General features: G+C 38.0%; 1 protein-coding gene and 2 long non-coding RNA genes across 3 annotated transcripts; 1 reads left to right on the top strand and 2 right to left on the bottom strand.

Annotated features, from left to right (window-relative positions):
* Positions 1 to 58,868: 58,868 nt before the first annotated feature.
* Positions 58,869 to 61,406, bottom strand: LOC148122180 (uncharacterized). The gene is made up of 2 exons (XR_015737816.1): positions 61,213 to 61,406; positions 58,869 to 59,102 (listed from the first exon to the last, which is right to left on the bottom strand). It is a non-coding gene; the product is annotated as an uncharacterized LOC148122180 (long non-coding RNA).
* Positions 61,407 to 65,243: 3,837 nt separating this feature from the next.
* On the top strand, positions 65,244 to 138,307 carry LOC146895019 (uncharacterized). The gene is made up of 4 exons (XM_087906660.1): positions 65,244 to 65,327; positions 76,780 to 76,959; positions 137,979 to 138,140; positions 138,229 to 138,307. The coding sequence occupies exons 1-4, from the start codon at positions 65,244 to 65,246 to the stop codon at positions 138,265 to 138,267; spliced, it is 465 nt and encodes a 154-aa protein (XP_087762786.1). The 3' UTR covers positions 138,268 to 138,307.
* Positions 134,123 to 135,307, bottom strand: LOC148122179 (uncharacterized). Its single transcript, XR_015737815.1, has 2 exons — positions 134,738 to 135,307; positions 134,123 to 134,459 (listed from the first exon to the last, which is right to left on the bottom strand). It is a non-coding gene; the product is annotated as an uncharacterized LOC148122179 (long non-coding RNA).
* Positions 138,308 to 144,179: the final 5,872 nt, after the last annotated feature.

Below are 144,179 nucleotides of genomic sequence, written 5' to 3'. Positions count from 1 at the left end.
AGAGACATTTAGACAAAGCCATAGAAGAAAACTTAATCTGAGGAAAAGGCTTTAAAGATCATTTTAGTTTAGCTCAATGCAATATAGGACTCTTGGGTCACCACCCAGGCCACTTGATAGGAATTTGTGCCCCATCCTAAGGTCAGTTGGACTCTACTACAAACATAAAGAGCTTGAACACATGATTCTCATAACATGTCCGAGGCTTCTGGAGTCAGAGATTGAAAGTTCAGGAACTTCTCTGCCTTTGGAAAGTCCAAGAGAAAAGCAGACAAGCATTACCAGTAAAAAGCACAGAAGACATTTTACTAAAAGAGCAATGATATCCAAAATCAGCTCAAACAATATCGACCAGGGATTGGCATGTTGTTTTGGTTCATCTGTCATTTCTTTTTCTCATCCTTGAAAACTCGAATGGCTATTGTCTACAGAAGTAAATATGAAAAGGAATATTGTGTATGCTGTGAAAAGTGAGAGAGTGTTTAAGTGAATAGATAGTAGACAACTTTACAGAATTTCCAGAAATAGAAAAGCAACATCTTCAAAGGGCTGAAGATGCCAAAAGTACAGTCAGAACAGAAGCATATTTCATTCTTTATGATATTCTAACATGGAAAAAAGCCAGGTTATTCTCACAGTGACATAGAGATCCAGGAGATATACTCACACCACTGATAAAAGAATAGAATAAGTGTTTGATGATACCAATTGAAATAAGTAAACAGGTCCATTTTTAGAAGGGAAACTCTGAGCCCTGCTTGTAGGGCATTCATGTTGTTGCAGAATGTGTGCATAGACATAAAATATTCCAATGCTATTAATATCAGTATGTATACATCCTATCTAACCCTGTGTTCTTCCTCTAGGTGGGCTTTGTCTCTATTAAATATCACCCATAACACAGAGCTGAGTTAATATAATTTTGATTATCCTTGATGCACTACTTTTCCATATGTGCTCTAATGCATTTTATGTAAGTATTATGCATTTGATTCAAACCCAAACCTTAAGTTCCTAACATTATTTTAAACAAAAGTTCTGTCAGCCTTGTAAAAGTCCCCTGTATGACTACTTCACAATTTATGCAAATAATCCCATGGGACTTGATCTTGATATTTATAACAACTTTATTTATCTTTTTGAACAAATCTTTTTCATTCCTCTAATTTTAGCCCTTTGTTTTACTTTCACTATCTCCATGTTAGGCCCCCAGTACTGTAAATTGCTGGCCTGCATTCAACTCACTGTGGAATACTTAGTGTCTGCTAGTTAAGGAATTAACATCTAATGAACAAGAATTACCAAGGCAGACCCAGAGGGCACCATTAAAGGATAGGGCTTAAATAACAACTTTAGTAAGTCTTTTTTACATAAAGATCAACTTGGACTATTGTTCATTAATAAGGAAGGATTAGTACGGGTTTTATCTGTGCTTAAAATGATCACTTATAGGATAAACCTAAGAATTTGGTGACTTTGTATGAACACATAAAAGATACCATACCCATGAGAATAAAATAAGAAATGAACACATTTAACCTAATTAAAAAACCTAATTAAGCTATCAATGTAGCCCATGCCTGTAATCACAGTGTTTGGGAGTCTAAGGCTGGAGGATCATGGTGAGTTCCAAGAAGCCTGGACTGTATACATCAGTCAAATAAATCAAACATCAAATAAATAAACACATGTAAATGAACAAGCCTACATTTACCATTTCTCTATTAAGCTCTGACCATTGGCCTGGAGAATCAAGGAACAATGACCATGACATTCTCCAGTTTAAAGGAACTTCTTGCCAAGTAGGAGAGATAATGAACAAAATACACCACAGAATACGTACATTTAAGACACTGTTCAGCATACTCAGGGAACATTACAGAGATGAATTTAGATTCTATCTTCAGTGATGACCAGAGTATTCTGATTCAGTCACATGTTAATATGGTGCTTCACATACCAGTTAGAGGCCTCTCACCTCTGCTCTGTCCTTTCTAATACAGAAACATAAAGAACAAACGAAGATTGGCAAACAGCTTACGCGTTCTGGCAATCTCCCATTAAGAATATGATGACAGCGGAAAGAGAAAAGGCTCTTGTTAAACAAGAGGAAGTGAAGGAGCATAATCACAAAGCAAAATATGAAATTCTAGAATAGAGAAAAGGAAATAACAGAAAAATTAAAGAAGTAAGTTCGTAGTAATGTATTTGTGCTGGTTTCTTGAATCAATATAATGGTAAAATCAAAGAAATTAGAGATGAGTTAAATGTATGTTAGAACTTTCTGTACTATGAATATGGACTTACTATTAAAATTATAATGAAATAAAGAATATGCATATATATATAAATAACAAATGCAGACAAAATATGATTTTTGCTCAAAACCCATAAGAAACTTCAAAGATTTTTTTCTTCACAGGAAAAGAATGGAGCAAACTGAATAAAACAAGCGTCCTTTGATATGTTAGAGAAATGAGGTCACAGGGCAAAGCACAGTTCCAAGGTTTAAAACATGTGCATTTGAGTACAGAAAATTCTAACATATAAAAGGCAAAACTTATACACAAATAGAATATTCTTGGGGGCCAGTACTAGAGGTGGATAATTTTTAATAATAAGTGATAGATTTCAGGAGACTCTGAGTGAATAAATATGAGCTTTAAAACCTCCTAGCTGAAAATTCTGTTTATCCATGACCTCCCAGAGAAACAGAACAAATGGATATGTGAGGGGAGATTTCTTGAATTATTTGCAGACAAGAATAACTATTTCTCAAGTATCTTTTTTAGCCTCCACTTAATTTTCATTTAACACAAACACAAAGAAAAATAAAAAGATATGCAGACTGAGAAATAATTGATATTTTATTGAAAAATATTTTTTTTATTAAATTATAAAAGTTTCCATTTCAGCCCCTCCTCCCAACACCCTCCCACTCCCCCCACTCCCTCTCCTCCTCCCTCTCCATCCCCTAGAGCAGTCAGGGTTTCCTGCCCTGTGGGAAGTTCAAGTTCCTCCCCCCTCCCTCCAGGTCCAGGGAAGGTGAGAGTCCAAACAGACTGGAGCGCCAAAATCCAGTATATGCAGAGGAAGCAAGTCCCAGTGTCATTGTCAATGGCTTTTCAAAAAGGCTCCAGGCCAGCCACATTCAGAGAATCTGGTTGGATCACGATTTCTCCTCTCCAAACTGCTCTCAGATACTCTCCTCCTCTCCACCCACTCTCTCTATCCCATGGCCTTTCTTTTTGCTTTTTTTTTTTTAAAAAAAAAAACAAACAAAAACAGGAAACCAAAGTAAACAAACGAACCAGAATTAAATAAAAGAAAAAACACAACACACTTTTATGCATACATACACACAAACAGGACCCATAGAAACACAAATTTGGAAACTGTATACAAGCAAAAAACCGTAAAAGAAGACTAATGTAAGAAAAAGAAGTCTAAAAAACTATTGAGCTCACTTTGTCCTGTTCATCTATGGTAAGGCATGGGACCTATCCTTAAATGTGGTTAATATATCCAGTGAGATTGCACTGGCGAAAACTAAATTTTCCTTTACAAATAGGTGTCATTTGCAGAAAGTTTTTTGATTAGAAGTGGGAGTCTGTATTCACTCACCTCTGGAACAACATGCACACCCTGAAAATGCTGACACAGCCTCTGTAAGGTCACATCATCATTAGTCCTGTCGTGTCTGGAGGATACTGTTTTCTTAGAGTCATCCATTTCTCCCCTGTGGCTTAAAAACTAACCTCTGATAGGGGAGTTCAGCCAATCATATTCTGTTTTGGGGACGTGCTGCTCTTAGGCAAAAGCTTGCCTATAAACCTAGCAAGTGCACTCCGCTAGCCCTCTTTCACCTGGCTCTTGAGCCTGGATGGATCGTTTGGATTCTGGTGTAAGCTGTTGTAAGTCTTACTTCTGTTTATTAAAGCTGTATATTTTATATTAAGATAGTCTGGGGATTTTTCATTACCAATCGCCCTGCGGCGTCAAACCTCCATATGTAAGAGAAAATACAGTATTTGTTTTGGGGGTCTGGGTTACTCTATCCAGGATGATTTTTTCCAGCTTCATACATATACATGCAGATTCCATAATTTAGGTTTCTTAACAGCTAAATTATTAATATTCCTTTGTGTAAATGTACCACATTTTTATTTTTTATCCATTCATCAATGAATATCCAGGATGTTTCTAATTTCTGGCTATTATAAATAGAGCACTAATGAACATGGATAAGCAACTGTCTGTGTAGTAGAATGCAGAGTCCTTTGCATATATATCCAAGAACAATAGAGTTGTCTCTTCATATGTAATCCCAGATTCCTAAAAAAACACCACAACGATTTCCACAGTGGCTGTACATATTGGGCTCCCACCAGCAATGGAGGAGAGTTATGGGATAATTTTTTTGTATACTGTAAAGATATGTCTCTGTCTAAGGTACCTTCTGATGGGTTTAATAAAAAGCTAAGTGTCCAATAGTTTGACTGGAGAGGGTAGGTGAGACTTCCAGAGAGAGTGGGGGACTCAGGAAGAATCTGAGATGTGGAGACTTTTACGAGCCAGACACAGAGTGAGTTAGACATGCAGAATGGAGGAGAGGTAAAAAGCTAAATTGGAAGAATAAATTAATAGAAATGGGTTAATTGAAGTTATAAGAGCTAGCTGAGAGCAAGCCTAAGCTTAGGCTAAGGTTTCATAACTGATAATGTCTCCTTGTCATTATTTGGGGGCTCAAAGATAGTCTATGAGAAAGCTTGTTAGATGAGCATTCTCCTTTCCCCACATCCTTGGCACTATGTGCTGTCGCTTGATTTTAGTCATTTATACAGGTTGTAAGGGAGGATGGCAACCTCAGAGTTAGTACAGAACACACACAGACACCAAATTCCCGACAAAAGAAGATGTATTTACCAGATGGGTGAATGGTGGATGGGATAGGGGAGGTTGCAAGGCAGTCGCAGGGATGCAAGAAAGTAAGAGAACCTAGAGAGGGTGAGGGGGGCTTTTAAGGAGAAGAAGGGGGAGTCTCTGCTACGGGAAGTTTGTAAATCTTAGTTGGACATGATAGTCACTTAACACATTTTGATTCTTGGGCCTTAGTGTTTTGTCTCAGGAATGAGTCAGTAACCAAGTTAGGGGAATGACCTTGGGGCTAGCTTGAGGAATGTAACAGTATTTAGCAAAGATGAAGAAAAGGAGACAAAGTCAAAACCTGCCTGACACATTTGCAGTGCATAAGCCTGTTTGTCATCCTTGGGCCTATTATAGCTCCTTCATTCCCACCTTTTTGTTTCATTTTTGGGTTGTTGGGTGTCAGGTAAGTGGATACTGCTATCTCTGGCTATTTATCGCTGTCATTGTGGCATCACTGGGACACAGTTTCAAATGTACATTCAAGATAGATTTTCCCCAAAAAGCTCCTTTAAATTATTTCTGGACCTAATCTATGTGTTCTAACAAATTTCATTGACAGCTACTGCTCCAGTAACTCTTGTGCCAGCCCCAGCTATTTCCTCAGAATCTACATCCTGGTCCTCCCTCACACACTATACTTGTCTAGCCTCATATGGTTCTGCAGAACCTTGACATCGAAGGACACAACCTGCCCTTCTCAACCTTGACCAATATTCCAGTTTGCTTGGGTCCCTAACAATGATGTAAGGGGAAGAAGTCCCACTCTTAGGAATAGGCAATAGAGAGTTTTTGAGAGAAGCCATGAAAATTTAGTTTGGTTATATATGGTTAATTGGGGAAAATCTGCCATCTGAAAGAAAGGTCTGGTGTTCAGGAGAACACAAGTTGAGAGGCTTTTGTTACATCAGAACAGTCTTTTCTGGGGTGTTCAGGTGGGTTCTGAAATTGAGATACTTTAGTGGAATGGATGATTGGGGTAGCTTCTGGTCAATTGTGAGAAGAATTATCTGTAATAGGTGTGGCGAGTCATGTGGAAAGATTGAGAGAACTTTCAGGGTAGCTCAGAGCAGAGACCCGCTGGATAGCCTAAAGGCAAAAGCTGAGAGAAAATGTAGTCTTTAGGCAGGACTGTAGTTTCAAAGCAGGTAAAACTGAGTAAGTGGGTATGGTCTTTGGGTGGAGGTGAGGCTGGTATGGGAGTCAGTGTAACCCAGAGACAGAAGATGGTTGGCAGGAACAGTAGCAGACTGGGTCAGTGGTAGGGGGAGGAGGAGGCAATATTTTGGCTGGTTACAGGAACTCTAACCTTTGGCTGAAAGGAGGTTGGCTTTTAAAGCAGAGACATAGGGGCAAAGACTTCTAGAGACATAAGACTGTAGGAACTTGCCTGTCTGCAATGCTGGCCATACTTGGGCTTGCATTTGCCATGCTTATGCCTGCTAGAATGCTGTCATAAGATGGGATCTCAAAGTAGTTTTGATTTGTATTTCCCTGATGACTAAATATGTCTATCATTTCTTTAGTGTTTCACAATCATTTGAGCTTCCTTTATGAGATTTATCTATTTATTTCTGTATCTTATTTTTAAACTAGGCTAGTACTTCTTTTCCTGATGGCCTTTGTTTGTTAAGTTCTTTATAAATTTTAGGTATCGGTTCTCTACTGGGTATGTGGTTGGTAAAAATTATTTATCCAAGGGGCTGGAGTGATGGGTCAGTGGTTAAGAGCACTAGTTGTCCACTCCAGAAGACCCAGGTTCAAGTCTCTAACTTCAGTTCCAGGGAATCTGGTACCTTCACACGGATACACATGCAGACAAAACACCAATGCACATAAAAATAGTAAAAAATATTAAAAATTATATCTATCCAAATAATGGTATCCTTTTCGATGAAGAAACATTTTCGTTTTATGAGGTCCCATTTATTAATTGTTGACCTTATTGCCTGCGTCATCAGTGTCTTATTCAGAAATTCTTTTTCTGTGCCAATGAATTCAAGAATATTCTCAGTTTTCTCTTCTATCAGATACACTGTATCTGGTATTGTGTCAAGGTCCTTGATCCATCTGGAGTTAAGCTATTTTGCATACTAAGCTATTTTGGTACTAAGAGTGGAATTATATATTAAATGCAGTCATCCAGTTTTACCAGCACAATTTGTTGAAGGTGCTGTCTTTTTTCCACTAGGTGGTTTTTATTTATTTGTCAAAAGTAGGTGTCTACAGACTTATGTGTGGGTCTTCAGTTTGATTTCATTGATCAACATGTCTGCATTTGTGCCAATATCATGCTGTTTTATTACTATAACTCTGTATACAATTTGATATCTGGCATGTGGATACTTGGAAGACATCTTTTTTATTCATGATTGCATTAGGTTTTGTGGGTTTTTTATGTTTCCAGATGAAACTGATTTTTTTCCCAATTTCTATAAAGAATTGTGTCTTGGTTTCCATATAAATAGTCACCATAGGCACTTAAATTTGAATGCTTAGTCACCAGGGAGTAGGGGAGTAGAACTATTTGAAAGGATTTTGAGCGTTAGAAGGCAAGGCCAAGCATTCTCTCTCTCTCTCTCTCTCTCTCTCTCTCTCTCTCTCTCTCTCTCTCTCTCTCTCTCTCCCGTCCCCCCCCCCACTTCTACCTTCTACCTGCAGATCAGGATGTAGCTCTTAACAGCTCCTTCAGTGTTATGAGTACTGCCATGCTCCCCTCCATGAGGATAATAGAATAAGCCTCTGAAATTATAATCAAGCCTCCAACTAATTGCCATTTTTCATAAGAGTTACCCTTGTCATGGTATCTAATCATAACAATAAGACAGTGACCTATAGGAAGAGGCAGTTTGTTTGCTCCTGGACACACAGACCCAAAATAATCATAAAGAAACAATATTAACTAAAACACTGGTTGGCCTATTAGCTTATGTATATTTCTAGCTAGCTCTTCCATCTTGAACCAATCTCTATTAATCTGTGCATCACCATGAGGTCATTGCCTACCAGCAGGTTCCAGTGGGCATATTTCTTTTTTGGATGTTCCATGGCATCTTTCTGACTCCACATACTTTCTTTCAGCCTTCTGTTTAGTTTTACCACCTACTATTCTGCCCTGTCATAGGCCCAGGCAGCTTCATTATTCATTAACCAATAAAAGCAACACATATACAGAAAGACTTGCCACATCATGTCCCTTTTCTGTCTAAATAAAAAAGAAGGTTTTAACTTTAACAAATTAAGATTATACATGCAAAACAGTTATCAAACAAGAATTACAGTTACAATATTCATATTTACTTTATCTTTTATCATAACTAAGGAAAACCATAATTATAGCTATCTATTCTTCAACTCCATCAAATACCCCAGAAGGATATAATATTACCTAAGTTAACAGGAAGTGCATTGTAAGCAACTTACAAAACTCTAGAATTGACAGAGACATCTCACTGCCTGGACAATCACCTGAACTTCTATATTGTTACAGCATCTGTCTTCAGCCTATAGGCCCATAGTGTCTGGCAGACTTTCCTATGAAGTAGGAAATTTGAAGAAAGTGCCTTGTACCAGCAAAGTTTTTCATTTCCTTTCTTCTGTGTCCTAGAAGAAAGCATGTATTCTCAGGAAGCATGAACCCAGAAGAACTGTCTCACCTTCTTTATGCAACTTCAGCAGTCATTTTCTGTGGGTCCCACATGTCCAGTTCATATAGCATACCATGAAGCAGTCTAGCCAAGAGCAGTTTCTTGCCCAAATGGCTAACTAACTGCATAAGGAACCTCATCAATGCCCATCATCTTCTTGAAGTAGATTGGTGTTACCTGAAGCAGATGTGTCTCATTGTCATGAAAAGCCTAAGTTCTTAAAACATTTTAAATGCCACATTCTGAGGGCCTCTGGAAGGTTTGAAGAAAAACTATCTAACTGAAATATATCTCTATATATCTAGAAAACTTAACTAACATGACTACAAGCTTGGCTATTATAGATGATTATCTATTTACCTGTATTTCTTAATCATACATTGCATTTTCAAATGAAATTCACAATCACAATACCTTAATCAAGAGCAGAAATATGATATACCTGCTTCCATCCAGAGGGCCTTCCGAGTGGTGAGTTGATTCGGGCCACGGCAGCGGCCCCGACGAGGGGGAGCTAGGACTTTCCCCGACCCCATAGACTCCCAGGTCAGCCTGCCCTGCTGGCTCCACCCTGCTAGCTTCCCGCCAGCCATCCCAGCTTCCATCCAGAGGGCCTTCCGAGTGGTGAGTTGATTCGGGCCACGGCAGCGGCCCCGGCGAGGGGGAGCTAGGACTTTCCCCGACCCCATAGACTCCCAGGTCAGCCTGCCCTGCTGGCTCCACCCTGCTAGCTTCCCGCCAGCCATTCCTGCTTCCATCCAGAGGGCCTTCCAAGTGGTGAGTTGATTCGGGCCACGGCAGGGGCCCCGGCGAGGGGGAGCTAGGACTTTCCCCGACCCCATAGACTCCCAGGTCAGCCTGCCCTGTTGGCTGCACCCTGCTAGCTTCCCGCCAGCCATTCCTGCTTCCATCCAGAGGGCCTTCCGAGTGGTGAGTTGATTCGGGCCACGGCAGCGGCCCCGGCGAGGGGGAGCTAGGACTTTCCCCGACCCCATAGACTCCCAGGTCAGCCTGCCCTGCTGGCTCCACCCTGCTAGCTTCCCGCCAGCCATTCCTGCTTCCATCCAGAGGGCCTTCCGAGTGGTGAGTTGATTCGGGCCACGGCAGCGGCCCCGGCGAGGGGGAGCTAGGACTTTCCCCGACCCCATAGACTCCCAGGTCAGCCTGCCCTGCTGGCTCCACCCTGCTAGCTTCCCGCCAGCCATCCCAGCTTCCATCCAGAGGGCCTCCAGAGTGGTAAGTTGATTCGGGCCACGGCAGCGGCCCTGGCGAGGGGGAGCTAGGACTTTCCCCGACCCCATAGACTCCCAGGTCAGCCTGCCCTGTTGGCTCCACCCTGCTAGCTTCCCGCCAGCCATTCCTGCTTCCATCCAGAGGGCCTTCCGAGTGGTGAGTTGATTCGGGCCACGGCAGCGGCCCCGGCGAGGGGGAGCTAGGACTTTCCCCGACCCCATAGACTCCCAGGTCAGCCTGCCCTGCTGGCTCCACCCTGCTAGCTTCCCGCCAGCCATTCCTGCTTCCATCCAGAGGGCCTTCCGAGTGGTGAGTTGATTCGGGCCACGGCAGGGGCCCCGGCGAGGAGGAGCTAGGACTTTCCCCGACCCCATAGACTCCCAGGTCAGCCTGCAGTGCTGTGTCCACACTGCTAGGCTCTCCCGCCTGCCATCCCAGCTTCCATCCAGGTACAAATTTCTATATTTCTCCCCTCCCACTGAGGCCATAAAATTTCCCCAGTTCAGCTGCCTTGCACACTGGGCCTGCTCTGTAGGGGCATCCCGGAAAGAGGGAGTGCCTGTGCTTCAATACCCTGCCTGGGGAAAGGTAGGCATTCTATCAGTGAACTCCCTGCCCAACAAGGGAACCTGACCCGATACCAGAAGCTCCAATAGAGAGCATTGGATCGAAGAGATGGGCAGACGCCAAGGCAAGACCTCCTCCAACAATCTGAAAAACAACATGAAAATATCAGATCCCAACGACCCTACAACAGAAGGATTTGAACACTCTAACCCAGATGAAGTGGAAAAAAGTGCCATTATGAAAGCAATAGAGTCCCTTAAACAGGATATGAATAACTCCCTTAAGGAACTGGTCGAGAAGTATAACAAAAAGTTTGAAGAAATGAGTATAGAAATGGATGAGAAATATAACAAAAAGTTTGAAGAAATAAGTAAATCCGTGAGTGTTACCCTGAGAAACCAAGAAAAAACAATCAAACAAGTAAAGGAAACAGTCCAAGAATTGAAAACTGAAATGGAGGCAATGAAGAAAACACAAAACGAGAACCGGCTGGATATGGAAAACCTAGGTAAACGAGCGGAGACTACAGAATCAAGCATAACCAATAGAATACAAGAGATAGAAGAACGAATCTCAGATTCTGAAGATACCATAGAGAAAATAAATGCTCTGGTCAGAGAAAACGGCAAATCCAACAAATTCTCTTCACAAAACATTCAGGAAATCTGGGACACAATAAAAAAACCAAATCTAAGAATAATAGGGATTGAAGAAGGAGAAGAACTGCAGATCAAAGGACCAGAAAATATATTCAACAAAATTATAGAAGAAAACTTTCCCAACCTAAAGAACGATATTCCTATGAAGGTTCAAGAAGCATACAGAACACCGAATAGATTGGATCAGAAAAAAACATCCCCGCGTCATATAATAATCAAAACACAAAACATAAATATTAAAGAAAAAATTTTAAGAGCTGCAAAGGAAAAAGGTCAAGTAACTTATAAAGGTAAACCTATCAGGCTTACACCGGATTTCTCTATGGAAACCATGAAAGCCAGAAGATCCTGGATAGAGGTACTGCAGAAACTAAGAGACCATGGATGCAAACCCAGACTAATATACCCTGCCAAGCTACTGTTCACTATCAACGGAGAAAACAAAATATTCCAGGATAAAAACAAATTTAAGCAATACGTAGCTACTAATCCAGCCTTACAGAGAATATTAGAAGGAAAATCACTACCGAAGGAATCCAACATTCCCAACACGGCCTACAATAACTCGAACATCTAGCGACCATTGACAAGCACAAATTAAAGAAGAAAAACACATATACTCTACTACCTAACAAAAAAAAAAATGACCGGAGTCAACAACCACTGGTCATTAATATCACTTAATATCAATGGACTCAATTCACCTATAAAGAGGCACAGACTTAGAGATTGGATACGAAAACAGGATCCAACATTCTGCTGTTTACAAGAAACACACCTCAACCACAAAGACAGACACCTACTCAGAGTAAAGGGTTGGGAAAAGGTTTTCCAAGCAAATGGGCCTAAGAAACAAGCAGGCGTGGCCATTCTAATATCTAACAAAATCGACTTCAAACTAAAATCAATCAGAAGAAATGGAGATGGACATTTCATACTCATAACTGGAACAATTCATCAGGAGGAAGTCTCAATCCTGAATATCTATGCTCCTAATATAAAGGCACCCACATATGTAAAAGAAACTCTTCTAGAACTCAAGGCGGTCATCAAACCACACACACTAATAGTAGGAGACTTCAACACTCCTCTCTCACCAATGGACAGGTCAATCAGACAGAAACCAAACAGAGAATTGAGAGACCTATTGGAGGTATTGAATCAAATGGACTTAACAGACATCTATAGAACACTCCACCCAAATAGGAAAGAATATACCTTTTTCTCTGCAGCTCATGGAACCTTCTCGAAAATTGACCACATACTTGGTAACAAAGTAAACTTCCACAGATACAAAAAAATATTAGTAACTACCTGTGTCTTGTCAGATCACCATGGACTAAAATTAGAATTCAACAACAATGCTCCCCCCAGGAAGCCAACAAACTCATGGAAACTGAACAGTCAACTACTAAATCACCCCTGGGTCAAGGAAGAAATAAAGAAAGAAATTAAACTCTTCCTTGAATTTAATGAAAACAAAGACACAACATACTCAAACCTATGGGACACTATGAAAGCAGTGCTAAGAGGAAAGTTCATAGCACTAAGTGCCCAATTAAAGAAAGCGGAGAAAGCACACATTGGAGAATTAACAGCACAATTGAAAGATCTAGAAAAAAAAGAAGCTGATTCACCCAGGAGGTCTAGAAGACTGGAAATAATCAAACTGAGGGCTGAAATCAACAAAATAGAAACAGAGAAAACAATCCAAAGAATCAATGAATCAAAAAGCTGGTTCTTGGAGAAAATCAACAAGATTGACAAACCCCTAGCCAAGTTAATCAAACGGCAGAGAGAGAACATGCAAATTAATAAGATCAGAAATGAAAAGGGGGACATAACCACAGACACAGAGGAAATTCAGAGAATCATTAGATCTTACTATGAAAGTTTATATGCCACAAAGTTGGAAAATGTAAAAGAAATGGACATTTTTTTAGATAAGTACCATATACCAAAGTTGAACCAAGAACAGGTGAACAACCTAAATAGACCTGTTAGTCGCGAAGAATTAGAAGCTGTTATCAAAAATCTCCCTACCAAAAAAAGCCCAGGACCAGATGGTTTCAATGCAGAATTCTACCAGAACTTCCAGGAAGAGCTAATACCTATACTCCTTAACGTATTCCACAATATAGAAACAGAAGAGTCATTGCCTAACTCCTTTTATGAAGCTACAGTTACCCTAATACCAAAACCACACAAAGACACAACCAAGAAAGAGAATTACAGGCCAATCTCACTCATGAACATCGACGCGAAAATTCTCAATAAAATACTGGCAAACCGAATCCAAGAGCACATTAGAAAAATTATCCATTATGATCAAGTCGGCTTCATTCCAGAGATGCAGGGCTGGTTCAACATACGCAAATCTATCAATGTAATCCATCATATAAATAAACTGAAAGAAAAAAACCATATGATCATCTCACTAGATGCTGAAAAAGCATTTGACAAAATTCAACACCCATTTATGATAAAGGTGTTGGAGAGACTGGGGATACAAGGATCATACCTAAATATAATAAAAGCAATATACAGCAAGCCGACAGCTAACATCAAACTGAATGGAGAGAAACTCAAAGCCTTTCCACTAAAATCAGGAACGCGACAAGGCTGTCCACTCTCTCCATACCTCTTCAATATAGTGCTTGAAGTTCTAGCAATAGCAATAAGACAACATAAGGAGATCAAGGGTATTCGAATTGGAAAGGATGAAGTTAAACTTTCGTTATTTGCTGACGATATGATAGTTTACATAAGTGACCCCAAAAACTCTACCAAAGAACTCCTACAGCTGATAAACACCTTTAGTAACGTGGCAGGATACAAGATCAACTCCAAAAAATCAGTGGCCCTCCTATACACAAAGGATAAAGAAGCAGAGAGGGAAATCAGAGAAGCATCACCTTTCATGATAGCCACAAATAGCATAAAATATCTTGGGGTTACTCTAACCAAGGAAGTGAAAGACCTATTTGACAAAAACTTTAAGTCTTTGAAGAAAGAAATTGAGGAGGATACCAGAAAATGGAAAGACCTCCCCTGCTCTTGGATTGGGAGAATCAACATAGTAAAAATGGCAATTCTACCAAAAGCAATCTATAGATTCAATGCAATCCCCATCAAAATCCCATCAAACTTCTTCACAGACCTTGAGAGAACAATAATCAAGTTTATATGGCAAAACAAAAAACCCAGGATAGCCAAAACAATCTTATATAATAAAAGAACTTCTGGAGGCATTACCATCCCTGACTTCAAACTCTATTATAGAGCTACAGTATTGAAAACAGCTTGGTATTGGCATAAGAACAGAGAAGTCGACCTATGGAATCGAATAGAAGACCCAGATATTAACCCACAAACTTATGAACACCTAATTTTCGACAAGGGAGCTAAAGGTATACAATGGAAGAAGGACAGCATCTTTAACAAATTTTGCTGGCATAACTGGATGTCAACCTGTAAAAAAATGAAAGTAGATCCATATCTATCACCATGCACAAAAATCAAGTCCAAATGGATTAAAGACATCAACATTAATCCGTCCACTTTGAACCTGATAGAAGAGAAAGTGGGAAGTAGTCTACAAGATTTAGGCACAGGAGGCCTCTTCCTAAGCAGGACCCCAGCAGCACAGACAATAAGAGAAACAATGAATAAATGGGATCTACTGAAACTGGGAAGCTTCTGTAAAGCAAAGGACACTGTCAGTAGGACAAAAAGGCTGCCTTCTGACTGGGAGAAGATCTTCACCAACCCCTCATCAGACAAAGGTCTGATCTCCAAAATATACAAAGAACTCAAGAAACTAGGCACTAAAACTCTAATTAACCCAATTAAAAAATGGGGTACTGAACTTAACAGAGAATTCACAACAGATGAACTTCGAATGGCCAGAAGACACTTAAGGTCATGCTCAACCTCCTTAGCGATCAGGGAAATGCAAATCAAAACCACTTTGAGATACCATCTTACACCTGTCAGAATAGCTAAAGTCAAAAACACCAATGATATCCTATGCTGGAGAGGATGTGGGGTGAGGGGAACACTCATCCATTGTTGGTGGGAATGCAAACTCGTGCAGCCACTGTGGAAATCAGTGTGGCGGTTTCTCAGGAAACTGGGAGTCAACCTCCCTCAGGACCCAGCAATTCCACTCTTGGGAATATACCCTAAAGATTCCCGATCATACTACAAAAGCATTTGTTCTACTATGTTCATAGCAGCACTATTTGTAATAGCCAGAACCTGGAAACAGCCTAGGTGCCCCTCAATAGAAGAATGGTTAAAAAAGGTGTGGAACATATACACATTAGAGTTTTACTCAGCGGTAAAAAACAATGACATCTTGAATTTTGCATGCAAATGGATGGAAATAGAAAACGCTTTACTGAGTGAGGTAAGCCAGACCCAAAAAGAGGAACACGGTATGTATTCACTCATAAGTGGATTCTAACCATAATTAAAGGTCTTTGAGCCTATTATTCGTGATCCTAGAGAAGCTAAATAAGAAGATGAACCTGATGAAGATTATTTAGCTATCCACCAGGAGGTAGGAAATAGACAAGAGTCCCAGGTAACCTCGGGTGCATGGGGGGGAGGGAGGGTCGATGGAAGGGGAGAAGGTTAGAGAGAAGGGAGTAGGGGAAGAAAGGGGAAAGCTTGGTGGCCTGGGATGGGGGGGAAGGGAGGAAGGATGAACAAGGGATCAGGGAAGATTATATTTCAACTAAGGGACCCATTTTAGGGTTTACAGGAGACTTGAGTATATATGGGATCCCAGGTCCAAGGAGAGATCCCCCAGATTGCTCTCTGGACAGAGGAGTGGGTGCCTGAATCGGCCGTGGCCCATGTCCATACTGATGTATATTTTGCTTATCACCATAGATCCTGCATCTGACGAAGGATGGCGATACAGTCGGAAACCCACATTGCAGCACGGGACTGAGCCCCCCGAGGTCCAAATGAGGAGCAGAAGGAGGAAGAACATGAAAAACGAAGTCAGTACTGCGAGGGATGCCATCACCCACTGATACAAGGGAACGGATCTGATGAGAGTTTACCAAGGCCAGTTGGACTGGGACTGAAAGAGGACGTGATCTAACCAGACTCTCCGAATTTGGCCGGATTCTCTGACTGTGGCTGACCCGAAGTCTTTCTGAAAAGCCATTGACTATGACACTGGGACCTGTTTCCTCTACATATAATGGATTTTGGGGATCCAGTCTGTTTGGACACTCACCTTCCTGGACCTGGAGGGAGGGGGAAGGAACTGGAACTTCCCACAGGGCAGGAAACCCTGACTGCCCTGGGGGACGAAGAGGGAGGAGGAGGGGGAGTAGGGGGAGTGGGAGGGTGTTGGGAGGGGGGGTGGAAATGGAAACTTTTATAATTTAATAAAATTTACTAAAAAAAAAAAAAAAAAAAAAAAAAAAAAAAAAAAAAGAGCAGAAATATACTTAAATTTGTATCAATAAACCAAGATCCATACCAATGAATGTATTCATCTCTATAACATACCTCGTTTTAAATGTAAACAAACATTTATAAACAATATTTGGGAATTTGAGCATAGTTCTTTCCAAACTGCTTCCTACTTTTTGCTGGGCAAAGTATTTGGGAGTTCATGTACACCTTTTGAGGGGTCTTGGTTCATCAAGTCACATTAGTCTGGAAAGAATTCACATGTTCTCATCTTCTGTGGAAACAAAAGCAGAACCTCTTTTCCAAAGCAACATATCCTTAGTCAAGATACCTTTAAAGTATATATTTTGCTGTAGCTTAGCTGTCCCCAGAATCAAATATCTCTAGTCAAAAATTTAAAGCTAACACAATAATATACATAATCCAGAAGCTGGCAAAATCAAGACCTGGAAGATTGTGTGGCTGATGTTCTCTTTCTTGTTCGACGGACACTACATTGGCACACTGCATCCTTAGGTGTAGGGAATGGCACATGACCTCACACAGGCCTCTTTCCTACTCCTCACGGTTTCCTCCTGAGCTCCTGAAGATCCCAGTTCTTATGTCTGTCTCATTAAATATTGTACCTTGACTAATTTTGGCTTCACAGAAACACCCAAGGCACATATTTTGCATGTGTAGACATACATATAATTTCTATGAATTGAGGCAGATCTAGTCCTGGTTTTCCAAGAAGCACCATACTGATTTCCATAGTAGTTTTACAAGTTTGCACTTCTACCAGCAATGAATAAGTGTTCCCCCGACTCCATACCCTCACTAGCATAAACTCTCATTTGTTTTATTGATCTTAGCCATTGTAACTAGAATAAGATGAAGTATCAAAGTAGTTTTAATTTTCACTTCCTTGATAAAGAACCATGTTGAACATTAAGTTCTCAGCCATTTCTGTTCTGTATTTTGAGAACGCTGTTTCATAGTCTATTCTCAATTGTATTATTTGCATGCTTGTTGCTTGTTATTTTTAACAACAAAAGGGTTAGATACTGACCCTTTGTCAGATGTAAAGATCTTTTTGCCACTTTGTACGCTCTTGTTGTGTCCTTCGACATACAGAAGCTGTTTAGCTTATTGAACTTAATGCCTGTGCTACCCCTGTCCTGTTCAGAAACCCGTCTGTCAAGGAGTTCAAACCTATTTCCTACTTTCTCTTCTATCAAAATAAGTACTTTAAGTATTCATGAAACTAATAATGAGCCTTGGAGAATGAACCTCAGTTTCTTTATAATAGATTTTTTTTCTTTTTATTGTTGTTTTTGCCATTGTATTTGTTCGTTTAACTTGCGAAATAAAGATCTCAAATTGTCCAGGTGATTTTATTAATAAGAAAATGGGGGGAGTAATGGAGGTTAAAACAAGCACACTACATATGATAGACAACTTTAAATAACTTACATGCATGTGCTGGCAACATAGTTCAAACTCAATTTCTATATTAGTAAGTAAGGAGCTGGAGAGGAAAGACTATTCCATTAAGAACTGCTGCTAAAGCTCAGTTTCCATGGCCCTGTAGATGGAGGGGATGGGGAAGGAAAGAAGAGGCTGTGGAAGCCCTGAAAGGGGCATGGGAAGGATTCCATTTTTTACATTCTGTAAACAGCTCCTTTGCTGAGATTAGGAAGTGCTGTTTTGCCAGAGCTGAGGAGAAGAAAAGATAAGAAAGATTCAGGAACTACAGTTAGAATCACTGCTACCTCTATTAGCAATCACTTTGGGGAGATGAAAGAATTTTCCTGAAAACAAACAATAAAATATACTGTTAGTATAAACGGGGCAGTCTCCACAAGAACTGAGCTGCACACATTCCAGACACAATACTAGATGAACAGCAGTTCCCAACATGATTTTACTACTGCTTTCTTGGAACTGTCACCACTGTCAGCACAAGATATTCCAGGAAGCTACTGCCAATAAAAGTGAGATGAACTGCTAAGCGGAGACCTGTGGGATGCTGAGCAAATCCAACTGACAAGGGGTAATATTGGAAACTGTCAATGTATTGCTCCTCTGAGCCACTGGCAAGAACCTCTATAAAATAAGACAGTATTTGGAAGGCTTCCCCACCACACCATGATGGTTTGACACTAAAGCTACCTGTTTCTCTCTGGCCTCTCCTATTTAATCCTACGTGACTCTGAGTTTCTTGAATAATATTAAAAATTCAAGGTAAACGTTATAAACTGTATATTTCCATACATTCAACCTTATATTCCTCTTCATTCATCAAATATGTGAGGTGCCTTGCACAGTATTAGAAAATTTTCTGGTTGCTATAAACAGACTGAAATGTGATTTGTGTATCTCATTTCATAAAATCAGAAGAAAAATTATACACAAATATAAAGTTGTTTTAAAAATTGACAGTAAACTAACAGTGATAATATACTTTGAGATGTGTAAAATGCTGAGTTGATGCATAGATGCCTATTATTATAAAAACTTAATGGTGACATCTAGGGGATCCAGGAAACTAGAGGATCCAGAAATCTATTACAAAAAAAATTATCCTGAATCAAACCTCCTCTTAATAAAATATTTAATAAAGATAAAGTATTTTCTCTCTTATCCTTGCCTGGTTTATACCCCAATTCATGGAAAGATTGATGAAATGCTATTTTATAATCTTCAAACACTTGGTTTGATGAATGCTTGGTTCTCACATTTAATGATGGAAATGAATGCATTTTCACTAATAGAGAGACATATGTTCAGCCCTTAGGTAGTGTGTAGGAAAAAAATGTGATATTGCAGGGCTTCTTGTCACTTCTCTATAGCTGTCAGCCTGTCAGTTCCACACCCCAGGTGGAACTGTAATTGCTGGAGTTCTCTGCTGAGGGCACACACAGCACCTATACAGCTGACCTTCCATAAAAGTCATAGAATTCTGCTACCATGAAAAGAAAGGAACAACTAAAAGATTCTAAAATAATACATACATCGGTTGCACAGGTAATCTGACCTCATTATTCCCTTAATGTGGAGATGCTATCAATTGTCGGGGTCCAGTGCTAGCCCAGACCATAAATTATTTCTCTTGACCAGACCCCAACATAAACTATCTCTCTATACTGGCATGGAGGGGCGGAAATAAAGACACAACTCACATGACTTTATCGGGAGGGAGATTCTCAGTGGTCCCTCATGAAATCCTGAATTCACATCTTGAAGAATTCCTCCTGCATTATTCTCCAAACAATCTCTATACCAAAACTTAACTGAGGAGAAATACATTTGCATTCTGTCTCCTAGGTAACCAGGTGAATGACTTTTAGTCACATCCACAACTGCCTGTCTGCTCTGTGTGCTAGCTGTCACGTAGGCTTGAATCAGCATCTCTATCAGGAATCCTCCAAATTACAAAAAAAAGGAGCAAAACAATATCCTGACCCTTTGTTAGGGCAGCTACAGCCTGTCTAGAAGGCTACATGAGCACCTCAGGTGGGGTCTATGGCTTTAGAGCCTGGCTGCCACACCACAGAGAAATAGGGGCCTACAATCAATACTGAAAGCCCCACTTCATGACCCAGTTTGTGGACTAAAGAAACTTGGTTTTCATATAGTCAAAATAGATACCATATGAAAGTTTCAATTCCCAAAGCATATTCTTAGTAGAATTACTTGAACTATGTTTTGATTCCTTTTTTGATTGGCAAATATGTGCAATTGATGTAGAATGCGCTGCTTTGATTCACATAAACATTAGGTGATAGTCAATAGCAGAGAATGATGTTGGTGTGGAATTCATTGTTCCTTCATCCTTAAAGCATGGTGTGTAGTCTATGCATTCCTAATTTACCTCTTTATTCCCCTGGTTTGTCACTTCTAAGGACCTCCAATAATCTCCTTCACAGCTTTCTTCTTTCCCAATTCTCACTCAAGGTGATTAAATATATTTCCATGGATATAATGATCTTAACACTTTCTGTTTCCTAGTTTCATGTTTCTTGTCTCTAAGGGTGATGAATTGAATATTTTACAGATATCTTAGACCAAATATGTTGAAAACAAAACCCCTAGGTTTTCCAAAAAATCTGTTTTTCCTGGAGTCTTCTTCCCATATATTCAGAGCATCTTCAGGCTCACAGATACTCAGGCCATGGCCCTTAGAATCTTCTCTGACTCCTTTATTTTTGCAGACCCCACATCTGACCAACCAATCTGAGAGTCCTGATTTCTTTATACATCAGAAGTCTGACTGGTGTGCATAAATGCACACTTAGTTTCATGGAAACTATCTTGGGCTCAATTATTATGATTTTCCACTTTAATACTAGTAAGCTTCCAAAATGAGTTCCCAGTTTCTTCCCCGGCCCATGACTCAACAATTGAAACTGTCTTAATAAATAAGAGTAAAAGTATGTCACTCTTATACTCAAAATACTCTAGTGTTTAGAATGTGGTCCAAGAAAGGAGTCGTGTGAGATTTATGAGTGCCTATGAAAAAACTCCAAGAAACAAAGACAGGAGTCTTGCAACCTCAGTTTCTTCAAGAACGGAAGGTATTTTCATATTCCTCCCAGGTGTTGTGAAATGGAGTAAGTTCACTTCAGATTATTCATTACAACAGGCTACTGTTATTTGTTTATATGCCTCTATAGAAAAACATGATTTTGCCATGTGTGGCTTGCTCAACACACGTGCAGTTTACCCTTGCAATTGTACACTTTGCTCAAATGACTATTAACTGTCCAGAGTATAAATTGCTTGATGTTCTGAATAAATGTGGCTACTGCATGAGACATTAGTCCACATCGTCTATCAGTTCCATTCTCCTAGGTCCCACCACCATGTAGAAAACCAAACACTAATGACAATTAGTTTTCTTTTAATGCTCAAAAGAGGAAGTGGGACATGGATTTTTCCCATGATCTCATTTAATCTCTTAAGAGCCTTCCTCTCACTTCCACCTACATGAAACGTGTTATATGTCCTAATCACATATGTTTTCTGTTCCTGGCTGTCACTCACAGGCTTCATTCTATCACCTTCAGCTGTGACACATACATCTTTCCTAGTTATCCTGCAGAAATTTGTTTGCATCTCAGCATATCATCTCTCCCTAAATTCTTTTTAACCTGTTTACTTTATTTTTGCCTACAGTATTCATCTATAGCTTTAGTCAATTTTTGTCTATTTTATTCACCACTTATTCCCGCAACCTAGAGTCATGTTGTATTGTATTGTACAAATATACAGGAGCACAGATGTCTCTTCCTATTTCTACCTGGTCAAAACTAATGTAACATTTCATTCAGTTCTTTACTGTTCTTTATGAGACAAAACTGGCAAGGAGTAGGAAGATAGTCACACACATACCTGGAGTTTATATATTTATTTTTCTTTTGAGTTTTGATACCACTGACTACAGTATATCTTACTTATCTCTCCAAATAAACATTTGCCTTTTTTCTTTCATCATAATCTTAACCTACCAAAAACAACTCCAAATTTTCCAGATAATGAACTTTACTCTGTCACAACCTTAAAATGATGCACAAAAAAGGAGTGGTCAGAGCACTTCGCACACCTAAATAGGCTAGTTCATAACAAAGTGCTTCAGCCACAGTCTTTGCTACCAGATGGTGTTATAAAATAAAAGCAAGTCTTGCACAACATAATTACACTGCGTATTGATAATATCACCAATATAACACTTTTATGAACAGTAGGCACAGTGCTGAAACCTCTGTGTAGTTCAAAAAAGATATGCCAATCAACACCTTCCATGAAGAATGGCTCAAAAGTGGGTACCTTATGCAAGATAAATTTTAGGTGTGGGATTAGGGTCATCCTAAAAAGAGGATTATGTGACTCTAACAAGTCCTTGACCTTGAGAGCTGAACTACAGAACAGAGGAGAAACTGTTTTCTTTCTTTTGTGTTCTGCTGTCTTTAAAGAGAAAACAGTCTGCTTAGTTCTCAGTGTGAATTATCATGTGTCTTCAAGTATAGACAGACTCCAGAAGTGAATATCTAAGTAGGCACATTGCACTGATAACCTGTTGTCATTACTTTTTTTCTTATATTCATATATCATGCTACTTACTTATGGTATTTCAAATTATCACAAAGGCAATGTAATACGCAGAAGGGGTCTATTCTGTGTTTTAAAAAAGCTGACTAAATGTAACCATATAAATTTATTTCTTTAAATTTGAAATTCCCACAGTTTTAGCCCAAAGGCATCTGGAATTCTACTTGTAGTCACGAAACAAATTTTATGAAGAATGTAGGAGTGAAATAAAATTACATGCATACAAGGACTTTTAGAAGGGAAAAGAACAAGAGAAAATCCCATACAGATCATTAGGATTGCATTTGAGAATATTTGAGAGATAAGAAAAAAAGGTGTTGGGAAATTTGTCCTAAAATCCATGATGACATTGAGGTAAGCAAATTCTGGAATCCAGAACTTTGTTTCTGTTTCCTGCTGTATTTTCCTCCAAAACTCTTTAGGAATGGACATGTTTTTAGGTATGTCACTCACTATCCTCACAATTCCTCTCTGAAAGCCTTTAACATGTGCTTCTTTGCTGGGCAATTAATCAGTGACACTAAAACTAAGACGCAGCTGACATATGACAAACAACAAGCGGTCCCTGGTTGGTGACTGCAACGTGTCATGCTAAGATTTCCTCAGTCAGCCACTCCTCTTTCTAAAATTAAGTGACATACAGGTTGCTGAGAAACACGAGTTGAAAAGTATGAGTTGTGGAAATGGTAATGAAAAGAAGGGACATGGTACAAAACAAGAGGATCCTACTCACTATTGGTGTTCCAGAACCAGACTAGTAGCCCATAAATCTGACTCCACGTGCTGATTACTGAGACCAGGTCCAAAAAATACCTGAAGACTGGATTTGGTCTACAAAAACTCCTTTAATAGACCATCCCCAAGTAGCAAAATTGTAAAAAGTGAATTACAATTATCCACTGTCTAATAACTGTGATCACAAGTATTTGCATCTGTGTCTTAACTCCTAGAAACCCAAGTCCAAACTTCAGGCCCTCTGAAAAGTATTTCAGTGAACTTCCCATGACTCAGTTATACAAACTGATACACTGTGTCAGAGCATGAGGGTGCCCACTTCACTGCATTGCTGTAATATATGTGAGAAGGAACAGCTGGAAAATTCTTGACTTGGTAATATCTATTGAGATTTATCAGGTATGTTCCATTTATAACCTATATCTTTAAGGTATACATTGTCTTCATTATACAAATATGAAATTAAAATATATGATTTGGAGAGTTCAGCACATATAAGGAACTAGGTTTAACCTCAAAACTGAAAGAAAATTGTATTATTTTACTGAATGTTTCATAACTAGTAAAGTGGAGTCAGTGTTAGTTCTGCAGCAGTCTTCCACCTGAAACTTGCATTCTTGGTTTTTGTTTTCTGTTTGTTTATTTCGTTAGTTGGTTAGTTTCCTTTTCCAACTCATGTTTCACCAAGAAGACCAAGCCTGGAACTTGATGTCTAGTCCAGGCCTAAATTCACAATCCTTCTGATCTCAGCTACTCCTGTGTTGTGATTATAGATAGTGCTAGAACTCTTGGTTTGAAATTGGTTCATCATTAATTAGGAATGCTATACAGTTACTTATCAATCAGCCTCTCTTGTATGTCCCCAGCCATTCAGATTTGACTTTCTAATGCATCGCTACAATAAGCAAAAAAATAAATTTTTGTGAGTCACTTTTTTCTCAATTTTCAGCAGCTGAGAAACAAAATATGTCTTAACTCAAACATCATCTCTTTTTATTCTGCATAATTTCCCAACTTAGAAATTAACCAGATAGCAGAAAAATATGTGCATTTATATGTATGCAAGGCATTAAGGCACAACATTTTTATTAGTTATTAGAATTGTAAAGCTTTCTTCTATGTATCAACTATGTATCTTCTATGTCCCTTTGAGTCATTTAGATAAAGAACCAAGAAAACAATTGCATAAAGTCATACCAATAGCACTAACAGGACTCATGACTTGCTGAGTAAATTTGGTAACCCTGAGGACAGACTAGAACAGCAGGATAATGGTCCTCACTAGAGCAAGATTTAAAGAAAGTGTCAACTTCTTCATCACTTCACTTTTGCTGTAGGAAATCTTACAGCCTAGCCTTTAAGTTAACTGCCCATATGGGCATGACCACTTATACTATAAATGCTGATGTAAAGCACTAGCTCTCTCTTACCTGGCTGTGAGATTCAGGCACTGTTTACTGTTCAAGTAAAGGACTCTGATCTGTGAGACTATTCCTAAATAAATAACACTTCATTATACTCAATTCTGAGCTATTGTGTGATTTCTTTTTAGCATTCATCTTCAACTGGAGCCCCATATGGATCCATACTCCATGCCTAGTGGATGGATAGGTTTAAAGGCCAAAATGGTCTACAGCCCAGAAGGTCTTTCACCCTTGCCCACTTGGCTTGCTTTCATCTACTAAGTGTTTTTTTGTAAAACTTCTGCAACAGCAGAGCTAAATGTGCGTGGTGACCTGGAAATTTCCAAGTTCACACACACACACCCTACATCCCTGCTCCTGTTTGGAATCCTTGTCTGTATATGGAATTGATTTAATTGATTTGAATTTGTCAAACAAAGTCTATTTCTCAATATTTTACCAGCACCAAGGTGGAAAAACCAAACAGCACAAGTCTGTTTGTAGCACCACTGGTTGCACTGCTGGTCGCTACTCTAAAATCACAACACCTACTGGACAATAAGGATCATTACACCTAAAACAATTTACCAGATGTGATAACACAGATAAATATATGATTAAATAAATCAATAAACTTGACAGTTATATAAAGATAGACAATATTACCATAGAGAATTTTAGTAACCTTTTTGCTGATACTATGGATTGTATTCTGCAAGGCTTCTATGGTTATTGTGCTACATTCATTTATTGGATATTGGGACTCAGTTTTTTTTATATTATATACTTTAAAAATGGTTTTATAACAGAGCTAAGAATGAGGAACTTTTAGAAATGATACATTCATTGCAGACTAATAATAAACAGCTATCTGACAGGATTAATACCATCAAAAATAAAAAGTTACCTAAAAAATTAACACTATTGAAAAGGATAACATTAATTTTACAGACAAAATTCAATTCATGTCAAAGGATACTGAGAAATTATCTGAAAGATTACATACTGTTGAATTTGACAATCAAAATCTGTTAAAAAGTTATGATGGATTACCAGATAAAGTGTCTCTCCAGAAAGGCAATCTGTACAATGTCCAAATAATGTCTAAGGGTGAGTTGTTATCTTTAAAGGAAAAAAAACTTCAGACGTTGGAGTACATGTGCAGAATGAGAACCAGAGGCTAAGTGCTTCAATGAATTATATAAAGGTCAAAAGAGTCGGGCTTTAAAAAAAGACAGTAGTAAAAAGATTTGAACTGATTGAGGAAATTACGGGAGCTGATGAGCAGGGAAAGAAGGCACAAGGATAGGATTCAACATCACCAATACCTATCAGAGATGACTTACCCAGGGTTTTAGCTTCCTACCCTGTAATCTACTCTGACAGAGCATCAAATTCTAAATGGTCCAAAGGATCCAAAGAAGGTAGATGAATACGTATAGGAATGAATGATCTAAAAGAAATTAAGCAAGCAGTAGTAACTTATGACTTGCCTTCCACATTTATTAGGGAGAAGGTAAAGACATAGGTTTCTAGCATTAAGGCTTTTCCATATGACTGGCTTCAGTTAGTTTCAGCAGTTCTGGATGATGGGCCACAATTGTTGTAGAAATATTATTTCAGAAAAGAGGCTAAAATTTTAGAACATCAGGGAAAAGCAAAAGGACTGGAGACTTCTCAAGATCAAATTCTTGATGAAGGCACTTATGCTGATCCACAGGCTCAAGCTCTTTACCATGAACAAATCTTGTCCCTATGCTGCAAAGCAGACTTAAATGCTTCGGACAGAATTCAAGAACCCAGAAAATTAATTGAATGTTATACCAGAGTTAAACAGTGCCATTGAGAACATTTTACAAAGATTAACTAAGGTTGTAAAAACAGGAGTAACAGACCCAGATGATAGACGAGTACTTATTGAATATCTGGCATTTGAAAATACAAACTTAGAATTCAAAAATATACTTAGGCCTTTAAAGGTTAGATCAGCATCAATAGCTGAATGAATCCTGCATACAATGAACATTGAGACATTTGACTATAATACTGAATCTTGAGCAAGAGAAGCAGTTTCCAAGGGTATGAGGAGATACCAAAATGCCAAATGTTTTTATTGTGGTAGAATAGAACATCAGAGAAGGGATTGCAGACAAGAAATTCCTAGAAATAATGTCTACTCTAGGAATGGAAAAATTATATCTGTATACCTAGAAAGCGTTATTTTGTTATATTGTATACATGCATGCTTCTACCTCTATTAAGACATTTTGTATATTGATACAATTTTAGGATATATTTATCATATTGAATTATATATTACTACCTCTGATCAAGATACTTATACATTGTTTACATTTTGATGTCATTGTCCTCGTCTGTTGCACTATTGTTTAAAGATTGTTTAATATTCTAATATGATGTATTAATCTTTAAGTTATATAGGTATTAAGAATTATAGGTCAATAGTCATCTATGTTTGTCATACTTATAGTTAAACTAATCAGGTTCTTTAGATACATAAAGATTGTATTCTGAATAGACAGGTAATTTTCAACCACTTCAAAGAGCTGTAGAATATGGCATTTAATAACTTAGGGCTCTGTTGACGTGAGACACGATTGTTCCTGGCAGCACCTATCTATTCCTGAGAGAATGTTGAGCACCAAAGATGTTCCACTTGGAGCTTGTTTTCTTCTTGGCAAAACTGGCCTTTGGACAAGGAACTGCTCCTGCATCAACCACTGCATGATGTCCAGACAGGACAATCAGGATATAAGAAAAAGACTGTCAAATCTTGCCAAGACAGGGTAAAACAGTTTTGAAAAATCTCATGCCTCTGAAAATGGTCTGTCAGTTACTCTAGGCCACAGCAAAGTTGGTTAATCCGACATTGCAAATGAGGCTTTGGTTGATTGCACAGGTAGCCCTTTGTCTCTCCAATTTGTTTTACATTTTTGAAGTTGCTTGATTGCACTTTCTGCTTACTCAAGTAATATTATTTCCCATCTCGAGTCTTTGATAAAGTTGAAGACTAGATAACTGTAGTTACTTTCCTCTCCTGATTTGGCCAAGTTATTTATAATACAAGAATTAAACTCCTTAGGATAGGATAATTATTGAAGCATTTATCACATGTTTCTTGCTTGATGTTGTTTATACTGATTGAATTCTATATTTTATACCAATATCTGTTCTTATTGTATATAATTTTATATTAAGCTTAAAACTCTGTTATTTAAACAAAAGGAAGAGGAACTGTAGGAAATCCTACAGCCAGTAGACTTTATGTTACCTGCCCACTTGGGCATGACCTCTTAATATTTTAAATGCTGATGTAGAGTGCATGTTTGCTCTCTTTTCTGGCTGTGGGATTGGCTTGCTGATCCCTGTTCAAGCAGAGGACTGTGATCTGTGAGTTTACCCCTAAATAAATAACCCTTTATTATATTCAAATCTGAGCAAGTGTGGGACTTCTTTTAAACATCCATTTTCAAGCTTTGATTAGGAATTTCTTTCTAGAATAAAGATACTGAAAGATACTATTTTCACTATTTAAGCAAACTAAAGTTATCACCGTCATCTCTATCTTGAAAGGAATATTATACTTGTATAAATTAAAGGAAATGTACATCAGGGCTCAGATCTTTGTAGCAATTTTGTGCCTGGAAATCACAGATTTCATATCTTATTCATTTGCAATCAGAAGGCCTTGTGTTTCATGTTCATTACAAAACTAAAGAAGAATTGACTACTCTAATTTATGATCACATGACTTGCCTTGTTGAGTATCTTGCACTTTCTGCTCTCAGTCATTTTTATTTTCAGAAAATGCTTGGGAATGTAGCTGCTGAGGAAGCTGTGAGGTAAGCTATTTTGAAATGCAGTAAGAATTCCAACCTCTAACCTCAATTTTTTATAGACCAGTCTAGAATTTTCCAGCAAGAAAGATACTAAGGTAAAATGCTAAGATGCTAAGATTTCACATGGTATCAAATTATCTCTCCTATATATGAAACACTTCAGATGTTATATGTCACAGATACTACAGACAACCCAGGAATGCAGTAAAGGAAGGCCACTGCAGACAACCCAGGAATGCAGTACGGGAAGGCTGCTGCAGACAACCCAGGGATGCAGTAAGGGATGTAGTGGGCACATGTTCCATGTCGTTCAAAGAAGGACATTCCTAATCTTTTATCCAGAACAAAGAGAACTAGAGTGTAGCAACAGGGGACACCAGGAGGTTCCCTCATGCATTGCTTTAAATTAAAGGAGCAATGCAGAGTGGAGGAGAGTTGGCCTCACATCTTCAGACTTGACACAGAATTCTTGCCATTGTCCTCATGCCCATGGGCTGATTTTACATAACTCTAGCATACAATTTGTTAATTTGCTGTATAGTAGTAGCATTTATATATCCTTGACTCTTTAACAGGTGTATATATATATATATATATATATATATATATATATATATATTACCATATTTGACATTGAATTCCAAACATTTGACTACTTATTTAAAAAAATAATTATTGTTACTCCATGAAATGGCCTAGATTTAAAATGTTTTACTGATAAAACAATTTTCAGGCTATCAACATTTTCAAAAGTAGTTTTAAGATGTTTAGGGAGCTGCAGAGAATGACTTTTGATGCCTATAAAATTCTTTCTGTAGCTCACAGACTGATTACTGTTCATGTTCTATTCATGATCTTAGAAACAAATTTTCTTCATTTCAACTGGTAGACAGAGTCATGTGGAGCACATAAACTAACATCTACTTCCCAGTGAAATACATTAAAGGTATACCAAATTATAAATATAAAATGTTATACACAATAAAATATTCGTAATTTATACCCAATAACAACTTCCAGTACTCCAACAACAGGCTAGTGATGGTGATGATAATGGTGGTGATGGTGATGATGATGGTGATAATGATGTGAAGGTAGTGATAGAGATGGTTATGGTGATGGGATGATCTTGGGGGAACTATATTGAATTGGAAAAAGCTATAAATAAAATCTTCAGAAACTGAAAGAAGAAGATGCATGTCTATATTTTTTAATCTGACAATTTACTCTGCTGCTCTCTTCTTTTCTACATTTTAATCTAATTCTGATGAATTTTTGTAATATTTTTGGAGATAACTTATGCCTTCTCTTTATTTTTAAAATCTATCACCTTTTAAATATTTCCATTTATGTTTCTTTTTTATTAAACACCTAAAATATGGTGATTTAATTTTCCAAACAGAATACATAATCATGAACAAGTTTTTCTACACTTTATTTGTTCCTTTAAATATTTCTCCATTTTTTCAAAGTTTTTGATACATTGTTAACACTTGACTCAAATTACTTAGCATTCCTCTTTAACCTTGGTCTTTTATAAGGGCAAACAAATAGGTGATTATTCTATTTTTACAAGTATGTTTTACATTGTACAAAATAAAGTGTGATTAGAATGATAAATGCATTAAACTTTCACTTCAGCCTGATCGTCAAAATTCTTCTTGTGACATTTGAATAGATAAAGGTTAAAATACCAGTTTATACCCAGTAATAACCTCCCACACTTCATAGAAAAATGAAGCTTCAAAGTCAAGAACACAGCAATTTCGTCATGGTTGGGGTTTTATATCTGTATAAAACATTTTTATGACATTTCCAATCACGTTGAGTTCTGTTTTCCAATGTATTACATGTATTGTATCCTCTTATAATTTGCAAATGTAATTTATTCAGTACATCCTATAGTTTTGATAAATGCCATATTCATGTATATTCAAATGTTCACTTGAAGCAGGTTTGTTTACCTCTGGATCAAAAAAGTGGGTAGAATTTTAAAGAAGTGAAAACTGGCAAAATTAGAGTTTTCTTGCCTGTTTAATGGCATCTTGAATCAATGTTTAGTGAGATTGGGGATAATAACAGAACATTCATCTTTCTTAGTCTAATTCATCTATTGCCAAAAACAAATCCTTAATGTTGTTAAGGCGTTCCCAAAATTATTCTCTTTACATTGACCCGTATTTATACCAATGTTCTTTAATGTACTTGCATAGTTTCAAAGATCAACTTCTAGTGTGCATTTTCTTGTTGTATTTTTTGCTGTAAGTTAAAAGGTCATTCCTAGTTTCGCATAATCCCAGTGTTTATCTTTAGTTTGGTTGTTGTGTCCATGAAAACATTGAGAGTATCACATTGAAAACTACAGTCAGGACCAACATCATGTAAAATTTCTCTCTTGTTTTTGTTGGAGTCTTACAATGTATCTAGTACATTTTGAGTGTGTTTTTGTGCCTGGTGTAAATGAAGAGGCAAATTTCCTTTTTTATTATGGGCATCCATCTCCAGTCTTCCATTCTCATGTATTGGGAGAGACAGTCTCCTTTCACTGAATTTCCTTGAGATATGGGTGGTACAATGACAATGTATGTGTCTGTGGAACAGAATAAAGGCTTGAAAATACTGTCTTTATTATTTTTCAAGATAGGATATTTCTGTGTAGCTTTGGTGCCTGCCCAGGAATTAGCTGTTGTAGAACAGGCTGGCCTTAAACTCACAAAGATCTGCCTACCTCTGCCTTCTGATTAAAAACATGTGTCACCACTGCCAAGAATATTATATATTTGTAGCATATTTCTAAATAAAGAGATATAATATTGCTAACTTTGTGTTTCTTTCTTGCAATTTTGTTCATGATTATGATCATCAAAGAAAAAAGGGAAATTTATAGAATGAGAAAAAATTTGCAATATATGCACTATTATCAGAGAGTTTAATCTCCAAAATGTGGAACAAATGGTTCAGTAGCAAAAGAAAACCTTAAACATTTTTTAAAATATATTAAATTCATACATTGATATTTTTTCAAAGACAATGCTGAATAGATGCACAGAAAGTGTTTACTATCACTATTCATCATGGAGAAGCACAATGAGTTAACAACTCACAATGTTAGGATGGCTGGCATTTTAAACGACAGAAACAGAGAAGTGGGAGGGAAGCTAGGAAAGGGAAGAGGAAGAAAAAGGAGAGGGAGAGGGGGAGGAAGTCAAGGGGGAACCAAGGATGGGAGGGAGAAAGAGAAACAAATGTTAACAAGGAATTAAAGAATTGGATACTTGGACACTCTTGGTAGAGAACTAACACAATACAACCACTATCAAGAAAAGGATGGAAACTCCCAGCAACGTTGGAACATATTCATGCACAAGAGAACTGGAGAGTCCGAAAGAGATACTCACACACCCACATTAATTGCAGCAATATTTGTGACAACCAAGATAAAGAAACAGTCTCATAGATTGATGTTTATGGATAGATTATGAATAAAAAATGTGAAATATGCATAGAACAGAATATTCAATGGTCCTTAAAAGGAAGTTATGAAAAATTGGAATGAGCTTCATTTTTTTGAGGACATCTTTCTGAGTGAAATAAACTGGTCACAACAGAACAAGTCTTGTATGATTTGAATCGTAGGAAGTAATTATTACACACGAGTTCATATAATCAAAGATAAAACAGTAGTTATCAGTGACTGGAGACACTGAGGAAAGGGGATAGTACTTTTAAGGCATAAAGTTTCAGCTAAGAAAAATAAATGAACTGGGAGGTTGATGGTGGAAAATTTTACTTGTTGTCATCAGTACTTCATACAGCATTTAAACTCCCTCTAGAGAGTAAAATGTTGTGTTGAGTTTTTGGCACAATAAAATCAATTTGAAAAAGAGTCAAAATGCAGTATAGTCTCTTCTTTCTTCAAAAGTAAAACTAATCTACCAGAAAATCAATGACCGTAGCAAAATGCAGAGCTTTTCAAAAATTTCTCTCCAAAATTTCTTCATAATAAATTAAGTATTTATTTACTTGATATCTATTAGCTCACGATGCATAGTCTAACACAAATACTTTCAAGAGATGAATATTTTGTGGAAAATTACTTACCTCAATTGTTTTGTTGAATAAATGGCAAACCTATTTTTAAAAGCAGGCAATCTTTCAATGTCATCTGAGGTTTAGGACTCTTCTGTCTAGATCAGTAGTGCAGTCACAAAGAAATCTACACCAGGTGTTGTTTAATAAAGTTCTTTTATAACATCTGATACCATCAAGTCATCAAGCCATGAACTCATAAAGGGATAAAAATCTTATAACAAGTCAGGTGGGGTTTTTTGTTGTTATTCTTTTTATGAAGGAAGGCAACAGAGTCATGTTTTCAGATGGTAAAAAATAAAGCAAACATGTTTAGTAAATCATCACTTACTTGAAACAAATACACAAAGATACAAATACACCAAAGAATATACAAATTATCACCCTCTTTTCAAATCTCATTTTTGCATTTTACTTCTTATCTTTTAACTACTCCAATTACATAGACCAATACCCTGTGTCAGGCCTCTTTAGCCTTATTCCCCAGGGAAAGGTGAGTGTGCTACCCAGCTGTTCTGCAGCCCCATGGCACAGGACAATCAGATCCACAGCCCCACTATGCAGGTCAATCAGACACAAGAGGGAGTCAAGTCAAAGCAGGAACTCAGTCTATTACTGTAAACATCAGCTTATATAGGTTAAGTGACATCATGTGATGTGGGGGTACCTCTAGTCAATGAGAGACAGCCAAGTCTTCCCTCTGGCTGTAGGGTAATCTACCTAGATTTTGCTGTCTCATCCCCATTTGTAAGTTTTGAGACAATCCTTCAAACTTGAGCCAAGCTTTTCTGTCCTACAGGGTTTGAAATAAAGGCCCTAAGATAATTTTGGAGCAACAACCCTGTGCTTCAAATCACTGTACCTTCACCAGGAGAACCCATGTCTATTTATGCACAATATTTAGACATAGCAAGGTCATCCACACACCCTGGCTCTGTACATCTGTGACTCACTTTATGTCTCCTAGCTCTGTAGGGCAAACCACAGCCTACTGCCTTGCTGTTATCAGATGAAAGGAAGAGTTATGACTTACTAGTGCTATCCTAAAAAGTCTTCTAGACAAAAATACAAACAAACAAACACACATGAAAAACAGAAAAAAAATTAATTTTGAGCCAAATAGAAAAGTTTATGTCAGGATTATACTGCTAAAAATTCAAGCTTTTCTCTAAAATGACTAAGTATTTTATGGAAAAATTTTTCATGTTACTTGAAAGTTAAATGAAATACTTTAAAAATAAAAGATTATAAAAGATTTAAGGGCTCATACCTGGAATACCAGCCTTAGGAGTCAAAGAGAGAAAAATCTCTGTAAGTCTGAGGCAAGTCCCAGGTCAACCAATACTATGCATAAAATGAATAGAGAGATGAATGATGATAGACAATAAACAATAGATGATGATGAAGGTAGACAGACAGACAGATAGATGACTGAATAGATGATAGATAGATAGATAGATAGATAGATAGATAGATAGATAGATAGATAGATAGATAGATGCTAGGTGGTATACAATTAGCCAATAAATTATAAGTAGCTATGTAGACAGGTGATAAATATACGGATAAATGGAGAGAGAAGCAATAAAGATTATGACAGTAATTTTTCTTATTTGTTATTTTGTTGAGTTGATGTTTTATTTTAGACACTTAATGACAACATCTTCCAAATTGATCCTAGCTTCTGAACATGTTTTCTTTCATTGTTGTTAGAATGTATCTGTCCCATTAAACTTCACTTCTATGTTTAACACTTATATAACTTTTAAGTACATAGCTCTCTTATGTCCAGTGAAAATTCATTCTTTCCATATTCTTAAAATGGAGATTAATTTATACAAGATATGTTCTTCTTCATGAAATGGGGTGTCTGGATTAAGCAAATTATTTACTGTGACCTAAATTCTTCACCAGCATCAAAAGTCAGAATAAAATAAATTCTTTTGTTTTTAAATTAATGTTATATCTATTCACCAAATAATGTCTTTGTTCCCCTTAAATTTCTTCCAATTTAAATATTATTGGAGAAAACATTGTTTTCTTAAACATTATTGTTTCAGTTATAACATTGACATTGACCATTATTGGGTGAGATGGTAACTGAAGTCCAATTTTCAAAAAGGTAAAAATTATGCCTAAGTCATTAATATGAAATGATCATGTATAAAAAGATAAAACTTTAGTCATAAATTGATACAAAGCCAGTAGGGTGTAGAACTAGAAATTAGGGTCATTAAGAAAAGTGCCTTCCCGTGATCCAACCAGATTCTCTGAATGTGGCTGGCACGGGGTCTTTCTGAAAAGCCATTGACAATGACACTGGAACATGTTTCCTCTGCATATACTGTATTTTTGGGAGCCAGTCTGTTTGGATGCTCACCTTCCTGGACCTGGAGGGAGGGGGGAGGAACTTGAACTTCCCACAGGGCAGGAAACCCTGACTGCTCTTAGGGATGAGAGGGAGGAGGAGAGGGAGTGGGGTGAGTGGGAGGGTGTTGGGAGGAGGGGCGGAAATGGAAACTTTTATAAATTAATAGACTTTTATATAAAAAAAGAAAAGTGCCTTTCACATTTGGGTCTCTGGTACCTACTAAGAAAAATGTTGGGCATATCTTTGCAATATAGAACTTGGAGGGATGGAGGCAGAACAGAAGAATGCCAAAAGCTTGCTGAAAGCTCAGCAGTGAGAGCTAAATTCCTCAAGAGACACTCTCTAAAAATTCAAGATGAAAAGTCATGGTGGAAGACACCCAAAATGAACTTTTGGACTCCACATATATGTGCATATATAAGAATACATGCCCACATTGGAATACACACACATACACGCACACACACACACACACACACACACACACACACACACTACAAATCTACACCTCCACAAGATGTAATGACTACTCAAAGAATATTGTAGTAGCTAGAGAATTTTAGGATAGCAAAACTATCAAGTTAGATAGAAAACTGAAATATTTTCCATAATTGATGAACTTTGGGGATAAACCCTATCATCAACCTAAACGTATTTGTATTTTTATTTGACAAAATAGTGCAACTATTACTAAATCTGGTGTTTTGAGTCAAGGGTAAGGTCTTTCAACAACCAAGAAAAATCTTTAGCTGCCTTCTCCCTACACATTACATATACATGCTGCCACTTAACATATTTGTATCACATACTGTTTCTATTAGGGATAGTTTTAAAACTATGCCATTTCTCTCAGGTGATTTCTTATCAGCTTTTCCAGTATGCTCAAAATGTGAAACTTTCTTCCTGAAGTCAGTGCTGTGTGCTCCTAGCTCAGTTCCCACTCTTTTCAGCAGTCATCTCAGACACTTTAAAAGAGCATGGGCAAACCTAATAGGCTGCTAGGAATATAATTGGTCAAACCTTGAATCATATGTTCAGAAAGCCACAGCCTCTCTTTATATCATTGAACAACAAACTAAACAAGGAATAGGAGCGGTTGTGCCTGAGTCTGGGGAAGACTTTTCCTGAAGCAGCAGATGGGAAAGCAGTAAACTCCACAGACACACTTCTGGAAGGGCTCAGGCTAGAAGTCACAATACTGATTGTCATTGTATGTGATTATTTGTGTTTTTCTGATAAAAAAATCATTTCAACAAAACAAATTTGTGTAATAAATTATTGTTTGAAATTCAGTGATTTCCTTCTGTCTGCTTCCTTCTGTATCAGTCCCTTTGAAGAAGTACTAGTATTGATATAGTGATTGAAAGTTAAATGCAATTTAACACAGTGGATGCAATTTTCTATTCATTAAAGTACAATCGAACCTAAATGTGTGGGCTGATGTTCTATCTCTAAGCAATGGAATATATTCTTTTTTCTGTTAAGGTTCAGTGTACAAAGTAATTTGACTCTTTAGATACACAGTTTTCAATCAATGTTAGGGATAAAATAAATCAGAAGTATTAGCTAAAATTATTGGAAACTTATTTTTAATTTGCTGCTTATAAAGCACTTGTCTCCCTAATAGACATCTCCATGGTAATAGAGAATACTTCTATCACAAGTTATAAGGTAGAGATTAGATATTGAAACACCGTCTCTGATTAACATATTATATGAACAAATATATGAAAGAAATATATGTCTAGATGCCTTGTCTTGCTTGATTCTAAAATGTTTCCCATAGAACTGTGCCAAGCAATTTATAATTAATGTAGGCCTCTGTGTGTTTCCTTGGGGTTGAACAACTACAGGAACAGGTGGAAGAGAAACTTCTGTCAACAAATGCTGCCAACATGGGCAACTACATCCACATAAGAGATCCACATTGAGAGGGCTTAGAAAGTAATTGTAGACACAAAGGAACAGAGGTGAGCATGGCTTCTTGGTCGCAGCATTATCAGGTGAACTCTGTTTGCTAGAGGAAAGCAGGTCTCCTTTAAGAGAGGCTTTCTGAATCAGTTTTAGCTGCAAATACCTTGTAGCTCTTTTAAAAAGCCCTGCTACCAAGCACTTTAATGGTGTTTACAAATAGCTAACAGCAAGCTCCTTGGTGATGGCAGGGACCTTAACACTCCATAGAGTTATGGCAATAAACATGCCTCCCTCCAGTACCCCAGGAATGAAGCTAACCTTTTCCAAATCTAAGGAATGGGTGGATCCAGTTGGCAAAGTCACGGCTTTAATCCTAGCCATATTGCTTAGCAAATTAAAGACTCATGTGGTCAGACAAAGAGAGATATACAGTAAAGATAGATTCAGTTGAAAAGAAACTTCTAAATGGTTCACAGTGTATTTAAAAATATATGTAGGCTTGGGAGAGAAAAGAAAGAAGATAAAGGCCTTAAAAAATGAAAGAGAATATTGGGTGTGGTAGCACATACCTTTAATCCAAACACTTCTGAGGCAGAAGTAGGTGGATCTCTGTGAGTTCAAGGACAACCTGGTCTACAGAGTGAGTTCCAGGACAGTAGGACAGTCAAAGATACAAAGAGAAACCCTGTCTCAAAAAAAGAAACCTAAAATGAAAAATATCAAACTATAGTTTAAAATAAAGATGGAAAATATGTAGGGAATCTGGATACGGAAGGTTATTGTGCAGTCTTTTAATTGTTTGAATACTGAGGGAGGAGCAATAGTTGATAAAAGACATTTGATTATAAATGATGCTGGGTTACATATTTTGAAAAAAAAATATTTTGATATATATATATATATATATATATATATATATATATATATATAAAGGAAGACATGAGTCTGGCAGGAAATAGATTGAGGTAGTGGTGAGTGGATATGATCAAAAGGCATTGTACTCATGTATGAAAAGAGTAAATAAAACATATTTTTAAAAATAAGAACAAACATACTAAATTGATGGGTCACATTGAATGCTGGTCTAAAAGGCAAGTTCAATACTGCAAAGAGACACACAGAGAGTTCAGGCTATCTCTAGATAGTGCCAAAGGAGACATCTTAGAATGACCTTTGACCTTTAATCTTTGATAACAGTCCAAACCCAAGCTATTTGGACAGTTCTCGCTGACAAACTCAATGCCCCAGGCAGCCCAAATTTCAGAAGTATGGTTTTAAGTTGCTCAGTTTGGGTGTTGTCACTCAAAAGAATAAACTAATAAATACAGCAAAGAATAAGCCTTTATTATGGAAGAATAATAAAAGACCAACAGTTCTTTAAGTCATCCTGTGTTTGAAATTTTGTTAGTTACCAAAACCATGGCAATGAATACATTGAAATAACCTATGGTTCTGTTATCTACCATATTGTAAACTGAGGGAAAAATAGTATATCCCTCAAAAGAGTATTGGAAAATTTGTAGAAGGATAATATTTATCAGAAATCATCCATAAAATAAACAAATGTCATTATCAATCTACAAGGTGACAAAGGTACTAAGTTTGGGGTTTAAAGTATGATGAATGGTATTTGTAGCAACAAATCAAGACCATGATGGGAAACCACTGAAACAGTCTACCTGAGCTAATGGGAACTCACCAGCTACAACTGGACTAAGAAGGAACCAGAATAGGACCAAACTAGTCCCTCTGAATGTGGGTGACAGTTGCATGGCTGGGGCAGACTGAAGGGCCACTGGCAGTGGCACCAGGATTTATTTCTACTGCATGGACTGGCTTTTGGGAATCTATTCTCTTTGGACATATACCTTGCTCAGCCTAGGTATAGTGGGGAGGGCCTTGGATCTTCCACAAGGCAGTGTGTTTTATCCTCTCTGGGGATTGGAGGGGGGTTGGGTGGGTATGTGTAGGGGATGGAGTGGGAACTTGGATTGGTATTTTTTAAAAATGTAATAAATAAAAAAATGAGAGTGAGGATGCCAGATATCTAAAGATACACCACAGTAGAGACAAAACCCTGACCTGAAGAGTAAGAGAGGGAAAACACAGGACATATGTGCTTTGGGCTTAGTCTGGCTTCCTTTCATCCCACATGCTCACCACTTTCAAGTTGTGTGATGTTAAGCAGCAAATTAAACTTCATTCCATTTTTCCCCCTATTTTTAAATAGGAAACATAGCAGGCTTTTTATCTGCTTGCCATAAAGAGCAAATTTCATGCTGCCTATAAAGCAACTGGATTGTTTCCTGAAACACACAGGGTGTAAAATAAAGTACTGCTCTGTCCCCTAAAACTCCAAACTGTGAGACCATTTTCCTTCTGGACCTTTAGTTCCCCAAGGACTATTTATATTCTTTTAAATGATTGCTTCTACTTAGACAAACATTTTTTAATTGATATGAATAAACATCCGTGGTTTGTCTTTGTTTTATAATAAAGAGGCTTGTTATAATGAAAGTTTCTCATTTCCCACAATCTGTATTTTATAACATGAGTACCAGGATGTAAAATGAAGGAGATAGCATAGGTCTGTGTCTTCTATAAGATGCTAAAATAACTACAGCAAAAAAAAGAATGTTTTTTTCTTTCTACAGAATCTATTTTCAGTAAAAATGCAGATTGCAGATTGAACTTTATATCTGCATCCTGTCATTTGCAATCGCTTTTATTTCTTTAACTGCTACCCAAAGTACCCTCCACAGTCCATGTGGTGTCACAGAATTTTCTTGCTGGTCCACACAACAGAACTTTATGAATCACTCATGGAGAAGTTAACTAAATAAAAACCAATGTGTTTGTGACACTTCGAAGTAAATGTTTATTCTGTTCTATGCCAGCTGTCCAAGTAGAGATTTGAATCAAATTGATTTCAAAGACAATGTTAGATTTGGGTTTATGATATTTCCACTGAAATTTACTTATGTATTTCAATATTTGTTAGATTAAAAATAAGTAGAATGAACAAGTTACTTATTTTTCACATAGAAGTCTCTGTCTAAACTCAAAGATTATTTTAAAAAAAGCATTCACTCATTTCTCTAAAAAATAGTCTAATTTAAATTTGTATTGGCATGAAAAGCTTCCAAGCAATTTTCTTGTTAATCCATTAACGAACATACTTCTGACAGATGGAGCTATTTTCTGCTATTAATCTTATTTTTGCCTACAAATAATATCATCTTGTCTGTTCTCAATATGAAATGTTCTCACGGTTGACTCAGTCTGATAACCTCTTGACTTTCTTCAATACCTGATTTCTTCCAAGAATGGTCTGCAATCTATTCCTTGTCAGCAGATCCAGTCATGATTCTAAAACTGTTCTCCTTTCAACTATGATAGCATGCTTGGTCTCCAGTAGAACTTGCAGGATAAAGAAGAAGCTTTCTGTTCTTGTGCCACAAGCCAGGGATATATTTCAACTCCATAAAGGTAAGTGGCTCTCCTTGCTGAACTTAAAAATTTGGGAGTTTTACAGACTACATAAAGGATAAACTTGACATTGAAGAATCTCTGAAGGTTCTCAGGGAAGAAGAGTCAAATAAATTAAAAAACACATATTATCTCATTCTCCTCTTCCTTTGAGTCACAATGAAAATATAGACAAATGAGAACAGCATCCAAGTGCATACAATTGAGCCTGGTTAAATGAACACATTTTTCTTTCCTATTTTTTTATTAAAAATTTCCACCTCCTGCCCTCCTCCCATTTCCCTCCCCCTCCCACTCCCCATCCTCCTCCCTCTCCAGGGCAAAAAGCAGTCAGGGTTCCCTACCCTGTGGAAAGTCCAAGGTCCTCTCCCCTCCATCCAGGTCTATAAAGGTGAGCATCCAAACAGACTAGGCGCTCCCACAAAGCCAGTACATGCCATTGTACATCAAAACCCAGTGCCATTGTTTTTGGCTTTTCAGTCAGCCCTCATTGTCGGCCACATTCAGAGAGTCCGGTTTGATCACATGCTCCATCATTCCCAGTCCATCTGGCTTTGGTGAGTTCCCATTAGATCAGCCCCACCATCTCAGTGGGTGGGCGCACCCCTCGTGGTCCTGACTTCCTTGCTCATGTTCTCCCTCCTTTTGCTCCTCATTTGGACTTTGGGAGCTCAGTCCAGTGCTCCAATGTGGGTCTCTGTCTCTAACTCCATCCATCGCCAGATGAAGGTTCTGTGGTGATATGCAAGATATTCATCAGTGAACACATTTTTTCTTATATTCTCCCATTTTAAAGGAAGAAAAAGTTCAAATGAAGATGAAGTCTCCTATTTGCTTTTACCATATACTTCATCCACTTTTTAAGATAATCTAATTCCTGAATTTTGTATTTTGTAACTTCATGTTTTGCATATGTAAAATAAAAATATGCATCGTTATTTTGAATATTTATAATTCTATGTGAATTATATTATTCTATATGTATCCTTTTGCAACGCAAATTGCTTAGCATTGGGTGTTTTAGATTTACCCACACAGTTCATTGCAAAGGTGCTAATGCTGTGTGGTATGGGAACACAAACGTCAGTATGCCTCGCTCCAGTTGCTGAGGATGTTAGTAACTTTATGTTCCTGTTATTCTCCCATTGTTGTTGTTGTGCACTATTTGTTCAGGTCTCTATGTGCAGTCTGAGAACTCTTACCACACAAACTGTTCCAGTGCATTATGAACAACCACACAGTGAGCTGTCTGTGCATTCCTCTACTGTACAGTCTGAGAACTCTTAAAACACAAACTGCTGCTATTTATTATGAACAACCACAGCCCCCAGAACTAAGAAGCTCCAGTGTGTAATTTTCCCCTTTACCCAGAAGAATGATTTTTACAATTTCTCTTGTCAAATTCCAATTGTCAAATTTCATGGGCTTTCTTTTCCTACGTTAAGCTGATTGGCTGGTAGCTTGAAGCACCTGTAATCATCACCCCTCTGGGTTTAATGGTGCTCAGCATCCTCATGATTAATTGATATGGATTTCTTTTATATCAACATCCTATTCTCCCTCTATTTTTTTTAAGATTTAAAAATGATTTCAGACATATGTGATATGTTCTTCCTACTAATTCTATGCTGAAAATAGGCTCTTTTATTTATACATTTTTCTTTTACCTTAGAGAAAACTGCCACTATCAGGAATGTCAACAAAAATAATACATTTTGCCCTCTTTTCTCTGGTCTCATTCACTGTCGTGCTACTTACATTTTAAAGAGAAGTGGAGGAAAGATTATTCCAATGAGATCCCTGGTCTACGCTTTCTTTCATCATCCCTCTCACTCATGAACATTAGGAGCTCCTCCAACATCCATGCCATAGCCTTTGGCTAAGTGTCATGATTTAAAGTAAACAGCTATACAGAAATGGCATGGTCTCACTTATGTATAGAATATAAGAAGACAAATTTATAAAAAGAGTAGAAGAATGGTTACTGGAGCCTGAGATGAGAGAAGAAGGAGGGGTAGAAAATAAGTAGATGTTGATAAAACATAAAAAACTCCTGTTAAACATGAAGCATGTGCTGTCAAGGTCTATCTCATGATAGTAGATATGTTAATTAGTTTAATAACATTTTTATACTTTATGCATATATCTAAATATCACATTATACTTCATAAATATATAATTATTCTCTATTGACTAAACTAAAAATTAAAACAAACTTATAAAATAAAACACCAGACTAAACAACTAATTAGTTGCCATTTTTTTCAAATGTGTGGGCAGCCATTACTGGATTACATGGCCTAGCTAATATAAGCCAATCTAATAAATGACAATTGTAATATCCAGACTGGCAGTTCTCTTCCTCTAAATAAATAAATAAAACCCTGACTAATACAGATCTCAACACAGAAGTAATATATCTCACATTCAACCTCATGTCATTGTCAAAACATACTGTAAATAGGTTGAGATTATAGATCTTTTTGGAAAACATATTTTCAACTCTGACTCCATAATGAGGATGTGGGATTTGCTTGGATAACTGGCAACTGTACCATAAGCTACTAGGTTAGAAGCAGTTTCTTGGGGGTTTACTTTTTGTCAATTTCTTTCTTGACCTTACTCTTACCTTTGCCATATGCCACATTTTATAGAGTTGTTCCTAACAGAGCAAAATAAATAATCAGGCAAATTATTGACAGATTCAAGAGTATACTTGAAAGTCTGTTAAGTCTCCTAGTGGGTTTAAACACCATAACTGAACTAATGCTGAAAACTGTTTCTCCTCATTGACAAACACATTTAGGAGGAAAATATTAAAGCTATGTTGACAGAATAAGAAGGAGAAAGAGATAAAAAGGAAAATAATAAAAATGTATGAAAGAGGACTCAAATTAAGATCATGAAATAAAGATAAACCACAATTACTGACCTTATAGAAATTTAAAAATAAGATAATTATTATTATGAAAATTATTAGCCAAATATTTAAAAATCTATTTTAAAAAATAACTATCTGAACCTTTGCAAATTTCTGCTGTTCAGATGCAAGCCACCCCAGTCAGAACACAAGAACAGAGACCATCTGCTGCACTAAAGAACACACTAGCCCCCAGAAGGCCAACCCTAAACTAAGACAAAGACTCGCTAGTGGATCAGAGGCCATGCTGACTGCCAGAAATCCAGACCACAAAGACCAGAATACCAAAAAGGAAACAAAATCCAAAGAACAAAACACCCAACCAAGAAAGGTAAACCCAGAAATCAGCACCTAGACCTGTAATCATGCCAAATCCAAATGCCTAAATGCCAAAGTAAGAATGAAATCAACAACAGCTAGGGCAATTGGCACTACTAGAACCCATATAGCATATGAAAACAAGACTTAAATATTCCAACTCAGTTGAAGCACAAGAAAACAACCTTAAAAAGAACTTTATGAAGATGATAGAGGTTCTTAAAGATGAAATAAAAAAAATCCCTTAAGAAATCAAGGAAAAGACAAATAAGAGCTGGAGGAAATCAATAAATCCCTTTAAAATTTCAAGAAAGCCAAGAAAAAACAAACGAGTGAATGAAATGTTTAAGACATGAAAACTGAAATAGAGGCAATAAAGAAAGCACAATTTATGGAATTCTGGAAATGGAAATTCTGGTAGGCTAATAGACCGACCGATGCAAGCATCACCAACAGAATACAAGAGATATAAGAGAAAATCTCACGCATTGAAGATAAAATAGATTAAATAAATTTATCTGTCAAAGAAAATGTTAAATCTAAAAAATAAACAAAAAAAAAACTTCTGACACAAAATATCCAGGAAATCTGGGATGCTATGAAAAGACCAAATCTAAGAATAATAAGAATAGAAGAAGGAGAAGAATTCCAACTCAAAAACCCAGAAAATACCTTTAGCAAAATCAGAGAAGAATATTTTTCTAATCTAAATAAGTGCATGCTTATAGAACACAAGAAACTTATAGGACATAAAAAAAAGAGGTGGAGAAGGGCATTTCATACTCATCAAAGGAAGAATGCACCAAGATGGCATTTAATTCTAAACATCTAGAACATCTATGTCCCAAGTTATAAGATCACCCACATTTGTTAAAGAAACATGGTTAAAGGATAAATGGTACAATGACACTCACACATTAATACCCCGCTCTCTTCAAAGAATTGGTCATCCAGACAAAACTGAATAGAGAAAAAATGAGGCAAACAGACCTTATGAATCAAGTGGACTTAACAGATATCTGCAGAACATTTCAATGAAACACAAAAGAATACTCCTTATTCTCAGCACCTCACAGAACATACTCAAAAATTATCCACATATTCAGTCACAAAGCAAGTTTTAATAGATTCAAGAAATTGAAACAGTGCCTCTGTATTTTATCATTTGGATTAAAGTTGAATTTCCAACAACAGAAACAACAGAAAGCCTACAACCTCATAGAAACTGAACAAATCTCTAGTGAGTGACTACTATGTTGCGAGAAAAAATGAAAAAAAAATAAAGACTTCCTAGAATTCAAAGCAAATGATTGCACAACATACCCAAATTTATGGGACACTATAAAAACTCTGCTAAGCAGAAAGTTAATAGCACTAAACACCTTGATAAAGAATTTAGAGAGATCCTATAACCTCTGTGAAACTCTGAAACACAGCTTGCTCCAATATTGAGGGGACTTAAGAGGTAAATGATTAGCCACATGGCAGGATGTTCCACTCTCAAGAACCTCCTCAGTGGAACAAAACCCTGGGCCCCTCCCCCAACTCCTTTGGCTTTTCTAGCCCGCAAATAGGGAGTTTCCTGCATCCAAACCCAAACCTATCCAGTCACCATCCAACCAATAGCCATACCCTGCCCCCAAACCCACTTATCCTGTTACAACCTCAATGGCACTCTGAAACACTGCTTGTTCCAATACTGAGGGGACTTAAGAGGGGCCAACAGCTTACTACAACACTGAGGGGGCTAAGAGAGAGTGCTAAGACAGCAAACCATGAGAGAAGACCAAGAGAGCAGGCTTATAGAAATCTCAGAGGCTTCCTGAGACAGACATTGACAGTACAGAGCAGACCAAGAAACATTCCCAAACTCTCAGACAGCCAGAGCAAAGATTAGACCAAGATGCAAAGACACTTCAGGACTCATTTGTAAGAAGAGATGGATAGGCACCATTACAAGAATTCCCCCAACAGCATAGAAAGCAACATGGAAACCCAGAACCCAGCAGTCACATAACAGGAAGACTTGATCATCTTAACACAGAAGTAGAAGAAAACTACTTTAAATGTAACTTTATGAAAATGATGGATGGAGAGGAAAACTCCCTTAAAGAAATGGAAGAGAAGACAAATAAAATACTGGAAGAAATTAATAACTCCCTCAAAGAAACACAAGAAAACCAAGAAAAAAAATCAAACAGGTGAAGGAAACAGTTAAAGACTTGAACACTGAAATAGAGGTATTATAGAAAACACAAATGGAGGGAATTCTGGATATAGAAAATCTGGGTAAATGGACAGGAACTGCAGAGACAAGTATAAACAATAGAATACAAGAGATATAAGAGAGAATCTCAGTCGTTGAAGATAATATAGAGAAAATAGAATCATTGGTAAAAAGAAAACATTAAATCCAACAAATTCTTAACACAAATCATCCAGGAAATCTGGGACACCATGAAAATACCAAACCTAAGATAATGGTGGTAGAAGAGAGAGCAGAACTCCAGCTCAAAGGCATAGAAAATATATTCAACAAAACTTTCCCAACCTAATGAAGAATATCCGTATGAAGGTACAAGCAGCTTACAGAACATCAAATAGACTAGATTAAAAAAATCCCCTTACTGTATAATAACCAAAACACAAAATGTACAGAATAAAGAAAGAATAGTAAGAGCTATAAAGGAAAAAGATCAAGTAACATATAAAAGTAAACCTATCAGAATTACACCCAGCTTCTCAATGGAAACCATGAAAGGCAAAAGGTCTTGAATAGATGTTCTGCAGACACTAAGAGACCGTAAATGCAAGCCCAAACTACTATACCCAGCAAAGCTTTCTTTCACCATTGATGGAGAAAACAAAATAATCCATGACAAAAACAGAGTTAAAAAATATGTATCCACAAACCCAGTCTTTTAGAAAGTACTAGAAGGAAAACTTGAACCCAAGGAAGTTAACAACACCCACAATAACACAGATATCTGATAACTTTCAACCAACACAACCCAAAGAAGGAAAACACACAAACAATACCACCAAAAAATAACCAGAGTTAACAACCACTTTTCATTAATATCACTTAATATCAATGGACTCAATTCACCTATAAAAATACATAGATTAAGAGAATGAATATGAAAATAGGATCCAGCATTCTGCTATATACAAGAAATGCACCTCAACCCAAAGAAAGACACTATCTCAGATTAACGGATTTGGGAAAAGGTTTTTCAATGAAATGGACCTAAGAAACAAGTGGTATAACTATCCTAATATCAAACAAAAATGATTTCAAACTAAAATCAATCAGAAGAGATGGAGAAGAACACTTTATACTCGTAACAGGAACAATTCGTCAAAATGCAGTCTTAATCCTGAACGTCTATGCCCCTTATAAAAGAACACCTACATATGTAAAAGAAATATTAATAAAACTTAAATTGCATATTAAACCCCGCACACTAATAGTAGGAGAATTAAACATTCATTCTCACCAATGGACAGGTCAACCAGACAAAAACTTAACAGAGAAATAAAAGAACTAACAGATGTAATGAATCAAATGGATGTAACAGACATCTATAGAATATTCCACTCAAACACAAAAGAATATACCTTCTTCTCAGAACCTCAAGGAACCTTCTCTAAAATTGATCACATTCTTAGTAACAAAGCAAACCTCCACAGAAACAAAAAATATTGGAGAAACCCCTGTTTCTTATCAGATCACCAGGGGTTAAATATATAATTTAACAACAATACTGCTCTCAGAAAGTCTACAAACTCATGGAAATTAAACAGTGAACTACTGAACCACCCCTGGGTCAAGAAAGAAATAAAGAAAGAAATTAAAGACTTCTTTGAATTCAACAGAAATGAAGGCACAAGATATCCAATCTTATGGTACATCGTGAAAGCAGTGCTAAGAGGAAAGTTCATAGCACTAAGTGCCCACATAAAGAAAGAGAAGAAATCTCACATTAGTGGTGGAACACCACACCTGAAAGCCCTAGACTAAAAAGAAACAGATGCACACAAGAGAAAAGGAAGACAGGAAATAATTAAATTGAGGACTGAAGTCAATAAAATAGAAACAAAGAAAACAATCCAAAGAATCAATGAAACAAAAAGCTGGTTTTTGAGAAAAATCAGCAAGATAGACAAACCATTATTCAAAATAATCAAAAGGCAGAGAGAGAACACACAAATTAAAAAGATCAGAAATAAAAAGTGGGGCATAACAACACTGAGGAAATTCAGAGAATCATTAGATCTTACTACAAAAAAAAACTGTAGTCCACAATATTGGAAAATGTAAAAGAAATAGACAATTTTTTAGATAGATACCATATACCAAAAGTGAATCCAGACCATGTGAGCAATTTAAATAGAACTATAACCTGCAAGGAAATAGAAGCGGTCATCAAAAACCTCATAACTAAAAAAGACCGGGCCAAATGGTTTTAGTAGAGAATTCTACAAGAACTTCCAAGAAGAGCTAAGACCTATACTCCTCAAAGTGTTCCACATAATAGAAACAGAAGGGACATGGCCAAATTCTTTTTATGAGGCCACAGTTAACTTGATACCAAAATCACACAAAGACTAAACTAAAAAAAAAAAAAAAAAAAAAAAAAAAAAAAGAATTTTAGATCAGTTTCACTCATGAACATGGATTTTTATACTCAATAAAATACTGGCAAACCAAGTAAAAGAACACATCAGAAAATCATCCACCATGATCAAGTTGGCTTCATACCAGAGATGCAGGGCTGGTTCAATATATGAAAATCTATCAACGTAATCCATCATGTAAATAAACTGAAAGAAAAATAACATAATCAATTCATTAGATGCTGAAAAAGCATTTTACAAATTCCAACATGATACCCCTTCATGATAAAGGTGTTGGAGAAATACAAGGAATATGTCCAAATATAATAAAATCAATATATAGTTAACATCAAATTAAATGAAGAAAAAAAATCAAAACAATTTCTCTAAAAGAAGGAACAAGACAAAGTTTCCCACTCTCTCCATATCTCCTCAACATAGTTCTTGAAGTTCTAGCAATAGCAAAAGACAACAAAAAGAGATCAAAGGGATTCGAATTGCAAAGGAAGAAGGCAAACATTCATTATATGCAGATGTTATGATAGTGTACATAAGTGACCCCAAAAACTCTACCAGAGAACTCCAACAGCTGATAAATACTTTCAGTGATGTGGCAGGATACAAGATCAACTCAAAAAAAAAAAAAAAAAAAGAAATAATAGCCCTCCTATACACAAAAGATTAAGAAGCTGAGAGGGAAATCAGAGAAACATCGCCTTTCACAATAACCACAAATAACATAAAGTATCTTGGGGTAACACTAACCAAAGAAGTGAAAGACCTATTTGTTAACAACTTTAAGTGTTTGAAAAAAGAAATTGAAGAAGATATCAGAAAATGAAAAGATCTCCCATGCTCTTGGATAAGTAGAATCAGCATAGTAAAAATGATAATCCTACCAAAAGCAACCTATAGATTCAATGAAATCCCCATCAAAATCTCAACACAATTTTTCACGGAACTTGAAAGAACAATAATCAACTTCATAAGGAAAAACAAAAACCCAGAATAGCCAAAACACTCCTGTTCAATAAAGGAACTTCCGGAAGCATCATCATTCCTGACATCAACCTCTATTACAGAGCTTCAGTAATGAAAACTGCTTGGTATTAGAATAAAAACAGAGAGGTTGACCAATGGCTGGGGCAGACTGAGGGACCACTGGCAGTGGAAACAGGATCTATCCCTACGGCATGTACTGACTTTTAAGGATCCTATGCTCTTTGGACGTATACCTTGCTCAGCCTGGATATAGTAGGGAGGGCCTTCTTCCTTCCAAAAGGCAATGTACCTTACCCTCTCTGAGGATTAAATGGGGTGGGAGAGTGTGTGGAGAGAATAGGAATAGGGAGGGAGTGAGAACTTGGATTGGTCTAACATCACCACAACATCACCACAAGAGTACACTTAGGTCTTACAGAGCCTCTCTAATTTGACAGTTCCTGTAAGATTACTTGGTATGTTAAGGTTGGTTTTTAAAAACCTTAGGTCATTCCTCTCTAACCCTATAACGTAATACTGAAACTTGTTATCCATTAAATTTGTCTGTCTGGATATGAAAAGTAAAAGAAATTTGAAGAGACTCCATTCTAGCAATTAACAGTACACCAGAAAACTCTACAACAAAAAGAAACAATTGTACTTAAGAAGAATAAACAGTGAGAAATAAACTGAGGGCTGGAATCAAAAATAGAAACAAAGAGAACAATCCAAAGAATCAATTAAAAAAATAAAAGGGTTGGTTCCTTGAGAAAATCAACAAGATAGACAAATGCTTATAGAAACTAACTAAAGGACAAAGAGAGAACATCCAATTTCACAAAATAAGAAATAAAGAGGACACATAATAACAGACCCTGAGAAAATTCCAAGAAATAGACAAATTTATTGATAGATACCATTTACCAAAGTTAAATCAAGATCAGCCAAGTGATTTAAATGAACCTATAACCCTTAAGAAAATAGAAGCAGTCATTAAAGTCTCCCAACCAAAAATAATAATACCTACACAAATAAAGACAGATAATAGTTCAACATATATCTCTAGGAAAAAGAAACAGTTTTTTGCTTATTATAATATGAAGCATGTTACAGGTATACCACACAATCCTACAGGTCAAGCAGTTATAGAAAGATCAAATCGAACAATAAAGGATATGTTGAACAAACAAAAAGGGGTGGGAAATGCCCCCAGAAATGCCCCCACAATGCTTTATTGACCTTGACTTTTAACTAATGCCAATGAGAAAGGAACGACAGCAGCAGAAAGACAGTGGGTAATGGAAAAGTCTGCTGAGTTAAATCAACTGGTTTATTTCAAGGATGTGCTGACCTCACAATGGAAGCCAGGAGGTGTGTTGCCTAGGGGAAGGGGTTTTGCTCTTTTTCCACAGGAGAAAAAAATTATGGATATCATCAAAATTAATAAAGATTCAATTTGGAGAGGAGAAACCTCTTGAAAAGGAGAAATTACAGCTAATCCACAATGATGATAACCATACAGGTGGCAAGAAAGGCACATAGGATGGGGTGTTGTGCCCAGATTATGACCCCCAGAGAGACACCACCAGAGAGGCCCAGACTGTAAAAAGCAAGGTTTAATCAGCATAATACAAACATGATTGGAACTAATCTCCATCCCTGTTACAACGAGGTAGAGAGGAGTTGTATCTCCTCTATGGTGTAAGCTTTTAAAGACATAACTACAAAGAGAATCTTTGAAGATGCTTTGGCATGGGTACAAGGACTTTGCTTTCTCACATTCTGTTAAGTCAGCTATTTTTCTTGTTTTTAGAGCAAGGCCACTGTTCTTGAATTAGCCCATTTTTATCAGCCTGTACCAGGTGGCTGGTTGGGCTGAGCTAAGTGACCTTGTGCTCAGAATATCCTGGGTGGGGAAGGCCACTATCTTCCTGGGAAAACATTTTGCTAGGAAATTTTTTTCTTGCCCCTTTGAGAATAAGGGGTGAGGATCTCACAGGGGCAGGGTTCTGTTCTTGTCTTTGCAGGAAAATACTCATCTTCGAAAAATTCAAGGGACCCTGGATGTTTAAATACTGACAGATGAAAAATTACTTTCTCATAAGGATCATCAATAAAAATCAAAGAAGTTCCATATATATATATATATATATATATATATATATATATATATATATATACAGAGAGAGAGAGAGAGAGAGAGAGCTGGTTTCAGAGTTGGACACTGGCTCTGTCCCCCTCTAATTCCAAGCAAGTTGTTAAAAGAAAAGCCTAGAGTTGCTGTCTCATGTCTGGAGCCATGATATGCGCAGAAAGAATAAAGTGTTTAGAAAAGAAAATTTCTACTTTTCTTTATTTATTTTGTCTTTATCATACCTTTCATTGAATATATATGTCTGTATATGTCTAAATGAATAATGTTTAAGTTTTCCACAATGAACAATAAATTTTCCTTAAGTAATTTTTGAAGTTTTCAGTAAGAATATGGGGCCCCACAAAAGCAACTCCACCTGGTTGATAAGACGTCATGATGCTGATAGCACTACTACAAGACCTGTTTTGGGTACCAGCTACACAAGATGGCTCCAAATTGGTTAGCTGAAATGGTGCACTTTTTTACAACATTCTGGCCAGTCCTCCACAAAATACTCAGAGACTATTTGCAATTGTGCAAGATGTTAATCTTGAACCTTAATCATCATTTTATTTTCACAGGATCCCGTAGAAAGTATGTCACTCCCATGAGAGCTGGAAGTAATTCTAGAAGATGACGTCCCCCTTCCCAGCAAAGTTTACCTTCAGGGTTAGGGGCATCATTTAGGGGTTGATTATAATTGGTATATGATTGAGGGTTGGGGGAGGAATTTTATAAGTTTGGAGATCTTTTTGAAAAAAAAGAATTTAATGGGATAATAGATTGGTATAAGTTTACACTAATAATAATAGTGAGTAATAGAATGAATACATGTGAGTTATTATTTATAGACAATTATATTGGTATAGATTATTGTATATTGATACAAATATAAATTATATTGAATATTGTATGCATGCATGCTTCTACCTCTGTAGAGGTATATAAAAACATCTTTTATATATTGATATATAGTTATCGTATTGCAGTGTATATTTCTACCACTGATCAAGATACTTACACATTGTTTACATTTGAGGTCATTATCCTCATTTATTGCACAGTTGTTTATTGTCTTAGTCTTTAAATTATATACGTATTAAGAATTATAGATCAATAGTCATCTATATTTGTCATACTTGTAGTTGGACTAATCAGGTTCTTTAGATACATAGAGATTATTTTCTGCGTAGATAGATAATCTTCAACCACTTCAAAGAGCTATAGAAAATGGCATTTTAATAACTTAGAGTTCTGTTGAAGTGAGACACAATTGCTCCTGGCAACACTGATCTATTCCAGAGAGAATGTTGAGAATTGAACACTTGGAGCTTGTTTTCTTCTTGGCAAAAACTGGCTTTTGGGGAAAGAAATGCCCATGCCTCAACCACTGACAAGATATATAGTATCTAGAAATGGATAAACAGGACTGTCAAATCTTAGCTAGACAGGGTAAGATGGTTTTAAAAAATTTCTTGCCTTTGAAAAATGGTCTGTCAGTTATTCTAGGCCTTAGCCAAAGTTGGTTGCTTCAACGTTGCAAATGAGACTTTGGGTGATTGTCCATGTAGCCAGTTGTCTCTTTAACTTGTTGCATGTTTAGGAAGTTTCTTTATTGTATTTCCTATTTACTCAAGTAATATTATTTCTGTTATTCTTTTGGCCATTTAAGTTGGCCACTCCTGGCGACCTCTCTCCACCATCTTGGATCGCACACTCTTACTGTCCTCCTCTTGGGGTGGCTCGCATCTCTCTGTTTCCTTCTATCTCTCTCTTTTCTCTGTCTCTCTCTCTCTCACTCTCTTCCCCTTCATAACCCACTGAATAAATATTTCAATCTCACTCTACATGTCCATGTCTCTGTCTCCTGCCTGCCTGCCATGTGTTTGGCTGCCGCCACACTGGCTGCTCCCAGAGCCTGCCGCCTGCCACAGGCTGCTCAGGAACCACCGGGGGATCTTGGGCAGGCTGCTCAGGAACCGCCCAGGGATTTTAAAGTGTCTGCCTGCCCACAGCCAGCCATTCTCCCTGGACGTGCTCCTGCCTGCGCTGTGAGCTTGCCGCCTGCTCACATGGCCCCTGGGGATCTTGCACGGACCCACAGCCATCTCTGCCAGGCTAGCTGCTGCTCTATTAACCTGCTGGGGCCACACTAGCATTTTTTTAAAGTATAAAATTGGTGCCAGACTCGAGAAATTTGACAGCCTCAGACCTCCACCCGTGGGGCTGGGCTCCGGGTATGGCTCAGGGGCCAGGACTCACAGCTCTGACTTCTGGGGACAGAATTGTAACCGAGGATCTCCTCAACAATGACTCACATGTTCCATCTGCCTAAACGCAGTCCCTCTAAACAACACCGGCTTCTAATCATGAGTGTTCCCATTTCAGTCAGCTTAACTGTCCCTTTTAACCTGGGAATTGACCGTTGAGCTCCAGGAATCCTCCAATGTTTCAAGGGTCAGGGGTACTACCCCCAACCGCGGGTCTTCAAGGCCGTGGTTCTTCCCTTCGCTGGCATTCAATTCCAGTTTGTATCCTCTGTTAAGCCTGTGCCTGGGATGGCTCAGCCTTGGCCAGCCTCCCAGCTACCTGCATTTGAAGGCCCAGGGTCTTCAGTTCTTCCTCTTTTTTATTTCTGTCCTTTATTCTTTTCGTCGTGACGACCGCTACAGTGCAGCCCAGCCTCTGGTTTCTGAGTAACCTGCCCAGATCCCACAAGGCCCATAGCACCCCACATGTGGATCGGGGATGCCCGCCCACGTGTCCTGGGTGTTCGCACCATCTGCAACTTGCTTAAACAGGGAGCCGGTCTTGTTGCAGGCTTGAGGTGCCACAGTTTTTCTGATATTTTTCACGGCCTTGACCATAGGGAACAGGCCGTCCTTCCTCACAAATCTTCCACACTTATCTGTCTTTCTTCAAAAAAAAAACAAAAAAAAAAAACCACGGCCTCAATCTAACATAGGGGAAAGTTGTCTGTTTTTGTGGGTTTTCATGATTTTGGTTCTGGATAGAAACCAGCTCCCCGGCTTTTAAAATTCCTGCCAGCTTTTCAATTCCAGTCGTGACATGGTGCAGCTTTTTTTTGTTCCAGCCTTTTGCTCCCCTCTGTGGCTTGTGGGACGGCATGGCAGCTCAGCAACAGGGCAGATCACACCTTTAGGTACCTCCCATTAAGCTTAAAATCCTTACAGTTCAAAAATTGTAACTTTTTCCCCACAACACGTAGTCAGTGCCATGTTAACTGGGGTCAGGTGACTTTTTCGCCATCTTGACTGAGAACCAGGTCACATGACCAAGCTCTGCCAGTTTTACTAATGTATACCCTGCCTTTTCCCCTGGTTTTCACCAAAATCCTCTCGTTAGCTCTGTTACAGGTGTTTTGCACATTGATGTGCTTTTGATAGGGCCCATCAAGAGCATGCATGTTGCCCAATTCCTGTTAACTCTTTCTATATATAATAATTGTTCATTACATCTCAGTTCAGACTACAAAATTAAAGTCTCATATTTTAAACTGGTATATACTTTTATGAATATAGGTCTTACCTGTTGAGAGCCAGTACAGTAAAGCTCAGATCCAACCTTCCAGACAGATTCTATACTGTATACCTAATATAAACAGCCTTCAACTGCTCAGAGATCTGGGGAATGTGATATTTAAATATTTAATTACTAAAAAACTTTTCATAATAAAAAGAGACAGGTTGGCTCCTAGCAGCAGCTCCCTGTTTTCTCCAAGAAGACAGAAGACAAATGGGCTCAGAACAACGTCCATCTGCAGTTGCAGAACAGCATCCATCTACAGTTCGCTTTGACTGCCGAGCGCTGACCATTAGACAAAACTGACTTTCGTCTAAACTGAAGACCTCCAGACATAGACAGAATCACTGGAATCAATAGCTTAGCTGCTCAGATGAAGGTAGGCCTGTCTTCCTACAGATTTCTTAGCCCACAGGGTCTTCTGGAGCCTGGCAGGCCCTGCGCTAAACAGCAAAGGTCAAGTGCAAACTTCAGCGACCATGGAAGACCCAAAAGAGTAGCTCTGGGTGTCAACCAAGTAAGTTCTCTGTCATTTTTTAATCAGTAACTCAAGTAAAATCCTATCCTTCTCAAAGATCTCTGGCAGTTTGATAGCTGAGAGGTTTTGCCAGGTTACCTCACCAAATAAAAAATACTTTTCATTATACAAAAGTATGCCACAGTCATTATACAATATATATGTCTAAAACTTCTGTTTTTACAAACCCAAGGAGTTCTTGTGAGTTCTGGGAGCCAAATTAAAGAACCCACCATAAACAGGTCAGATATATTCCCCTCAATTCCCTGGTCCTAAATTTTTTTTTTCTTAATTTAACTTTGTCCTCTGTTCTGCCAATGTCTTAACCAGGTACAAGGGGCACCAGACATTTCCATGCCACAGACACCTGTTGGGAGCAAAGAGACCAGCTATGCCAGAAGGTTCCCAGTATATAACCTTCACTGGTTCCCCTCACCAAAGACGACACCCACAAATCAGCCAGAAGCAGACTTGAGAATTCGCCACCCCAATTCTGTCAAACTGTGATGCCTAATCTCCTGCTTTTTATTATAAAAAGGAGCCGGGAATGTTATTCTTTTGGCCCTTTAAGGGGCAAGCCACGCCCACTCCCAGTGACCACCTGACCTCTCCCCTCCATAGTGGATCACACTCTCTTACTGTCCTCTCTCTTGGCGTGTACACACGTGTCTCTCTGTCTCTGTCTTTCTCCTTTCCCTTCTCCCTCTCTCTCTCTCTCTCTTCCCCTTCATAACCCCCTGAATAAATATTTTAATCTCACTCTATATGTGGTGTCTATCCAGTCTCTGTCTCCTGCCCACCTGCCATGTGTCTGCCTGCCCACAGCCAGCCACTCTCCTGGGACGCACTTGCAAGCCACTCTCCTGGCACATGCTCCTGCTTCTCTGTGAGCTCGCCACCTGCTCATATGACTCCCGTGGATCTTGCAGGGACCCAGAGCTGTCTCTGCTGGACTATCGCCTACTCTGTGAGCTCGCTACCTGCTCACATGGCCCCCACAGTCATCTCTGCCATGGGACTAGAGTTCGCTGCCTGCCTACAGGCTGCTGCCTGGGGTCGCCTGGGTCACCCTAGCATTTTTTTAAATTATAAAAATTTCCCTTCTTGATCTTCGATGGGGTTGAAGACTAGATAATTGTAGTTACTTTCCTCTCATGACTTGGCCAAGTTATTTATTGTTCAAAACTTAAGTTAATTAGGATAGGATAATTACTGAATATATTTGTTTTATTGTATATAATTTTGTATTAGGCTTAGAACTCTCTTATTTAAAGAAAAAGGGGAAGCTGAGTATGCCTGTGCCCCTTCTCTCTAGTCCCCCTTGCTCCATTCCCGGCCGACTGTTCCTTTAGATCATGTGATTTAACTGGTCAAGTGAAGAATTCTGGTTTGTGAGTTTACCTCTTAATAAATGACTATTTATCTATTCTGAGCTAATGTGGGATTTTTTTTAAGTGTCCGACCACCAGAATAAGTAACAACAATAATAATGATACCCATGGCCAGATGGTTTTAGCACAGAATTCTATGAGACGTTCAAAGAAGAGCAAATATCAATACTCCTCTATTTATTCCACAAAATAGAAACAGGAAAAACATTGCCAAATTTATTTCATTAGATCACAGCTACCCTGAGACGAAAACTATGAAAGATTCAACAAAGAAAGAGAGAAATGCAGACCAATTTGCCTCATGAACATTTATGTAAAAACTATTTAATAAAATATTTTCAAACCAAATCAAAGAATACATTTAAGAGATCATCCACCATGATCAACTAGACTTCATCCCATAAATGCAGGGGTCGTTCAATAAACAAAAATCTGTCAATGTATTCTATCATATAAGCAACCTGGTTAAAAAATGAAAAAAGAAAGAAAAGCTACATGATCACCTTATGAGATGCCAAAAACTCCTTTTACAAAACCCAACACCCCTTCATGATAAAAGTCTTGAAGACCAGATACAAAGAACATACTTAAACATAATGAAGGCAATATGCAGCCATCCTACAGCCAACATCCAATTAAATATAGAGAAACTCAAAGCAATTCCACTAAAATCAGGAACAAGACAAGGCTCTCTACTCTTTCATACCTACAGGGATGTGTTTTTCTGCTTCAGTTACTGCTGTTTAAGTTTGTACTGGGAGTCCTACCTAAGGTAATAAAGCAAGACGAGGAAATGACAGATATCAAATCTGGAAAGGAAGAAGGAAAACTATCTTGGTTGTAGGTATGAACACCCTAAAGCATCCACAGAAATAACAGACAACAAATGAGGTTACTATGGATGGGTTGTAGTTGTCTAACTATGAATTTGACAATCTTGAGTCACCTGAGGAGAACATCTCAGGCAAGGGTTGCCTAAATAAGACTGGTTTATGAGTGTGTCTGTGGGAGATTATCTTGACTATGTTAATTGAAGTAGAAAGATGTGACCATTGTGGGTGATACCATTCCCTGAACAAAAAATTTGATATTAAGAGTAGCAAATATGAGATGGTAGATATGAGCATTTTGCTTCAGTTTCCTATTGCCGTTATTTTCCCACAGTGATGAACTATAACCTGGAATTGCAAGGCAAAGAAAGCCGCTTATGTTATCAGATACTTATCTCAGCCACAGGTAATGATGTGAGAACAGAGCCTAGGAGCCACACAAGAATCAATTACATATTTATATATTATTAATAAACAGTCTGAAACGTAAATTAAGAAAATTCACCAGTGATTTCTTAATGAAACACTGTGATTATCTGCTGGAAAGTGGCTATACAACTGTTTTAATTCTGTAAGTAGGGCAGATGAGAAACACTACGAAGTTTGTCCTAGAAAAGGTTTCTTTGCCATGAATGGGCAGGAACCAATTGATAAGTAACTGAATTTCAGTGTCTCTTATGTTGACTGACTGGGAGATATATTTATACTGTTTCCAAAGTCATTTGGGAAATTAATTCTTCTTTCCTATACTTACAGACTGAAGAACACTTTTCACCCCTCACCCTTTCCCAGAATCCTTCATTCCCATTTTTCATTCAAATAAATGTGTCACACACATCAACCTTTCTCTCAGGGTCTGCATCTGAGGAAATGCAGCGTAAATTCCCCTAGTGTCACATACATTCCTCTCCCCACTTTGGACATTTCACTTCTTTGTTCCAATCATATCTCAGTCGTTCAGAGAGAGAGAATTGTGTTGAGAATTAGAACTGAGTTTGGAGCTTTCAGCTCAAGTCTTTTACCTAATCTGAATTTGTACATGTCACTATCAAAGCAGGTCTGAAATTAGGTAAGAAGAAATGTGTTTCTGGAGTGTGATAGCACGGGAGAAGGAACTATTACAAGATGAAAAGGGAGAGAATCCCAGTGGGGTGAATGATGCAATCATGACATCTGCAGGTTATCTCCTAAATTAGAAGGAAAAAAATTCTTTTTTATTGTTATTCAAATAAAACAGCATTTACTTTCTCCTTTCCCTCCACCCAATCTCTTTCATATACAAATCCCCTGGCCCAAATTCATGGTCTCTTCTTTCTCAATCATTCTTCTTAAATGTAAATACAAATAAATCGACATGAAAACACAGCCTGCTGAGTCCATTCAGTGCCACCTGCATGCTTGCAACTGTATCTCTGGAACTTCTTTTCTATGAAAGAATAAGTAAAGCTGAATAGGATGATCCTGGGAAAGTGGAATGAGTTGGGTTGAAAATTGGAATGAACTAACTTTGAACTCTGATCATCCTTGGAGGATACAGTTTCACTCTATGACAAGATATGAGGGTAAGGCATCAATAAACATCTATTAGGAAATACAATGCCCAAATTCAGCACTTTTCTCGTGGCTATAAGAAAATATCACGGAAGAATCACCTTGAGGAAAGGGCTGCTTTGTATTGCTCTTTGAAGTTGCACTCCCGCACCACTGGGAAGGGGAGCAGGGAGTGACTGTCTGCAGAGCTGTCAGAAGAAGGCTGTGCATATTGCCCCCACCTGGGAAGCAGAGAGAAGAATGTGCTGCTCCCTTTTTATTTGATACAGGACCGAGTCCCTGAGTTGTTCTCACTTCTGTACCCTCAGGATATGTCTTATCTCTGTTAAACAGTTCTGAAAATTCCCCACCTATGTGCCCAGAGTTTTGCCACTTTTTCTTACCAGACATTTTGGAGGAGTTTTGCAATAGTTACCATAAATAACCAGGAAATTGAAGTCTCCTCCTTGGGTTCTCAGTCTTGATAATATAAGAATTTAAGACTGACTTAAGAAAGCTGGAGGACAAGTCTTAAGAAAAAAAGAAAGGAAGGAAGAAAGAAAGGAAGGAAGGAAGGAAGGAAGGAAGGAAGGAAGGAAGAAAGGAGGGACGGAGAGAGGGAGGAAGGGAGAGAGGAAGGGAGGGAGGGAGGGAGGGAGGGAGGGAGGGAGGGAGGGAGGGAGGGAGGGAGGGAGGAAGAGAGGAAAAAGCGGTCCAGTGGCTTGCTATGAAATTGACAACTTTCTGGAAGAGAAGTGTGAAAGAAATTGAAAAGAAGTCTTAGGCTGGCCTGGAAGTCAGCCACATAATGCAGAGGGGAGATGTAGAAACAGAGTAGGACCAAAGGGTTTTAGAAACCCTGGCTAGACCAGAGATAAAGAGAGAAAGTAAAGGTAAGGCATTTCAGGAAAGATGGAGCTGTACAGAGGCAGGTCTTTAAGAAATTGTGCTGGGGTGAGAATTCTGGGAAGAAAAGTATATGATTTCTTGAGTGGGATAATTTATTCTGCCCAACTCTTTATATGTCATTCTAGGGTGTAACCTGGTGATGAGCAGCCCAACCAGAAAGTTGCACCCACCTAGACCATGTTCCATTCTCTTGATCTGAAGAAAACTGTTTTCTCTTGATGGGTTTCCCTTTACTGTTACTAACTATAATAGTAGATGACTCCAAGGCTTGTTAAACTGACAGTCAAATTAACTGTCACATGACTCAATCAACCAACTTTCTAATGTCTATTGTATTCTTTCAGAGGGCCATGCAAATTTTATGGCAGGTCCATAATAACTCAGTTAAGAACTAGACTTCCATTCCTGCAAGCACTAGACCTGGGCCAAATCCGTCTTCCCCATCGATGATAACCAAATAAGGAAAAAGTCTGGGACTTGTCCAGATTTGCCCAAGAATGGAATAACCATAGCCTTAGCCTAGGCTCTGCTAGCCCTAACCAATTAGAAATGTACTAATATGAATGCCACTTTTACAGCCAATCTTAAGTGCAATGCTCACATTGCTTTTAAAATTCCTGTTACTGTGCTTACAAGTCCCTCTTGGGGTTGTCACCATTTTGTGCAGGTGTGTGTATCCCCAAATGCACGAGGTATAAAAAAATGCTCTTACTGATTACATCGTGACTGGTGGTCTTTTGGAGACTTCTCAGAGACCCTAAAATCCTAAAAGTTCATTCAGAGGACAATTTGCCAGGTAAGCACTTCTATATTGGTCAATTTTTTGGTTGTTGGAGGAGAAAGAGACTTTCTCCATTGTTGAAGTGGGCTGTGACACACTGGTGTAGCCTTAGATCGTTAGGTGCATTGTTAGAAGTCAGGTGTGTGCAGAGCCGATGCCTAGTGGCGTCTCCCCGAGTTGCTAGACCTTTCCTTACACCTACAAACTACCAATTGTTTTAGATTTTGTTTTCTCTCATAATCATTTCTTTAAAATTCCAAAATCCCATTTGAACTGTTACTGCCCCAGGGTCAAAAACAGGAAAACACACACTCACGTGGCCCTGATGTTCTGTCCCCACAATCATGGGGAAGGCTCTGAAACTTCTTTGAAAACTTAGTTTGAGGCAAACAGATAACAACTTTTGTTAATGAGGTCCTTTCTCCGTCCTTTCCCTGAGACCACCTTCATCAGAGCACTCGACCCATATGCATTCAACAACTGCATATCTGGAAGCAGAGTCCATAAAGCGGTGGGTCAATGGGTGACTCAAAATGGACTGGCCAATCAAACAGCAGCTGCAGGGAGGGACCACTCAATACCCAGAAAATAAAAAAAAAGTGCGTGTGTGCAAGTTTATTGAAATAATGCTTTTTCTTTACTATTTACTGCTGCTAGCCAGGTGTCTCCCACTCTCCCTCACCACCTTTGGGGAGATTTGCATTTAAATGACACTTTTTGTTATTTTGTTGGAGTTCATCAGCCCCTTGTTGTTTCTCCCCCACCTGAAGTCTAATCCCTGCTTTGCCACAGCACAGTCGGTTGCTGTGGAAATGATTATGTTGTCACAAACAGAGGATTAGAACTTCAGATGGAGAATAAGCAGCAGGAACAGATGAACTCTTAATAAAAAAAAGAGTCTGGTAGCATACAAATGCACCTAAGTAATACAAAGTGCGTGGCCACCAGAGGGAAAGGACAACAATGCAAACGTGATTGCTAAATCTTGCCAAAATGGAAAAGACATTGATTTTCAAAGGGAATGTCATTCTGCTGTAGAAATCACAACTAGGCTAAAATATAAACACTGTATTCATGATGGGAAGAGAACTGAGCAGTTTAGTGTTCAAGGGTTCTAAGTCCAAGTGGAAGAGGATATGGAAAAAAAATAAGAGAAATAGAGACGCTTAGAAGTTACAGAAATTTTAGTAATTCTGGTCTCCCTGTCATTTGAAGAGAAAAAAACAAAACCAAAAGTAGTCTGTTACCATTCACATCAGCATACCAGTAGTCACTGTCATTGAGCCATGTGTCTGGAAAGGCTATTGGCAAGGTCACGTAATAGCTCATTATACAGTAAGTGCAGGGCAAGGATGAAAGAGCTGAACATTGCTAGAGGAAAATAGAAAACCAGTTTCACTTTTCACACCACATCAGAGCATGTAAGAGAGAAGCATGAGAGAAGAGCCTAGGGGAGTGACTGAACTGCAAGGGGCATGAGGTCAACAAACATGTTGGCTCATGTGGATCTGGAGAAGACTCCCGTGTCTACTGCAGATCACAGGTGACCCCAAGGGAAGCGATTACTGTGGTACTGGCTTAAAGGAGACAGAGAGAAGGAGGGAGATAGAGAGGGAGGGAAAAGAGAGGGAGAGATGGAAAGAGGAGAAAGAAAGAGAGAGGGAAAGAAGGAGGCAGAAAAAGTCGCTTCTGACCTTGTTTATTCACAGAAACAAGGAATGTTTGACACCCACATGGGTGGATCACAAATGCCTTTGGGAGCTGCCTTGTCTGGCAGCAATTGAAGCTTGGATGTGTGGTCTTTTAACAAGAAACAATCATCAGATGTTGCTTTACCTACTCCACTATTACTCTTTAAACAGTGATGTCTTCTCCATCACTTTCCATGATGAGTGCAGGAGGATAAGCTTCAGCTTTGTGTACTTGTATTTTGTATAATTGTACATAAGTGTATGGAAAAGGTACAAAAGTGTATGGAAAAGTGTATGATACCTTTATGCAAGACTCCTGCAAAGAGAATGTCACAGTTTGTACTTTATCTCTCAGTGGCTGCAACCATCTCTCCTGCGCATCTTTCATCACAACTGCTTGTCTGAATTACTCATCTCTGTCTATAAAGCGAGTTTAAAATGACTCTTGTTTTCTCCCACTTGAATAATACTATTACACTGCTATCCATTCAGAGGTAAATTGTCAGTGCTTACCAGAAGGTTGAAAGCCCTCTGTGAAGCTGCATCCAAAGCTGTAAAATGACATTTGAAGTTAGCAGGAGATATTGGCAATCAGAGAATCAAGGAATAGAAAATTACTGTAATTTCTGGTCCTAGTGCTTGAAAGCACTATTCTATTTTTGTCTAAAATTGAACCATTTATTTGCATGCAGAATTTGTAGAATGTATCAAATAAAGGGACACTGTTAATAATCAAATAATATTGTCTACATGTCTTTTTTTCTTTTCATTTAAATGCGAAAAGGGGGCAGAAAAGGGAGATTGAGAAAATAATTCTTTGGTGCTTACAAATGTCCTAATGCACATTGTGTCTCTCAAGTGTACATCTTATCAACACTGTGACATATACTGATGAAAAAAGTCATGAGTTTGATCTTTGATTCTGGGCACGAGATGCTAATGCCTGCAGGGCTGGATATCTGGCATGTGTACAGGTCAGGTCTTAGCCTCAAAGATAAGAAGCTGTCAGTCATGGTATTTCAGGATACACAGTAAGAAGGACGGAGCACTAAGGGCAATACCAACATAGACTGTACAAATGACACCCACTCCAGAAGATGCCCAGCCTTCTCAGAAAGTCCTCTAGGACACGCCACTGCCCTCCACAGCTAGAGAGTCTTTCTAAGACCTTTGAGAAAAGTCACAGTTTAGACAACAAAGCAATGCAGGACTTCCAATTTCTCAAGGAAATTAAAGCCACATGGAGAGTGACAAGCACCAAAGGGAAAGAGGAAGAGGAGCTGACTTGGCATTCATCAGCCTCAAGGTCTCTCTTGAGGTTGTTTGAAATCAAGAGGGAAATGACATGTACAGAGCTTGAGGAACTGCTCAGGGCAGCCCAGTGACAGAAAACTGACGATTCTTATCCATGTGAAAAAGCAAGTTAAACTCATTTACAAGGGTCAGTCCACTCCCTCCAAACCAATGTAGGCACCACATCAAGGGCTGCAGCTTCTCAGCTGACTTATTAGCATTTCAGCAGACAATGTCAGTCAAAAGCCAAGTAGGATCCTTTGTCTTCACACTTCCCTTATCCTTTATGCTGAAAATGAGCTTGAAGCCTTGAAACCAAGGCCCATTTCAATAATAATATTAAAAAAAAAAACACAAAAGAGTCCATTTAAAGTACAGTCATTTTTCAGTGTTAGAATACAAAGGGAAGGAAGTTAAGCAGACAACAATAGGTACCCACGACCTTCATTCATTCATTCAACAAATATCCAGGAAGCAGAGAATCTGTGAGGGAACAGAAAACTTGCCTTTGTGATTCGTTACTTGAGGTCAGGATGCTGACAGTAGTAAGCAGACACACATGGTAAGTAAATAGACATTTACTTGAGGGGTATTAAAACCTACACTCTAATTGGGGTCCTGTCATTTGTGCCATTCTGTGTCCCAGAGATTCTTCAAGATTACAGCAAGCCCAACCGGAATACAGATCTGAAAATAGAGCCTGCTGTTCTGATTCGGTGTCCTCATCAGCCACAAACTAAACAGCATAGTTATCAGTCTGTGCTCAGAATTAAATTCAAAGTTCAGTTTGGCTTCTGTGGAGAATAGCTATATGCTGTTGAGGAAAGATGAACATATGAGACATGGGAAAGAAAGGGAGCCCTTCTTCTTGGATGTCTGTTTGCAGGAGGCAATAGTTCTGCAGTTAGTAACTGCTTAGGCTCTTCTCCATCCAGGTCATAAATCTTCAACTTTCTACGAATCTCACCAGAAACTTTATTTATAGGGAAAATCAATGCCCTAAATCCCTCGTGCCACAGCCATTCTTGGTTTTCTTTACCAGATAGCAATTCTACCCAATGATTTGTCAAGAGAGCCCATAACCTGACTTCTCAAAGGAGAGAGAAAAGGAAAAGCATCTTATCTGCTTTTGATATAAATAAGTCATGTGGGTTACCAAAGTGGGTGCACTGCTGATAAAGTGGTGTGTACAGCTAATAAAGTGGTATGTACAGCTAATGAAGTGGTGTGTACAGCTAAAGGAATAGTGTGCACAGGTGATGAAGTACTGTGCACAGGTGATAAAGTGCTGTGCACAGCTGATGAAGTGGTGTCCACAGCTGATGAAGTGGTGTGCACAGTTAATGAATAGTGTGTACAGCTGATGGTGTATACAGCTGATGAAGTGGAGTACAAAACTGATGAAGTGGTGTGCACAGCTGATGAAGTGGTGTGCACAGCTGATGAAGTGATATGTACAGCTGATGCTAAGACTATTCCTTGAGTCTCCTGTTTGAGAAACCCGTATTCAGACTTATGAATGTCTTTCTGAAGCTGAACACAGATATGTCCTCTAATATGTCTTCTTCAGTATGTCTTTCTGAGCAGAATTGTTTTTCTAATCCTTATGCCTAAAGTTTATGTGAACATTTAGTAAAATATCAACTATGCTTCATATTAGGCAGTTATTTTCTACATCAAAGCCATGAAACCTAGTTCAGCCTGAGTCAAAGGCCCTAAAAGACTAAAGGACCTTCTCAGCCAGCTTAGAGTAACAATGTGGAAGTCAATCTTGTCCCCCTTAATGTTCCCAGTGTAGGACAAGATATGTAGACTCTCCAGGCATTGGCTTCCTCATTTGTGAAACGCATAAAATAATCCCATTTGTCTCCCATGCAGGGTTTAAGGAGCTGCCATATTATAAAGTTGTCTAGCACATGATAAGTCCTACATGTGTTACTTGATGTTAGCATAGATTACAAAGCCTCAAGTTTGGGTATTCTGCTTCTTTTCAAGTATTCACACCACACATTGATATTCCAAATGACTAAAGCTACATTCTTCTCCATTGGAACTTCCTCTTCTAACTGTCTGTTAAATGTACAAATCCAGCAGTGAACTAAGGGCATGACAAAGGCCTGGAGCCCTCGGTTTCGCCTTGCATCTGACTTCTTGATCTTAAAACTTAGGATAAAATCCCTGCTTACTGCTGCAGGACAATGGTCTGTATTCAACAACCTTCCTCAAGACCCAGTAATACCACTTTTGGGAATATGTCCAAAGGATGCTCAATCGTGCCACAGAACATTTGTTCAAGTCTGTTCATAGCAGTTTTGTTTGTCATATCCAGAACCTAGAAACAACCGAGATGCTCCTTGACCAAGGAATGGATAAGGAAAAATGTGGTATATTTACACCATGGAGTACTACACAGCAGAAAAAAATAACGGCATGTTGATTTCTGCAAGAAAATGGATGGAGCTAGAAAACAGAGTGAGTGTAACCCAGACACAGAAAGACAATTATCACAGGTACTCACTCATAGATGTTTTTTAAACATAAAGCAAAGAAAGGCAGCCTACAAACCAAAATCACAGAGAACCTAGACAACCATGAGGACACTAAGAGAGACTTACATAGATCTAATCTACATGAGAAGTATAAAGTAAAAAAGATAAAATCTCCTGAGTAAATTTGGAGCATGTGGACCTTGGGGATGGTAGAAAAAGAGAGGGAAGAGACAGGGAGGAGAGCAGAGAAAAATGTAGAGCTCAATAAAAAAAAATTAATAAAAAATTTAAAAAAATATATGTAGGCTTGAAAAAAAAACATAAAATACTTAAAATAAAAAAGAAAGAAAGAGAATATTTGGGTGTGGTGGCAGACACTTTTAATCCCCAGACTTTGGAGACAGAGGCAGACAGACCCCTGTGAGTTCAAGGTATTGTGGTGCACACATTTAATCCCAACATTTGGGAGGCAGAGGAAGACAGATCTCTGTGAGTTCAAGGTGTGGTAGCACACAACTTTAACTCCAGCACTTGGGAGGAAGAGGCAGGCAGATCTCTGTGAGTTCAAAGACAGCCTGGTTAACAGAATGAATTCCAGAATAGCCAATCATACACAGAGAAACCCTGTCTCAAAAAACAAAAATTAAAAATAAAAAAATAAGGTTAAAATAAAGCCATGTAAAGATGACAAATACACAGAAAATCTGGATATTGTATATCATACTCTTTTTGAATTGCTTGAATGCTGAGGAAGAAGCAACAACTGCTAAAAGGTATTTGTTTATAAATGTTGCTGATTTAATACAAGATAGGTATTTTGAAAATACCTTGACTTCAAAATTGAAGCCAAAGGTATGTTACTTTGGAGAAGAGAATTTCTTTTGGTTTCCACAGTAAGTGAGAGGCTGTGGATTCTTTCAGCATTAAGAAAAATAAGATTTGATCAAGGAAGACCACCTGAGAAATCTCCTGTAGGAACAGATGGCTCAGATATCTGAGTTCTACATCCAGAAAAAATTCAAGACTGCTGCCTGAGATGATCAAGTCTCACAGTATACTCCAGTCATGACTTGATATTAATTCTAAATTTTCTTTAGGTCCCCACAAGATTATCAGTGCTCCCCACCATCAGGAAGTAACCTGGAAAACTACACCCACATTCCCAAATGAACTATGGATATTTTCCTTTGTTTAGAATGTTGGTTATAAGTTGTTATAGCTAATGATGAGGAGAAAAGCTAAACAAAAGATATTTGATTCAGAGTTCTTGTTTTGTAAATAAAAAGGGAAAGTATTGTAGGAAAATGGTCTGTATTCTGTCAATTATATTTTAAATAAATGCTGATTGGCCAGTGGTTAGGTAGGAAGTATAGGTGGGACAACCAGACAGGATATAGTGGCAGGTCAATGAGAACAAGATAATTCTGGGAAGAAGAAAGTTCCTTCTGCAGTCCTGAACCAGATACAGAAAAAGCAAGATGTGACTGACCTGCTGAATAAGGTACTGAGCCACACGGCTAGCATAGATAATAATGGGCTAATATAAGTTATAAGAGTTAATGAGAAGCCAGAACTAATGGGCCAATCAGTTTATAACTAATGTTGACCTCTGTGTGATTTCTCTGGGGCTTAACAATTGTGGAAACCAGACAGGACAGAAAACTCAGTCAACAGCTTACTCTGTAGGGAAATGTGTTAATTCATCAAGTAGTGTAAACACCACAGATACCTGAAGTGCCTTTCAAGGCTGAAGTCTCAAAACTATGTCATTTGAGATGTCTTAATGACAGCTTTCATAATGTCCTATTCCTGACCTCTAAGAATGGTCCAGAATCCCTCTGTCATTTTGTCAACCATCTTGATTGCAAGATAACCAAGAGATCACTATAAGATGAGATCACCCATGCTAGAGAGAAGTCATTTCATCTGCCCCTATCAAACATAGAGATAATAATTAGCCAGGAGACTGACCAATACTCCTTAATTATGCATACATTTCACCCCATCCCATTTTTAAATATTTAAACTAAAGTTCTTAATAGTATTCCAAATATGGAGTGAGAGGCTTGATCTGTTCATCTTCCCAATGCAGTTTGCCTTTTAACTATTGCTTTGTTCTCTTCAGGGTCAGTCTTGATATGCTGGGATCCGCAGAGTTGGATCTCTGACCTAGGACTCCAGTAAGACTCTCACATCTCTTTCCAATGTATACCTCTGTAATCAGCAAGAAGCTTGCTAGTTTTTCCTGGGAGCTCCACAGGACTCACGTGTTAAGATGTTCACCATCTCCTACACCTATCACACTCCAGAGAAGACTCTCCTTAATGTCAGCTGAACAGTGAGCTCTACATTGTGCTCTCTGAGAAACAAACAAGAAAAGCATGCCTTTGAACATTGTTTTTAAAAATCTTTTCTAAATACATAAAGTTATTTTCTATTCCATTTATATGTTTCAATGGTTTTCCTTGTGACAATTTTTTTCTACAAGACAATGTCAAAGTGTGTGTGTGTGATACTTGTGGAACTTTTACCTTGTAATTATTTTAGAAAAAGATAAAAAACAAAACCAAGAAAACTCTGGATGGGGGAATTTTTTTGAGAGAAAAATAATTAAGATAAACATCATTTTCTATTTCTATTCTGTGTTTCTTCAGAATAGAAGGAATTAAAATTGAAACCGGATTTTTTTTGTTTTCCTCAGTCAGATCTCTTCTTGTCTGCATGTGCTAACAATCGCTTATTTGTTGCCTTGCATTCCTCATTATAATTTATGTGATTCTTTTTTCATATTTCTTATTTATTATTTTTAAAACAAACTTGTCTTATTTTGAATACTAATTCCATCTGCCTCCCTTTCTTCTTCCCCTTTTCTTTTATCTACCCATCCCCCATCCACTCCTCAGAGAGGATGAGGTGTCCAATGGGAAGTCAATTCTGGCACATCATTTTGAGGCAAGACCAAGGACCTCCCCGCTGTATCTCAGCTGATCAAGGTATGCCTCCAGAGAGAATGGGTTTCAAAAAGTCAGTTCAAGCACTTGGGATAAATTATGATTCCACTGCCAGAGGCCTAACAGACTGTCCCAGGAAAGAATTTGTTTGATTCTTTATTTTTGCATTGTATAAATCAGTAGTTCATGACCCATTTGGTGATCAAGGGCACCTTTCATAGTTATCACCTAAGACCATCTGAAAACACAGATATTGAAATCATTATTTATAAGTATCAAAAGAACAGTTATGAAGTAACAATGAATATAATTTTATGGTTGGGTGGTGTGGGAGGTCCTTCTGTCTATGTGTTGCTTTCACTAGTTAATAAAGGAAATGCTTTTGGCCTATATCAGAGCTGTAGGGGAACAGAACTAGGCAGGGAAAACTAAATGGAATAGTGGGAGAAAGAAGGTGGTTTTGGGGAGATGCCATGGAGCTGCTGCCAGAATCAGACAAACTTTGCCAGTAAGCCACTGCCATGTGGCAATACAAAGATTAATGGAGATGGGTTAAATTATAATGGAGATGGGTTAATTAGTATGTAAGAGTTAGCCAATAAGAAGCTAGAGTTAATGGGACAAGCAGTGATCTAAATAATATGGTTTCTGTGTGATTATTTTGGGGCTGAGGAGTCAGAAACTATCAGCTTCCTCCAACAGTTGGGGTCACCACAACATGAGGAACTGTATTAAAAGGTCAGAGCATTAGGAAGTTTGAGAATTACAGCCATAACTCTTCTTTTAGAAGTTTGATGTATAGCTCAGTAGTTCTAAGGAATGCAGCAAACTTCTGGGAGAAAACCATAGCTAAGTGACAAGACTCAGACCCAATTATTCTTGAACTCTGCTGACAGGATCCAGTCCAGCTCTGATGTTTGACATAGGCAAAGAAAGGAATGATATGATGATCAGGAAAATCTTACAACCTGACTGACTAGCAGTCAAAGTGTTGCTTTATTTAAACACAATTTAGTAAGCAAATATATATTCATATTGTTCTAAAACATAGATATTACCATTTTGTGTTTTTGCATATGTGTTTAACTTTCTCATGCTCATGTTTTAGTTATTATTAATAAACTATGACAGAACAGTTTTCATTTTAAATCATTTTCCCTCAAGTTTTGACATCATTAATAAACAGAGTTATCATTTTTACTCAAAACAGCAATAGTATAATTTTTAAGAATCTAGAGGCATATGACAGCCTGTTATTTATTTTGCCCAGCAGCCTTTTATATCTCTATTCCTTCTGTGGAGACCCACTGACCAGAAAGAACACAAACATCTTTGTTGATACAGACCACAAAGAAGTTTTGCTGTCAGTCAGAGGGAGTGAGGGCAGCTGGATCACAACAGGTTTCTCTGTGCAACAGCCCTGTTTTGGAACTAGTTCTTGTGGATAAGGCTGGAATTGAACTCACAGACATTTGCCTACCTCTGACACCCAAGTTCTGGGATTAAAGACATGTACCACTACTGTCCGACTTTGAGGGTTATTATTAACTCATTCTTACATCTTAAATTGAACCATAATTTTTCTCTATGCTTAGCCACCTGTCTTGGTACCTTTTATTAGTGAGGTATTCTCATCTTGCTTTCTCTGCATTTGGCTGGTAACTGATTCGTTGCCTTTCATCTTCCCAGAATTCTCCTTGCCTGGTCTCCTAGCTTTCCCACTGCCTAGCTACTGACCAATCAGTGTTTTATTAAACTTTATTAAAGTTTAATTATTAAACTTAATAAAAGTTTATTTAAAAAGTTTATTATTAAAAAAGTTTATTAATAAAAAGTTTATTATTAAAGTTAATAAAGTTTTATTAAAATTTATTAAATTTTATTTAATAAATAAAATTTATTTATTTATTAAATAAATATATAATATATATATTTATATATATTATAAATATATGATTGATAAATCTTTACAGTGTACAAAAGCATTATCCCACAGCATTTCTCTCTTTTTTTCAAAACAAACCCTGAATCTTTTCTTCTTCGTTTAGCTTTTCTCCTGACTATTATCTATAACAACTTGTAAACAACACACTAAACAAAGACATACATCCATAGTCAATTCATTGGAAATGTGGGCATAGTTTTCTAGGCTGCTTCCTACTAATTGGGGGCACTGATAAACTAATGGAGACACAAAGAAAATTTAGTATTATGGTCAAGTCCTGACTGAAGTATTTTGTGAGCCTGAATTATCTCAGCCAGCAGTCTGAAGGCTGTTTTGGATGGAAAACTCAGAAAGAAGTACAACAGAGGTGCTCTGAAACAGTGAATCATCTGGGCTGTCTGTTCCCATTGGAGATTTTTCATGGGGTCTTCCTCAATAAAACCTTATTTTTCAAAACCCAGAATGACACCACAGCCTCTCATTTCTTGTGGAAACAAATGTTAGCCCTCTTTCCCAAAGGAACACATCTTTTGATTTAAATTGTAAAATCAAGGCATTTTCAATATGTATAGGTTACATTAATCCAGCAGCATTTATAACCACATCTCTTTTAGCAGCTGTTGCTACTCCCTCAGTAGTCAAACAATTAAAAGACAACTCAATAACCTTTAGTATCTGAGTTCTTTGTGTGTTTCCCATCTTTATTTGACTTTTTTTTTTAAAAAAAACTTCTATTTTTTTTTTATAAATTACGAAACCCTCTATTTCTTTTCTTTTCTTTTTGACAGTGTTTCTTTTTTTACATGTACCTGAAACTCACTATGTAAACCAACCTGGCCTCAAACTCACAGAGATCCATCTGCCTCTGCCTCCTAAGTGTGGGGATTAAAGGCATGTGCCACCACACCTGACCTCTCTATTTCTCTTTCTTTTTAAGGACTTTCTTTATCCTTTTTTTCCTCTCCTAAGCCTACATATATTTTTAAATATGTTGTAAATCTTTTAGTGGGTTCTTTTTTGTCTGAATCTGTCTGTGCTGTGTATTTCTGTCTTTTCTGACCCCATGAGTCTTTAATCTGCTAAGCGATATGGATAGGATTAACTCCACCCCATTATTTAGCTTTCTAAAAGTCTAACTTCATAGTGGAGGTACTGGTGGGAGACAGATTTATTGTCACAACTCTGCAGAGTTTCTAGGTCTATGCTACCACAAAGAAGCCTGATGCTGGCTGCTCACCACTGTTTGTTTGTTTGTTGGCAGGGCCTCCTAAGAGATCTACGAAGTTTTTGCTGCTAACACTGAGCCAGTAAGCCTCTCTTAAAGGAGCCATGTCTCTATTTGCTGCCAGCAAACAAAACCTATCAGAGAAAAGACAGTTACCAAGAAGTTGTGCGTGACTCTGTTCTTGTCCATCCTAGAATCCTTTATTTTTTTAAGAAGCTTTCTAGGCTTTATGTGAAAATACTTTCCAAATATTTGGGAATCGTTTATAGACAGAAGTTTTCTGTAGAGGTAAGAACCAGTGGCTGGAGGTGAAAAAGACCAGATCTCCTGAGTAAATTGGAAGTGTGGGTGTGAAGGGGGAGGGTATAAGGAAAGAGGGGAGAAAGAGAGAGGAATGGATTGGACAAAAATGTATATATCAATAAAAAAAAAAAGGACAAGTGGATGGCTGTTTTGATTTTCTGACCTTCTGGTTGAACCCCAATATCTGTCTCTGGGTTTTTATTTATCATGCCACAGATTCTTTTTGTTGTTTTTATTTTTATTTTGCTTTGACACACTGATAGCTAAGTTGCTGAAGTTAATATCAAAAATTACAATATATTTTACAACCTACCTCTTAAATATATATTCTTTTTTCTGACATTTACTTTCCTTTCTTCTTTTATTGAAAATAGATTCATTTCTCATATAATATACCCTGATTATAGTTTTCCCCTTTTCCCACTTCTTCCCCATCTTCCCTGCCCTTTTGATCTACTCTTGTTCTGTCCTCTCATTAGAAAAAAAATCAGTCTTCTAAGAGATAACAACCAAACAAAATATAATAGTGCAAGAGGAAGCCAAAACTATAACATGAACCTGGAAAAGCATCAAAAGCAGCCAGACTCAGAGACAGACCCACTGATTCTCACAGCCAGATGTACCATAAAAATAATAAGCTAATAGCAATAACACATGCATAGAGGATCTGGTTCAGATCTATGTAGAATGTATGTATGCTTGCTGCTTTAATCTCTGTGAGGTCATATGCACATTGTTTAGTTGATTCCAAAGGTCATTTTCCTGGTATCCTCCACCATCTTTGGCTTTTAGTCTTTCCACTTCCTCTTCCAGACAATTCCCTGAGCTCTGAGTGGATAGATTTGGTGGAGAACTCCAATTTAGACTCTCCATGTAATATCCAGCTGTGGGTCTTTGCATTGATTCTCATCCTACAGCAGCTTTCTAGTATTGATGGTTTTCTTTGTTGCCTAAGCTTGATTGTCCTGGAGCTTACCCTATAAAACAGGCTGGCCTCAGACTCAGAGATCTGACTGTTCCTGCCCCTAGAGTGCTAAGATTAATGATATATACTACCACACTTATCCCTAAAGTTTCCTTTAATTTCTTTTCACTTTTCTTTAATTGCTTTTCACAAATTGGGATTTTAGCTGTGTGTGGTCTTTACTTTATCCACAAAATATACACAGAAGGAAAATTGCCCAATTTATTTTTATGAGATAATGGTCATCCTGATCCTCAAACCACACAAATACTCAAAAAAAAAAAATTACAGACCAATTTCCCTCATGAACATTGATGCAAAAATGCTCAATAAAATACTGACAAATTGAATCCAATAGTACAACAAAAAGATCATTCACCATGATCAAGTAGGATTCATTCCTTGAATGCAGAAATTATTCCACATATGAAAACTGTCAATGTATTCCACCATATAAACAAACTGAAAAAAAAACCACATGATCATCTCCTTAGATCCTGAAAGTAATTTTGAAAATAATTCCAGTTAGCATGAGACTTTTCCTTAGTGTGTTTATACTTTCTGGTGCTGCCTTTCTCCACAATCCATACCTTTTATTTTCCCTTGCTCAGTTTGCTCCTTTCATTATATATCTACATAGGACTGGCCACTAGCAACCACAGGAAACAGTCAACACTAGAATGCTTTGAAATCTCTTCTGCCAAAGCTGTTAATCAATAACTCTTCAATATAGCCTCAGGCAGATTTTTTTTAGAGAAAGGCAGAAAACAGACACATTCTTTGACAATATATTACAAGAATGTGTGTGTTATACTACACATTCGTGTAATACATTGAACTAAAGTTCTTCTCTGACATTTCTTATGCCAGGCTCCCACAGCAAAAATCACCCTCAGTACCACTGTGTTCCATGTTTCTACTAGTATGACCCATTAAGCCCCATAAAATGTTCATCTCGTTTTCTAATCCAATGTTTCAAAGTCTGCATTCTTCCAAGCAAAAGCATGGCCAGGCCTATCACAGCAATATCCCAGACACATCAGTCTTAGTTAGGGTTTCTATTGCTGTGAACAGAAATTCTTACATAGTAGAACAATTCATTGGGATGGGATTCAGTTCAGAGGTTTAGTCCATTATCATCATGGAGGGAGCATGGCAGTATGAGGCAGACATGGTGTTTGAGAGGTAACTGCAAGTTCTACATTTGGATTGCCAGACAGTAGGAAGGGAGAGTAATACTAGACCTGTCTTGAGAATCTGAAGTCTCAAAACCCAAACACAGTGACACACCTTCTCTAACAAAGCTATACCTACTCCAACAAGGCCACACCTCCTAATGAGTCTATGGGGACCATTTTCTTTCAAACCACCACATATATGAGTGTAAATTTATGTCTGGATCTCAAATTTTATTTCTTTGATCAATGTGTCAGTTTTTATGCCAATACAATGTGGTTTTTATTACTGTAGCTCTGCAGTACAGCTTAAAATTGTGAATGGTGGGATATCAAACAACTGTTTTATTATTCAGAATTGCTAGCTCTTCAGGTTATTTTGGTTTTCCATATAAACTTCAGAATTATCCTTTTATGTTCTATAAAGAATTATTTTGATAGGGATGGCATTCAATTTGTAGAGTGCTTTTAGTTAGATGACCATTTTTACTATGCTAATCCTACCAATCCATGAGCATGGGTGATATTTCCATTCTGAAATTCTTTTTTTAAGGACTTGAAGTTCTTGAAATGCAGGTATTTCACTTCCACTTGTTTGGTTTGAGTAACAACAATATATTTTATATAACTTATGGCTATTGTAAAGTATGGGGTTTTTACATGACTTCTTTCTCAGCCTGTTTATAATTTGTATAGCAGGGCTACTGATTTTTTTTTAAAGTTAACCTTATGCTTAGCCACTTCATTGAAGGAGTTTATCAGTTGGTAAAAATTTTTGGTATCACTTATATATATTACCATATCATCTGTTAATAATGTTACTTTGAAATTTTTCTTGTCAAATGATATCCCCTTGATCTCTTTTAATTGTCTTATTGCTCTAGCTAGAATGTCAAGTAATTTACTGAATGGATATGGTGAGAGTGTACAGCCTTGTCTTATCCCTGATTTTAGTAGAATTATTTTAAGTTTTTCTACATTTAATTTTACGCAGATTATAGGCTTGCTGTAAATTACCTTTATTATGCTTCAGTGTGTCTCTTGTATCCCTGGCCTCTCTAATATTTTTTATTATGAAGGGGTGTTCATTTTTGTCAAAGGCACATTCAGTATCTAATAAATTGATCATGTGCTTTTTCTTTCAGTTTTTTTATATGGTAGATTCCATTGGCAGATTTTCATATCTTGAACCATCTCTCCCTGCATCTCTGGAATGAAACCTACTTGATCATGTTTGTTCTTGGATTCAGTTTGCCAGTAATTTGTTGAGTATTTTTGCATAAATGTTCATGAGAGAAATTAGTCTGAAATTCTCTTTCATGTTGAGTCTTTATATGGTTTGGGTATCAGGGTGATCATGACCTTATAAAATGAATTGGACAATGTTCTTTTTATTTTTTCTTTTTGCAGAATAATTAAAGATAAAAAGCATTAACTCTTATTTTAATGTATTGAAGAATAGTGTACTAAAACAGCCTGGCCCTGGGCTTTTTCGGTTGGGAGACCATTAATGACTGATTATCTTTCAGTAAGGGTTATAGGTCTACTTTAATTATTTGTTTGATCTAAATTTTACTTTGGTAAATAGTACATATTGAGAAAATTATCCATTTCTTTTAGATTTTCCAAGCCAATGGAGCAAGGTTTTTAAAGATACTTATTATGATTCTCTGGATTTTCTTGCTCTCTGTTGTTATTCTCTGTTGTGATCCTGCTGCCCTCACTCCCCATGACTGACAGCAAAACTTCCTTGTAGTCTGTAATTGACAAGGATGTTTATGTTCTTTCTGGTCGGAGGGTCTCCACAGAAGGAGTAGAGGTATAAAAGGTTGCTGGGCAAAATAAAGGTTGCTCTTCTTCCACCTGAAAAGAAGCCTCTGTGTCTCAATCCTGGCACCCCTCCCCCATCAGTCTTGGCTATCCAGGCTGCGCTGCCTGCAGCAAGTGGAGGTTCCACCAAGATCTGGAAAGTGGGGATACGTGACCGTCTCCAGTCACTGGCTAAATTGAGGAGCGTATTGGGGAAGGTAAAGTGTTTTTATTTTTCATCCCCAGAGAAGCTCTGAGGGGTGTGCTCTGGCTGACTGACCAGTAGGTAAGAAATAAAGAGGAGGCAGGAGGGTGAATTGAGGGCCTCAAAAGATAGAATGTGTAGAGATATATGTTATTGTGTTGATTGTCCTTTGTGTTCTGGACTGGAGAAAGACATTTGATTCTGGGAACTGCTAAGAAAGGTATTTTGACTTTAAAATATGGTCCTAAAGATTTGATGCTTTGCAAAAGAGATTCTGTTTTTGTCTCCACAGAGGATGAGAACCTGTGGATTCATTGCAAATTTATATGGTTTGAATCACCAAGACCCCATGAAATGTTGATGTAAAATACTCCCAAGAATGCAGCACCCCCGCTCAGCAGGAAGTAGCCAGACAGGTTGACTATGCCCAGACTCCCTAAAAGGTTCTTAAAGTGGGGCCCTTTCAATGGTTCCAGAAAAGGAGCAGTGAACCTGCTTCCCTGAGTTCTGTTCCACTCCATGCAGCAGTTTGGATTCAGAGTGAGTGTGGTTGAGGCCAGAAGGCAGCTGGAGCAGAGCTTTGCCACCACAGCTACTGCTGCCAGACTTGCTCTCTCACAGACTGTGCAGACAATTGAGACTGTCAACCAGCTTGCTTGAAAGAGTCAGCAACTCTTTGGACACACTCAATTGGGCATATTGAACTTAAACCAACAAGTGGTTCTGGTCTAGGAGCAAGTGGGCTACAATTAATCATGTTATGTGTGTTACTCATGGCACTGTATTGCATGCTTCTGATACTGTTATGGAACTCAACTGTCATATGAGAGGGGTTTGGAATACTGCTTTTGTTAATTTTACCACACAGTTAGTGCATGCTAGATGGTTGCAGCACTGGTCTGGCTCCTTGGCACTGTCAGTCCTGGGGGTACTTGGTTTAGGGCTATATATCTGGGTAGCTATGGATGGGCAATACTTTGAGGGCAGGATGCTACCTAAGACAGGGAATATTAGAGGGCTATTCCCCACAACAGGCAAGGTATTATAAAATAAAACGGGGAAGATTTGTTGTGATCCTGCTGCCCTCACTCCCCCTGCTGACAGCAAAGCTTCCTTGTGGTCTGTAATTGACAAGAATGTTTGTGTTCTTTCTGGCCAGTGGATTTTCACAGAAGGAGTAGAGGTATAAAAGGTTGCTGGGCAAAATAAAGTTTGATGTTCTTCCACCTGAAAAGAAGCCTCCATGTCTCAATCCCGGCACCCCCCGCCATTCTTGGCTATCCAGGTTGCGCTGGGTGCAGCAATGCTCCCTTTAATTTTTGATTTTGTTAATTTGTATATTATCTCTCTTTCTTTTAATTAATTTGTAAAATGGTTTGTCTGTCTTGTTGATTTTCTCAAAGAACCAAGTCTTTCTTTCATTGATTCTTTGTATTGTTCCTTTTATTTCTATTTTATTGAATTCAGCCCTCAGTTTATTTTTTACTGTCTAGTCTACTTAGGTGTGGTTCTTTCTTTTTGTTCCAGAGCTTTCAAGTGTGCTGTTAAGTTGCAACTATGAGATACTTTTTTTTGTGAGTCATTGAATGCTATGCTATGATCTTTTCTCTTAGCAGTGCTTTCATTTTGTCTCATTAGTTTGGATATGGTGTGTATTTATTTCCACTTAATTCTAGAAAGTCTTTAATTTCTTTTATTCTATCTTGATCCATTTTTCATTCAATAAAGTTTGTCAGCTTTATGCTATTTTTGCTGCTGTTAATATCCAGGTTTAGTCTGTGGTGATCTGATAGAATGCAGGGAGTTATTCAAATTTTATTGTATCTGTGGAGACTTGTTTTGTGGTTAATTTTGAAGACTGATCTCTGAGGTTCTGAGAAGGTCTGTTAGGTCATTTTGGTTTATAGCATCAGTTATTTTTTGTCTAGATATTCTGTCAATTGATGAGAGTAGGGTATTGAAGTCCCCCACCCTCATTGTGTGGGGGTCAATATGTGATTTATGCTGGAAAAGTGTTTCTTTTACAAACTTGGGTGCCCTTGTGTTGGGGGCATAGATGTTAAGGTTTGAAATGTCATCTTTGTGGGTTTTTCTTTTGATGATTATATAATGGCCTTCCTCATCCCTTTTAATTAGTTTTGGTTTGAAGTCTATTTTGTTAGATATTAAAATGGCTATACAAGCTTGCTTCTTAATACACTTTCATGGAATATCTTTTTCCATCCCTTCACCCTGAGGTAGTATATATCCTTGATGCTGAGGTGTGCTCCTTTAGTGCAGCAGAAAGATGGATACTGTTATCATACCAATTCTAATTGTCTATATAATTTACTTGGGGAATTGAGGACAATGATGTTGAGAGAGTTTAATGACCAATAATTGATGATTTTATGTGTGTGTGTGTGTGTGTGTGTGTGTGTGCTTCCCTTCTTTGTATGTTGCTGGTGTGAGATCATTTATTCCCTGTGCCTTTCTGTGTATAGTTAAGCTCTTTTAGTTGGATTTTTTTTTCTATCCCCTTCTGAATGTTTGAATTTATAGATAAGCATTATTAAATTTGGCCTTATTATGGAATATTTGTTTTCTCAATCTGTGGTGACTGAAAGTTTCCCTGGGTAAAATAGTCTTGGATTTGCATCTGTGATCTTTTAGTGTCTGCAGGACATCCATCCAGGCCCTTCTAGTTTTAGAGTATCCATTGAGAAACAGGGTATAAATATGCTTTTATATGTAATTTGGCCTTTTTCTCTTACAGTTATTAATAGGCTTTCCTTTCATGTATGCTTAGTGTTTTATTATTATGTGGAAAGTGTACTTTTTTCTGGTCCAATCTATTTGGTGTTTCTTATACTTTATAGGCATCTCCTTCTCTACAATTTTCTTCTATGATTTTTTTTGAGAATATTTTCTGGGCCTGTCAATTGGGTTTCTTCTTCTTCCTCTTTATATATATATCATTCTTATGTTTGTTTTCTTCATAGGGTCCCAGATTTCTTGAATGTTTTGTCTCAACAGTATTTTAAATTTAATATTTATTTTCATTGACATATTTTTTTCTTTTATAATATCTTCAATCCCTGAGATTCTTTCTCCCATCACTTGTATTCTGTTGTGAAGCTTTCCTCTGTAGTTCATGTTCTAAATCCTAAAATTTTATTTCTAGAATATCCACAGTTTGTTTACTTTATTTTTTTATACCCAATCTTTGGTCTTAACCTTCTATTCGTTTTCTTCAAAGGATTGGATGTGTGAGCGTGTGTGTGTGTGTGTGTGTGTGTGTGTGTGTGTACTTTTTTGGATTTCTTTGAGGGATTATTCATGTCTCCCAGTTATGTGGTTGTATTTACCTGGATTTCCTTAAGGAATTCACTCATTTCCTCTTAAAGAGACTCTATTATCTTCTTATGATTGGTTTCAAGGTCTTTTTCTTGAGCTTCAGCTATGTTAGAATATTCAGGTTCTACTGTGGTGGGACAGCTGGACTCTGGTTGAGAAATATTGCACTGACAATTGTTGATTGTGCCTTTATGCTGGTATCTTGGCATCTGTGTTTGGGATGATTATTGTTTTTGTTAGCTGTTTTGCTCCTTGGTTTTTACTTTCTCTCTGGATTTTTGGACATTGTGAAAGCTGTATCTAATCTGTTTTGATTTTCTGCTCAGCTACTGTCTTAGCAGGGAATTCCAGTGGGTGTTGGAGGCTAGGAAACTGGGAAGGAAGGTTGGAGAAGATCATTTTTATCTGTGGGGGGTGGGGTCAGAGAAGAAAGGGAGACCAAAACAGGTTTTCAGTTACAGAGCTGGGGATGCAATTTCAGCATTGCATCTCAGGAGCAGTAGGAAAGGCATGCACCTTCCTTCAGCCTACTTGTTGCCCTGGGAGGACCTGCCCTTGGGCTATCAGGGAGTGCCTGCTAGGGTTTGGATCTGGTAAAACCTAACAACTTGGGGAAATGAGGCTAGGAGGAAATGGTCTATGGGATTCACAGATGTGAGGAAGGGTAAGAAAAGGCTGCAGCTAGTGTTTTGATGTAGGACTAGGGGTGAAACTGGGGGATTGAGTCTGGGGGAAAAGAGAGAGAGGGGAGAAGATCTGTGGGTTTTCTGTAAGAAGTGCCCTATCATTTAGCCAGCCATATCTTTTATTTTTTGAGATTACAATAGAATTGCATCATTTCTTCCTTCCTTTCCTCTCCTGAAATTGTTCCATAATAACTCTGCTTGCTCCTTTTCAAATTTATGGCCTCTTTTCTGATCAATTGTTGTTCTTCAATAAATATATAGATATGTGTATGAACAGCACACACTTTATCCAAAGAACTGCAAGCAAATAGGAAATACTGAGAGTGGGCAAAGTTGTCTTCCTCAGGGAAAAACACACCAATTCGCTAATCCAATATGAATCATCAACCCTGAAAACATAAACACAAGTAACATAAGGAAACATTATACAGGTGGAACAGGTCATGTTTATGATTTATCCATATATGTATGTGGAGGTACATAAATGATATATTATCTATGATATATATTTATAATACATATAACCACAATTAATGAAAGAGAGCAAGTATATGGGAAGGTATGGAGGGAGGAGAGGAAAGAGTTATTGAAATTGTATTTAATCACAAATAAATAATCATATTTATTGTGTGTATTCATAGGATTCAGTCAGTGACTCCATAGTTCTACCAGTTTTAGTACATGGCTGGAGTTTCAAAATTCTGAGAACAGTGTTTATTTCATTCTTCATCTGCAAGTTCTAGAATTGTTACACAAACAGAAAATGACTCTTCATCTTCATCTTCCCAGAGTTGTAAACAAGGCTTGGATTTCTTATTGCTTCTTTTATTACTCTTTTGACAAATGTTAACTGTTTTGAGTGGAGTAGTCAGTATTTTGGGGCCTGAGGCCTAGGCTGAGAAAAGGATGGTTGAAATGCTGTGCACTTGAAAATGGGCACTGTAGGCCTCACTGCTACTGCCATGGTGGGGTCTTCCCTTTGACAGAAAGGGCACTTTCTGTCCTCAAAGCACAGGCTTGACTGGCATTGCTTACTCCTCACAAAGCTGAAGTATCCTCCTTTGCTGGTGCACTGTGACTCTGGCAGCATGAATAAAGATCATAATGCTTTTAAAACAAGAAGATTAGATATTCGATGTGTTTGTTGATAAAGTTACTTTCCTTTGTTTTACATCTCAATTTGATATAAGCCAAGACTTATATCAAATCTGCCAAAGTTTATGATTATGTTTAATGCAGATACAAAATGGAAAAATCAGAACTCACTGGAAGAAAAAAGCTAAAAAATCCTGGCATTTTGGTAGAAAATGAGTAAAATTAATTAAACCATTGACATTTTGGACCCAAAATAAGCAACTTACTTTAATCACAAAGTCTCTATTTAGCAAATATTAATGGAATGCATGGTAGAATAAGGGATGCAAAGAATTATAACTATGAATTGTTAATTTTATAAGAAGTATAGAGAAGCAGGCAAATAAGGGTGTTTAGAAAATGGAATACATAAGTTTGGTAATAAGACAACTTAATTGGGAATAAATTAAATCTCAAAGTAATAACCATATACTTGCATATTTTAAAAAGATTGATCATCTTGTGTACTGTTAGCCTGCCTTTTATATATCCATAAGCACAGGAATTCTAATCCTTTACTCAGATCTACATATGCAGGCAGCTCACACCCTGCAATTGGTCTTTCCGGAATATGTGTGTAAATGCTGGAATGAACAAACATTCTGAAAGGGATGCTCTGTGGGAGAAAGGAAACCGCAAGAGTTCTTTTAAAAAGGACAGCATTGTGTAATATATTGTGATATGTTCCTTTATGAGACCATCAAGTACCTCAATGAATTCTGTTTTATATCTTACTCCTTTCTTGTGTTCTGCATCTCTGTCCTTTCTCTGTCTTTGATTGGATTCTTTTCCATATTCTGAAGCCATTGAGTTGAAACTTTTGTCTACTTTAGGAAGTTTCTCATTTCCTTCTTGTAGAAGAAAAGGTTAAAGATGGATGCAGTCCAGTTAAGGTATATATAACCAAATCCTAAAGGACACGTGTAAATTATGGTCATAGTGACGTGATCTCAGAACCACCTATAGGAAAATCACTCAGATCGAGTCAAAGTAACTGTGTAGATGAGAGAAAAAATTGTTCCCTGTGGGAACCTGTCCTCCATGATCCTTGAGGCCAAAATACTGGATGCAAATAATGTTTACGCTAACCAGCTAAGCTTCCTGCTAGTTCCGTCCTTGGTTCTGCTACAGCCTGGTACATTAGCCTGAGGGATCTATTTTACTTTAAAATGGTAATTTCTCAACCTGCCTCAAAGAAGCTCAGGCGCCAAGGCCCATCTAACCTGTCTGACATTGCCTTAAACCCTCGACCACCTGCCTGGGGAAAAACTCCCACAGAGGCCAGTTTCCCCAGCCCCCTCTGGGTGGGAGGAGTTTTCCTTTACTGGGGCCAAAGGTATTTTAACCCTGGATTTAGTTGAATAAAGGGGCATTCTCTTCTTGAGGATGACTGGAACTCTGTATCTGTGTGTGTGCGTCTTATGTTTTAACCCCTAGGACAATATGGAACTCGTGGGATGTGGGTGGCGTGGAAGGACGACCCCTACAGTTCCCTAAGCAAACATTGTCTTTACTCTAGCACTTGAAGCTATTGTAGAATCAGTTTAGAGAGAAACAAGTTACTCATCATTTCTGAGCAGTGTTATTTGTCATTGTTGTTTTGTAGCTAGATAAGACACTGCAAAAAAAACCACATTAGAAAAACAAAAAATCCAAAATAGCCAAAACACTCCTGTACAATAAAAGAACTTCCAGAGGCATCACCATTTGTGACATTAAGATCTATTACAGAGCAAAGTAATGAAAACAGCTTGGTGTTTGTGTAAAAACAGAGGTTGACCAATAGAATCAAATTGATGACCTGGATATTGATTTACACACCAATGAACACTGATATTTGACAAAGAAGCTAAAATTATACAATGGAAAAAAGAAAGTCTCTTCAGCAAATGTTGCTGGCATAACTGGATGTCAACATGTAGAAGAATGAATATAGATCCATATCAATTCCATGTACAAAACTGAAGTCCAAATGGATTAAAGACCTCAATAAATATCTGGTCACACTAAACCTGATAGGAAAGAAAGTGAGAAGTAGTCTTCAAAGCATGAGCACAGAAGAAACTTAAGGAATTGTCCAACATCCTTAGCTGTCAGGGAAATGAAAATCAAAACAACTCTGAGAAGCCATCTTAACACCTGTCAGAAAGGCTAAGATCAAAAACACTAATGACAGCTTATTTTGGAGAGGATGTGGAATAAGAACACTCTATGATATATATTTATGATACTTTCTCTTTAATAACCATTAATTTTTTTCTCAGTTTCAACTGCTAATTCCCTATGATTATTTAAGTCTTTATCATCATCTAAGGTTTTATTTATATGGTCAGGTGTTATCCCGACAGCTGGTCATAGACTGCAAATGTCACCTAACAATCTTTGAAAGTCATTAGGAGTCCACAATTAATCACTCCAAATTTATACCTTTTTTGTTCTAATTTTTGTTAAACTATTTTATAATCTAAGTAATTGAGTGAATCTCCTCTCTGCATTTTTTCAGAAGCAATTTGTAATCCCCATTTAGGCAAACTTTATTTACTTTTTCAAACATTCTTTCAAAGTATCTGCATTTGAATCAGATAACAAAATACCATGGATGTAATGTTAAATTATAGACTTAGGAAATTGCTTATGTATTTTTTCCAATGGTTGATTTATAAAGTATTGGCACAGGGTCAGACTATTGAACATTCCCTGTGGGAAGACAGTCCACTGGTATCTCCTAGTAGGCTGAGATTTATTATAAGTAGGCACTGTGAAAGCAAAATTTTCTCTGTCCTTTTCTTGTAAAGATATATTGAAACGGCAATCTTTTAAATCAATAACTATGAGGGGTCATCCTTTTGGTAATAGAGAAGGCAGAGGAATTCCAGACTGTAAAGGGCCCATAGGTTAAATAACCTTGTTGACAACTCTTAGATCTGTCACCATTCTCCATTTCCAGATTTCTTTTTAACAACAAATACAGGAGAATTTCAAGGGCTGATTGATTCTTCAATATGATGAGCATCTAGTTGCTCCTGTACCAACTGTTCTAAAGCCTGCAATTTCTTTTCTGTTAAAGTCCATTGCTTAACCCATATTGATTTCTCAGTTAACTATTGTAAGGGTAGGGCCATCAGTATCTCTGAAGGTTTGCTAGTTGCTTTTTGTTCTTCCATAGGCTGAATGACTGGTGACTTTTGTTTATAATACCTTATAATATCCTTTCCAAAATCATGAGTTTTGGGGACTGCACAGGAATGTAAATCTGGGTATTCTATTGCTGCAACAGGTCATGACCCAATAAATTCACTGTAATACTAGCTACATATGGCTTTAGCCCACATTGTGCTTTGTTTCACTTGAGACAGGGTTTCAATTTCTAGGAATTGAACATCTGTGTCTTGAAAATGCCAATTCAGATGCCAAGATTCTGGAGTAATGATACTTTCATTGAGGCCTGTGTCTTGTAATCCCTCAATTACAATGTTTTATATATGTATTCTTCAATGTGGTGTTTGATTAACATGGCTGAGAAGCTCCCACTGGTTTCTCTGGGATCCTTTGCTCTAGTTCTGTGTGCCATCTCTTACTAAGATACTGATAAGTATGGTTTTTTTTTTTAACATATTAGGAACAGTAATTAAGGACAGTTAAAGAAATTCCCAGAGCTAGTGATCTGAGTACAAAGGAAGCCCAACACTTTCTGTGAGTTGCCACACCTACAGATGGCGCCCATGTGGATAACTGCATTCATAGAAAGCCTGAGAAAGCTTGGGAAAGAATAGAGAAAAGCATGCTTTCTTGGTGGCAGCAATTTCTCAGGTCTGCGCTGCTTGCTAGAGGCAAGCAAGCACTCTCTTCTAAGAAAGGCTTCCTGACTCAGTTTTAGCTGCAAAACCTTGCAGCTCTTTTAAGAGGTCCTGCCATGAAACAGTTAAATGGTGTTGATGAAAAGCTGAACGCATGCTTTTCGGTTTTCAGCCATAACAGGAAAAAAGCTGCACTGTTTTAAAATGCCAGCTTTCTGGGCCATCCTGCCAGGGCAAACTCTGACTCTTTCAGGCAGGCAGTCCAACTTAGTGTGGTCTCTGAGCAGAATGCTGCAGCTTACTTGCTGGCAAGGGCCTTGAAACACCATAGAGTTGTGGCAATAAACATGGCTATAGCTGTACATCCACCAGGAGGCTGGAAAGCTAAGAAATGGGCTGGATCTAGCCATCAAAACCACAGCTTTACCCCTCTCCTTAAAGACTCATGTAGTCAGAAAAAGAGAGATATACAATAAAGAAAGAGTCAAAGAAAAAAAACTTTAAATGTTTTACAATGTGTTAAAAATATATGCAGGCTAAAGGTTAAAGTCATTAAAAATAAAAAAAGAAAGAAAGAGAGTAGTTGAGTGTGGTGGTACACACCTTTAATCCCAATGCCTGGAAGGCAGAGGTAGATTGACCTCTGTGACTTCAAGAGGCAGAGGTAGACTGACCTCTGTGACTTCAAGGTGTGGTAGTACACACCTTTAATCCCAGCACTGGGGAGGTAGAGACAGACAGATCTTTGTGAGTTCAAAGACAGCCTGGTCTACAGAGTTATTCCAGGACAAAGATATACAGAGAACCTGTCTCAAAAGGTAAAAGTAAAAATACATAAATAGAGGTTAAAATAAAGCCACATAAAGATGGAAAATAGACAGAGAATCTTGATACTGTATGCTATTATGCTCTCTTTGAATTGTTTGAATGCTGAGGAAGGAGAAACAGCTGCTAAAATATAGTTGTTTATAAATGCTGCTGAATTAATCCAAGATAGGTATTCTGAAAATACCTTGACTTCAAATTTGAAGTCAAAGGATATGTTACTTTGGAGAAGAGATTTTGATTTGTTTCCACAGTAAGTGAGAGGCTGTGGATTCATTCTGAGCTAAGAAAAATCAGATTTGATCAAGGAAGACCACCCGAGAAATCCCTGGTAGGAACAGATGGCTCAGATGTCTGAGTTCTACATCCAGAACAGATTCAAGACTGCTGCCTGAGATGATCGAGACTCACAGGATACTCCAGTCAGGACTTGATTATAACTCTAAATTTTCTTTAAGTCCCCATAGGATTATCAGCGCCCCCAATCAGCAGGAAGTAGCCTGGAAAACTACGCCCACATTCCCCCAAAAATGGATTATGAATATTTACCTTTGTTACAAAACAAAAGAGGGAATAATGGTGCAGGAGAATTGTCTGTAATCTGTCAATTATATTTTAAATAAATGCTGATTGGCCAGACAAGAAGTATAGGTGGTAAAGTCAGACAGGAAGTAAAGGTGATGCAATGAGAACAAGAGAATTCTGGGAAGCAGAAAGCTCCCTCTGCCATTCCTGCCCAGACCACCAAAGAAGCAACATGTGAGCTGACAGATGAAAAAGGTACCAAGCCATATGGCTAAAATACATCAGAATAATGGGTTAACATAAGATATAAGAGCTAATAAGTAGCCTGACCTAACGGACCAATCTGTTTATAATCTAATGTAGACTCTGTGTGATTTCATTTGGGGCTTGCCGGTTGTGAGGTACCTGGGTGGGACAGAAACCCCAACAAGCAAATCCCCTCACGTTACAGATGGACTGGTGGAAAATGCCCCACAGGGATTACCAGCTGGAGAAGAAGCAGTATTTAGGTCATGCATCAGAATCATATTATCCCACACTATCTCTGAATAGAGTATGTTAAAGTTTTTCTTTATTAAAAGAAAAATTCCACTGAACAGGAAAGGGGTCCAACATCCAGGTATGGATCATGGGAGATGAGGGGTGAGTGGATGGGACCACAACTCTTGGTACCTGAAAGCCACACATCAACCTTGTCCTGTCTCTAAAAGGCCATTGGCTGAAGGAAGCTTCCCATCATCTGACTCTTAGACTATTTGCACTATGGCATCTATAATGTTCTCAGGTTCTTGGAGGTCAGAAGATATTTGTATAGTCCACTATTGAGTGAGCATTGGGCCAGCATGCTACAGAAATAGTTATCTATTCTTAGCAGTTTGATTGATAAAGAATCTCCAACAGAGACCATTAGTTCATCATCATAAGAATTAATTCTGACAGCAGCAGAAGTCTATGTGCATTAACAGAAATCTTTAGAAGGCAATTTGCCAGGCATACCACATCTGTTTGACTAATAAATAATAGCAGTGCTATCCCCACAATACTAACCCAGATATGGGGTCTTATCCTGGTTTATAGTACAAAACATAGCTTCCCCTGAAATGCATGTTAGATCCAGTCAGAAAGCAGTAGGTTGCACCCATCATAATGGTACCCCTATTGCACCAGCGGGCACATCCTGCCTGTCATGTTGCTGATACAGTATGTATTGTCCATAATAAATCACTATTGGTGACAGTTTCCAAAAAACTACCTTCTGACAACACATAAACAAAGTAAAATGGCCAGTAGAAGATGATAGTATCAGCTTGATTTCTTCATATCCTACAACCAAAAGTATGCAATAACTTAAGCTATAAAGATTCTCCATCCAATTCTGACATGGGACCAAAAGCAGTGACAAATAATCTTGTCATGACAAATGCTTGTGCATGGCACAAGCAACCTTCCTAGTCTACAGCTCACAGGGATTAAGCCCATAACCAGCACTGAGAGTTTTTTCCTAAGTACTTGAAAACTTACAGAGACTCTTAGGGTGCTTTCTTTCAACCAAATAAGAAGACTTCATTTGAGATTCCGACTGCTGTTTTACTGGTTTTCCAGATGCTTTTTCAAGTCTGTAAGATATGTTTCAGTGAACTAATTTCTGCTGTTGGTCCCAGCTCAATGACAAGAAGAAGCAGGAAAACAGTCACACTATTTATCTGCCACTTAAGGCAGATCCTCAGTTCGTACAGACTCTGAACCAGCACTGTTGAGATTGCTTCTCTGTCAGCCACAACTGGTTACTAAAAGCGCCATAAACTGCATGTACAATCTCAATCTCAGTGTATTCTCTTGCAGGAAGAATTGCAGGGAGAACCAACATACTTTATGGAGATAATTGCCTAACACCAGAACAAACTCCATCTTTTCTACCTGAGTAACTGGGTGATCCAAACCTGTTTGGTGAGCTCTTGACATTTTAAACCTTTCAGAGTTTCTGAATATTTTATTTGACTTGCTATTAATGGTTTCCTTAGAAAGTCTAATTTCACACAAATCTTGATACACTTACATTCAAACGAATGAATCTGGCACCACTGTCTACTTTTTTATTGCTCATTCCTTCTTAAATACTTTAGTACCTTACAAATCAAATTTACCATCTGACCCAATTCCTTCAGACATGCCACAGCTGATTCTACACCATAATCATGTCATCCTATCCATGGGCTCAATCAAACTACTACCATCCCATGTAGTCCTCAGGTCCCACTGAACTGACTTCTTTCTTTACTCTGTTGTTGTGAGTTCAGTCCTTTTTGACCGAGTGAACACAGCATCCAACAGTGCCTCTCTCATGCCCAATTTCTCCAGTAATGCCTGCCCTTGTCATAATGTCTTTCATTCTCTGATATTTGTGGGGCCTCAGCCAGCTATTACCAAGTGTCACTAATGGCTTCTATGAGCCAGTCCATCATGACTGATCCTTTCACATTGCTTCCAATTATGCAGTCTCCTCAGAATACTAAGCAGTTTTAATACTTCATTTTTCCATCTACACAACACTGAGACTGAGTCTGTCTGTTCCAATATCCCACCACATCACAGACTAGACCATGACAAGGTCTTTAATTTTCTTCTTGAAAGTATTTCCCAGTTCAATGAGTTCAGCATCAGAATGTTCTCTGATTAACAGAGTTTGCTATTCTGGTTCACCTCTTAAGACCTGTATTGGCATTTCAATTGTATTTTAATAAATAAAGACTGACTGAAGATTTGGGAGCAAAACAGTACCACTGGTCAGCCTTATACACTTTTAATCCCAGTAGCCACACTAGTTGCAATAGAAATCAGATGGTGTATGCTATGCCTTTAATCTCAATGATGAATGCCTTTAATCCTAGCCATAGAGAGGAATATAAAATGGGAAGGGGGGGACAGCTCTCAGACACAGTCTCTTCCTGAGATTCCTAGAAGCCGGATTGCCATTTCAGACTGAGGTTGAGGTAAGAACCGGTGACTGGCTGTTTTGCTTTTTAAGTCTTCAGATTCACCCCAATTTCTCTCTCTGAATTTTTAATTATTGTGCTTCAAAGACCCCATTTGCATACTAAGTCACCAGAAGGAGGGATTGGACTGAGGTCTATCTTCTATCACTTCTCTAATCCTATCCTCCTCATTGTCCAGTTTTTTTTTTCTGTGTCTTCCAAGCTTTTAGATGCCAGACAGGACTCCTTACCACAAATCCAACTTGTTCTGTCTTTCCTTTATGGTGTCCCAGTTGGAAGAAATGGCAATTTTAAGTCTAAGACACTCCTAGTTTAGTGTTTGACCAAAGGCTTAATTAGGAAGCTGGACAGCATCCATATACCCTTTCCTCTTCTAATTTCTCCCTTTTGTGGGTAAGTCATCTTTCAAATACCACAGGATAATTTCCATTGCTTACTACCCACAGCTAAGGCATTCCAACTGCCACTACATTCTGTTTGTGATCCTGCCCCATACATGTTATTTTTAGGTATCCTAATGTATTCTCTAATTATTAGTTATTTAGAAGTTAGCCCTGTCTTTACACAGTAAACCTATTTGTTGAGGATGGCATGGTATCCTGTATCACACTGAGGAAGATGGACGCCCCTCTGAGATGCTCCAGCACCAGATAGGTCAGCCCACTTGAAGGTTGTCATCAACAGTGAGAGCTAAGTAATTAACACTACAAGGAGGCATATCATTCCATGAGGAAAGATGGACAATTTACAATTTCCATCATACACATTTCACCCTCACATTCAACTTCGGCTCTGTTGATACCTACTTGGCAACCAATTATATTTTCTTAATTTTTCTGTGAGTCTATTTCTATTCACTTCAGAGGACAAAGACAAGCATGTGATTCTGAGCAATCTCTCTTTGGAGGCCCAGTGAGTTTACTGAATGACTTCTAGTATCATTGTTGACTCAGTCAGCACCTCCTCAGCATGACTCACAATTCATGAAAGCTGTTTACTCTGAGCTCCCTACCTGACTATCAGACAGCCTCACCCAATCCCCCAAAAATCTACTGTTTATGAGCTTTGGGGAGCAACCTCAAAAGATTTGTAGCTTCTTGTGAGTTTTATTTACTCCCCCCCAAGACAATGTTTCAATTCACAGGAAGTAGCTATAAAACAGTACTTCAGCATAATTTGTAAACTTTCCTGGGTACCTGGCCATATATCTAGATCTATAGCTATTCTCAAAAATATCAAACCTGTAATATGTTACTTTTCATTCTAAAGGTGAATTGAGCCTTAACTTTTACAACAAAGAATTATGGTCAATATACTGAGACTGTGGGAAATCAGTTTACCTGAGTCTTATCTTCATCGTTAAGAAGATAATCTTCCTAGTTATCTTGCAATCTTGCTATAACTCTCAAAAGGCAGAGTGTATGCAAAACACAAGATGATATGAGATTCAGAAAATGTGCTAGATAATTATTAGAATCACACTAGAGTCAATGGAAAGATCTTCAGGCAGTTTAAGAGAATATGTGTTTTAACTTCTTTATAAGTAGATTTTGACTATATTTTGATGTCTAGTAAACATACTGTACCCTGATAATTCATTTCTGATATTTTGATTACATTATCTGTTGTAAATGTACCCCCAAGGAATAACATATACTTAGAAACAAAAGGATAAAATGTATAACTTTTTGACTTAGCATATAGAGTAGCCTTCAATACTGATTTAAATAAATATATGATGTATGCCACCATTTTGAGATGGAGTTATAAATTATCAATTATGATCATATGGAAAACTAAAAATGATTTTATATGTATACCCTATAAAAGATAATGACATCATATATTAAAATGAAAAGAGGCAATTTTAATATAGAGTGAAAGGCCATTTTAATATTATTAGTATATCTTATTTGAAAATGTGCTTAATAAGCAAAAATCAATGAGGAATATGTATCATTATATCTGAGTTGCAACATGTAATGTGTTATTAGATCTACTTTATATACTTCTTTTGTGGTCCTATGAATCAAGTCATAGGCTCTATTTTAAAAGGATTGTGTTATAGAAAACCAATACGAATAATGGACATCAATGAATGTCCTGCTATTTTCTTTTGTAGAACCTTTCTTGTCACCCACATGTTCATCAAAAGTGAGTCCTTATTAATCAGACATGTTCATTGTACACCACATAGGGGTATGTCTGACCTGTGTCAGCTCATCCCCACTACACGTTCTTCCCTGTCTTTTATTGAAAATAGATTCTTTTCTTATATATTATACCCAAATTACAGCTTCTCCTTCATTTAATCTCCCCACTTCCCCCCACACATCCTTTCCTATCATGATCTATTCCCTCTCTGTCTCCTTAGAAAAGATTACACTTGTAAGAGATAACAACAAAACATAACAGAATAAACTATTATAAGATAAAGTCTATATTATAGATTAAGCTGAAAGTTATAATATATGCAGAGGGCACAGTACAAGACCAGTGTAGGTCCTGTGTTTGCTGATTCTGTCTCTTGGTTCATAGGAACTATGCTTAGTTGATTTAGAGAGCCTTGTTCTCCTAGTGGTCTCCAGCCCCTCTAGCTCTTACACTTTCTGCTTCCTCTTCCACAAGGTTCTCTAAGCTCTGAGAAAAGATATTTAATGGAGGCATTCTATTTAGTGCTCTGTACACCAAACATTCTTAAGAGCTCAATGGTCTAGAATTCATGCTGTATGTAAGCTGAAAACTAGCACTATTTCTACACAAGGCTTTTGAAATAATGTGACCTACTATGTCTCTAAAGTTTGTCAAAGTGAAATCTAAAACTTGAGTGTGATAGTAGCTATGATTACTAGACATATGAGACAGGGAGATTTCAAATAATTATGACTGCAGAAAGAGTTACAAATACCTTGATGTTCACCCAGCTGTTGATTCTAGAGATCATTAATGTTCCACTGAAGAATGTTCCTTCTAAAGTATTAGATCTGGCATCAGATCATTGGCAACCAAATGCATTTCTTTAGTCAAAGCTTTCAAATTCAGAAAGCCTGAGATTCCATCTGTCATTCTTTTTGGTCATTTGATCACTTGATCTCTAAGGCTCACTTTCCTCATATAGTACAATACAGTAAGTATGTCCTCAGTAGATAGTGACTACTAATACCACAGTGCAAGACTGATGCATAATCGTACAATTTTCTAACAGGTGCTAGCTAAAAATGATGTCCATTGTCTTTTAATTTTGTCAAAATCCCTGCAGCTCCTTCTAAGCTTGAGGCCTCACCAATAGTCTCTCTTCCTCCACTTCTGGCCTTCACACCTTGACCAGATCAATTCTCCTAAAACATTCTGAATATACTTGCCATTCATGATATCAAATGTCATGAATGATATTCCAAATAAAAATGATACTCCTCTCCTTGAAGTCTAAAACTCCAAACTTTTCTTTTCCAAACTTCACAATAGCTCTTCTTACTAGAACATGGCAGCTATTAAAAGGTCTTGATCATTCTCTAAATGGTCAAGAACAGACAAAATTAGGGGCTCAGAGAGCACACACAGAGACAGCATTCATCCACTCATCCATTCATTCATTATTCATTCTCTGAATTATTTAAACAGCCATCCATTTTTGAAACTGAAGTAATACTAGTATCATTATAATATAATCTATATCTAACAATAAAAAATCTAAATTATCCTGCCACATCTAAAGATTATAATGTATACATCATTTTTTCTCACGCTGAACCATATCCTCCGGTTCACACCTAGTTATCTAAAAAGCATATGAGAAGAGTTATCATTTATCAAGAGGTGTATTTGAGGCCCTATATACAATTCCTTGTCAGTTGTTTCAGTGGATCTGTACGTTCCTGTAAAGATATTTATTTTACAAATGATGAGATGGAATTGTTGTTTTAATATCTTCTAAAATGTTTGATGAGGGCCATTGAATCCAGTTGCTGGTTCCTCCTTCTCTGCTCTGTGGCTCTTGCATTCCACTCACAGTTTGACAGAACAGAGGGGTCAGGAATTGAAACATGCCATTTCTTGACTTCATATGAGGAGAAAAAAGAAGTAGTAGTTTAATCTATCCAAACAACTGAGGCCCCAAGAAGCAAGCTGGTATAGTTATTCTAATATCTAACAAAATATGCTTCAAACTTAATCAAAAGAAATAGGAAAGGACATTCCACACACATGAAAGGAAAACTCCAACAAAATGACATTTCAATTCTAAACATTTATACCCCGAATAACATGGCACCAACAGTTGTAAAAGAAACATTGCTAAAACTTAAATCACACATTGACACTCACACATTGATAGTGGGAGACTTTAATACCCCACTGTCACAAATAGAAAGGTCACCCAGGTGTAAACTAAACAGAGAAACAATGGATTAACAGACATTATGAACCAAATTGACCTAAAAGATATCTACAGAACATCTCATACACACACACACACACACACACTATATATATATATATATATATATATATATATATATATACCTTCTTCTTCTTCCAGCACTTCATCGTATACTCTTCAAAACTGACTATGTAATCAGTCACAAAACAAGTATCAACAGGCACAAGAAAATTGAAATAACCCCCTGCATTATATCAGACCACCACAGATTAAAGCTGGATTTCAGCAGTGAGAGAAACAACAGAAAACCTATAAACTCACGGAAACTGAAAAACTCTAAATTGAAAACTACTGGGTCAAGTCAGAGATAAGAAAGAAAACTAAAGATTTCCTAGAATGTATTGAAAAGGAATGCACAACATACTCAAACACATGGGACACAATTAATGCTGTGCTAAAAGAAAAGTTCATAGCACTAAGTGCCTTCATAAAGAATTTAGAGTGATCTCCAAATGCACACCTGAAAACTCTAGGGAAAAAAAAGTGGATATTCCCAAGAGGGGTAGAAGGCAAGAAATAATAAAACTGAGGACTGAAATCAATAAAATAGAAACAAATAGAATAATACTAAAAAAAAATCAATGAAAAAAGGAGTTAGATCTCTAACAAAACAAGATAGACAAACCCTTATATAAACCAACTGAAAGACAGAGAATATTCAAATTAACAAAATTAGAAACAATAAAAAAGATATAGACAGACACTGAGGAAATCCAAAGAAAAATTAAGCCATACTTCAAAATCATGTACTACATAAAATTGGAAAATTTAAAATAAATGGACAAATCTCTGATAAATTCCACTTATCAGAGTTAAATCAAGATCAGATAAACAACTTAAATAGATCCGTAATGCCTAAGTAATTACAATCAGTCATTAAAGACCTCCAACACCCCTCCCCCAAAAAGATCCTGGCTAGATAGTTTTAACACATAATTCTATGAGACTTTTAAAGGTGAGTTAATATCAATACTCTGCAAATTATTCTACAAGATAGAAACAGAAGAAACACTGCCCAATTTATTTTATGAGACCACAGTTAACCTGATACCCAAAATACAAACATCACAGACTCAAGAAAGAATTACAGACCAATTTCCATCATGAACATTGATGCCAAAATATTTTTAAAAAAGGCAAACCCAATCCAAATTTAAGAACACGTCAAAAATATCATCTACCATGATCAAGTAAGCTTCATCCCAGAGATGCAGAAATATAAAAATCTATCATCAGAATCTACCATATAAGCAAAGTAAAAAAAAAATAAAAAAGAATCATCTCATTAGATGCTGTAAAGACCTTTGACAAAATACAATACCCCTTCATAATAAAAGGCTTGGGGAGATTGGGAATACAAGCAACATATCAACAAGCTGATAGCCAACATCAATTAAATGGAGAGAAATTCATAGCAATTTCACTAGAACCAGAAACAAGACAAGCCCCTCCATTTTCTCTGTATCTATTCAATCTAGGACTCAAAGTTAGAGCAGGAGTTATAAGATGACTAAAGGAGCTCAAGAGGATACAAATTAGAAAGGAAGAAGTCAAAGTATCACTATTTGCAGATGATATGATAAACACGCCAAAAACGCAAACACGCCAAAAATTATAACAGGGAACTTCTACAGCTGAGAAAACCTTCAGTGAAGTGGCTGGATACAGGATTAACTAAAAATAAAAGTCAGTAGACCTCCTATCTACAAATAGTAAAAAGGCTGAGAAAGAAATTGGGGAAACAACACCCTTTACAATAGCCACAAATAATATAAAATGCCTTGTTATAACTCTAACCAAACAAGCGAAAGACCTGTATGGTGAGAATTTCAAGTCTTTGAAGAAAGAAATTGAAAAAGGTATTATAAGACGGAAGATCTCCTTAACTCATGGATCAGTAGGATTAACATACTAAAAATGGCAATTTTAATAAAAAAAATCTACAAATTGAATGCAATCCCTATCAGAATTCCAACACAATTCTTTATAGACATTGAAAGAACAATACTCAACTTTATATAGAAAAATAAAATATTCAGGATAGCTAATACAAAAAGATCCAGAGGTATCACTATACCTGATTTCAAGTTCTACTACAGAGATACAGTGATAAAAAAAATACATGTATTGCCATAAAAACAAAGAGGTGGATCAGTGAATTTGAACCAAAGCCCAAGAAAAAAATCCACGCACCTATGGACATCTGATTTTTGAGAAAAGAACAAACATTTTTATAAGGAAAAAACAAAGCATCTCCATCAAATGGTGCTTGTCTAACTGGATGTTGGTATGTAGAAGAATGGAAATAGAACCATATCTATTATCCTACCTAAAACACAAGTCCAAGTGGATCAAAATTCCCAACATACAATCAGATACACTGAACCTGATAGAAAAGAAAACGGGAAATCGCTTTGAACACATATACAAAGGAGACAACTTTCTGAACAGAACACCAGTAGCGCAGGCACTAAGGTCAACAACTAATAAATGGAACCTCATGAAACTGAAAAGCTACTATAAGGCAAAGGACACCAGCAGTAGAACAAAATGGCAGTCTAAGAATGGAAAAGATCTTCACCGTTTCCATATCTGACATACAGCTAATTTCCTAAATACATAAAGAGCTAAAGAAACTTGACATCAATAAACCAAATAGTCCAATTTAAAAATGGGGTACAGATCTATACAGAGAATTCTCAATAGAGGAATCTCAAATGGTTGAGAAACATTTAAAGAAAAGTTCAACATCCTTTGTCATCAGGGAAATAGAAATCAAAAAGACTCTGAGATTCCATCTAACACAAGAACAAAGACACAAGTGACAGCTCATGCTGGAGAGGATGTATAGCAAGGATAACAGTACTACAATGCTGGTGGGAGTGCAGACTTGTGCAAGCCACTTTGGAAATTATTATCGCAGTTTCTCAGAAAATTGGGAATTTATCTATATCAAGACCCAGTTATACCACTCTTGGGCATATTACCACAGGATGCTTCATGCTACAAGGACATATACTCAATTGTGTTCATAGAACACAATTTAGAAACTGAAAACAACCTAGATCTTGCTCAAGTGGAAGAATGGATAAACAAAATGAGGTACTTTTACACAATAGAGTATTACTCAGTTGTTAAGAACAATGACATCAGGAAATTTACAGCCAAATGTTTGGAACAAAAAAGAAGAAAACATCATCCTGAGTGAGATAAACCAGACCCAGAATCATAAAGACAAACATGATATATACTCATGTTTATAAGAGGATACTATCTGCAAAGTGAAGTATACCCGTCAACCAGAACCAGAGAAGCTAAGAATCAAGGAGGACTCAAGTGTGGAAGCATGGATCTCCCTTGGAAGGAGAAATAGAATAGGTTTTGCAGGTGGACTGTGGGTGGGTGAGGATAGAACAAGAGGGGTCAGGTGAGGCTTGGATGGGAGTAGAGAACTCGTGGAGATGACTGGAAAAGAGGGTCATTTCAGGATGAGGTAGAAGCTTAGTGTGATGGAAACTCCAGGGATCTTCAAGGCTGACCCTAACTAAGACTCCTAACAATAGGTGATACATAGCATCAATTGGTCATCTTCTGTGACCAGGCAAGACTTCCAGTGGAGGGTTCGAGACACCGACCCAGCCACATAGCCCTCAACCTATAATTTGTCTCACCTACAGGATATGCTGGGGTAAATGTGGCACAGAAATCTGGGCACCCACAACATCAGATGCTGGATAGCGCAGAGACCTATGATAGAACAAAACAAGTCAGTGTAATGATTCCTAAAGATTTACTACTGTACTCATAGATTGGTGCCTAGCACAAATGTCATGAGAGAGGTTTCACCCGACAACTGATGGAAACAGATGCAGACCCAAGTCAGACACCAGGTAGAGCTCAGGGAATCCTTCAGATTCCGAAGAAAACGGGGAGGAAGAATTGTAGGAGTCAGAGAGGTCAAGGACACCACAAGAAATACCACTGAATCAACTAAATGGGCCTCATAAGAGCTCGCAGAGACTAAACCTACAACCAGGGAAGCTGCATGCCACTGACATAGGCACTATGCATATATGCCTTGATCTTCTTGATAGACCTCAAACTTTGGGAACGGGCTGTCTCTGACTCTTACTGTGTTTTGGTACACGTTCCTCAGATTGGGTTGTCTTGCCCAGCCTTAATCCTAGGGGAGATGCCTAGTCTTACTGCAAATTGATAAGCCATGTTTGATTGATACCCATGGGAGGCATGACTTTTTCTGAAGAGAAATAGAGGAGGTGTAGATGGAGGTTCAGGGCAGAGGTGAGGTGGGTGTGGGACTGGGAGGAAAGAAGGGAGGAAAAACTGTGGACAGGATGTAAAATACTAATAATAATGATAATGAATCATTTCTTAAAAAGAAATAAATAATGACAAATAGCACAACTTTTGTCAAAAGTTGGTTGCTATGCTTTAAAGGGGAATAAAGAGCTGCTTCCTCTTGCTTTTAGTATACACTGTGTAGATGATATTCTGCTTCCTACAATACAATAATATAATAATAATATGCTCAAAGATCTGTTTACGAAAAATGATTGGATTAATCTTTTAAAAAGAGACTTGGATAACTGTTTTGATCTTAAATTAGCTATGTTACCTGTATTTAATAAATCCAGTTTGCCAATGTTTACACAAAAGCCATTTTATGTAGTCTGCATGCTCTCTGAAGAAGCATAGAAGCTTCTACTGTATAAAACACTGGAGCCCGACGACCTCATTTGCCTCTGACGGCATCACACCTGCAAGGCCTTCTGAAAGGCAAGTGCAAGATCCCCCTTGCACCTGGCAAAGCTGTTAAGTGGCTTGACCTTCATGAAGCACTGTTTAACTTTCTCTTTCAACCTTTCCCAAAGAGGCCTTTCCTCTGGAGCAGAAAGAAATATAGACTCCTGTGGCCATGATAGTGGTTAGGTTTTGAAATACTAAATATAAGCAGTAGGTACAGGTGATACTGGACTAGCTTCAAAGGAGACTGGAAGTCATTTCTGGTTGTGGCCCTCCCCACCTGCTCCTGGAACTCTAGGCCAGCTTATCAGAGCTCCTCTACTTACTTGGATAATGACAGGGAGCCACTGCACCAGTAGAAATTGCTTTTTTTCCTGCTTCCTCTGCTTCTCTCACACACTGCAAAGCAGACCATTTCCCTTATCCAAGGGGAGAGATTACAGAAAATGTCTTCTCACTTCAAAATCATTGGCGAATTTCTCTCGGTATTGGGCAGGAATAGAAGACTTGTAAACAAAACCCCAGAAACTTCAATCAAGAATGGTTGCTCCAACAAAGTCTACCCATTTATGAATGTTTGAGAGAGCAATTTGGTCACTCGACAGAAAAATATTGTCTTGTATATGTTTATTAAATGGTTTGGAAATGGTTTTATGAGAAAAAATAGATTTTTCAGAGGTAAACAACTGCTCAGTACTCCAAAGCTGTGGATTTTTGTTTTTATTCATTTATTTACTTGTGTATGTTCATGTGTACAGTCATGTGCATGCATGGCACATGTGTGGAGGTTATAGGATAATTATAAGAGGACATAGGGCAGCATTCAGGAGATAGTTCTTTCTTTCTGCAGTGGGTCCTGGGATTCTGACTCAGGCATCAGTCTTGGTAGCAAGTACCTTTGTCTTGGGTTTAGTCATTAATGTTGCTTGCACTGTTTTATTTTGCTTTAGTTTTAGTTGTTTTTGCTTATTTGCCTATTTGTTAGTCTAATGTATAATTTCAAGAATCAGGGAAGTTGTCCTACAAAATACTGAAGTATCTTATTAAGCATGACTTACAATAATAAGAAGAAATTATTTTGCACATGTCCTTGCACATGTGTCTGGAATACTTAGATATCTAGGTGCTAATTTACTCAACTGCTGAGTGTTTTGTGATTTTCTATAGGCACTTTGATGAGCAACGAAGGATTCTGGAGGCAGTTTCCTGCATTCAATTGGTGGCCTTGCACTACCCTAGAGGATGAGGCTATAGTTTGTGAGGCATCATGTGTTTGTCTGTGTGTGTGTGTGTGTGTGTGTGTGTGTGTGTATGTATAAATCTGTGTGTCTTAAAACAACTGAAATGTACTCTTTTAAATCTTGAGGTTGAAGTTAGGAATCAACAGTTCAGGATCTTTATTTTCTGTCCCTTTCCAATTGATGACCACAGTCATTCATTGGTCTTCAGATGTATTCTTGTAATCTCTGCCTCCCCTTTCTATGCTGCTCTCCCCATGTGTCTGTACCTACAGCATCCCCCCATCTGCCTCTCTCTTAGAAACACCTAATCCCAGTGGGACCTTATTTTATTACATTGTAGTAACCTGGTTTCTGAGTATGACCAGATTGTGGGCACTACAGGTGAGTATTTCAACATTTCTTTTTGGGGGAAGGCAAATAAATTAGTGCTTTCTAATTTAATATCTGTACTTGGAAATAGGAGTAACAGGAACAGATTTTTAAAAATCATCAATGACTTCCAGATGTTACTGCCATTACTGTGTCTTAGGACCTAAAATTCATCAAAGAGGCTGTGGAAAATAAATATGTGGAGTCACAGACCCAGGATATCAACACTGTTGTACATACTATTTGGTTTAATCAACTTCATAAATGAAAAGGGAAACATGTAAATGAAGGAAGACTAAACTTTTTTCACAACATTGTGCTGTGGGATAATGCTCTTGTACACTGTAAAGATTTGTCACTCATATTAGTTTAATAAAACATTGATTGGCCAGCAGCCAGGCAGGAAGTATGGGTGGGACAACCAGACTAGGAGTATTCCGGAAAAAGGAAAGTCAGAGAGTCAGTCAGCAGTCTGATGCAGAGAAACCAAGATGAGAATGCCTTACTGAAAAAGGTACTAAGCCATGTGGCAAAACATAGACAAGATTATGGGTTAACTTAAGTTGTAAGTTATTAATAAGTTATTAATAAGTCTGAGCTAATACACCAAATAGTTTATAATTAATATAAGCCTCTATGTGTTTCTTAGGAACTAAAGGGCTATTGGACTGGACAGGACAGAAACTTCCATCTATAAATGGTGCCCAAACATTTGGCAAGAATTTGTACATAAAGCCTGAGAAAACTTAAAGAAAAAGGATTCTAGACAAAAAGAACACAGTTAAACACAGCTTCTTCGTACTAGCATTTTCTCAGGTGGGCTCTGTTTGCTAGATACAAGCAGAAACATGGCTCCTTTAAGAGAGGCTTCCTGACACAGCATTAGCAGCAAAACTCTTGCAGCTCTTTTAAAAGGCCCTGTCAACAAACACTTAAATAGTGTTTATGAGCAGCCGGTGGCATGCTTTTCAGTGATGGCATGGACCTAGAAACTCCACAGAGTTATGGCAATAAACAGGGCTCCAGCCTGTACCTCCACCATGAAGCTAGACTCTCAGGAAGCTAAGGAATGGTGTGGAGCTAGCTGTCAATGTCATGGCTTTAATCCTACTCATTCCATTTAGGAGATTTTTTTTACCTCCTAAAATGATTTATTTATGTTTAATTTTATGTGTATAAGTGTTGCCTCCAGGTACGTTAAATGCAAAGGTCATAGGACAGCATCAGATCTCCTGGAACTGGAGTTACGAATGGCTGGGAGACACCTGGTGGGTTCTGGGAACTGAATCTGTTCCTCTTTCAGGGGTAACAAGTTTTTTTTTATTTACTCTTTATTATTATTATTATTAATTTATAAGACTGATGTACTCAAAAAAGATAGATATATACAGTAAAGACAGGTTCAGATAGCAAAAAAAACCCCACCTGTAAACAGTTTACAATGTGTTTAAAGATATACATAGGATTAGGAAAAAAAAGAAAAAGGATAGAGAAAGTATTTTATAAAAGAAATAGAGTAGCTGGGTATGGTGGGGCATGCCTTTAATCTCAGTACTTTGTAGGCAGAGGAAGGCAGAACTCTGTGAGTTTGAAGTTTGCCTGGTCTACAGAGTAAGATCCAGGACAACCGAAAATGCAGGTAGAAAACCTGTTTCAAAAAACCAAAAATTAAAAATAAAGGAAATCAAGTAAAAATAAAAGCCATGTAAAGACTGAAAATTCACAGAGTCTGGATACTATATATTATAGTGTTGTCTTTGCATTGTTTGACTGCTGAGGAAGGAGCAACAGCTGCTAAGAGACATTTGACTATAAATTCTGCTGGATTAATCCAAACTATGCATTTTGAAAATGACTTAATTTCAAAATTTAACTCAAAAGACATGTTACTTTAGAGAACAAGCTTTGCTTTGTCTCCACAGAATGTGAGAGGAGATAAAGGAAGGGAAGAAATATAGGCAGAGTCACCAGGCTAAGAGAATTCTGGGATTCTCAGAGATTCAATCACCAGCAAGATGCAGAAGCACAATAAGAATATGTTAGTGAGTCTTTAATCGCAGCATTTGGGAGGTAGATATAGGCAGATCTCTGTGAGTTCGAGGCTATCCTGGTTTACAAGAGCTAGTTCCAGGACAGGCTCTAAAACCCACAAAGAAACCCTGTCTAGAAAAACCAAAAAGAAAAAAAAAAAAGAATGTCTTACTGAGAAAACATACCAAGCCATGTTCCTTAGCATAGACAAGATTATGGGTTAAGTTATAAGAGCTACTTAATAATAAACCTTAGTTGGTAGGCCTAACAGTTTATAATTAATATAAGCCTCTGTGTGTTTTTTGGAACTGAACAGCTTCAGGACTGGATGGGACAGAGACTTCCGTATACAATATTAGTTATCAATCATTTTGAAAACTTAAGTTTGTGTTTTTAAGCTTCATTTAGATATGCTCATAAATGTATTCATGTTCATCCTGGATTAATCCTCTCCATATAAGGGCTGGGTACTCATCTCTGGAGTGCTGTTCAGTGCAGGCAATCTATGATCCAATGTTGAGAACACAGAGCATGAAAATATTTCTTCTGTGGATTTCTCAATTTTCTAAATTGTCTTTACAGTGTACTTATCTTGTTTTCCTTACTGTCCTTTAAACTTTTCAAATGAGTTAAATTATATTCTAACTACAAATTGAATCTTGATATAGTTATTCACAATAAAGTTTCTTTTTGATGACATTAGAAATGACATGGGAAGCAAATGCCCTCTGAAAATAATTGCTTTCCTCTTTTGACTACTTAAATACTAGCAATTTAAGGCTATTTGTTATAAAATACTACACACACATTAGTGCACACTCACATGCAAACATAAACATACATATTGATTTTTAATTCACCCTTTGCTAGATCCTATCTAGAGAACTTGCTTCTATTTAAGAAATAAAATAATGAATTTTCTTTTATATATGTTCTTCAACTTTATAATATTAGTTCAAAGATTACAACACTTTTATGTGAAATTTCCTGTAATGAAAGTCTAAATTGACTCACTCAGCAAGTCATTTAAAAGGTACTTGTTTAGGGAAATTTTTCCTACTTATTCTGGCTTGTCAGGAATTAGTTATATGAGTGGGCAGCCTAAAACTTTCTACTAAACTATCACAGAATTATGGAAATTTTTGACTTTCTTAAACAAGCAAGTTAAGCCATAAGAATTTGACTTTTCTGTACAGAAACCGACCACTCATCCTATATATGGCCACTCATCCTATATATGGCCACTCATCCTATATATGGCCACTCATCCTATATATGGCCACTCATCCTATATATGGGCAATCCCTTTCAGAGGCTGAAGTCACCAGATTGAATAAGAAAGAAAAAACAACCTGAGAAGAAGCATTCATCTCCTCTGCTTTTTGACTCTGAATGCACTGTGGTCAGTGTATTTACCTTCTACTTCCAACACCTCAATTGAAAGCTCTGGATCTGTAAACTCAAATAAGCCCTTCCTTCTTTAAATTGCTTTGTTGGATGTTTCTCATGTAGTCATGCAAGTAACAAATACATTGTGCAACAAAATTATGATGGGGTAAGTCATGGGAGAAAGCTATTTAGTAGGAGGAGCAGATAGGCAAGGTGCAGTGTGAACATGCTCACACACCGCAATGAAGATTCCACCCTGATTCTGACCACACAGTCATAGAGAGAAGACAACTTTGATAGGCTAGGAGTCTTCCTTCTCTTTCCAAAAAAACTGCAGACTACATATTGAATAGAGCAGTAAAAAGATGGTGATTTTAAAATAGTTATTACTTTATGTCAGTAAGTGAAATGAGTGAACTTCATATATTATATATTCACTATGGACATATTAGATACATATTATACACAGTTTATATAAATAGCCTTTAAATTGTTCTTTTGAGCAAAGAAGTGGAACTAAATACAATTTTGAGTCTGATGAGCTTATCAAGTCATATGAACTTTAAAATCTTATATCTGACTTCTGTTAAATAAACATAATAAACATAGAGTTGTTGGTTAATTAAACAATGTTACAAGAATATATGACATGTTACGTTGTACAAAGTTAATACCTATGGAGTCGCTGTGAAGTCCCATGGAGAGAAACATGAAGGATGTGTAACACTGAAATTTTCTTATCATGGTGTACTATAATAGAAGAGCTAAAATATACTTGAGAAAGAGACAATGGTAATAGTAGAATGTAGTATCACAGCTGAAAGAGGATAGGAGTAAAAATTCCAAATAGACCATGGAAGGTTGAACATTGTTTCTGACCTGGGAAGACCAGTTTTAGGACGTTGGTGCTGTAAATGGATGACTGGGGATTTGAGAAGAGAAGAGGGGTGAGGAGAATGGAGGAACATGAAAATCCCAGGACCCACAGATTAATTTTAAAAGTAAAGTTTAAGAAGCTTCTCAAGGAGCCAGAATCAACCAAAGCTGGGAGGTTGGCTCTGAGGTCACTGGCTCCACCATACCACTGACATGTACTAGTCTGTCCATTCTTTTCCCCACTTCTCTTCCTAAGCACAGCAGTGATTGGACAGCCCCAGTCCTCCTGTCTGGGATTAAGAAAAGACACACAAAAATATTGAAAATGTCTATTTTCCCATTTTTTCTTAGATCTATATAATTTGGCTTAGAGGACAATCTCTTCTATGCAATGCAAACCAAGATAAGTGATTGTCAAACAACATGTTTCAAAAATAACAAAGGCCCTTAAAGAAGATAGAATCACATAGATATAAAATCTGGAACACCACCTAAGCCTACTTTCTCTTATTGCTAAGGAATACAACTTGCCCTCACAATTACATGGCACTTATGCTATAGCAAGTCTGTGAGATAGCTTAGAGAAAGGAAGACTTTCTGAACACATCTCAGAATCAGTGTTATGCTGCACAACTTTTTTAAAACTTGTGTGAGGTTTATTCATAAGAAAAGGTCAAACTAGACTGACTATCAGGACTTCAGGAACTATGACTGTAAAACAAAGTCCTAATGTGTAAGGCATTCATTTTGGAAGAAATGACTTATCACATGTAACTTTATTGTAGAGTAAGAATAGCTAGTGAAAATATCATTTGTTGAGTTATTTTGGGAAGTAGTCACTCTTCCAAAAGCTCTCCACTTTTTTAATTGAAAAAAGATCCATACAACATATTCTGATCATGGTTTCTCTCCCTAACTTTTCCTATATCTGTCCCACCTCCCCAACCATTCATCTCATCACCCTTTCTTTCTCTCTCACTTTATAAAGAAAAAAGCAAGATAAAATAGTTAAAGGCAAAAAGCACAAGAAACACAGACATACTCATAACCCATAAAGACACAAAATCAAAAAACTATAATATACAAAGGACCACTGGAACAAAAAGAAGTTCCCAAATGAAGATGGCAGTTTCTATCCCTCCCACCTGATCCCACAGCCATTCAGTTAGAAAGAAACACACAGAGGCCGATATCAATTATAAACTGTTTGACATACTACTCGGGCTTAATAACTAACTAGTTCTTACAACTAAAATTAACCCATAGTTCTTGTCTTTGTTTTAGCCACATGACATAGTACCTTTTCGCAGGAAGGCATTCTCATCTCGCTTCCTCTGTGTCTGGCCTGCAGCTGCGTCTCTGCCTTTCTCTTTGCCAGAATTCTCCTAGATTATTGTCCCACCTATACTTCCTGCCTGGAAGTATAAGCATTTTATTAAATCAATGTGAGTGACAAATGTTTACAGTTTATGAGAACATTATCCCACAGCACCCAAGCAAAGCAATATAAGACAAAAAGTCTACAAAAATACCATTGAGTTCATTGTGTGTTGGCCATCCACTACTGGACATGGAGCTAACTCTTACAATATACCCAATGAGATTGCATCAGAGTAAACTAATTTTTTTCTTTACAACCAGATGTCTATTGAAGACAACGTCTTGGTTTTGAATAGGAAGACATCTCCACTTCCCTTTACCAGACCTGGAACAAACACCATATGGCCTATATATTCTGCCACAGACTCAAAGAGTTCATTTGTATATCTATCCTATTGTGTCTAGAATCCTTTCCTCTTTTTCTTACAATTTTTTTTACATTTTTTCTTACAATTCTTACTGTTTCTTATAATATTTTAGCCTTCTTTGGAATAGTTTCCTGTTTCGTGAGGTAATAGATTTGACGAAGACATCTCACTTAGGACTGAATGTTTTAAAAATGACTCGGTCTTTGAGCATTGTCCATCTGTAGGTTTCTGAATTAGTTTCCATTTACTCCAAGAGTGAGATTCTCTGATAATGACTGAGTGAAATACTCATCTATTGGTATAGAAGACTATTAATAAGAGTCATTTATTGCTATATTTCTTTTGCAGAACAGTAGTATTTGGTATGCCCTTAGACCTGCAGCCTATGTAATCTTGAGCTTTTGATCACCTGAGCAGTGTCTGTTATGGGTTCCACCTCATGGAGTGTGTTATAAGTTCAATAAAAGAGTGTGGTTGGTTATTTCTACATCTGTGTCATATTGCTACATAGATGGTGACATTTATTTAATTAGATTTATTTTGATTTTAAAATTGCATATACAGATTTATGTCTCTGTGTGGTTATATATACCAGAATGCAGGTGTTTATGAAAGTCAGAAGATATCAAAGTTCTGGTGTTGGTCTTCCATGTAGTATTCTTCCTTGGTTAGAAAGCGGTTGTACTCTAAAGGGTAATTGATTTTGTGATTCTTTCTGACAGTGCCATGCCCATTTCTTCCTCCTCTTGATACCCCTCCACAGTCCATTTTATGCATTGTCTAAAGTTTACTTAGATGATGTAATCGTCTCTGTATTTTATCAATAATTTTCCTTTTGCTGAATTTTAATCATAATATTTTAAATATTTTTGTTGTTTCATTCAGTGAATAATAATTGTGATAATAAAAGTATTCTGCATGATCAAGGGTTCCCATTGAATGTGGCTGATGATTTTATACAGTTTGAATGGTTACACATGTAGCAAGTTCTCAAGTATTCCTCCTTTATATTGTTTCTACTTTGTCCAACTCTTTTGAACAAATACAGCTCTCCAGATATCACCATTATAATTAGAAATGAGAATGTTATTTATAAAGTTCTTTCCTCCTATCTTTATATGTTTACTAGGGGTTATTCAATATCTGAGATCCATATCTTTCCTAATCCCTGGTGATCACAAGTGTGATCACACATAGTTCTGAAGCATTTGTGCTGCTCTAACCACATGAAATATCTTGTGTGTCCCTCCCTTCTTAATAGAAAATATGGGTACCAAAGCGTCTCTCAGGAAATATAAGGGAGGCGAGGTATCCTCACTGAAGACTACACATAGTGTCCACACTGGTAACCACAGTGATACACCTTTGTATTTGCAAAACCATTAGTCAATGACCAATTAGCCAGAATAATCATGATGTTCAGACTGGAATGAAGACAGTGAACAATTCTTAAAATAGAGATGCTAGACTTTTATATTTGATTCAAAATTCCCTGAAAGTTTACTGCAAATATCTTCAAAAATGTATCTTATAACTAGGATTTAGATACTTCCAAGCTGAGAGAAGTGAAGTGAAGAGATAATATGAGAGGTAGGTAATTTTAGGTTTGGGAAAAGAGATACATAAACCTTGTCAAAGGTTGTTTAATATTATACATAAATCATTTCATTCTGAGGTAAACATAAAGTACCAATTATCTCCTTAAAACATGTCCCTGAGATTAAAGCTTAAAAAGGGATTTCTTGATTTGATTGTAAATAAATACAAAATATGGTAATTTCTAACTGAATATTTCATTAGAAAAGTTGTTGGGAATGCTTGCTTCTAGAAAAAGGGATATTTTGTGTTCCTCCCACCTTTCCACATCCAGTTCAACCCCAAGCCAGGCAAATGCCAGCTAACAAATGTCTAGAACTCCCCAACCCAGTCTGTATATTCCCTGATACCAGTCCTGTTCCTTTCTTCCAAATGAAGAGTCTATATATTTGTTTTTGGTTTGTTTGTTTGTTTGTTTTCGAGACAGGGTTTTCTTTCAGCTTTGGAGCCTGTCTCTTGGAACTAGCTCTTAGAGATCAGGCTGGCCTCGAACTCACAGAGATCCACCTCCTTCTGCCTCTTGAGTGCTGGGATTAAAGGCGTGCATCACCACCAACCCGTGAAGGGTCTGTATTTGTATCCATGCTTTCAAGTAAATTTCACATTCCTGAAAGTCTACAACACAGCTAATCTCTGAAAAGATACTACCATCTAATATTAATTTTTATATCATTGTAGCTCAAAAGTGCTTGCACAACTCAAATGACTGAAATATACAGACACATTAATGAATAAAAGAAAAGATTTTTGTGCAAATATCCTTTTTGTCTTCTATTTACAACTCTATTTACAACTTTGATTTTTATCACCTCACAATCCATCTTGAAGGTCTTCAATATGAGAACATATTGTTTGTGAGAACATATTGTTTGCATATTGATAGTCAGTAGTTCACTAAATGCAAATTCTACATTAACTTTGTCAAGTTTAATGGTTCCAAATTCTGTGCCAGTACAAGTACATCCATAGAACATGTTGCCGACGAAACAAGAAGTCCTAGGCTACCCAGGACATTCTTACATGACAATTGAACAAAAATTTAATTATTATTCAATAGGCCCTCTTACAAAGATTGCACCAATTATATGCTAATCCCATTTATATGAATGAATCTGACTTTCAATAACATTGTCATTTTGTTTTTCATCAACTGTTAGATATAAAGTATACAATATCATTTTAATGTTAATTTGTAGCTCTCTTGTTATGAATGCAGAGTAGGCTTCTCTCCTCTTCTGAATACTATTAGCTTTTCTTTCCTGTGATGGTTTTGACATGACATTTTGCCTTTATTTTGTGTCGCTGCTTATTTTTGAGTTTGAAATTTAATTATGATGCTTTTCCCTTCCCTTTACTATCTAAAATCCTTCCTACATGCCCCTCTTCTTCAAATTCATGGCCACTTCTCTCATAAGTCATTATTACATGTGTATGTGTGTTCATGTGTGTGTGTTTGTGTGTGTATGTGAGTTATTCTCTAAATAAAACCTTTTCAGTGTAGTGTTATTATTATGGGATAAGAAAGCTTTGTTTGTTTGTTTATATGTGTCTTTTCCCAATGTTGGAGTTCAAACTCAAGGCCTGGCACATATTTTGATATTTTTGCTTTTTGTGATTTTTATCTTATTTTTTATTACTTCTAAGTGTACTTCATATATTAAAAATTATATATGTAATGACTTTGTAATGGCATAACTTGCATAATATTTTTCCTTTGTCATTTGCCTTTTGGCATAACTAAATACTAAAAATATCAAAACATGATTCTAGCCAAATTTAAAGCTTTTAGTTTTGTTTTGATTGTCTTATATTTGCCTTGAGTGGATGGGTTTTTTGTTTTGCTTTGTTTTGTTTTGTTTTGACAGGGTTTCTCTGTTTCTTTGACTGTTCTGGAACTCACTATGTAGACCAGGATGGCCTCTAACTCACAGAGCTCTGTCTGCCTTGGCTTCCTGCATTCTGGGATTAAAGGCATAGACCAGCATGTCTGCCTCTTGAGTCCTTTTCATCTCCTCATATTAACAAATTTCAAGGTAATAAATAGCAAATTGCATCCATTTTCATCTATTATTCTGGAGAACAAACAAATTTAAAGATAAATATGCTCAGTTCCAAAATTTGAAATTATAGTCTTTAATTTTTCATTTCTCTCACTTTTCTCTGACCTTCTCCTGAGTGTTCTGTAATTCAAAGTGCGCCGAAGGTGTAATAGAGGAGTTTCCCACAACAGGGCCAAGATGGGCTTAAGTATGAAATTCCTTCTTAGAGCAAATGCCAAAGATCACCTTGTCAGCAATGCTGTCCTTCTGAATATTATAGCAAACAACATATATAATTTTGCAGAGCAAATTGCCTGCTGCCCCGTCAGTTTTCCCATGTGGGTGTGCAGATTTGCACATCCTCCTCCCCTGAATCTTTTACTCTTTTTTCATTATTAATTCTTATTTTCCACAAGCTGAGAACCAAGGTTGCAGAGGACTACAAAGCTAATAAAGGGTGAAATTTTTATTCGAATTACTGTTGTCTTTATTATTTCTGGATGAATTTCAAGATGAATAGAGGGAGAAACAGAGTCTGATTCCTCTCACTCTTGGATCCTTTTGACTAACAGAAGTGATATTTAAACCAAGACCCATTTATCAAATAAAAGTAGATCCATTCATAAATTCATTTTTCTTTGTTGTTAAAATTATTCATCCATACTCTAAAAACATTAAGGTAACTCAGGAACAATCTTGTTTTATGAGAAATTGCTTTCAAATTCAGCTTCTAATACCTCAAGTTCTTAAAGAAGCTTCTATTAAAACTGGTAGTAACACATTACAGTCAAAAAGCAATTTCCTCAAAGGGAAATAGTCTCAATTATGTTATGTTCTTTTCCACTGTATATTGGGAAAATGACCATTGTTTCCAAACAGTAATAGTACAGTTTCAATATGACATCACTGAGAGGGAAAATAAGCTACCTGGAAATTCACCATGTATTGTCACTGAAAGAGAGATAAAACAGGAGAGCTATGCCCACCCACTGAGACTGCAGAGGGTCTGATCTAATGGGAGCTCACCAAGGCTAGATGGACTGGAACTGATAGAGCATGTGATCAAACTGGACTCTCTAAACGTGGCTGACAATGAGGGCTGACTGAGAAGCCAAGGACAATGGCAGTGGGTTTTTATTCTACTGTGCGTACTGGCTTTGTGGGAGCCTAGTCTGTTTGGAAGCTCATCTTCCTAGACCTGGAGGGAGGGAGGAGGACCTTGGACTTCCCACGGGGCAGGGAACCTTGACTGCTCTTTGGTCTGGAGAAAAAGGGGGAGGAAGGATTGGGGGAGGGGAAGGGAAATGGGAGGAGGTGGAAATTTTTAATTAATAAAAAATAAAAAAAATGGTGAAAAAAAATGTTTTTTGTCTTCAAGTTTGGAAACCTGGCTTATAATTGTCTTTTTGCACACAAGTAGTGAGTTTTCAAAAAATGTGTAACCCCAGCTAAGGTCCTAATTTTTTTTTGTGTGTGTGAAAAGTAGCATATTTGAATATGCAGCTTGCTTCTTTGTGTAGAACATAAAAATTAAAACCAAGCTCCATAAACCGCAAATTAGTGGCACTAATCACTAAAGTGTAGCCATGTGGTTGCTTCTTATACCAACAGTTTTAGTTGTAAAATCAGTGCTTCATATCTGAACTTGGATTTTTTCCAGATAGTCTCAGTTTGTTAATGAAGAGAAATTTATCATTCCCATTTAGAATGTTCTTGAAAATGACAATAAATATACTTCTAAAGAATTTGTTTTTTTCAAAACAATATATTTTGATCGTATTCTTTTCCTTCCTAACAAAAACACTTTTGAGGTTGAATAGAATATTTACACTTGAAATTTCAAATACTGAAAATAAGTAATGTGTTTCATCTAAGGCATCTGTACTGAGATTTACTATTCACTGATGCAAAGCATGAAACAAGTTATCCATTAAGAGGTTTGATTAAAGTAAATTTTAAGCTCAGATAGATATGAACCATATCACCCTTCCCTAATAGATGTTGTATCATTACATACTGTAAGGTTTATCCACCTCCTAACACTTTGGACTCTTCACAGATAATTCCCTTTAATATTTACAAGAGTTGTTTAAAATAATCCCATGTCTCAGGGTTTCTATTGCTATGATAAAACATCATGGCCAAAAGCAGCCTGGAGAGGAAAGGGTTTATTTTCTCTGATATTTCCAGGTAAAACAGTCCATCACTGAGGGAAGTCAGTGCAGGAACTCAGGACAGGAACCTAGAGGCAGGAGTTGATGCAGAGGTCATGGGGGAGGGTGCTCCTTACTGGCTTGTTCTCTTGGCTTGCTAAGCTTTCCTGCTAATGGTACCCAGGACCACCAGTTCAAGAGTGGCACCACCCACAACGGGCTCAGCACTGCCACTTCAATCATTAATTAAGAAAGTATTGCTTAGTTTTACCCAAAAGCCAATCTGATGGGGGTATTTTCTCGGTTGATACTTTCTCTTCCCAAATGACTCTAGCCTGTGTCAACAAAGATGCACTGTCATGGGTGACTGTTCTCCAACCAAAGCAACCACCATCCTGAGGAATCCAGCCGTGTCTCAGATTTGTAAAAGATCTTGCCAAATGGGTATATTGATGTTGCACAGCACACATGGAGGAGCAGATTTAGGCTCACTATTTTCACTTGAGTGACCAGCTGCTCTCTACAACCTGGCACCATTGCAAGTGACTTGGGGTAGGGAATCTAACATAGAGTTTTGAAGGCTCAAGTGGAGGATTCCATCTATGTACCTACAGGGAAGGCCTTGTTGGGTGTTGGGTGAGGATTTTTGAGTGCAACTGATTAGGAGAGGAGTGAACACATAGCTGTAAATAACCTCTCACCTAAGCTCTGTTAGAAAGTTTAGCCAGTTCCCTGAATTCCCGTTGTGAACTTTTGTGGAATCATCAGTTTGTCACTGAGACCTTGGGGAGAGAAGCAGATGATGCTTTATGCCTTTCCCAGGGAAAGAATTTAGCAACACCCCCACATTAGCATGGAAAATAGCACATATAGTATGAATTTACAAGAATATTGAATTTTTGCTATGCCTAGTTGGTAAAGTTCTATTAGCTATTTTTTTTTGGCAAAGTATCTCATTTCTGAAGTGCATGACTTTGACAAAAAAAAGGTGAAAACAGTCAGAAATGCAGAGAATGGACTTTCAAAGTAACATTTCCCCATTTAGGTAGCTTATTACTCAAGACAGTATCAAGTGCTTCTGTAAGCGGTGAACACTGTTTGACCCTTACAACTATTTTTCTTCTAGGATGGTGTAAAGGTCAAGACTAAGACAGGATGTGTTCTGTCTGAGGTTGAAAACTTTTGCTAGTTTCTAACTGCACCCGTGTTTAAACTCTGAATTGGTCTATTTGGGAGCAAAATTGAATTGGATGAAAAGCCAAATAAGTGAGTACAATCATCAAAAGCAACTATGTAGTTTACAAAGAGTGAATGAAGGCACTGTGACCTCATGATCCAAATCACATGGGAAAGGGCTCACACACATTTTGTTCATTTTCTTTCTAGTGGGAAGACAATGGCGTCATGGAGTTAGCTAGGTGGCATCAAATAGAACCTCTGAATTCTAATTTATATTTTAAGTCAATTTCTTGTAGCTGTTATAACAACGGTAATGATTGTGTTCTAGGGATTCAATTAGATTAGATTTTAGACAGGATAAATGTTTCTCTATCTTGAAAGGCTTCTTGTTCCCAATAACAAGAAATGTTGTGGAGTATCAGGCAGATAGGAAGGTAATGAGGGAGGTGAACCATTTCTACAACAGTCTGATAAGAATGCAGACGGACAGCAACACCCAATAATTGTCCTACTGGTCAAGACCTTATCAAAACACATAACAGTAAGCAAGCAGGTTTAAAAATAACTGTAGTCAGAGCAACTATTGTCAGCTCCATAAGACGGCCAGTTGAATCTAGCCATCGATTTGAGAAGAGTAGTTTTGGGGAGAGGAAAGAGTCCAGTCTCCTGCACTGCATTGTCAGAACACACTGAGAGCCACTGCAAATACCATCAACATGATGAGGGATTGCAGGTCCCTGTCTATGCAAATAACCTTCTCCAGGATGGCATCCCACGTGGGTTAACACACATACAATATTTGTCCCATTGTGCTCTACAGGAGTGTTAAAGTAGAGAAGTCAGCAAAATATTTGGAAGTCCTATCATCAAGTTCACTCATGGCACCTTTTAAACATGCTAAAAGCAGGATCTTACTTATAAAGAACTGAATCCATGTGTGTGTGTGTGTGTGTGTGTGTGTGTGTGTGTGTGTGTTACAATGTAGGTAAAAACATTTAAAACTCTATTAATAATGTGGTAAGTTATCTTAAATAAAATAGCAATATCCTAGAATTGAAGCTGTATTTGCCCTTCATATTTCTAAGAATACATATTTTAAAATATAAAAATAAAATTAGATTACTAGCAAAGTAGAATTTATTCTAGATTAATAACTGGATATTTCTTAGGGCTTCAGTGTTTGAGATCCATAATCAACAGATGGGAGAGAACCTAGTCTCATGTATAAGTCTCAAATGATATATTAATATAATCTATTTGCATACTATAATTTTTAAATTATTGAATATTTTCCTGAATTTCATCTTCAACAACTTCATTACATAGGTAGAAAAAGTCTTGCAGTCTAATTTTTTCAGTGAGGAAAGAAACAAAGGGCAAGTAAGTTCAATGATTTCTTAAAGGTCACTAAGTGAGTCTGTGGGAAGAGTGTGTATAATAATTAATGTCCCGTAAGTCCTGGCATTTGAATATGAATGCTATCTTCTCATTAATGGAGAAACCTGAGCTCCTAAGCTGGAATATTGATGTCAGATACATTTAATTCTCTTGTGAGTATAATTTATATTCCCTAACATTTTTATTCTCACATCTCACTTGATTTATATTTGTGAAAAAATCATTATTTCCACTTCATCATTAAAGAAACGGTGGCACAGGGAGTTTGAGTGTGCTACTGAGGCCAAAAAAGTAGAACACGTGTGTTTGAAGGTTTTTATTTGTTTTTAAGAATGCAAAGAAGGAAGGAAAGTGCAGAGAGGGGTGGTCACATAGGTGGAAATAAGTAGTTTTAGAGTTTGGCATTCGTTAGTGATTAATGTGTCTCTCGTGGCCTTGGTTCTCTTATCTTCAGTACCTCATCTATTCCCTAAAGCTTCTTTCCTCCTGGCCTGACAGTGGCTACTGCAGTTCCAAGCTGAAGAGCAATGTTTAAAGACAGAATTGATAAACGAGGCTGGCAGGAGAGTCAAAGATCAGAGCTTTCTGCTTTTAGTCACCAAGAAGATAAATATTTCCCAGAAACATCACTAAGACATCCTCTTAGATGTTTTTGACCATAAAGTCATCCAAAATTTTTCTAATAGGATGAGAAGTACATGAAAGATGAATGAATGGCTCAGTCATTTCATGGTGCTATGATGGAATGCTTAGTGTTGGGAGTTACAATAATCAGAAAATAATTTTCCTGCAGTTCCTGAAACTGTGAAGCTTATGACAAAAACAGGACCCCCTTCTTCAAAAAAAGTTTCTTGAAAGTTATCTGCTCCAAAATAGAGAGATGTTGTCCTTTACGTATCGGAAATAAATGGCTAGGATGTGATGGACTCCCTTGTTAAGTGCTTACGTGAGGACTTACTTCTATCAAAGAGCTCACGAGACTGGAGCCCTCTTGAGCTAAATACTTTCCATTAGACACCTTTTCACCTAACTGATTGTTTCTTTAGCTGTACAGAAACTTTAATTTGAAAAACTAAGCAGTTGTACTGCTTAAAGAAGGAGGGAGGCATATTAGTTGACAGTTAAAGGTACAGTCTAGCACAGAGTGGAAGTCACAGTCTCTAGTCACATCTCCACTGCAGTCAGATAAGAGCAACAAATGCATGTTACTACTCAGCTACACATCTGACAAAGAATTAAAACCCAGAATATGCAAAACTCAAAACACAAAAGGTCAAAAATTGGGCTTGTGGCCTGAATAGACAAATCTCAAAAGAAGAAAGCAAGCCATAGTTAAGTAATAGCTCAAAAAAATGTTATCTCAGAAAATGTTCATCATCCCTAATAATGAGGAAAATACAAATTGAAACACCGAGATTTTTATCTTACCTCAATCAAAATGGCAAAGACCAGCAAACAATGACACATGCTACAGGATAATGTTGATAGGTATGTAAAATATACCATTGCAGTAGCTATGGAAATAAGTATAAATAATTCTCAAAAAGCTAAAAATAGATCTACCATATGACCTGGTATGTGTCATTCATTGGCATATACCCAGAGGACATGACAATTTGCTCCACACACACTTGCTCAGCCATGCTTCTTGCTGCTGTATTGATAATTTTTAGACAATGGAAACAGCCTGAAAGTTCTTGGAAAGTTTTTAGACAATGGGAACAACCAACAAATTGATAATACAAATGTGATACATACACATGATGAAATACTATTCAGCTGTACAGATAAATAAAATCACAGAATTTGCAGATAAATGAATGGAACTAGAAAGAACATACTGAACGAGGTAACCCAGATTCAAAGAGACAACTATCTCATGTTTCATTTCATTTGAGGCTCCTAGCTCCAAATCTGAGATGTAAGTATATATATTAGTAACTACAGAAATGAAAAAGTAAGATGGTACAATTTCAAGAATAATTATTTTAGAAGGCAGTATGGAGGTGACACAAGAAGATACAAGGTATCCCATTTACCTGACTTTTTCACTAGACTCATAATAAAATTTGGTTATCAGTATGTTTCATGGGACATTTTCATATTTACCTATGGACATATAGCTTATACACTAAGAGAACTGCAAGATTTATTAAACACTTATTTTATTAACAAGTACTGACATTTACGAAGAAAATATGTATATGTGGAAGTAGACTCAGAAAACAAACCCTAGGAGAACAGTGTTTATTAATCTAATTTACTCACATATGCACGTTTATTTGGTTTCTGGTTTTGATGTGCTGTTTGATGTATTTGATATGACAGTCCTCTTGCTTGGTTGTCTAAAATTTTCACTTATCATTGAGTTAAATGTAGAGAGGGTAAGGCGTCATATGATTTTTGGCATATTATATATGCAAAAAGAATCTAAAGGATTTTGAAGATAGGAACATAGAAGTTGATACATAATGTTAAATCACACCTATACACACATGCACAAAACAGAATACATGTATACATGTGTGCACGCACATGCACATACACACATATACATGAGAGAGAAAGAGGGGGGACTATTCCTAGAAGGCCTCCATTTTCAGTTCATTCAAAAACATAATGATTCAAGAAAGACGCATTTCAGTAATCTCTTTATAATCCATGTTTTGGTGAACACTAGACTGACAGTAACTCCATCAGTGAGACTGAGTATGTAGACAGCACAGAATAAACACTTATTCAAAGAGATGTGAGCTCCAATAACAAAACAATATATATAATGCTTTAACAGGTAAATATTAGTGACGAAAGCAAATTAGAAAGCCTGAAGTTGAAGTTCTCAATGAACAGCCTACTAAAATATTGATCTCTAAAGCAGATCTGTAGACCATAGACCTAAATGACTACAACCTTTGCTGGATTACAGTCAAAGCTAATAAAAAGGAGAATGAGGATAAGGAAGGCTAAATATTATTGAGAGTTGTGGCATTATCTTGGAAATACCACTTAGTTTCTCATGGCTAATTCTCTTAGTTACAAACTGGGACGCTAACTCTGCCTCACCAGAATCTCTTTCTAGGTGTGATCTCTGATGCACCTGCCTCAGTAAGAAATGCATTGCTCCTCACTTCTGGTCTTTATAGCCACATTTCCCGTTACTTTCTTTTTTAAGAGGCACCAGATCGTTAATGATTATCTATTTCTAGGCCAATCACTGGCAACCTGCCTGCTCCAGCCCTGTGACTAACAGGCATGCTTAGGATGATATAAATGTTCTCTTACAGTCTTACAGGCAGGTAGACAGCTGCATGATTTGTTCTCGTGAATCTCATTCTGACCCTGGAGTCATATTCTTGGCTGGCTTTTCTGAACACAAAATTAGCTTGGGGAGTAAGTCTGGGTCATCAGGACTGCCCCTGCACCACAAGCTCTTCTTTTCCATTCCCCTTGAAACTGAAGTGCCTGGTGTTTTCTCTGCCAGGAATTTCTATTCCATGTCTCACTCTGTTCCTAACAATATAACAGCATGTTCTACTATTGTTGCACAGGTTAGTATTATAATAATTTACAATTTTGCCCTCCCTTCAAATGATGTATGGAGGACTTCCTGAATGAACAGTGACTGTAATTGCCGAGGATATTGAGCTTCATCAGCCAATTACTCTGCACAGATGATTGCTCTCAACTATTCCTTGCAGCATACTTGAAATAAAAAGCAACTGGCCCAGTTATGTCAGTGAATTTCATTGCTTCCACCCGTGGGCTTGAAGGGGAGAGAAGCAGGGGAAAAAGCATTTGCACCAGAGAAGATAAATTCAGCATGCCTAGTCTTTGCTTTCCAATTCCGATTTCCTATGACCAGCATTTTCACAGAACCTTCAGGGCTGGCGTGTTCTGCTCTTTTATAATCCATTTCTTTAATGGCAATGTCAGGCAAAGGTCTTAGTAAGGATGCCTTTAGCTTGTGCTCTTTAAAAGGGCAAAAGCAACAAAACAGTTTTCAAAGAATGAAGAAAATAATCTCATTTCTATCCTTTATATTGTTTGCAGTTTTGTCTACTTCTCTTGATTCTTATGGTCAGAACAATTTGGAGGACCTTTTTGTTTTTATTATCAGTTCCTGACAGCTGTGTAATTCCTTGTATTTGCAATACAGCTTTCCTTTACTCTTTTGCTCTAGTTTAATCATTTATCTATACAGTCCGGGTCTAACGACTGTAAGCACTGTGACTGAAATCAGTAGATCTTGTATTTCATTACTGCCTACATGCATCATGATCAGTCAGCTTATCATCCGTCTTCAGGACATCCTGGAAATATGAAACTGCAGTATACAAAAGCATGGCTGGATGAATGAGGGAGAATATGCTGAGCCCAAATCCTATCATCTAAATGTTGGTTATCAGCAGCAAAAGATGGTCTTATCAAATGCCCGAATACCTACAAAAGGAAATAAAATTCACAGGATGTGTGATGTCAGGAGAATCACTTATTAACCAGATGTTTTTTGAAAAGCTCCTGTCCTGTTGCAAAGAAGGATGGAAGTACAATCCTCAGAATACAAGCTCAGTCTATAGCTAGCCAAGATTATCAGCAATCTTTCTTCCGAAGAGAGAGGTGTAAACCCCAAACCCTCTCATTTAGAACAAAATGCCCTCAGCAGTCACCCTCTTTCTTCTTTTTCCCCAACTCAGGAGATATCTCCACTGAGTAAAGAAGGCATCAAAATGTCTCTAACAGAGGCTCTTTGTCTAAGCCTCTGTCTTCAGGAAATCTGCTACGTTGTGTTAGTTATCATGATTGCCTGAAATTCAGTATCTTATCAAAATGCCAGAGACCATGGGGATTTCTGCGTTCTGTGCTGCAACCAGAAACCATGTAGAAGTCCATGATCCTTGTTCCTCCTGACTGTAAAGGACAAGGAAGCTTCTGCAGTGGTATTGATGACTACAGAATCATAGTTGAGAAAAACCAACATAAAAGGCTTCTATAACAACTACCACCCCCCAAAAATGTAACAGTCTAAACAAAAAACCATGGAAGAGGGCTCTTAAAATTGTGTTAAGGGTGTTGAAGTGTAGCTCTCCACAACTGATGGCTTCTGGCCATCAGTTTCCTTTAAGGGACTCAGTTTTCTTTAAGGGGCTGGCCAACAGGAATTTAATCATGCTCCAGTGACTATATGGATAACACACACTGAAATTGTACTGTTTCTTTCTTTCATTCTTTTCCTTCCTTCCTTCCTTCCTTCCTTCCTTCCTTCCTTCCTTCCTTCCTTCCTTCGTTTCTTCCTTTTTGGCAGGAAGAGGCCACAAGAGTAGAGTGTACCCTGAGAGAACTGGAAAGTGAGTGTGATCAGGATGCACTATGTGAAATTCCCAAATAAAAAATAAAAATAATATTTTTTGGGAAAAAGAGAATTTGTTTGCTTTTAAAGTAATAACTTAAGGAAAGCAGAAGCACATATAGAGGTCTTTTAAACTGTGTGCTTAAACACATGAAGAGACAGCTCTTCCACCTTCCATTTGAAATCAAACTCTTTGAAAAAGCTGTGTAACTCACTGTTCCTGCATTTTCTCCACCCACTGATTCCTACAGTCAATCCATTCCAAAGGTTTCCATTCTGTCAGTTTGTTGAAATGCTTCTGAATACAATGATCAATCATACTTGAACTGTCAAATGTGAAAGATATTTTTCTCAGTCATAAATATCTCTTTTAATAATTGCATAGCTGATTATTTTATTAAAGAATACATGGAAGTTCATGGAAACAGTCTATGCTAATAGGTATACTCAAAAATTTATTACTGTAATCAATTAAACCTAGTCCTGAGTTGGACAATGTGGCAACGATGTGGGTCTATCCTCGATCAGTACAGAGTTTTCACCTCAACTCTTCGCTGTCAGCATTAGAAACAAACATCTTACTTGTCAGAAAGGGTAGAAGGAACACTATTACTGGAAACAAGATGAGGCTCAATTTCAAATCTGACATTGTAAGATGTCTCCCTCTTCCTACACAAGTATCACTACTGTAAAACTAATTTCCCTTTCACACCATGTGCACAGCCCTACTTTCAAATATATAGTGCTCCATACGGTTACCCTCTATATTTCCTAAGGGTAGCAACACATAAAATACATAAAGATGTTCCTTAACAATACTAAGATTATATCAATTTCTAGCTTTCCCTACAATATGGACTAACAGCTCAATACATTTTATGTCCTATGCAATACATTCCTTATTGAGCTCTGCAATCCTATTTTTAACAATGACCATCTTCTTTTCACCTCTGATTCTTTACCCATTTGAGACTATTTCCTTATATTTGTCACTGTCTCACAAGAGGTTTCGACACACCTAGCTGAAGTCATCAACACTGACTCCCAGACTTGCTTTATTGCACCTCTATTTATGGAGTACAAGAATTGTTCTGATAGAGTCTTTGTTCTTAAGTCTATTTCCATTCATGGTTTTCATATTCCCCACAGTGGTAAATCCCTCAGTGCCCTTTGTCTTTTTTTATATATCCCCCTACTCCAGCCCTTTATTCTTTCTTTTTCATAGGTCGAATGTTAAACTACTAAACTGATTTCAACAAAATTTCGTTTAGTTATGCAATTTAACTTAATGATCTTCTAAATATAAAGTCAGTATAATATGCCCATTTTGAAACATGAATATTTTAGAAAGGACAAGTATAAATTCCAGCAGACAAAGTTTTATTGTTCAAAAGATGCTGTTAAAGATAAAACTTAATATACCAACATTTTAGCTACCTCATACACAAGACATGTTTATAACCAGGGATAGACAGGATTCTCTTAATATTTCCAGCCCCCCTTAGTTATGTGGGGATCATATGATGACTTCCAATTTGAAGAAAAAGATGCAGTACAAGTTTTCAAAGAAATCACCACACAGAGAAAAAACTGTAGGAGCCAGAGGAATCAAGGACACCACACAAAAACTTTACAGTATCAACTAACCTGGACTCATAAAGGCTCACAGAGATTGAGCCACCAAGGAGCCTGCATGTGACTGACTTAGGCCCTCTTCATATATGTTATAGTTGTGTAGCTTGGTCCTTTTGTGGAATTCCTAATGATGAGAACAGGGGCTGCCTCTGACTCTTTTGCTGACTTTGAGGACCTTGTCCCTCATATGGGGTTGCCTTACCCAGGTTTTAATACATGGGGAGATGCTTAGTCTTACTGCAACTTGATACGCCATGTTTTGATGATACTTGTGAGAGACCTACCCTTTCCTAAACAGAAATGAAGGAGGAGTGGATTGGGGTGGGAACAGACAGGCATGGGAGAGATGGACTAGGATATAAAATAAATAAACAAATAAATTTATTTTTGAAAAGATGCAGTTCAAGAACCTCCAAGTGTCATTTGTTGATGGAAGAGCATTACTTCCCTTGCATCACTGACTGTCTAGGTGAAGAGCAGTTGTTACACACACACCCCTTCCTCTAACCTACACTGAGGATAAGAAACTCAAGTTCATTCAGTAAGATGTTTAATTGGGAGGATAAATTCATGACACATGTCAAAATAAAGGTGACACCACATTTAACCATAAGATTAGACAAAACTGGAGAGTTAGTGTACAGGATGATGTGAACAGAATTGAAGACCTGGGGCTCATATTGTTAGAAGGCAGGCGAAGGTTTCAGGAGCCAGAAAAGGACAATAAGAGACTGCCTTAGTAAAGAAAGAGGAGTACAAACATCTGAAAACCACTGGTGGTGTGGCATAAGGAACAGAGTGAAGGAAGGTTTGTATAAAAATGCTGCTGTTGTAAGGCCTAACACAAAAGCCAAGAGTGGTCCAGGAGACCACCAAGGCAGACGTTATTTGTTGGTTTCAAAAAAAAGAAGAAGCTGTTGTAAATTGGAGAACAACAGAGAATAATGAGTAAAGAATGAGATAAAAGGACACACACAGTAGGGATTGGAGAGGGAGAGAGAGAAAGAAAGAGAGAAATTTTAATGAGAACTCCAAAGTTTGCTGTAAAGAGAAAAAAAAACAACTTTTTTGAGATGGGATGAACAAATTATTTACTCTATTTTGAATTGCACAGCAAAACTCAAAGAACTATAGACATGAGAGAAGAAGATTGCTGGAAATAGGCTGATGCATACACAACGGAGGATGGGACCTGTGCAATGAATAAAGAATTTGTTTTGGACACCAGCACATCGTCACTATGGCAGCCACGAGAGCCGCACACAGGAAAGCAGGGAGTTTGCAAGTAGTCGCTGGGCTGGTTCTGGTTGTTCTAGTCTTAATGTTTCAATTATTTTAACAATAAAAGAAACTAACTTAGAGCCATAGGATAACTCTGAGGGTGGAGAGGGCTGTAGGATAACTGTGGGCCACAGAATAGCTGTGAGGATGGCTAGGGTTTTAAAGTTTCCAGGAGAGAAAAATCCTGGTGTGGTCTTGTGGAACAGGAAAGAATGACTGCACACGGGAAACACCACATGAAGGTTCATAGTCATAATTTCAGGAGTAGTTAATGTTTTATTTTTCTTCACCCATTCCCAACTGCACAGTAAGATCTTTCTCATGATACAGTAGCATCTTTTCAGAAGATCAAGTACTGATGCCAAAACTGTATAAAGATAAGAAAGCAACCCAAATGCTTTTACTTTACATATTCAACATCATTTTCTCAAAATCAGAAATTATTTCTTCATGTTGGATAAATGAACAACTACTCAATTCCTAAAGGGTGGTTGCCTTTGCAATATTTATACAGGGAATTAATACACTTCTCTTCAAAGACTATTATAGGCTTATTCACACATTTGGAAATATTAGGTTTTAAGCCCTGCTAAAGTAAAGCACTCCTATATTCTCAGTTCTCCTATAGCAAAATGCAGGCAGACACTGAGAAATCCAGGAAGCTGCCAGACCAGCTAGCCTGGCCAGCACAGTGGTGACCAAGAGATGCCATTTCAAATAAACTGGAAGGTGAGGACCCACACTCATGGTTGTTCTCGGATCATATATACACTATGTGGCAAATACATACCGAAAATCAGACAAGAACATACACGTGCGCGCGCGCGCACACACACACACACACACACACACACACACACAGAGAGAGAGAGAGAGAGTGAGAGAGAGAGAGAGAGAGAAGATTTAAAATAAAAAAAAGTCCATTTGACAGAGATTAGCAGTAGACATTCTTTTAAAGTCTATAGAGATTACTTTTCAACACATCACTGATAATCAAGGTAATAATAGAATCTTTGCTAACATGTTCACTAATGCTAATGGAATTGAGCTGAAAGTGAAATTATGTATAGATAATCCAAGTCTGGGAAATTCCCCAGTATTTTTCTTTTCTTTTTTGCTAATTTATATTTTAATTTTTGTATTGAAATGTAATTTGAAGCTAAGTTAGAAAACATTTTGAATCGAACCTCATAAAAATGAAAACCTGGATTATCAAACTATATAAGTTAGGATAAAGCAACAATTAGGGGGAGATTCATTGAGGCCAACGTTAGAAAATAAAGTTTCCAAATCAAAGTCCACAGTGTCTACTGCAAGAAGTTGAAAGAAGAAAGGAGAATAAAATTCAAGAACATGGCTAGATTTGTACCGCAAAAATGATGCGAGTTTAACATTCCAAAATAAGTCAGTATAATTCATCATTATTAATAAGTTGAAAGAAATGTTACATTTAGAAATGCAGTAAAGCACTTAGTGAATGTATAATATTTATTTCTGGTTTAAAAACCAAACAAACAAACCAACAGCAGCAGGAAAACTCAAAGTCTTAGTAGTTAGCAGAGATGAAAAACCACTAACCTGGTCAGGGACATCAAATATGTTCTCTATTAAATAAAGATCAAAGCATTGCTTCGAAGATTAGCAACAAGGTATATTTTCATTTTGGTCATTCTCTTCAATATCTTGCTGCCTTGAAGACAGATGTTGAATAATAAGCCAAGCATATGCTTTCAGGTGTTGTCTTTCTTATCAAACAAAAGCTGGACACATGACTTGATCCCAAAAGAATACAGGTTTTTTTTTTTTCCTTAGTCCCCTTCCAGAATTTAACACTAGGCTAATATCACCCTTCTTAGATTTAATTTTTCTGATGTCAGGACTATTAAAGAGATAATATTTTAGATGATCACTAAATCCATGTATTGAAAGTTCTCTTCCATCCAAATGCCGTTAAGGATGTCAAGATAGCAGCCACTTGTCATACAGACATTGTGTCACTAGTATATAACTCATCACATGACACTTCACATACCTCCAGAAAGCAGATTATTTTGACATTTGAGGCCACAGTATACCAAGTAATACAGTCGAGGTGGAATAAGTCAACACTGGAACAGACTGAAGATAAAAAAGAATCCTACCTGAAAGAAAAGAAGCCAAAGGCCATGAATTTGAGGGTATGGATAGAGGTACGTAGTTGCTTTTAATGGAGGAAGGGGAACAGAGAAAATGTCATTACATTTTAATTTAACAAACAATAAAAAAGAAACAAAATCACAAAATTCCTAAATTTTGGTGGAAAGAGAAACTCATCAGTTTTGTGTGGCTGGAAGTCACCAGCCTGCTTGTGATAATCAACTTTATACTGAACAGGCCTAAGGGAACAACCAAATGCTGTTGTTCTGCTAAGGAGCACAGCAAAGATTCCTAATGACATTCTGCTATCCCCATAGATCAGTGCTTCCTGTACCCATTATCAGAGATGCTTCCTCTTGCAGGAGATAGGAGCTAGCACAAAGGGACAGTGTGTATAAAGAATGTGATTTTGGAACACTTTTCTAACTAGGATGGCATCATCATATCTCACCCCTCAGGGCTCACAGAGCTATGCAGAAGAGGCAAAGAGATAAGAATGTTTTGTACATTTTTTTCAATCAAAAAATTATGGAAAAAATCATAAATTCTGTAAAATTTGTCAGACACCAAAGAATTCACCCCTGTCTGTAGCTGAAAGTTAACCAAACTGTGCTTGTGACTGTCAACTTGTGGCAGGTTAACCCCCAGTAGTGGAAACCCAAGAGACCTTACGAGCCATTTTAGAATATATTTCTGTGGCCTTGCTCACCACATGGGTGGCTAATCCACCACACAGCTCCCTAGCTCAACCATAGCTAGGCCTTTTGCATCCCAGTTAGCCAATAATCTAAACGTGAGGGTGAATATCTCCACAAGGTCTTCTGGTACATTAGAAGGGAGGCTATAGCTGGTGAGGGCGACCACACCAGAGTTGCTCACATCAGAATCATTGGTCTGGGGCAGACAAGGGAAGAATTAGCTTATTTCCTAATGCAGCTAAGTCTTACCTTTATGGCACAACCCAACATGGAATAGAAAATAAATAGCACATAGTTTTGCGTTTTTATAATAAGCTTGAAACTAAACACTAGGAACCCTTGTCAGCCCCTGCTAAGTCGATTCCAATTAAGGCTCCTGGCAGGGTTCCAGCTGCTTTACTCCTCAAATAGCACAGAACATAGCAAGGTTTATGAAGCATTCAAAAGTCAAACACCCTATTAACATAAACATGTAGCGAAATCAACTCTCCTACAATTTTCAGCTTGCTTTCTTCCTTCCACATGGGCTGGGCTGATGGAAGATGACGTTTCTTTCTTTTGTGCTTATTGGAATGCAAAGCAAGGCTTTGCCTGTCACTGAGATAAACTGGTCTCTGTCCCTGATCATATGGGTGCTCTGATCATAATGAATTTCTTCTGGTACCATGAGCTCGGGCTTTTGCTTTCTGTTCTAGTGCTGAACCACAGCAAGAGCAGCAACAATAACAAAGGGTCTTTGTAGGCTTGCAGCTTTACGTTTGATTTATATATTCCTCCTGATTGGCTAGAAAATAGATTTGTTAGCATAGGTTGACACTGCCAAGATTTAGTGTAAGAAAGGATCATTTCCTTGGCCATGAGAGTCAAACAAACTACAAATTGAAGAAGAGAAGCAGGTAAAATGTTTAAAAGGAAAGAGAAACAAGCAAAAAAATGGAGCAGTAAATTTTTGTAAAGGTTCGGTTTAAGAAATAAGGAAGGAGGCTATTATGTCAACAGTCAGCACCCTTTTTGGCAACCCCCTTAAAAGGTGATAAGTTAAATGGAAAAAGGTCTCCTTTGGACAACACCAGTGATATATCTTCTTTTTAACATACAATTCAATAATTTAGAAGAGGAACTAGGTGAAAGTCTATGTTTTCCTCTCCAGTGAGCTATACAAAGGTTGTTCCTTATAGAATGAGAAAAATGACTTACCTGATGAACGCATATGTGTGCTTACAAAATGAACAGAAATAAATACCCATGAGTATTTATATGAATTATGGATGATTATAAACATCACAATATTATGATTAAATTTTAATTCCACTGGTTCAGAAAAATAAGATGAAAAAGATACAGTTTTTAACCACCACTGTAACATCTGTGACCAAACACTAACCTATCTCCATGAAGCCAGTCTAGTGTATATTTACATAAGTTTAGAAGTCCCTTATACACTTCTGTTTATCATTTGCTGTTCTTATTATTCTTATTAAAATATATATACATGTTATCTTACAAAGGATTTTAACAATGTTTATACACTGAAACATTGCATTCACACCATACTTAATTACATACCCTAGTGAATTCTATACCCTAGAGCAACATGATTTTTAACTTAGTAAGTGTTCTTAGTTTCTACTCTATATTGTGCATTTTTCTAGGATGTGGAGTCTTTATAGAAGCTCAAAGAACATCTAGACTGGGGAGGGAGATTGTTGTAGGTCGTTCCATGATGTAACAAATGTAAGGTGGTAAAATCATTAAAGTAAAATTTCAGGAATTAAGTTCCTAGGTCAGCTGTAGGCTTCTTTGTTAGGTATGCAGACTGTGGTACATGACCAAGTCCTGCGACTATTCTCATTTACTGATTGTGTAAGCACGGCTAACTTTCCTTAACCTTCAGTACCACAGTAATCTAAAAGATAAGAAGAACACTTTCAGATTGAATTTTGTAAGAATCCTGTATTTAATAGCCATGAAGTAGTTTAAGAACATCCCCAGTGCTCAAGAAAGCCTATTTTACTATCCTTATATTAGTCCATTCTTCATTTTTATAACTAAAATTTGAAGCTGCAGACTTTTGAGCCTACAGTTGTTTTAGAAGCTGAAAAATGAAACGTCATAGTGCTGGCTCCAGCAAGGACATCCTTGTAAATAAATGGAGGGAGAGGCTGCATCAATATACAAGAAGTTCAAAAATTGGTTGAGGGGTTGGGCTCACTTCTATAACTTAATCTTGAACGAGCTCAGGGGTCTGGTGATTGCTACTCAATCCCTTCCTAGATCACTGCCCCCAAGAGTCTAAGGACTTCCACTAGAGCTCAACCTCTTAAAGGTCCCACCATTTATCATATCAGCAGGGCCACGACATGAGCTCTTCCGACACACTCCAGCCATACCTAAGATATGACAGTGGTGAGTAAGTGGATTCCCCATAGAGAGACTCTGTGTCTGTGGAGTCTCAAGAACTACATGAAAGTAGTAGCATAGAGTCTTCTGAGGGCAGTAGAGAAAAGAGGAACGACACCAAGGATGAAAGCACAAGAGACTGACATATTCAAAATCTAGATTTTGGTAAGACTGTGGGAAAACTGTTAAACAGATTGCCACTACAACAGTATTGAGACTGTCCAATGGCTCTGAAACCAAAAACACATGAGCAAAGCTTGAGCAACACTTTGATATGGTAAATTCCTTGTTCAAATCAAACACAATTGAGTAATCAACTTTTATCAGTTTTAAATCTTGATTATCAGCTATAATAATATTAATGTTAGCTGTTAGAAATACATGGATAATGGACTACTGTAGTACCTTAACTGCTTTTTGGTATTCTTATTCAGCTAACCATAAAATTACCAAGAGAATTTTATAAAGAACACTTAAATACTCACTCCCAGTTCATGAAATTGCACTTAATAGATTACATTTCACCTTGGGGTTCCTCTGTATTAGTGCTACCACAAGTCCATACCTCCTCCTCCATGGAAGGGCAGGGAACCACTGTCTCCACATGCCTCATTTGGAAAAACATGTACACTCTAAATGAGGACTGGGCTTTTGGGCTGGTCTCACTAAGCCCCAAGCTTTAGGTCTCTTCAGAACTCAGCCGTCTAAGACTGTTTCATGTTTTTGTAAGCTTTAAGCTAAGTGATATTTCAAATACTTTATGCTAACGTTGTCATCTGTGGTAAGGACCTAGCTTTTATTTGTCTTTCATCTATGAGGTGGGGCAGGGGATAGAACTGAAAAAGTTGAGGTCGTGCATGCTCAAGTAGCTATCCAGGCTCAAGAGAGCTCTTATTATTGCCACAGCTTCACAAATGCAGTCACGCATTCTTGCTGGGCAAATAGACACATGCCTGTGTTTCCACTATATAAGAACTCCACAGAGTATAATCTGGATTGCTCCCATAAGGCCCCCTCCACGTGCCACAGGCAGGTTTTTCAATGACTTTGTTCTGTACCCTGCCTTTCTAACAGATACTGTCATTTATTAGATGCCTTTTCTGAACTCTGAATTCTTGGAGCAAGCTAGGATCAGTAGCTGTTGTTCTGAATTTAGATTTGTCATAAATATACATTTATAATAGATATATTGTTAGCCATAGAATATGAGGCAATAGTAAAAAGGCAGATATGCATCTAAATGTTATTCTTCATATATGGTTACATGATCTTCTATCACTCAAGGACATCAGGGATTTATATGCAAAAACACTGACCTACCTGCAAGTACATTCATTTGCAATGCATTTCTATGTTTGATGTGCTGTGATTTCGTCATCTCTTATTGATGGACAGTTAGATCATTTTCCATATTTTGCTTCTGCAATGATGTAATATAAAGATCCCCACAAGATATCTATGATACTATATTTTCCTTACTTGCTCTCCAAACGGCTCACAATAGTTGACTGACCATCTCTGGGAATGCATGAGGACTTCTAGATATTCCATATTTATGCCAATATCTGTGAGGTCAAACTGTCTAAGCCAAATATGGCTATGAAGCAGAATCTTGCTGTGGTTTTAATCTGTACTTCTTGTCCACTTAAAACCTAGTAAAGTCAAGAAACTTCTTACATCGTTATTTCCTTCTGTAGGTTTTTATCTCCATGGCTCAGTTGTACAATCTCATTTTTCTGTTTTGCTCTTGCAGTTTTAAGGAAATCTTTGTATCCTTGCTAGTTATGTACAGTAGATAGCTTAGGTACAGTGTCAACATTTATTATCACAGTTCTGAAGCTGAGAGGTTTCAGATGTAGGTGTTCGCTGATTTTACTTTTAGAGGAGATCCTTTTTAGACCTTGGATGACCACATTTTCATGGTGTCCTCTATGAGAGGGAGCAAGCTATTGCTTTCCTATTCTTCACTCTTATCCTGGAGCCCAGACAATCCGTGACTGATGCTTAATTCTCCCCAGAAGCCCCACACATACATAAGCATCAAAGTTCTTTTAGGGGGACCTAACTATCCTTTTATGTCACAGTGGGAATATTGTCTTTTCTTCTTATGTGCTGTAATTTGATACATACACATCTGCTTGTTTGATGTCAAATCTGCCAATTTCCGTTTATCTTTAGTTTGTTTCCCTATGTCCCATTTGCCATACCTCGAAGCTAGCGCTAATTCTTTCCTCCATTCCTCCTAATTCAGCCTAAGGAAGTTATATTATATTTGGCAACTGGTGTCTCTTGATGTCAGAGCTGTTTTTTTCGATACTATAAGTTAATCACAAATTTATTCTCTTCCACATGCACATAAGTTTTCCTATTAAGATGTATCTCACCGCCCATGCTTTTGTAATTTCAGTCCTTAATTCTAATTCTTTGTTGTTATTGGTGGTGGTGGTTTGCTTATTTGTACTTTTTGTTTATTTTTTTTTGTATTCAAGTATCCGAAAATACTCTTTCCACTTCCTCCCCTCCTCCCAATACCCTCCTGCTCCCCCCACTCCCTCTCCTCCTCCCTCACCATTCCCAAGAGCAGTCAGGGTTTCCTGTCCTGTGGGAAATCCAAGTTCCTCCCCCCCCTTCCGGGTCCAGGAAGGTGAGCATCCAAACAAGCCAGGATCCCAAAAAGCCAGTCCATGCAGACGAAACAAGACCCAGTGCCATTGTCAATGGCTTCTCAGTCCATGCAGACGAAACAAGACCCAGTGCCATTGTCAATGGCTTCTCAGTCTTCATTTGGACCTCGGGGGCTCAGTCAGCCCCCATGTCAGCCACATTCAGAGAATCCAGTTTGATCAAATGCTCGTTCAGTCCCAGTTCAGTTGGCCTTGGTGAGCTCTCATTCGATCAGTCCCCTTATATCAGTGGGTGAACGCACCCTTCGCGGTCCTGACTTCCAGTGCTCCAATGTGGGTCTCTGTCTCTATTTCCATCCATCGTCGGATGAAGGCCCCCTCTGATTTTGCTTTCCTTGCTCACGATCTTCCTCCCTCTGCTTCTCATTTGGACCTAGGGAGTTAAGTCCAGTGTTCCAATATGTGTCTCTGTCTCTATCTCCATCCATCGCCATATGAAGGTTCTGTGGTGACATGCAAAATATTCGTCAGTATGGTTATGGGCCAAGGCCAGTTCAGGCACCCTCTCTTCTGCTGCCCACCTCATAAGTGGATTCTAGCCATAGTTAAAGGTCTGTGAGTCTATAATTTGTGATCCTAGAGAAGCTAAATAAGAAGGTGAACCTGAAGAAAATCATATAGTTATCCTCCTGGATATTAGAACTAGGCAAGATTGCCAGGCAAACTCGGGTGCATGGGGAGTGGGGGGGTGGAAGTAGGGGAAGATGGTTAGGGAGAGGGGAGAGGGGAGAGGGGGAGGATTGGGGATGGCTTGGGGGAATGGGACGGGGAGGGGGGAGGAAGGATGGTTCTGGGAGCAGGGAAGTTTATATCTCAACTAAGGGAGCCATTTTAGGGTTTGCAAGAGATTTGATTCTGGAGGGGTTCTCAGGCCCAAGGAGAGGTCCCCAGTTTATTTTGGTTTTTGAGACAGGATTTCTCTGTGTAACTGCCCTGGCTATCCTGGAACTCTCTCTCTTTGTAGATCAGGCTGGCCTCTAACTCACATAGATCCACCTGCCTCAGCCTCCCCAAGTGCTGGGATTAAAAGTGTGTGCCACCACCACCTGGTTTAATTTCAATCATTTTTTCTTTCCTCCTCTGACACTTCTAATTCATATAAGAATTTTTACATGCATGTAGTGAATAATGAAATGGTATAAAGTACACTTTTTATTGTTAGTCTTGTTTAAGAAAAAGCAGTCAGAATCCATCACAACACACTGCATGAAAAAATCAATAATGAGCTCATTCAGTGACACATTACCTTATAAAAAGATAATTTCTTAATTTTTGTTATTATGGTCTTTTTGTTATGAGTAAACTACATTTATGACATATTTAAAGATAAAGATAAATACGACATAAAAAGTATCAGAAGCAGAGTCTTCATACCATCCTGGGACAGAGACCTAGGTCACCTCTGCGGCACCTGTGTGGAATACATTGCTAGGACACAGAGAACGCTCAACAGATGTGTTTACTGAGTGAACAAGGACAGAACACAGTAACCGATGCATTTTCAAGTCAACAGTTTGCATTTTTTTGTATCTCTACATATCCTTTCCCTTCTTCTCAACCCAAAATCCAAGATAAATTAAAGTTCTACCTACAAAAGTCTAGTGCACCCCACAATGTCCATTTTCAGAAAACTTAGCTACGTGGTATTTTAAGCAGAAAATATTTCTTTTTCCAGGTAACTATGTTCCCTTTCTTGGATTCCACTTTATTTGTTTCTCTCATTCTCCTTCATTCTTGGAGTCTAAACTCACTGGTCCTCTCTCTATCTTCCACCCAGAAATACAAACCTCATCTTCCAGCAACCATCTAATTCTTCTATAATGATGACCATGACCACAAGTGTAATTTAAAATCCTTCATATCCAAAATTGTCCTGTACTTACCAGGGGCTTTCAAAACAGGTTTGTTGGAACACTACTCTCTAGAACGAGGACCGCACACGTGTTGTTTCCTTTTACTAGAGAATGGAAACCGGTTCTTTTTCTGTGTGAAATATCAACTGTGTGCTGGCAGTAAGAGTTCTCTCTGACTCCATGGAGAGTTGGAAGCAAAGTGGACATTTTAAACTGTATCTTCTATGTACAGATTTTATGGAATTTCATTTTCAGTTGTGAAGTGGTAAAAGGCATACATATTTCCATTTTATTTGAACATTTATTTTGACCAGATTGCAAATTTTCTGTTAATTGAGTCTTGAATTGGCCAATACCCTACTTTAGATTTGCTCCATAACTTTTTCACATGGAATTTATTGTAGGCTTTTCTGCCACATCTGGTCATTTGGTATGTTTAATCTAGCATGGAGCTTCCTTTATATGCAGAGTGGGAATGACTATTGAATGAAAAAGTGAAGAAAAATAAGAGGTGAAAAAGATTCAGTTAGCTTGCAGCTATGCTGCTTAAATACTAAAATCTTAAGTAAGCTAAGTGCGGGGGGCCATCCTGTCCAGCAGGAATGAACGTCACCAAAAACGAGAATTCCTTCTCTGGTCACATCTTTATTTGGAGCATTCCCTTGAGGAAAATTGGGGGAAGGGAAGATAGAGCAGGGACAAGAGAAAGCTTAGAGAGAGAGAGTTGGGCCCAGAGGCAGCTGCTTTTAAGCGGTGGAGAGGCTTGAACGCTGTCCTGATTGGTTAATGCCATTCTGCTGTTCTGAGCATGTGCAAGCAAGGGTGCAGGCAAGGGTGCTCAGCCCCACGTGGCTACCTCCAAACTGCAGGACCACCTGTGCCTCCAGGTGGCTCCCAACATCTCCCTCTTCTCTTGTTAATAAGAGCAATAAGGCAAAACTATTCTTCAATCTGGTCCCCACCTCATGATGTGTGGACCGATTAAAGAAAAGAAAAGCAAGACACACCCTTCCCGTGCAATGGGACAACTACTTCCCTGGGAGTGCTAGGGCTGTGTCTGCACACCCTCCGCCTATGCATACCTTCCTCCATGCTTTGTGGGACTATCTGGTCCCTAGAGGGTACAAAGGCTATGCATGGCTAATTGCCTATGAGCTTTTTAGAAGCTGAGAGTCAAACTTGGGGTGAGGATACACATACCAAGGCTGCCAAGGCCTGTGTCACAAAGACCTTGTCCCACCTCACTTGGGCTAGCAGGTAGCACACCAATCAAAGACATACAGCACTTCCACCTAGACACAGCATGCCAAGAATATCTCTGCTCCCACCCATTCCTAAGGAAGGAAAAGGCAAAATAGAGTCAGTCAGAAAATTGTTAAGAGATAAGAGGTTGCACAGGGTGTTGCTCAAGTCGATGGTGTGAAACAGCTGCTCTTGGCACCGCCCAGAAGGTCATCTCTGCTGCCTCCGCATGAATCTTTCCTTGCAGGACACTCAGCATCCACTGGGTCATCTTCTTTATCTCTCTGGTCGGTCTCGCTGGCATCCAGATGTATGTCAGCATTCCTAGAAAAACATAAACAAAACTCTCCTCCCAAATTAACATTTAAGAGTATTAAAAACTCTCAGTGTAAAAATTCAGCACAATCAGTACTGGAAGTAGGCTGGTTTTGAACTTAGAGACCTGCAGGTCTCTGTATCACAAAGCAAATCTTGTTTGCCTGTACCAGCAAAATTTTGAATTAAAAATTAAGTGTATAGAATGCAAGAGAAATCCTTTCTCTGGGGGAAGCTGTTACTGGTAGGGTAGTCCCCCTCTATTGTTTAACCCCAAAACAGTTGTCACTGGGAATTGAACTCATGACCTTTGGAAGAGTAGGCAGTGCTCTTAACCTCTGAGCCATCTCTCCAGCTCCCCTATTCAGATGAAAAAAAACCTCTAGGTAGCATTGTTTTATTCCACCCGTTGCCTCAGGCAAAAGGTAATGGTAACCAGGTTGACGTGCCTTTATTATGATAATTAGGACCAGTTCTTTGAGGGAGAGTGGGCGTAGACCATCAATCTGACTACTTCCTGCTGACGACGGGACGTTGTTTGGGGGATAAATGTTTTTATCTGACTGAATTTTTGGCGACAAATGTTTTTATCTGACTGAATTTTTGGCGACCTTGGCTGAGGGCGGCAGCAGCAGCAGCAGCGGAAGGCAAGGCGACAGCTCCGTCTCTGAGGCGCGGCCCACCGTGGTGCGCTCCGCATGGCCCAAAGGCATGGCTCTGCCCCGGGCCGTGCGCGGCTCGCCGTTTATCCCGTAACTGCGAACTGTACCTCAGCCTCACCTCAGGCATTGAATTCGCACCGCCAAGCTCCGGCGAGGGGGGCATCCGCCCACCCGTGGGGGGGCTTCTCCTGCCCGGTCTGCCAGCGCACGGAGCCCCGTTCTCTGGGAACTCATCTCCGCCCGCCCATGTTGCTATGGAAACACAGTTCAGAGTTTGGCCCCTTTCCGTCTTTAGGTCTTTAGCGGCGCTGCTACGCAGCTTCCGCCTCTGCCTCCCGAGTGCTGGGATTAAAGGCGTGCGCCACCACGGCCGGGCCGGCTACTTCCTCAATCAAAAATTAAAGTTTTTTGTACGTGAGAGCCAGAGACTGAGCTCTCTTATCAAAATTAGGCGAAAATCACCTCCAAAAGCTCTGTGGCTCTTTAAGAATAGGGAAGGCAGTCTTTGAACTCTCAAACTCGCCTCCCTATGAGACTGTTGCCTCCAGTCTCTAACAGCGAGTACGCAGGTGGACGGAGAAGGAGCGGAAGCCGCGGTCTCCCGTACCCCATCGTCCTCATAGTCCCGCCTTAGTTACCTCGCCTTTTTTGCTGCTGTTCACATTCCTCCTGCACTGAACTTAAGGGATTTTTCTTCCCCGTTGCTTTCTGTACCTTCTTTCAGATACCTTAACTTTGATTGATTTTTTTTGTATTTTCTTTTTTTTTTTAGGCCTATACTTTGAAATTCTTTTTCCTCCCCTTTTTGGGGGATTCAACTGACGTCACTCACCACTCCACCTGTTCAGAGTTCTGAAATTCACGGCTCTCTGTGTCCTGGTATCTGATTTCAGCTTTTTCTCCCAGGCTTACAGCACGTTGCTGGGCGCTTCCTTCTCAGGGTCCCCCGGCGTAGTTGCCAGGGTCCCTCAGTGTCCCGGGATTTCGAGCACCAGTTGCGGGGGGCCATCCTGTCCAGCAGGAATGAACGCCACCAAAAACGAGAATTCCTTCTCTGGTCACATCTTTATTTGGAGCATTCCCTTGAGGAAAATTGGGGGAAGGGAAGATAGAGCAGGGACAAGAGAAAGCTTAGAGAGAGAGAGTTGGGCCCAGAGGCAGCTGCTTTTAAGCGGTGGAGAGGCTTGAACGCTGTCCTGATTGGTTAATGCCATTCTGCTGTTCTGAGCATGTGCAAGCAAGGGTGCAGGCAAGGGTGCTCAGCCCCAGGTGGCTACCTCCAAACTGCAGGACCACCTGTGCCTCCAGGTGGCTCCCAACAACTAAGCTTATCATTTTCCTGGCATATTACATTCCCTGCTGTCATTACACAAATAATACATGTTAATTTTCAAAGTTGAGAAACTGGAGGTGAGAAAATTCACTTAAGTTACCTAAAAAGCTTCTCATAAATAATAACTTTCATGATGCTACTGATGTTCATGATGTTCATAAATGTTTATCTGTGCAGTAAATAGAACACACTTTAAACAGATGGCATTATGTTTTGTAAAGTATTTTTCAATTAACAGTAGGATTTTTCTCCCTTAACTTTAAATTCTCATACGTATTTCATATTTAATGGTTTAAGACATTTTTGTCAAATGCATCCATTTAGCATATGGATTAACTCAATCCTATTTTATACAAAATTTAGAGTTTAAATTATTCAATATATTTATTTCATCTGACAATTAAATATTTATGAATCTATACTACTATATACAATATAATATTGTATGTTACTATACAATAAATTTTGAGAAGTGAACTTGTCAAACAATTTTTCCCTTAAGTATTTCACCTAAGTTGTCAAATTACCTTCAGAAAACTATAAACTATTTAAATATAAATATAAAACTTTATCCTTAAAAAAACTTTTCTTACAAGTACTAGGTATCATATTTCTAATTTTTTTGGTTGGAATCAAACAAGTGAAAAAGAAAGTATTTCACTCTATTATCTATATTACAGCACTTTTCACCTACTAGCAAACTAGCAAAGTTGAATATTTTTTCATGTGGTTATGGACTAGATCCAATTTCCCAAAGGGGTAGAACTGTATTATACATCGGTGTGTGTGTGTGTGTGTGTGTGTGTGTGTGTGTGTGTTTATTGAATATAAAAGTTTTTCATACCAAATATTCTGATCTCTAGAGAGTGAGATACTTCTGAAGACTCAGTCCTAAGTGAGATGATGTCTTTCTCAAATTCTCCCATCAGGAATATGCAGCAGAGGAAGCAGAAAGATTGTCATTAGAGCCAGAGGGAATGGATAACACCCAAGGAAACTGTCTTGCAGACCCAGCAGCATGGACCACATGTGAACTCAAAGACTCGCAGCATGCACAGCGTCCTCACAGAGCCCGCACAGGGCCTACACAGGTACCTGCCAGTGTCTCAGTGCCAAGAGGAAGACTTTCAAACAAGCATCCATCCCTAACCAAGTAACAATCTTCTGTTTACCTTTCAGAGTATTCTGTTTGTTCCTGAAGCTGGCATATCACACTAAATTTTCATTCAACAAATAAAATATTATATTAGTAAAATTATTATCTCTTGTCTTATAAGCTGCTCTCAAAAGTATTTATAAGAAGCTTGCAGTGAGAAACAGTAATTTAATTCCTTTCCCCTCTTAGCCCACTTTTCTGTTGTTGTCTTCAAAAGCGCTGAGTGAGAACCATTGTAACTCATGTTATTTTCAAGATTAATAGACTCAAGGTGCAAAAGATGCAACACTTCAAGCATGAAGAATTATTAACTAGCAGCAACATTTGAGCTATGTTCTCACAGTTCCAATGCTTCATTGCTTCACTGAACAGTGGACAGAGGAGTTAACTTGGAGGCAGATGTTACCTTTGCACCTATTACAAATGCAAATGATTATCCGGAAAGTGAACAACCAGGAATTAAAAAAGAATGCACACAAAATTTTCAGATAAAAATGATAGAAATAATTGCACTGAGAATGAAAAACAATTTCTCTCCAGGCATTATTCTTTTAGTCCAGGGCTACAGTCATCATAAATGTCTGAGATGAAGAAATGAAGAGGAAAAACAAGCAAGAGTGCCCAATTTTGATGATATTCAGTATTGAACTGGACTCTATTGGGAGACAGGATCTATACACACAGGAATATCCTCATAGAAAAAGTAAAATACTACTTCAGAAAATACCATAATTAGTCTGAAATAAACATTCAGTTTTTTTTATTTTCACACAGACATGTACAAATTCTAAAGGCAAGATTCAAGTCTATTCTTTTTGGAATTTTTAAAAGACTTTATTTTATTATTTCATGTGTAAAACTATTTTTGATTGCATGTATGCAAGTGCACAGCATGCATACCAGCTGCACATGGAGGTCCGAAGAGGGCATCCCAACCTCAGGGCTGTAGTTACAGATGCTTGTAAACTGCAATATGGAAGCTGGGAACTGAACCCAGGTCCTCTGCAAATGGAGCATGTGATATCAAATGGCGGTGCCATCTTTCCAGTTCCTGAAGTCTGGTCTTAAAGAGGAAAAGATGTTGCTAAAACAGGACAAACTCAACACAAATCATATATAACCATATCATTACTATTTCCTTATTTCCATTTCGTTTTCTGAAGTAAATTCCTTTCTTTCTTCCATTTCTTACAATGAAACAAAATTCTTCCTGATACCGTACAACAAAGATTGCCCTGTTAGCAAATGATTTTAAATCAGCAACCAGAGCATGCTATTCCTCTTTTAGTCACAGTTCTTAATGTAGTGTTAAAGAAACACGTCTGGGTGTCTTGCATAGTCTCAGGAGCAAAGGGAAGCCAGAGGTAGTCCTTCACTCTTCACTTTCTTCAACACACTTTTACCCGAATTTCCTGAACTACCTAAATTTACAATGCTCAGAGAAGATACTACCATCATTCAGAAGTGACCAAGAAATCAATTGACAGATGATATCTTGCCAGAAGACCTACGCTTATTTTTCCTTGTTCTTTTCACTCCCTGCACCCTCCCCCACTGAATTACCTGATACAGCTGCATTCTGGATTTGAGTTGCCATAATTGTCTGTTTGCTGAGTCTAGTCATTTCCAGATGAGATCATCTGTATTGTCTTCTCCCCTTGCCTTTGCTGACTCGAGCTTCTGAGTAAAGAGCAGAGTGGATTCTGAAGAGGCAGTCTCTGCCATTCCCTCGCCCTCTTTCTCTGTCCTACCTCCTCTCTCTCCCCTTCTTCCCTGCAACCCAAAACCCCTTACTATTTATTTATTTATTTAGGTTTTTTAAGACAGTATTTCTCTGTAGCTTTGTAGCCTGTCCTGAAACTAGCTCTTGTAGACCAGGATGCCCTCGAACTCACAGGGATCTGCCTGCCTCTGCCTCCCGAATGCTGGGTTTAAATGAAAGAGTCACTACCACCTGCTAACTCTCTTATACTATTCCCAGTACCTACTAAATAAACTCTATATCAAGCTCTCTCTGCATGGTATATCTGTCTGTCTCCCACCCGCCAGGGGACCTATCGGGCCTCCAGTCACCCACCGCTGTCCCTGGAGGGACCAACCTTGTGGGACAGGCCTCGGGTCACCTGCCTCATGAATGATAACACCCATGGCACTTATTGAAAATTATTTGAGTATATAAAAGTTATGTCTTAACTTTTTCAGTTCCACTTGTGTCAGAAAGGAAAATGCACTAAATGAAAGATAAATTGACATTTTACTACATTTTTATAGTAAAGAAATATTGAAAGAGACAATAGTGAATCTTTTTTCTCAGATATTTTATGGTTATGGTGTTATTTTGTAGTTAACTAGGGTCAAAGTCAGAGTCAACATGCTGTTAAAGCTTTTGTGCTGACTGCTCTAGTGAACTCCAGAGAAGTCTTTAGCTCCCTAATCCTCATTTTCCCTGTACTCACAACAGCTTTACTCCCCTCATAGTGGCATCTGCAAGGGTAAAGAGTGAAGATGAATGATATCATTAAAAAGATTAAGAAGTCTTTGCGACTGTCATTCGAGACTGTCAAGATCAGCTGCCTTTGTTTCAGAGCCTTGTTCTTTCCTCTAGAGTAGGGCTGTCTCCCTTTATTTTATTATTATTACCTTTATTTTCAAAGCTGAATCTAAAGGACCGAGGCCTCAGGTGCTCCCAGCTTTTCAAAGATGTCCCAGGCAGGAAGTGATCCCCTGGGGGAGTTCAGGGCTTCTTGGGGGAGGGGAGTAACTTTGACTCCAACCCTCTGTGCTCCTTCAGAAAACAACCTTCCAGCCCTAAATGGAACCCTCAACTTGGTGTTAGCACTATTTATTTTCCAAGCTGTTTGATTCACTGTGCATAGCCAGCTACTTCCTCCCTTTGGGGAAAATCTTGAAAGAGCAGCCTGGAACTTCTCCATTGGAAGGACAAAGCTGCTAAGTCACAGCCAAGGCTCCTGACAGCTGCACCTGTGCAGAACCGCATGCAAGGCACAGCAGAGCTCTGCTGGTGCCTCCTGTCCCTAAATTCTGATGAAAAGAGTACATAAGGAATCTCTCTGAAATTCCACTTTGTTGTGAAATCTTGACCTTCCCTGTTCGTTCTTTTTTTTTTTCTTTCTTATCCTTAGGGCACATTGCTCTTTAGGAAAATAAAAACAGTTTAGTTAGTCAGACAGTATCTATAGCAGATGTCAGTGGAAAATGAGAACTCTAAAGAGAGGCAAACTATACCCAAGCAGCCAGAAATAAATACAATTCAACATCCAACAAGACAAACATGTCCAAAGGGCCATTGCAACAGATTTGACTCCACAATGTAAAGTGCTCCGATCAACGTAGCAGTAAAGAGGAGGTGTATATTTTAACACCCTGGGAGTTCATTTCTGTCAATCAGTGGCAGGAATTTACTTTGACGATATTACCTAAAGGTGTTTTGGACTCACTGGACATTTGGAAACCTAGTCTGAAGAGTGTATTTAATGGAAGAGGAATGTTTAAAAAGCTTTCTAGCCATTTGAAGCTGTTATTCTGAAAATAGCATTTCAGTATAATATGGCAATGACATTCGATTTCCGGAGGAGGCCGAAGCTCAGCCAGGGTGAGTGAATTGTTTCACAAATGTTGCATGGCTGAGAAGCCTGAAAACAGAACGCACCTGGACTAGCCACTCCCCATCCCCACTTGCTACGTGATTAAGAAATTAAGTTCCTTCCAATTTTTTAGGAAGGTTAAGAATATAGCATTAGAAAAAAAATTAAAACTAAGAAACTTATTTGCTTAGACCTTAAAGGTAGAATAAAGAAGGAAAAGGAAAACAAGGGATGGATCTTTTCTTAACTTTTTATCTTCAGAGTGGGTGGCAGGTGAAAGGTAGGCTTCAGAAATGGAAGGAGCACACGTGCCTTACAAACATAAGGGGTGGGTTTTAGTTCCCAGAACTCATTATTTACAAAATAAAGCTGGTCACAGTGCCCCGCACTTGTAATCCCAAATTCTGGGCATGGAAACCAAGTGGATCCGTGGGACTCACTGGCCAGCCAGCCTAGCCTAATAGGCAATCTACAGCCAAGAGAGACCTTGCCTCAGAAAATAAGGTGCATGACATTCCTAAGGAACAAAAGCAGACTGTTCTCTGGCCTCCACAAGCATACATCAACTACACACACATTCACCCACACCCACAAATACACCTGCCCCCACCCCGGGGGAGAGTCTAGTGACAAACCAGAAGGATGATGATGCACCCAAGACGTGACAGAGTTTGTGACTGTGGGAGAACAATAAAATCTTTGGCACCAATGATGCCTTCAAATGTTTGATTAGAATTGGTAAGAGGGTTTTATTCACAGTTCTATAATTCTAATTTTACAGTTCCACTTTATACTGGTTCTCTCAGGAATTTTCAGTTCAGCAATCCCATAAAGTCATTTCACTAGCTGAGAAATAGTGCAGATGTTTTAATGTTATGGTTACTTTTCCGAAAGATAGCTATGACTCATAACCAGACAACTGCACAGACAGACTCAAAAAGCACAGGAGGTACAACGATGGTACCCACAGAACATCTGGTGCTCATCATTCACTGCAAGCTACACATAGTATTTCCATAGTCCTACTGCAATATGCAAATTCATTATCTTACCTCTACAGAGGTCTAAATTCCAGTGCCAACAGGGCTGTAGTCTCCTCCAGGAGCTTTGGGGGAAACCCATATTTACAATCTGAGGCTCCAGAAGTGATCGTTCTTCTGAGTAACCATTGCTCTGTCTATCATAACACAATTAATTCCGAGATAAGGAAATGGAAAGTCAAAGTCATAGAATAATTTGCTAAAAAAACTGAGTCAGACACAAAGGAACACAACTTTTTGCACTGGTAAGAATCAACATGCTATTAAATCTTAATGAAGAAGCAACAGTGGCTTACTGCATAGACCCCCATCTTCCATGAGACATCTGCCTAACTTCAGTTTTCTGCCTTTTAGTGTGTAGAAAATTAGGTAAAGGTAAATTATCAATGAACTCAAACCCAAGTTCACTTCTGAATTTCTATTCTTCTATGCAGTTTCTGAACAGAATATCCCAAGAGGAAAATCTATGTTCTACATAAAGCAGCTATAGTCATTAGTATATTCACCTCTCATGCTGTACAGTGCAAAGGGCTGACATTGGCAAAGCATAGCTCTGGCCTCACTATGGTGATAATAAAGTCTACTTATATATGGAATGACCAAACACGAGTGAGACAGATCACAAGACATAGAATGAAACCCACTTTAAGAGTTTATTGAGAGAGAGAAAGACCCAGACCCATGCGACATAGGCCTGAGGAAGTTGGTGCAGGAAGAGGGCTTGGAGTGGGTGTGTCCAGCCTTTAAAGGCTGTCTATCGCACGCACACAGGGGTTTGTGTAACTGCCTTACACACAGATCACGTAACCACGCTATACATAGATAATGTAGGGCTTGAGGGCCCTGGCTAGCTACTGAAGTTGCCTGAGCACTTGATGACACATGTGTGGCACTGGAACCTGGAAGTGCCAGCGCTTGTGGTGGCTATACATTTTGTCAAAGTGCTGGGTTATGGAAATAATAACACCATGTCTTATCTACAACAATGCTCATGCCGTTAATATGAACTACTGTATCCACGCTTCTGAATAATCCTTCCCAACTTCCCCAAAGGTCAGGATCTGCTTTTCACAGCCCACTTCTGTTCACTTAGGCCCATGCAACAGAAGCAGCAGCAGTCAGAGGGGCAAGCCAAGCTAGACCTTGAAAAAACATAACTGCATGTCATATAGAGGGGGAAATAGAGCAGTAATGATTTATTCAGTGCATTTACTGTACCAAGACTGTTTTAAGCATTTTATGTGCATGGACTCATCGAAACTTACATCAGCCTTTTGCACTAAAAATGAATATTTTATGTATGTTACCAGAGAGAAATCTGGTGTTCTG

This window comes from Myodes glareolus, chromosome 5 (genome assembly GCF_982192425.1).
Source record: "Myodes glareolus chromosome 5, mMyoGla1.1, whole genome shotgun sequence".
NCBI lineage: Eukaryota > Metazoa > Chordata > Mammalia > Rodentia > Cricetidae > Myodes > Myodes glareolus.
This window is presented reverse-complemented; position numbering and strand designations above follow the sequence as displayed.

Bases quoted from the DNA above. Each gene is read 5' to 3' on its own strand.
- LOC146895019 (XM_087906660.1), top strand. From the start codon at position 65,244: ATGGTGTATACAGCTGATGAAGTGGAGTACAAAACTGATGAAGTGGTG. The intron at 76,960-137,978 runs GTAAAGTGTTTT...TTCTCCCATCAG, and splicing joins TGAGGAGCGTATTGGGGAAG to GAATATGCAGCAGAGGAAGC. The intron at 138,141-138,228 runs GTACCTGCCAGT...TTTACCTTTCAG, and splicing joins CCCGCACAGGGCCTACACAG to AGTATTCTGTTTGTTCCTGA.